This window comes from Ixodes scapularis, unplaced genomic scaffold (genome assembly GCF_016920785.2).
Source record: "Ixodes scapularis isolate PalLabHiFi unplaced genomic scaffold, ASM1692078v2 PGA_scaffold0__279_contigs__length_252992795, whole genome shotgun sequence".
NCBI lineage: Eukaryota > Metazoa > Arthropoda > Arachnida > Ixodida > Ixodidae > Ixodes > Ixodes scapularis.
In genome coordinates this window covers 44,402,436-44,524,463 of record NW_024609835.1, presented here as the reverse complement: position 1 = coordinate 44,524,463, position 122,028 = coordinate 44,402,436, and the positions used below count along the sequence as shown (strand labels likewise).

The following is a 122,028-nucleotide window of genomic DNA, read 5'->3' as shown; positions in this document are numbered from 1 at the left end:
TATATAAGAGAATGAAATGTAATCCCTGTCTAAACTTCGGTAAGAGATCTGGAGAATCGATTAGACATGGGGTCTCCAAACTCCGGCCTGCGGGCAAGATACGGCCCGTAGCCGCTGCTACCAACGCAAGACTAAGCGCGCATGAAAAAATATGGCGTCGCGACGCGCACCAAAATCGCAAACGAAAATATCAGAAAGACAAAGCTACATCAGAACGGTTTATTCTCTCGCCTTATTATTTGTTCTGCATTGTCGTCGCCAGGATTATTATTCGTAGTCCACTGTTTCCTGACTGTGTAATTATGTGAAAATTAATTTGCATTCTTATGTATATCATGCTTAGTTTCCTCAGTCCTGTGTCATAACTATTGGATATTGTCAAGTCTGGTCTGCCATTGTCATTTGTCTTCTGCGTTTGTGAATAAACCAAAGGTCATATGCGCTTTTATTTTATGCGAGGTGAGTGCTCTGGGTCGCAAATGTTTTGTAAGGACAAAAGTGGCAAGATATTGAATTTAAAATTGAATATTAGGCAGGTGCGAAGGGTGCATTTTAAGTTCGAAACGAATGGTGTTTTTGGGCGAATTTTTTAGAATCGAATATCGAATAGTTTCTCCAAGCCTTTCACTAGCGTACTCCATTGTTAAACGACAATACAGCCTAACACGTGAGGGTTGTTCCTAACCTTCCCTTTGTCTACCTCTAAGCTCAGTTCATTTTAATAGACTAGGTAACAACCAGGTGTACACTAACGCTTCAATCCCTTTTTGGACGGTCCGCAAATATCGACTTCTCAACGGATCCCGCTGGGCCCGAAGGTGGTGCGTTCATTAATTGAGAATATTAATACGTGAAACCTCCGGAGTCGAATAAAAATAAAAACTAATTTTGTCTATAAAAAAAAAAATTATCGGTAAGCCTTTTTTTTTTTTTTTTTCTGAAATCATCAAAAATAGTGCTGGGCTATTCCTGGCGTTTACTACGGCTGAAAAATCTGTGAAATGGAAAGAGAATACAATTTGTTTACCTACCGTTCAATATATTTGGCCCAAATAGGCGCCAGTGACACAAAATATTATTTAAGTGTACATGCGAAGTATAGTTAAACATAGTTTTTGATTTTTTGTTATTGACTCGGGTGAGTCAGTCTTTCCAAAATTTCAGTGAAAGCTTCCACCACATTCAGGCACTTTAGTAGTAAATCCTAGCGGACCGTCCGAAGATGTATCGAAGCGTACACGCTGTATATTTATGAACTGTGGCATGTAAACATCAAATTTGTTGCGGCTATTTCACTCAATGGGATTTATAGATCTGCTTGTTATATGAAACATTTTTGTTTCAATTTTGAATTTGACAAGAAGAAGAAGAAAAGGCGGGAATTATGAATGCGGGTTACTCGCGGTCGGTTAACCCCGTTCAGTGCGCTTCTTACCAAGCACCTTTGCAATGAGGGGAAGCAATACCAGCGGAGCCCGCAAACACCGCGGCTATTGCTTTCCCACAATGCAAAAGTGCTCGGTGAGAACCGCACTCAGCGGGGCTCACCCTCCGCGATTGACACTTCGAAAAGTACGAATATCGCAGCTATCCTCGAAGCAAATATCGAATAGTACACAAACTACCGGAACTGCTATTCGAAAATTTTAATATTCGTTCAACACTATTAAATATAGCTATGCTTACGCTTTCTTTATATATATATATATATATATATATATATATATATATATATATATATATATATATATATATATATATATATATATATATAGGTTAATTTTGTATAGTCATGTGTTTATTTTGGTTTATATACGTAGTACACCATCATTAACATTCCCTTTTTTATTTTCGAGCACGGTTAAGCTGGTGTTGTTTGTTCGCAGTTCCACTTATCGAGCACCATGAGACACCGAGTCTCCCGTGAGCATAGCGATAGTCAGTCGTCTTTTGTTTTGAATCACCCTGTGAAACTTTCCTTTACTGTAATGTTTTTTGGCGTTTTCGGTGTTTAAGTGTAGTTTGTGTGCGTGCGTGCGTGTGTGTGTGTGTGTGTGTGTGTGTGTGTGTGTGTGTGTGTGTGTGTGTGTGTGTGTGTGTGTGTGTTGGGGAAGGGGGTTATGGGCAGTAAAATGGGAGATGGGGGGGGGGGGGGGGGGTTAGGGGTTCTGTCTCGGTCGGTTCACATAGCGTGGTGAAACTCATGTGTTTAGTTCCTTGGGGAGGTGCCCGCTCCCGTTGGTGCCAATAAACTTGGGGTGATTAAGTTTGTCTGGTTAGGTTCGGTCAAGTCTTTGCGGTCGCGTGTCTTTATCTTCTTTATTTTTCTTTCTGTGTGTTGACATGCATTTATTGTCGTTCTTGTGAATAAGCTCAGTTGCGTTTGAGGTTTCGTTTCGCACTGTCAGTTATTTTTGTGTTTCCTGGTCTCAGGGTTTATATTACAATGTTTCCTGACCAACTGACCTGCACATTTTCCCTTACAACTACCCTCGCCTTAATTTCCTATAACTGACTCTTCACGTATTTAGCTTTGAGTTTCAAGGTAATGTAATGTGCTTACGATTCGTAACTGCCACCAGCAGTGACGTTCGCAGGCGTTTCTTGTTCGAGATAAGGGGTGGGAACAAGGGGACAAAGGGGAGCGGGGAGGGGGGGGGGGGGGGGGGGGGGGGGTATGGTCGCACAATAATAACGCAATGCTCTGAACAGCAGGACTTTCCACTCTCTACTATAGAGTGCCGCTTTCCAGCTTTACACTCTTCCATGAAGGCGACGTTATGCGGCAAAGCCGCTATAACGAAGACGCCGGCTTGCTCCGAGTGAAGGTTTGTCGTAGCTTTTCCCTTTCGGAGGTCATATGTTACTCAATGTTTTGCCATCACAGGTTAGTTCAAGTCACTGCAAAGTGCCAAGGCGAGTTTAAAAAAAAAAAAAAAAAGTAAAAAGATGGAGTTTTTTTTAAATATCGACGCTTAATCATGCCACGTTTTGAGAAATCAGCTGCATTTCCGCGTTGATAAGAAAAATACAATTAAGGGTGGGCATATTATCTTTACATATGCGTAAAGAATATTTAAATATGCGCATTTCGATTTGTTTTGGGAAGTATTATAAAAGATTGTTTATTTGCAAAAAAAAAAAAAAAAGGTGAATATGTCTCTAAAACGCGTTTTTATGCCATGTTTCATTTTTTTTGTTTGCATTGAAATATTTTAATGATATTCTTAATTTTTTTTTGTGCATGTGTTCTGTATCTTTTTTAAAATGTATTAAAAAGTTATGGTGACGTTGAAAGCTTCGATGAGAAATTGACGATTGAGCAAAGTAGCATCGTGAAATCTTCTCAATTTCCACGCCTCGAACTTTTCTATTTTATATCTCAGCAGAAAAAAAAAAATTGTTACATCGTTCATATATAGCTGAATGTTCCTCCCAAGAACATGGCTTTCATATATATTTTTAACAAAAATATCTAAATTGTGACCCGGACAATCTTGCATGAACTGACGTGGAATCACCCTGCTGCAGACGCCAGCACGTGTGGCGCGTGGAACACCATTCCCTGCATCCTTCTTGATGCTTTGGTAATTTAACAATAGGTCTATTCAGTAGGTTAGTTATCAATAGGCACCATTTTCAAGATTAGTAGACTCTCAGGCAGATAATAAAGGTTTCTCGAAGGTTTGCCGCCGTGCGACCCGCATCGGCTATGTCTACGCTCGCACCGCCCTCTCTTTGTCGTCGTTCCAAGCGCTTGCGTGTATAGTTTCCTTTCCTTCCGCCCTCCCGGGGCGGCGGCCCCGTCGCGAGCGTCAACTTTCCGCCGGGAAGCAGTTCCATCTAGGGGTGTCGCGAACCGGCCGCGGTTCGAGTTCGACCAGGTTCGACTTTTTCGAACTTTTAGTGGAAAGTTCGACGAACCTTGTATTGAGGTTCGACTCGTGTGCGCATGCGCGACAGGCTGGCCAGTTGGCTTCGGATTGGATGGTAATGGCTAAGAGATGAATTCAGTGCAGCGCTGATTAGCTATTTCAGTCAATACAGTACTAAAAATTAAGTTATTAACTTCGTCAGTGATTAGAATTAGTTTCTTTTAATTGCAGCTGTTCACAAAATAAAATAAACCTTTGCATTAAAACAAAAATCTCCAAACCTAGACATGCTTGTATAAAGGTCTGGCCACACTGTCCACAAAGTCGAACCGGTCGAATCTGGTGAAAAGTTCGAAGGTTCGTCGAACCGGTTCGACCCGGTCGAACCTCGAAAGTTCGACCAAAAAATCTGGTTCGACAAAAGTTCGCGACACCCCTAGTTCCATCGCGTCGCGCGTGTCTAGTTTCCCTCGGCTCCTCGGGGCGGCGATAGTCGTTCACGCAAAATTATGACCATCGATCAAGACAACAATAAATCTGTGTGACAATAGATCTGTGTGCGTACCTTTCGTCACGATGACCACTGATCAAGACAATAAATGTGTTCGTGCCTTTGTTCAAAATTCTGTGTCATGTCTGTGTCCTTTGATAAACAGCTTCGCTGGTCATCCAGAGTGGAATAACTCATGAGTTTTATTATTATTATTTTTTTTTACGAGAGTGCGGTTTTGTGCACGTTTGGGCCTTCTGTGATTGATAATGTTAACCGACTGCCCTTCGTTTTTTGTTTTGTTTTTAGGGGGTAGGGCAAACCTTCTCCTCCCCTCCTCCTCCGCACGTGACATAAATTTTCCCGCTAAACCTAGCGGAGAAACTGGGTTTTTTCATAGGTGACGTGACACCAAGTCATGCGACGTCATTTTCCCGGCTAAATTTAGCAGGGGAAACGTGTTGCCTCGCCGGCTCGTGTTGTGGGGGACATGTCAATCCCTTCCCCGGCGGGGTCGGCTGTTTGGGATTGTTGGAGGATTTCGGGAATCTAATTGACTCCCGATGACTCCTCTCCCAGCCATTTGTGCAGAGGCACTAGCGAAACTACGAAGGTGACACGGTGTGAAATATTTTTCATGAATAGGCTTGGAGTGGCGCCGGGTAGGTTCCGGCCGGTTGTACTGGCGAAATTACGGGGGTGTCATTCCGGGCCCGTTGCAAATCTCATTTGTACTAATGAGCGTGTAGACCCACCCCCATCGATTCAACTTTTGGCGAAGATCATCTTCGGTTCGAACGATAATTAAAATCTCCCAAAGCTCTACAAAAAAAAAAAAGAAAAAAAGGAAATATAAAGTTGTTTGACCCTGCTGAACAATTCCTTTTTTTTTTCTCGTTGACATTTGGGGCTCTTTCCTAAACGGAAAATAAATTATAAATAGGGAGTGATACGTGAGGGGGATGACGTAGAAAAACCTTGTCTATGTAAGTAAAAAAACAAAAAAAAAATTTAGAGGCGTTTACAAATTAACTTCTTAATTACAAAAGCGCAAAGGACAAGGACAGAACAAAGATGTGAACAGGACAAGCGCTTTTTTAGTTAAGATGTTTACCCAACTAGCCCAAAAGTTAATTTTAACGTTTACAAATTTCTGTAACGCGAGATTAGAGCGCTGCTCTTGAGGAGGCGGAGAGAGTACGGAGAGGAGGCCCATCCTCCTCACCCTCTCGCCCTCCTCCTCCGCACGTGACGTCAATTTTCCCGCTAAACCTAGCGGAGAAACTGGATTTGTTCATAGGTGACGTGACACAAAGTCGTACGACATCATTTTCCCGGCTAAATTTAGCAGGGAAACTGAATTGGTGTTGAGGTCACGTGACGTCAATCTTCCCGCTAAATTTAGCGGGGAATTGCATTCCTGTTGAGGTCACGTGACATCAATTTTCCCGCTAAATCTAGCGGAGAAACTAAATTTGTTCATAGGTGACGTGACACAATGTTATGTGACGTCATTTTCCTCGCTAAATTTAGCGGGGGAACTGAATTGGTGTTGAGGTCACGTGACGCCAATTGTCCCGCTAAATTTAGCGCGTTTACACCGACGCCGACAAACTCGGAAACGGGGAGCTGCGCTCCAAAATGAAAGACGTTTAAAAATCTCTGTATGCGAAACTACAGCGCAGCTCTTGAGGAGGAGGAGGGGAGTGTACGCCCCTCCTCCTCCTCCGTACAATCCCCACCTCGACCGCTCCTCGTCCTCCTTTTCCTCCTCCTCCCTCCCGCTGGATTTGTTCATGGGTGACGTGACACAATGTTATGTGACGTCATTTTCCTCGCTAAATTTAGCGGGGGAACTGAATCGGTGTTGAGGTCACGTGACGTCAACTTCCCCGCTAAATTTAGCCGGAAACTTAACCCGCTAAGTTTAGCGGTGAAATTTATGTCACGTGACCTCATCACAAATTCAGTTTCACCGCTAAATTTAGCGGGAAACTTAACCCGCTAAACTTAGCAGGGAAATCGGCGTTACGTGGCCTCATCAGGAATTCAGTTTCCCCACTAAATTTAGCGGGGAATCTGACGTCACGTGCCTCAACACGAATTCAATTTCCCGCTAAATTTAGCGGGGCGGTTACGCCGACGGCGACGCGGCGAAACGAGGGAACGGGTGGGAAAGAGCTGCGCTCTAAAAGAAAGACTGCAGGTGGGTTCAACCCGGTTATATCACGCTCGTTACGAGCTAGTAGTTAGTTGCTCCGATGTTTTTCCGCGTCATCCCGTTCCACTCGTAAATTGTATTACCGAAACAAATCTCCAACACAGGAGGCCTCAAACAGAACGTGAAAGATCGACCTGCTCTTGCGACACGTTGAATATTTAAAGGGACCCTGCAACGACTTTTTTACTGTTTTTTTTTTTTATTTGCACCAAGCCTGAGCGCACTGGACGTAGTAACTTAGTGAAACTTTTCTGGAAATTTGCTTTATTCTAAAAGTTATAGGCACATAAAAATTACAAGAAAAAGCAAAAAATAACCTCCTTCATGACGTCCCTGGTCCTGGCTTGGATGGCCGCCTAACCGGATCTGTACCCCCTTTTCCCGCGCCGGAGAATTCCCCTGGGGGATGTGGGGAGAGGAGGGGAGGCGGGAAAAGGAGGTGAGGTAGAGGAGAGAGAGCTTGATTATAATGCAATTAAATGCAAAGGTGCAAGCGAGCTGGAGAAGAATGGCGAAAATAATCCTTGGAGAAGGGGAACAAGAGGGATAAATGACAAGCACAAAGCTCCAAACACAGCTATACTCTGTTTCACCTTGTGTTGTACCGCAGGAAAGGCTACAAGCGCGAGCTCCTTGTTCTCGGGTACATCTCGGCGGCACAAGCTCTCGTGCGCGCAAGGGCAGCTGCCGACGCTATGAGCTCGCGCTTCTTCGCTGCGGTACAACATGAAAAAATCCACCTTGTCCGGTTAAGAGAGAGAGAGCTACTGGGAACGGGGCAGCTCTCTCTCCTAGGCTGACCTGATCAACGTCCCGATTTCGTCACATGCCGCGCGCTTTCGGCACCACGGGGCGCCCCCAGGAGGTTTCCGCGTTTCCGCGTCGTCCGATTAAAATATGACGCACTGATATTTAGTTAATCATTATGGGAAACAGCGCGAAAAACAGACGAGGACGAAGAAGAAACACACGGCACGAGCGCTGTAAGTTACTCTCTCAGTGCCCGCTGGGTTGCCCAAACCACAAGAGACGTGGAAACCGCAAAAATAGTAAACACTTAAATATGATTGAGGGCCCCTTTGTTTGATTAAAAACTTACTCGCGACTTTAAGAAAATTTCAGTTAGGAAATAGCGATCAACGGAGCCCAGGAATGGATGGCAAACATGACCAGGAACGCGTCCCATTTTCTAATTGAAGGTTTCTGAAAATCGTTCATAACTTTTAATCGGATAACGACAAGCTCTGAAAGTGGCATCTGCTCCGGGCCACTAGCTCTACATCTGCAGGCTGACGTAAACGTTCAATCATTTTTTTTTGTAAAACACGTTGTTTTTTTTTTTTTTTTGCAAACACCCGCCATATTTCTTTAATAAAATACAATCTTCCAGACGAAATTACACACTCTCTTTGATAATGTAGACAAACCGGTCATTTTACAAAATACGAAGCGTTGCTATCTTGTTAGATGTTAATATCCGATACCCGGCAGAAAGTTTAGTGTCCGATATCATGCGAAGCGAACTAACACAACTGAAAAAAATGGATCCCTTTCTCCTATCCGCTCATTTTTTGTTCTTTGTTGCGGGGGCATGGCAGGCATAGTTAGGTTTTGTGAAACTCACACGTCTCACTTGCCAAACCGTAACGTTTACACCAATCAGTCTAACCGTTAAAAATAATAGAGTCAAAATTATGGCCATATCAGTTTCTAGTTTCTTTCCTTCCCATAAAGCTTTAAACTTCAAATGAAAGCGCGTTAAGTTTTATTATCGACGTTTGAATTTCAGTGGAATGTCTCAAAGGCCCCTTTGATATTGAATTTCGCGCCAATAGGACGTTAACGACGCAAAATGACCGCCACGCCGCCGCCGGTGAAAAAGCGACAGGCGCACACTTCTAGTTACCAGCGGCTGCAGCGACGCAGCGACAAGATGTTTACATTTATTTTTATTTATTAACATGACTGGCTAGTGTAATACCATTGAATAATGACGGAATAAAAATAGGCTACGTTGCGCTTAGGTATAGGTTAGATGGCGCAGCACATTCACCAATTTTAAAAAAAGTTTTGTCTATTTTATGGTGACTATCTATTCGTTTCACCTGCTTTCGCCAATAGCGGTCCACTTGCTAGAGGAAAACCAAGATACAGGAAAGTTTGGGCCGCCTTTTGGAAAAAGGCAAACTGGCCTTCGAAATCACGGAAGCTGACCTAATTCAGAAAAGATTGACGTGACACATTTCGCGCCGCCGAGCTGACCACAGCAACCGCACAAGCACACCGTCGAGCCAGGAACCGTAGGAAACATATGATCCACGGATCCACGTGTCATTCCCCCGGATATCCGGTACGGACAGCCCAATCACCCTTCGCCACATTCCCCGGCCATCATTAAAAGTCGCGATTTTCGTTTACCGGCACACCAGTGCATGTGCCCGTCATGTTTAATATCGCCTAATCATATTTATAGATTATAGTACAGTAGGTAAGTTTGAACGTTTCCTATTCTAGCGATGATAGGACAGAATCATCGCCGCACAGCGAAGGTAGAATTTTGGAGACCGATTCGACCGCAGTGGTGTTTTTTCAATGAATGAACACCGACGACATGTCGAACTGATAACATGCTTTACGCTCATCTTCCTTAAACGTGACTCGCTACAACATATCGGTTAACTATAATAGATTTCGAAGCTGTATTAATCAGTGTTTTATGTAAAACGGGTTTCCTTTTGTTTATTTGTTGCAGCTGCTATCGAGTCAGTAGCCATGGCCTTTGTATCACAATCTCGTCTATGGCTCACCTGGTATTTCATCACGTTGTGTTTAGTTCATGTTAGAAAAGGTAAGCTCTTCGTCTCCTTAGACTGTGATCATGTAAATACATGCCTGCTTTTGATATTACGAGAACTCCTTTATCCATGGCGGTTACAGCTGTTTGATATCTTCTCAGCTTTCTGTCAACTGCTGTTGGCCTTTGATCAATACAGCTAGGGGATGATCGACCGTGCGTTGTGTACGCACATTTTTTTAAATTTTGTATCGGCAGAGAAGTACTTGTCTTCATCCAGATGTGTTTTCGTTTTTGCCAGGCTTCACGAAACGATCAGCTCGATACGTGGATCTTTCGAGAAAGCGAAAAGTGATCCCAAGATGATGAACTTCGATCAATGCGCAAAACCACAATAACAGAATTACAGCTGTACTTTTCTATTTTATTTTTATAGATTCTAGAATTCGGGTAGTTATATTTACAGAAAATGGAACGTAAATTATTCGAAGTTGAAGCCTGTTCCAGATCTCATTCCAGTGGTATTTTGGTCTACTGAAGCAGGATCAACTCTGTAAAATGTCCGATTCTTACTCATTTGATGTGTTGGTAGTTTTCGCCCGCACGTTTTTGAAAGTGTTTGCACATGGTAACTTCTTTTTGTGAAGCAGTGCAAACTGGTTGCAATGAGTGATGCTTGAGCCAGAATTGGATTCTCTGCTGCTTCTTAAAAGTAAAATATTGCACTAATAAACTAATCCCTTTCATTTTTTTCTTTTTTTTTTCAGTTGAATGCATTGCTGTTATGTCTGTGGACTTGGGTACAGAATGGATGAAAGTAGCAATTGTCTCTGTAAGTGTGTGTGTAAATAATTGTATTGCACTGAGAATACATATGCATTCTAGTGTGAAGCATCAAATCAGTGACATAACTGTGAGAAATTGCACTGTACTATCACATTTCATAGAGCACACGACTATGCATGTTTTTCTGCAGGATGTTAGAGTGATGACAGCCAGTAAAACTAATTGGTGACATTGCATCGGGCACATTCATGTGTACAGAGTGGTTTGTTTTTAAAGGGAACGCTCTGTACACAAACGCGTGGCCGGCGCTTCGCGCTGCAGCACGTCGTCTGCTACTGCAGTGTGAAGCGCTGGCCACGCGCTCCAGTGTTCCCTTTAAAAGTGGACCGCTCTGTATATAGAGAGCATGGTCGCTTATTTCTAACTTCGAATATGGCATCTTGCAACATGCTTACCGGAAAAAGGCCACCTGACTGTTGTTATTTCTTGTAAGAATGTCAGACAAAGCGCTAAAGAGAGGAGGAGGTTTCCCCCTCTCCTCTCCAGCATTCCGTCTGGTTCCTCCTCTTTGGCATTCCTTTCTCTCACCCTACCTTTTGCTACAGACTATAGAGGATTTCTTTGTGCTGTAGAGAATTTGAACTTATACCACATAATTAAAGGATACAATGAACACTGGGTGCTTTCTTTATATTAAGTGTGTTGTCGTTGAAGCAATAGTCACATGCAACCAACACACTCATCTATTTCTCTGCGGCACCCCTGGGCGGACTGCCAAACAATCTGAAGCATTCGTGTGCACCTTGAGCACATGATTGCTGCAGAATTGGTTGCCGATTGGTTTCACCAGCTGCCATCAGTTTACTGCGCCCCACATAGAAAAATGTGTGGTCACGCATCAGTTAAGTGTGATTGTAACTGCACATGTTTACTGGCTACTAACTGAGGGGAAAGGATACCAGTGTATAAACAATGAACCTTGGTGAGCTTATACCCCATACTTCCCAAATAGCCCTATGCCTATGTTTCGCAATCAAATGTACTGAATCTTGCGAAATCGCAGTCTATAAGGAGGGCCATTTGCAGAATGATTAGCAGATCTTTTTTTCTACATGTGCCAGAAGTTTTTGACATAACACAAATTTTTTACTATTTTATTTTTGCATTTCTCTACCACTTCACACCAAGCTCTTTGTATAGTTGCTCTCTCATGTCTTTTGAGTATCAAACTATTACTTCTTCTTTTGTAGCTAGAATAACCTATTGATGAAATCGGCTGCCTTCTAAAAAAACCTTGTTTTTCTCTTTTTAAAGCCTGGAGTTCCAATGGAAATTGCATTGAACAAGTAAGTTTTGATTCAAAGCATTCTACTTTCTTTTTTCTGCTTGTTACCATTAGAATTATCTAAAACCTTGCCTAATCTGCCTTCCAGGGACTCGCAAAGAAAAACTCCAGTAGCCATAGCATTTCGAGAGGGTGAGCGACACTTCGGGGACCAAGCCATCTCCACGGTGCGTTTTCAAGATGTTAGCTCGTTTGAGGACTCGTAAAATGTTCTACTTTACGTATTTGAATGGGCAGTTGCCATGCAGAGCATCGTCCTGTTGCCAAACTGCTGCGATTTCTCTAGTTGAGTTACCGTAATCCAGCATACTTTGGTCATAGCTAGAATAACTAGCAAACTTGAGAAACTAAATGAGGACTGCTCTCTCTCTCTCTCTCTCTTTGTATTAGGGTACAGTGTCACGGAACATTGATGGTTGAGTTTGCTTCCTGTATATGGTATTGATTGAATGCCTGTTGAATGGTTTGTTTACCTTATCTCTCTCCAACTTGAATTGTAAAGCTGTTCGTTTTTCCCGCATACTAGGCTTTGTTCATAATAAACACTGAGGCACCAAGGACAAGGACATTTAGATAATTTAGACTTTGTTATTTTCTTTACCTCCCTCCTACTTGGGCTTAAAGAAAAGCTGAAGAAGTCCTTGAATACAGAAAAAAAAACTGTAATAAAAGTTTTCATGTAGGCATCTTAAAAATTATCTGTTTTAAGTTTTTCTTCAGTCTTATTAAAAGGAGCGTCGTAATCGCCAATTAAAATTTTGTTGTAGCCACGGCCATTGCGCTGTGTCAAGGGCGAGAGTGGAGAGAAAAACTGAGCAAAAGTTACATCATTGGTGGGGTCATGCAACCCTTGCTCGCAAATAGCTGGCTCGGGGATGCCAACGATGACGTTGCTACGCTTTTGACAGATGACAGGCGGCAGAGATATTCGCCGCGTGCCCTGTGCCAACTGTTTCTTATTTCTCGTATTTCTCATATTTCTCGATATACATACAGTTTATACCCCTGTCAGACAGGCTAATTTATTCCTCAGTCAGACGGGCTAATAGAGTACACCTCAACGAAGTGCACTTCAGGTCGCCGAATGTCACTTCAAGTGTTTCGGTGCTACATGGGATAAATTAGTGTCACTCGGAAATGATTACAATGATGGGTGAAGTACTATTAGACATCTGATATGTTAAAGTAAAGGCATAAATGTCTCGCCAATCTTTAGTATCTTTAATAAAGACACGTTATGAGACAATGTTACATTAATTGACAATATTTGCACTGATTTGATGATTCTGATTGATCATCACAAGCCAAGATAAAGAAGGAAACGCACCTGAAGCCGAGTGTGTTCTTCAGAAAGAAACCGTGTGGCACACTACACAAATGACACTAAAGGTAAAGTGCACTCCGTTGAAGTGCACTAAATTAGCCCTTCTGATCGAGCTATTACATTTACTTCTGCCCGTGTTAAGTACAATAACTGAATTCACAGGCCAAAATCTTTAAAAGGTCGGCTCCTAACTCAGATGCCGCACGTAGGAAGCTCAAACTTTCACTGAATGTGCACTGAGCAGGCCAGTTTTACCGTGCGAAATTTCAAGGCGTAGTTCTCTTCGTGTAAAAAATGAGAGCAATAACCTTGCCAAAGTCAATGTCAGGCGTGTCTGCTGACAACGGAGTTAGCGACGCTATTAACTCGCGGCGCCATCTCTTCACGGTCGCAGCGAGCAGACAACAGAATGTGTCGTCTGCTCGCTGCACCTGTCGAGAGGTGGTGCCACAAGTTAGTAGTGTCGCTAACTCAATCATCTGCGAACGTGCCTGACGTAGATGTTTTCAAGTTTTTGGGTCTCACTTTTTACAAGGAGAGAGTTACACCTTCAAATTTCATACGGTAAAACTGACCTGCTCGGTGCACATTTGGCGAAAGGTTGAGCTTTCTACGTCCGGGCCCCGATTCTTACGGCTCGTTTTACGGCGTCAGGTCCGCTCGTGCCGCCTTATAGTTCTGGTGTGGGGGGGGGGGGGAGGGGGGGAGTTTTTTTAGTGCAATTGCAAAAGTGCATTCTTTGTGCATGGAGACAAGTCCAGTGTTGGGCAGCCATTTCAAGCTGCCGCTGTTTCGTGTTTCCGTGTGCAGGGAGTTCGCTTCCCCGAGAAGAGCTTCTCTCACTTCCTGGACCTGCTGGGCAAGACGAGGGACAACCCCGTGGTGAAGGTGTTTGAGAGGAGATTCCCCTTCTACACCCTGGAGGCGGATCCCCAGACGGGGGGAGTGCTCTTCCGCCACCCCGAGGGCATGACCTTCAGCCCCGAGGAGCTACTGGGCATGATCCTCGGCTATGCCAAGGACCTGGCTTCGACCGCAGCCGGTGGGCTGCTTACTTCTCTCTCCTTTCCTCGCAATGTCTTTGCTGCAGACGTGCACGGTTTCCCATTGGATCTCCCTAAAATTAGGATGTTCAAATTTCTTTTACACACACTTGCAACTGCTTACAACCATGTGCCTTAAAACTCTAAAATCTTTTACTATGAGAAAAAAAACTGGTGCCATCTGTCGGGTTGCCGTAAGACTGTGTCATACTGACGACGAACCTTGATTTTAATTTCTAAATGTTTCTAAACTGCAGCTGCGACGCCCCCCCGGGGGCGACCACCCCGCTTCAAAAGGACTATGATGCAACTAAAAACTGTACTATACAATAACACTTTCAGTTTTCATACATTTCCCATATCTTTTTGCTTGTTCTTTCTTTCTCTCTTAGCTCGAAAATTTTTTGACAATGTTATAAAGGACCATTTCTCATAAATGGTATGTACATTTGCCCTCGCAAATACCGTAAAGCCTTTGCTCTAGTGAAATGCAGTTCCAGGGTCACCTCATAGATGGTACCAGCATGCTAGCAGAAGTACTCTTGTAAAAATCAATAAACATATTTAGACGCTCTTGCTGGTGCATGTGTTATCATACGAGAGGGCTGATTGGAGGGGGGGTTTACTCTCAAGCAACAAAATTGACCTTAGGGCACTCAGGTGTTATTTCCCAGTTGGGAAAATACCAGTTCCGTTTCACAACAGGAAGACTTAAGAGCTGTGGGCAAGCACGCAATTGACAAGACTTTCCTACATTTCAAGCGATGTAAAAAAAAGTAAATACAGACATGAAGGAGACACTACCGATACAAAGGGGCCGTTTGGCACTATAAAGGGTTTACGGGGTTGGCATGTTTAAATTCTGGGGCTTCTGCCATTCTCCTTATGGTCACTCTACCCTCAATGTGATGAGAGAGAAAGGGTAACAGATGCGCCAAAACACTGGGGTATCCCGGCTGTTGTGGAGCATACACGACCAGAGCAGTCAAAGTGGCGACTTCTGGTGCCTTTAGATGCATTCACACTGTGGCCACAGTTTCTGAGGTGTGGTGTCCAGTTCCACAGAGGGCCTCCTGCAAAGCTGGCTGTACTCTCTTGTAGTCTGTCCATTTAACAACACTAACCACATTGAAGAAATATGTCACGGTCGTGCAAACCGTTACCTTGCCTAAGCAAACACGCACACCGAAAAGAAGAGATGAGCAGCTTATTCAATTTTGTGGTCAAATTCTTCTTCACGATGACGTCCCACTTTAATGCATACTCCACAATGAAGCTCCTCTTTCTCCAAAAAAGATATGCCTGTTTTTAAACAATCATGTGGACATTTCTGACTATCAAAATCTAGGACTCCTGAATGAGAAAGCTTCTTTGGGATTTGGCACTGAAGGGATTCTAATAGCAATACTGTGAGTAGAGGTGGGAGTAACAAAGTACACTGGACCAAAACTATTACCTCAAAGCAAGGGATTGAGTTCATAGCCAATTTCTAAAATATTTTTTTGACACATACAGATGTCTAGGTAAAAGAAATGATGCAGTTACGTTTCGTGTTTTGTACTGCAGGTCAGCCGATTAAGGATGCAGTGGTGACAGTGCCGGCCTACTTCAACCAGGCTGAAAGGCGGGCTCTGGCTCGGGCTGTCAGTCTCGCTGGGCTCAAGCTGCTTCAGCTTTTGGGAGACAACACTGCCGGTAAGAGTCTCCTCTTCTCTGTAGCGATGCTTTGAACATGGTTTTTCTTTTGATATTCTTCTGTTCAAAATATTTAGGGCAGGAAGTGAGCTCAGCATTCTCCAAGGAGCTTTTGGAGTACTAGTACACTAGTCGTGTTGCATTTAGGGTGACAGTTCTCTTGGATCTTTTGAAGTTTGTATCAAGTGTACAAAAATAGTTTGAGAGATGTTATATTCCATTACTTCCAGAGGTTAGACTTCTGCCATTGTTTTATTGTGTAGAGATTGGACCCCTAGAGCTTCTTATTTAGTGCATCGTTTCTTTTTCTTTTTTAGCAGGTTTTGCATATAGCTTTTAAAATTGTTTTGAGCTACACAAACATTTTCAGAGCTTGTACGAGTGCTTTTTGTCATGCTTTCCACAACCCTTTGTGATGTCTTGCAGAGTTTTCTAAAGGAGCACTGAGGATGTTTTTGAGTTCTTTTTTGTGCAGCAATAACTCAACCTCTGCACTCTGAGCATCTTACAACCCTCAAAATGAGAATTATACATGGTCTATTTTCCTATTAAAAATATGATCGAAGATCGTGACATGCTTTTTTTTGGCAGAAAAGTGACTTTCTTTTGCAGAAAAAGGGGTGTGTTGCAAACTTTGATCATATTTTTGAATAAGCTATTCAGGATACTAATTTTGAGTTCTTTTAGGATACTAAGAGCATGAAGTCTGAGTTAGCACCGTAAGATATGAATTTGTAAACATCCTTAGTGCCCTTTTAATGCTTCTTTCTTCGGTGAAAGAGTGAGAAAGCCTACCCTTCTAATCCTCCCTTTGCAAGATTTTATTTTAGTGTTGGAACTGGTGTTTTAAATAAAAAGATGCAATAAAAGCTGGACAGGAAGATGAATCAAGTTATGTCAGCATGGGTAAAACCAGACAAATTCTTGTGCTATCTGGAAGTAGGCCCTTAGCTTCCTTTCTTCTGATAATAGGAGTCCATTGATGGTTTATCCAATTACCTTTTGGCAGTATACTTAAATATTTTGAAGTTTGTGTCAGTCTACTTTCCTGCCAGTCTTTTAATTCATAATCAAATATATTTTTGTTAGACCTTTAATTGTAATAAAAACATTTGAATTTTTTTTTTTTTTTTTTTCAGATTTACTGCATTGTTTAGTTGTTTTCTTAATTTTAGAGAGTAGTCGATCTGCTTGGAAAAGTAGACGTTTGCTTTCCCGAATGTTCACTTCAATCCATTGCCATTCACTTACAATTTGAAATGCTTTGTGTAAGCTGACATCTTTTCTTTGGATCATAGTATATAAGAAAACTATTGCACTGGGGGGGAGGTTACCTGTTTTCTTGTGTGCATTTCACAAAGCATTTACTATAGTGCAATTGAACGTTCCTAACGTTGATCCATTTGGTTGTAAGCGCGAACACCCTATTGATGGGATGTTTCTCTTTCACTCACAGTGGCTCTCAACTATGGAGTGTTCAGGAGGAAAGAGTTCAACGATACCCCAACCAACATCCTCTTCTACGACATGGGCACTGGGAGCACCACTGCCACCATTGTCAGCTACCAGACGGTCAAGTCCAAGGAGAAGGGTCTGTCCGAGACTGTACCCCAACTCTCTGTCAAGGGCATTGGGTGAGGATACCCTGAACACAGTTCTGAACACAGTTTTCAGACAATTGCAATTGCAATTCTGACAATTACAGTTGGCTTTTTCCGACTGGAATAATCTACCCAAGCGCAGTGTTCGGATTTCAGAAGTTGATACCGATCTGTAATTGCCACTCTCCACGCCATAACATCATGTTTGTATATGTTAGAAATGTAACCTAGTGTAAATTTCCACACTGTGTGTGTGTGTGTGTGTGCGCGTGTGTGTGCGTGCGCGTTTGCACTCTCTCTCACACACACACACACACACACACACGCACACACACTTTATGTGAGCCCCTGTGGGCATCTAGAGTCAAATAAATGAAATTAAAAGGCTCGAGGTACGCCTAAGCACTTCTTATGATTTGTGAATGCGAAAGCATGTACGCCTATGCCACTCCTCCACTCCCTTCTTTCGTCTGCGGAGTACTTGCGTCGACGGTCGAGCTGTCCTCGGCGCGCTGACCTTGGGCGTGCAGTGGTGGAGTCACTGCTTCGCGGACACGCAGCGCCATGGGGGGTCGTTGAAACTGATGCGCTGCGGCCGATAGGAGCTTCGTCGACGCATGCCAGCCAATCGGACTGAAGCCGACATCCATCAGCTTTACTCCACTCCTTCGAGATTGGGGAAACTAGGTGCCATTTGGCTAGACTTTTCGCATAGTTTTATAGCTGGAGCTGGCTTCACTTAGAGTAAGGATTTAAGGTGCTGTTTGGCGCGGCTTCAAAGCTGCTGACGTCGGCTTGCTCCATCGGACAGTTAATGCTTTCGCATTAAAAATCAGTCCTAAGTGTGTCTGAGAACCCTTCCTAGTGTCCCTTAAGTGATAACAAGAGTGCGCAGCCGTAGCCTTCCCAAGCGAAGCGTACCAGACACTGGACATTCTCGCGTGATTTCCCTTTTGTGACGTAGCTCGTGTAGACGTTATTTTCCACTCAGAAAGCTCAATAGATGGCGCTAGCTGCCCCCTGGACGCGTGCTTGCTCAAGTGTGCGCTGCTCAAATTTTTTTTTTGCGTGGAACTTGCACAATTTGCATATGTAATGAATTAAATAATGAAATTCAGCACAACAGACATCCAATATAACCTATCACTTTGTTGTCTTTATTGACACTTCAAGTGTACAAACAAAAAATATGTATGCTTATACACCGTTTTAGGGCACGTTACAGTCCCTCAGAACAAACTCTTGGTTCTGAAGAATCGACAATTGAGACCCGAGATCGCTTACCTTTTTGCCGATTCTTCAAAAGAGTGCATTCTGAAGGCATTTCTTGCGTGCCCGCAAAACGGGAGTTACACGGGTATGAGTCGGCAAACAAGTTTCAAACGGAAGAAGGTGAAAAACTAACTACTAGCAAACTATACATGTTTACGTATCTGCAAGGCAAGGGTTTGAAGATAAAGTTCACATTTACAAAAAGATGTCTCAGCAAGTGCAAACTGGAGGTAATAAACAGTCATGATGGTTATGCACCTTAACAAATGCGATGGTTCAACGATTTGGTTTTGCATTTACATTCACAATTGTATGATGTAGCAGAAGATGTACAAACAGAGGAGGAACAATTATGACATGAAAAAGAATTGCGACAGAGGAACGCGCATTCTTCCTAAGAAGGTTGCTCTTCGGGCTCGTGAAGATGACCGGCTCAAAATGAGCCACACAAATCCCCTTTTTGCGAATTGTTTTATTGGACTGTTAATGAATTCTGGTATGCTTTGCAGTCCATTTTTCACTTCCATAAATTTGAACATGCATATCAATAATATGAGGAATCCTTCATTAATGATTGCAGACAGAGGAACGGAAGTTACCGATTGACAGTCTGGAAGCGAAGAAACGAAACTTGAGTTTAAGCCGGAATCGCCTCTCTACTGTGCATCACAGTGTCTACACAAACCTTTAGAAAGCTCTATTACATTTGACGAAGTATTATTCGACGCTATTTTTAACTGGCAACCGAAACGGCGCGTGCACCACACGAAGACCGTTGGGCATGCACGAGCAGGAGCCGACGAGCAGACGCTGCAGACGCCTTGACGATGCCTGGATGGTAGCGCGCCGCCTTCCCAGAGGTCTTTGCGCGGCCGCAGCCGCGACTAGAACACCACATGCAACCCAACGCAGCCTTTCAGTGCATTGTGGTAAATGCGTGAACTTGCTCCTGTAGACAACCAGGTTGAATTGCCTGCCAGGGGAGCTATTTGATACTGTCAGCCTCTTGCGGCTAGTTGGCTGATGGTTAATCTGTATGCTAAAAGGGATTGTGCTGGACAGAAAGGGTAACTAAGCAAAAGATTGAGAAGATCCGGTACACTTCTTAGCATCGCAAAACCGGATGTGTAACTGAAAGGCTATAGGTTCTGTTTGCTCTTCCATAGTGCCTTTCATTGTTATTTTTAAGGTCTGCAGATTCGGAGGCTTGTGTGCAGTAGATGGGCAGCCCCTGCTTCTATTTGTTATGACCTACTGTCACCCAGTGACTTTGAGGGATGATGAAACAAAAGACACTTGAAACCATGCACTGTAGAAGTAGAAGCAGAACAGTCTGGTTTTATTCAAGAGAAAGAAAAGGTTTTGGGTTACTGGTGCAGATTCTCATGATCAGTCAATTGTTTGTCAGCTAAGAAAGCAAAGCGATCCTATGTCGATTGTCCTGTCGTGCTGTAGACAGATTGATACTGTTCAAAGTTTAAGGCATATTCCGAAAGCTGACTGGTGAGGGGCTGCATTTTTCCAGGCTCTGACAAAACAGTTTGCTGCCACATGTCCTTTCACATTGTATTAATTGCATAAGCCTGTTGGCTCTAGCTGAAAGAGGGCCAAAAGAGGTTATTGAAGTTGAAAGTGTAATCTCTCAATAGTCGCTTGCTCATTTATGAAGTTGAAACTATGCATTTATGACTGTTTTGTGTTCTTTCTAGTTATGACCGATTCTTGGGTGGCTTGGAGTTCAAACTGAGGTTGGGCGAGCGTTTCGCAAAGGACTTCAGCGCCATGAAGAAAACGTCCAAGGACGTGTTTGAAAACAAGCGTGGTCTGGCCAAGCTTTACAAAGAGGCCGACCGTGTCAAGAAAGTGCTCAGTGCCAACACTGAGCACGTTGCTCAGGTCTGTCATTTAAAATTTCTCATGAGCACCTTTGTATCTTTGTGTCAGATGACTTGTATTCTGCAAAATTCTCTAATCATTCTCATGAGCACCTTCGTATCAATGTGTCAGATGATCTGTATTCTGCAAAATTCTCTAAAATTCTCTAATCTTATAATATGAAACTGTCTGCACTGCAGGTTGAGAATGTAATGGAGGATGTTGACTTCAAGCATCCCATCACCCGCACGGAGTTCGAGGAGCTGTGTTCGGACCTGTTCAGCCGAGTCGCCGGCCCCATTCACAGGGTGCTGGAGTCTTCGGGCATGACCCTGGTGAGCGCTGCATACCCGCACCATTTACTTTTTGATGCAACAACAAGGCTGTCAGTTGCCACAAACTTGTAATGCTTAACAAAGGAAACTGCATGAAGTATCGAAAAGACAAACAAACATCCATGATGATGGGGGTCAGGCAAAAATGTCTGTGGCAACCGACAGTCTTGTTGACACATGTTGGAATTAAAAACACTGGTAGCAACCTTCTTCGAGGACGACATAAAAAAATGGTGCCACATCATGATAGGTTCTTAAATCTGTATGATGATTATATGGAGAAGTAGCTACAGTATGTACCCAAGTTCGTGTATATTAAAATAGCTTTCATCACTCGTTTATTTGACCCAGCTCATTGGAAGTCGAAAAAAAAAAAAAAATCAACAGCCGTCGTATACCCCATGTTGCAACCTTTACAAAAACTTCGTTTTATGTGCTCAAACCTGCACCTTCCCCAGCTTTAAACCTAGCTATGGCTAACTTCCAAAACAAAGTTAGGCATCAATTGGCACATTAAGGTTCCACATGTACTCGAATATAGGTCAGCCTTTGCAGCAACTACACCCACGCATGTCGTGCACTGTCGTGGAGCGGACAAAGAGCAAATTATATCGTCATCAATGGAAAAAGCCTAGCCAATGAAAGACTGCAATAGCTCCTCAATCAAGAGTAAAATGTCTGCTGCACACAGACGATGGCATTTCGCGCAATATAGCCCATTCACTACTATCCTATTGTGAAGCTGGTGCACGGCCTTTTGTACTAATTTCGAGGTTAACCCATACATAGATTGCACCTAACGTCGGTGCACAGGGCTGGTGGCCATTCTTATTTGTCCTTGCTAAGAAAAATAAAAACCTGGCAGTCCAAAACGTACGCTACCCGAGGTACGCCACACTCGACAGCAGGACTGTCACAATGGCGGCAGGTGTGACATCAGTGCAAACCGCGTACGTATATAGAAACTTGGCACTCGGAATATTTGAACCACGGATATTGCGGTCACTCGTGTTTGCAGCCTGTCTTTTGTATGATGTATGAGCAGTGTGACCACGGCATATAATATGCGCGCAATAACTGCAACTTCCAAAGCCACCGACAAAGTGAGAGTAGCGGGGCGTCTCTTTGGAGCGGTTCCAGCATGCGCTCGTTGCTTCACACTCGAGGCTTGCAGACACCGAAGTGTCATTGAAGATAAAAAGCTTAGCAAGGGGCGGGGCAACCGAAATTCGTCTTCGCAGTTCTTGTTCCGTCAGTGACTATCGGAGAGACTTTTCCGGAGTTGAAACAGCTCTCGAAATGGGAGCCGGTGCCGACCGGTCTTGCTCCGGCGTTTCTCGCCCGTCGCAGGATGAGATCGACCAGGTGATCCTGGTGGGGGGCAGCACCCGCATCCCGAGGGTGCAGCAGGAGCTGCAGGCTGCCCTGAAGGACAAAGAGCTGGGCAAGAGCCTGAACGCTGATGAGGCGGCTGCGCTGGGGGCCGCCTACCAGGCGGCCTACCTCAGCAAGGGCTTCAAGGTCAAGGTGTTCCACGTCAAGGAGGCCAACGTCTTTCCCATTCAGGTGGGCTCCGGCGAGGCATCTCGTGACATGGTGCTATCAGTCGTGACTTTGTGCGGGCTAGAGCCACCGTATAAGCTACGCCTAGCGCAGAGCGGGCACGACTGGCAATCGTCGCGATTCGAAAATGCGACTTCCCGAGCCGTGGATGCGGTGTCAAGAAGCTGGGTCGACGTCGTTTTACTCTGCTGCAAAGCGTTCTCGCGATCCTGGAGGACGCAAAAGCTTTTGTAGCGATTTCAGGCAAAGCTTTGGACAACTACAACAATGATCTTGAGCACTGAGGTGACTGGCTAGATCAGTAAAACTGTGATCGCCTTATACAGAGGGGAAAGCCGTAAAATCCAAAATTCATATCTAAATGGCCGAGGTGTCGTTACTCTAAAGCGTAGCTTATTCAGAGGTTGTAATGCAAGTTGGCTGCTACATTTTTTCATTTTTTTGTCATTAATGCAGAGGTTTTTTTCATCTGAGGCTTTCTGGCATTTGCGCTATTCTCTTTCTCGATCAATCATACATATTTGTTCTCGGATGCTGTCCTTGATGGGCACAATCAGTAGGCTTGTTCAATTTACCTGCATCTCCTACACCAATGCAGAAAATTGTCGGGCGGTGTACTTCCAGTCATAACTCAATTCACATACCAGAAGTGCACTGCCCCACATTTTTCTGCACCGGTGCCAGCGGTGCAGGTAAGTTGACTGAGCCTGGTGGAAATGGTGGTAAACATACATTATAAGGCCACACTTGAATGCTCTTGTGCCATCTGTACCGCACTGTGAGGCCGTACGATGCTGGCTGTGCCAATGTGGCTGGCACCATTTGTAGCATCTACAGGGGCTGGCGACGCTCTGACATCAAGCAGGTTGTCAGACGCCTGCCAATACTGCTTTCTGGCGCACGAGCTTGCTAGTTGCGTATGTTATATCGATGTAGAATGGTACATAGCTGTGTAGGTTGAGAGGGTTGCGCAAATCATGAGAGCAGATAGGGGTTATTTTCTCTGGAAATTTGATTTCAAGATCTAAATGAAAATACAGTTAGTGTGCACGTGAGATGTTGTCTACCCCTTATTTTATTTTTCTACTGCTTTGAACTTTTTTCTTTTTTCATTTTCGGGTTGAAATTGTTTCAGTTTGGTTTTAAAGTGCGAGTTGCACAAATAATGTGGGGCCACAAATTGTTTAATTAGATATGGCATGTTCCTGAAGAGTAATCTGAAAAGCTAAAATTCTGACCTGTATTAAGAAATATGAACCTTTAAGTTTTATGACTGCTGGAATAAAGTGGGATATTATTTTTAGTTAGAGGCTCGCTAATGAAAAAATTCACATGAATGGATCAGTCCCTGGTAGGAATGGGGCTACAAGCCGTGTCTACTGCAACAGCATGCTCCGAGACAAGTGTAATCATGGTCGTAGAAGCTGACCATGTTGGCAGTACTGGTCGCTATTATAGATTCTTGAATATTTTATATTTGTCACATGCCCAGGGTATAGCTTGTTTCTGACCCAGTCGTGCTATGGTTTCAGGTGGACTTCAGCCGCGAAGTGGACACTGATGGAGTCAAAAGCACAAAGCTGGTGCGGCGGGTTCTGTTTTACCGGAACAACTTGTACCCTCAGAAGAAAGTCATGACCTTCTCCCGCTACACTACCGACTTTGAATTTTCCATCAACTATGGCGACCTGAGCTTTATGAGCAAAGAGGAACTGAGGTATCTCTTTCTTGAATATCTTTAGAAACTCCTCTTTACATATCATTTGTTTCCTCACTCTTTTTGTTTTTGTGGATTGCTTGTGGTATTATAACTGTGTGCCTTAACCACTTTTATGGCTGCACATGACTGCAGCTGGGGTCCCATGCTCATCCGAACTTTTTCTTGCACTTTCTAGTACTTTCGAATGAAATGGGGTATGGATACAAATTCCTTAAGGAGTCTAGTAGCCTGAAGTTTAGTTCTAAACACTTTTGAAAAATTAGCGTGTTTCGGGTTATATATAATGAGCTCGCAGATGAGCAGGATGTGTTGCGTATGAGCCGGGCGCATGCTGTAGTGTGTCCGTGTGATGTCACATGACTCCACAAGGTCACATGGCACTCTGATATCAAGATCACAGAAGCAACATAGCCCCTAGGTGGCCGTGTTGCTTATGTGACCTTGACCTGCGTGTTGGTCGAGCACGACATGTTGCTTTTCTCATGAAACCCAGCCATACCTTCCATGTTAAAACACTAAATGTATGATGAGCAGAATGTAGGTTAATACCATATATTTGTTTTTCTTTTACAGCCACTTTGGGTCTCTGAACATCAGCACTGTGAGCTTGTCTGGTGTGGCAGATGCGTTAAAGAAGCACTCGGAAGGGGCCGAGCCTAAGGGCATCAAGGCCCACTTCAAGTTGGACGAGAGCGGACTTCTCACACTCGACAGCGTGAGTGCAGTAGCACTTTGATTTAACTCTCGAATAGTTTTGCACTGCACTTCATTTTATAGGGAAAGACGCATTTCGCTCTAATGATTTCGATGCTCCAAGTAGCAGAGGTCCCCCCCAGTTTCCAACACCTTTTCTCATTACTTTTTACAATGGCCACCTACTCTTTTGAAATCTTCTGTTGGCTCGAATTAGCATACGAGCCTTCTTTTGTTCAACGTCGGAGCAATTTTTGTAAGTACTAGGCTCATGGTAATCAAAGCTAAAATATTTCCTACTTTTGGTTAATTTCAACAAATTGCAAAATTTAGGTTGTCCCGCTATGTTTTCAATGTAATTTATTGACTGCTTAATTCGAAAGGCGTTTTCGTGTAACTCATACTTTTTGCTCTCGCAGCCCCATTGAGCGCGCTTCTTACCAAGCGCCGGTGCACTGCGAGAAGCAACACCCGCGCAGCTTGCTTCCGCGAATGTTGCTTTTCTGCAATGCAGCTGTGCTTGGTAAGAAGTGCCTTTAATGCGAAAACATTGACTATCCCATGGAGCAGAGCCGGCGGCTTCTGTAACAGCAAAACAAAAACACAAAAGAAATGCCCATTTTTCCATTGGCTCAGCAACACGGCTCCTCGATAGCCATTGGCGGCCGCTGCGTGAGAGCGCACGCTTGGCTGCTGGCCGCAACCTCGGCAATAGCAAAACGTGGCCGTTCAAGCCAGTACACCGCAGACGAACTGAGGGAGTGGAAGAACAACATTCAAGCTTTCGCATTCGCAACTCGAAAGAAGTGCTTAGGTGTCATCGGAATTGTTTTTGGTGGATAAACAAACTTAATCTTGTTTTGAGGTGTCACATGCTATCTAAACAGTCCACAATAAACAACATTTTTGAGGGATGGAGAAACTTATCTCGTACATTTCACCAATGTTTCACACGTGGCATACCTGGCTATGACTAGTAGGCTTGTGTGGAGGAAATCATCAAATATCTGCTTTGTGTGTGTAGCCGTCCATGTAACAAATCATAATTTTATTTTCCATCATATTTAGATGAATTTATGCTAATTCAAACTTCTGATAATTCCAGCAAAATTTGTGTCTTCCAAGAGTTTGACTTAATGAGTCTACTGTATCAATTTATGCTATACCGAAGCTAGTTGTCGTGACTTCTTTTTTTTTTTTTTTACCTTTCTAAAATATGCAGAATGTGTTTAGTTAACTTCACAGTGGCTACAACCATAAACCAGTTATAGAAATTTTTTTTTTTAGCTACGGAACTTTGTGTCAAGTTAAACAGAATCAAATTGAGCTCGGAGGACCAGGGTGGGGAATTGTGACGTAGGGCGCTTCATTAGTCCCCCTGCAACTACTCACTTATAGTTTCCTTAAATTGGTGCCTTTTTACTGTTCTAGTGCTCATAAAGATTATGTTTAATAAATTCTGGCCTAGGACTTCGAAACATTTTTGTGTTCCGTGTCGTCACTGTGCATCACCAAGGAAAATGGAACGAGAGCAGCTCTGAACACCCAATTCTTGATCGGCCGTATTTGTGCACTAGAAAACCAGATTTCGAGCCGCAGGTATTACAGCGAAGCTGTTATACGCTAGGGTCTGGAAAAAACTGCGTCCTCGCATGTCGACAGAAAACTCCCCATTGGTTGTGGCAAGTATGAATAAAAAAAATTAAAACAAAAGAAGGGATCGAGTGTGAATAAATGAAAACGAAAAGAGGGGGCAGCCAGCGTGAGTAAGCCTTCCTTGGCATCGTTAGATAATGAGGTCCTGACCCCTTGTTATCATCTCGAGACATCGTCCTCGAGGTCGTCCTAGGAGTCGTCCTTGAGGTCATCCAAGAAATAGGCGTAGTCCTCAAGGCCGTCCTAGACGTTGTCCTTGAGATTGTCCGAGAGGTCGTCCTCTAGGCGTCATCCTCGTGGTCGTCTTAGAGTTCATCCTTGAGGTCGTCCTAGAAGTTGTCCTTGAGGTCGTCCCAGACGTTGTCCTTTAGGCGGCGTCCTCGAAGTTGTCCTAGAAGTCGTCCTTGAGGTCGTTCTCTAGGCATCTTGCTCTAGGCGTCGTGCTCTAGGTATTGTCCTAGACGTCGTAAAGATAACAGTTTTGCTGGTCCTCCATCTACACGTGCAGTGGAAGGGCTCTACATTTTTTTTTTCTTCCGGATAGCTAGGCCCTTATTGGCAGTGTTTCAGTACGAAATCTATGCAAGCACAAATAACTTGTCAGTGTCTCTTTAAGTCTAGCCCCGTCAGGCAGCTTATGCCTGACGCAGTGTCCAAAGTGCATGAACATCGCTTTCACATTCGCCTGTTTCTCACATACAGGTGATCTATGTACTTGAAACAAAATCGGTGCCCGCCAGAGCAGAGAAAAAGGTTAAAACAGAAACAGCGAGTCCTAAACCGGTAAATGTTTTCTATGGGTGGTGACAAGAGCGTTCTGAGATACAACGGCAAAGACACTCGGAATTTGTGCCGGCCGTACAAGGAAGGAGAATTACCGAGCGCCTTTATGGGTGTGGCAACAATGTTTGTTGAGGCAACAAAAGTACCAATGCCGCTTCAGGCTTTGCTCTTCAATCGTCTTAAAAATCCATCCATGTTATTCCTCCTAGGCGGGTGCAATCCGCCTTCAACTGCCTTACAATTGAGCATTTGCATTCTCAAAGCCTAGCAAAGAATTTGAAAGGTTCTTACTATACAAGCTAAGGGTCGTGTGGGGCCTTTGGCTTGTGGGCAGTATTGCTTGAAAGCCAGGCATTTACCAATTGATTTTTGAGTGTTAAATTTTTTGTGTTTCACGTGCTCCGCTGTATTTGAGTGTAAGGAATTTCAATGCAAACTGCTTGTGTCAGAAAGCCAGACCTTTTGGACCAGTTGAGTTAGGTATGGCATGTTCAAAGAATTTCCTGCACTGTTAAAACAATCACAAAAATGGACACCGTTATAAATGGTGCCTGTCTGTGTTACGTTTTAATAGGCACGTTCGAAGCAAATAGTGCTTTTGGCCAAATATTTTCAAATCAAATAGTTTCTCCAAGCCCTTCATACTGCACCATGCTTAAAAGGAAACTCAGCTGAACTAGTGAAAGTTGTGACCGAGCTTCCATTTGTTCACCTCTAAGTTTAGTTAATTTTAACATATCTGTATTTATAAGTTACGGCTTGTAAACAACAAAATTTTCGCAGCTATCCTATCCCAGTCCTAATCTTCTTGTTATGTGAAAATATTCTTTCTTCAATTTCAGTTTTGACAAAAGCAGGGTTAGCCCGTTGAGTGCGCTTCTCACCGAGCACCTGTGCGCTGCGGGAAAGCGACAGCCGCGAGCTCCGCAGGTATTGCTTCCTCGCTGTGCAAAGGTGCTCGGTGGGAAGCCCTCAACCGGGCTAACCTGCTGCTAATGTCACTTTGAAAAGTAGGAATATCACAGTTCGTCTCGAAGCGTATATCGAATAGCTTATTATTAGAAACTACTATTAGAAAATTTGAATATTTGCACAACTCTATATGAGGGTAAAAGAGTTCTGTGACTAAGGCTTGAAGTAGGACAAATGCCAATGAGCCCAGCTACAGTGCAAGATAAGAGTCCACACATTTTGACAATGGCATCCTGAAAGAACTGGAAAGATTTCACTATTTCATCAGGTGTATCCTCCCCAATTGCTCGATCGCAACGTGTTCTTTGTTTGGGCCTCATCGTCGCTGTCGTGTGCCATGCATAAGTTCATCATCGCTATTGGCGTGCATTACTGAACTTTCAGGGTTTTTCTGCTGTCAGCCGGTGTGTCACATCTACTCCCTTTTGTTCTGGGGTTCTCTCGTTGCCTGGATAGGCGGAGGCGGCTTTTGAGAAGACAGTTGAAGAGGTTGTCCTGCCACCGACCGAGAATCTCGCGTCTACGCTCTCGAGACTCGGCAGCACTCTGGGGAATTTGTTCTCGAGTGGGTCTGAAGAGCCCCCCAAAGCTGGCAGTGAAGGAGCTCCCAAAGAAAACCAGGTGGGCAGTTTTGACCATTCCTAAAGGTAGTTTCACCTAGCACTGGAAGGTGCCTTTAGAAGAAGTGTTTTAATTTGCAACTGAAACTTACCGTATATATGCGCGTAATGACGCGGGTATTCTTTTTTTTTTATTTCGGGCGAGAGCTAGGGGTGCGGCTATTACACGGAGAAAAACAGAAAAGTTGATTGGAAATCCTTTTTTTTCGCCCAAAGTTTCACTACTTGCCTTCATTAAATGGAAGTACTCGCACGTCTTTGTAGGACAAGAAAACATTTATCGGTATTGCATAGACAGGTGTGCAAAGTCCTTTTCACTTGCCCATAGTAGAGCACTCATCTTGGAGCTTGTCTCGGTGTCTCGGCGTCGTCGACACCGAACTTTCACCCGGCCGCTCTTTTGCTGTTGTCTTGAGCAAAGTGAACAACTTTGAGTTTAAAGTAGGCGGTGTAACTTGCGTACTTCTCCATCCAGAAGCCTGAAGTGGATGACAGCGGGAAACCGGGGGTATTAGCAAACACAAAAAGATGCACTGTGTCTGGTCCGAGATTGTTTGAAATAAAGCGAGAGGCGCAAACAGACGGGATAGAGTGCCTCAATGTTGTTGGCTGCCACAACCGGGGCAAGCGCCATCTGTCAACAGTACTTGAAAAAAAAAAAAAAATAAAAAAAAAAAAACATTTTTGAGTTTTTGCGTTACGAACTAGATGGTGCTTCCAGCCATTCTAAAATCATAGGTGTGGCCTATACGCTGGTAATTTTTAAATATATTTTTTTCGAACTTTCTTGTTTAAAGTTAGGGGTGCGGCTATCGCACGAGTGCGGTCATTACACGCGTATATACGGTAGTTTAAAAATGTACTCACTAAAACAGGGCTGAGTTTTAAGCACTGAAGTGCTTTTCTGGACTGCATTTTGGGACATTCTTTTATTGTCATTGTGGGAGGTTGCTAGGGGTAATGAGGTTTTAAAATAATTAATAACACACTTTCCCAGTTCTGGTTTTGTTATAACAGTGTTGTTTCTTTAATGTTTGTCTCGCAACAAGATTGCAAGTGGAACGTTTTTGCGTGACAGTTTGATTGCTTAGTTCTGTCAGCATCCTTATTTTGTTTGACGCACATGGATGAAAATCATGCAAACATGTTCGGTCAAAATTTTTTTGTTTTTCGTCATGTTTCTTGCGCCCGCTTTCCGGTGTGTGGGCAAAAAGTATGGCTGTACCGTAGTGTAACCCTTGCCACTTGTATCATTTTCGTTTAATAAAGTTGTTTCTCAGCAACAACATATCTTAAGAAAGAGTAGCTTTGACTGTTAATACCTACTCCCTTTTTGTTCTTGGATTTGGTCTATGTCAGGTTTAATGCCACATGTGTATTATGCAAATTACAAGTAGCACAAAATTTAGACACTTTGTGCTGCTTCAATTTTAATCTTTAATTTTAGCCTTTAATTTTAAGGTTTGGTATATAATTTGTAGGATTGTGAAAGTTATCTTATGAGAAAGTAAAAACATAAGGAATCTGGTGAATGACTTCCATACTTCAAGCTGAGACAAAGCGAAGTAAAAAATATTGACAACACACATGGTCTCATTAAGACAGTGTGTGTTAGGACTTTTTTAAAAAAACTTTTGCCTTGTTTTTTATAATTTATGTTCTGTACCAAAAATGCATAGGCTTTACTAATGCTGAATGAAGGCAGTTACTATAAGTTTTTACGCTTTAAGATTGCATTAAAAATTGGATGGCTGAATTATTTTTTTAAATATTTATACGAATGTGTTTGTCTATAAGGTACTTTTAAAGACCAAAATGTACAAACGGAAACAAAATTCTTGCTAATTCTTAATGCGAGCCAGTGTGTGCTTCCATCCTGGCTTTACGTGCATTGAAAGTACTTCTCGTGGATGCAGGCTCGTGCCTTTGCATTCAACAGAATTGTGGCCAAGGTGTCATTTTCTTTGTTCCTGCACTTCCAGCCACTTTCCGTCATTAGGAGGGCATCACCAATAGTACCATGCTTACGGAGTCTGTTTCAATGGTTTTTGATGCTGTGTAGGGTGCCCTGTTAAACAGTATATCAGTTGTTGCCTAGCTTGTAAATGAAGAAATTTACAATTTGTCCTGATCTGTCAAATGCATATTGCATCATTGTGTTTCCTTCAAAGTTGTAGCTCTTAGAGATGCACATTTCACACCAACGCAGAAAAGTTTGAGCATCGACAAAACAGGGATTTCTTAGCTGTGGGACAATACAGTTGTAATTGGCGCAATAATTTTTACCGGTCGCTTCCACGAGTGTTCCAGATGCGGAGAACTGATTAGCATAGGCCGTCAAAATTGTATTTATGCTTAATTTTTTTTTTTTTTTTTTAATTTTCTCAATAATGTTTTTTTTAAACATTTTATAGCACATAGAAACATGAAGAAAAAATGAGAATGTGGACCGAACTTGTGTGCATGAATCTCATTGGGTACACGCGTGCACCTGGGTTTTTATTGTTGGATGGGTTTATTAATGCCACATGCCAAATCCAGGAACAAGCTGAAGCGAGTCAGGACCAGAAGGCAGATGACGCTAAGGACAAGGAGAGTAAGGCAGAGGCACGGGCGGATGGGGAAAAAACTGAAACTGAAACGGAAGGAAAGTCCGGAAACAAGGTATAACTCCTAAAGTATTGCTTTGAAATCCACACTGCTAAGGCTAAAACTATTTGCTTACTATACAACTCCATTGAATTCAGGCTTTTTCTTTTTTTTTGGTCGGGCTAAGGCTGATATTTGCTCTAGCGCATTTTCTACAGCGAAGGTATGATTTCTTTTTTTAGACCGAGACGTCCAAGGAGGAGCCTAAAACCGATAAAGAGGGAGCGGCAGCAACGAATGAAACTGTCAAAACGCTCAAGGTTGTTCCCGTGAAGGAACCCATCAACTTTGAATTGAAGCTGCTGGACCGAACACCTCCGACTTCGGAACAGATTGCGGAGTCAATCAAAAAGTGAGTCGTGATATCGGCATTCTAGAAGTGCCTTGGGGTGTGAAGTGTTCTCGACTCCTGTCCTAATTTTTGCTGTCTGCTCTACTCTAGTGAAAAGGAAATTGAAAATCATTTGTTGCTTGTATTATATTGTATATGTCTCATTGATGCTTGTTACTGGACTGTAGGTACAGTCAAATGCTTTTGTGACCTATTATTACACCATTTCACAAGAGTGTTGCATCATCGGAACGGACCGTAGTTTATGATACCATTGGGCATTGTGACCATTAGTACATATAGTTGTTGTGCTCGGAATATTCAAGGAATAGCTACCGATTCGCCACTTCGCCTCATTCTTGATTCATTGAAACTCTTTTTTGATAGCTGAGGGCCTGAGGGAGTGAGGTCTTTCAATTTTTGAATCGCTAACATACCGTAAAATCCTGAGATAACCCACCTAACATCAAGAGCAAATCAGGTGAAAATATGGAGTGACCTAACTTTCGGTGTACAATGAAGAAAATTTTAAAACATTACTATTTTTAGGTCATGTTCCTTTCAAGCTTGTTATGGTGGCGAGGGGCAACGAAGCAAAGATGACTGTACTTCTCAGCTAGCAACATTCGCTCATATTCTGCCATAGCTAATTAGCCGCATTCACACCGAGGTCATCATTGACCCCAATACTATTATTTCTAGGAATCGGGTACCTTTCAGTATTTAAAAAAAAAATAGCAAATCAAGCCAAAAATAGGGGTGGGCTATCTTTTGGAAATCGGGCATCTCTCGGAATTTTACAGTATAATGGCTTTCATATTTTTAAGGATGCATCTCCTGAAAGTTGTTAAGTAAAGTTCCATACTTTCAAAGTTTGTTTTTCATGAAATTTAGAGGTCTTTTTTTTTTTTTTTGTCTCTTTTTCCTGAAATGTGGGATTTATTTGAGTTTGTTTTTGTTGTATTCTTGATTCTCGGGCAATCGAACTTCAATTTTGCTGTGTTCACAATTTTAGGAGATTCAAAATAAAAATAAATGTTCGGACACATACCTACCCTAAATTGAACTCGCCTGTATCGAATAATATTCCTTCGTCTGGATTCGGAGTTAGCACCCTTGTTACTGGCACTACTAACTGTTCCACAGCAAAACCTGCAAACAACTGTTGCTTCGATACACATTGTTACTATAAAATCACTAAACTCCTGTACGTAGTCGCTGGGAAGCTTCTTTTCTTCCGATTCCATTCCACAACTCTGCCCCATGGCTGAGTCTCTCCCCTCCTCCCCTCTCCTCCTATAAAATCAAAGGGTTCATAACTTTCACTGTTTCTAATCGGAACTGTTATGCAAAGAAAAAAAAAGTGTATTTTTAAACAACCTAATTGGGACAAGCATATCGCAAAACAATTTTTCCGCCAAAAAAAAAAAAAAAATTTTTACAGCAATATTTATTGCGCTAGACCGATTTTAGTTTGCGGCTATTTCGTCTGTTTTAAATCGCGCACCACAAAGTTGGTATTCTATGTCACGTAGTGGCTGCTATACGTCACGGAGTGACGTATAGCAGCCACTCCACGCCATACCTCGGCAAATTCATTCATGAACTCGCTCATTCACCTTCATTCACATTCACGGCGTGAATCTGAATGGGTCTGAATGAATTCTTGAATTTGAAAAAAATCATGATGTGATGGTGAATGACTTTGTGAATTCGAATGAATTCGTGATGTGATGGTGAATGACTTCGTGAATTTGAATGACTTCGTGATGTGATGGTGAATGAGTTCGAGAATTTGAATGAATTCGTGATGTGATGGTGAATGAAGTCGTGAAGTCGTGATGTGATGGTGAATTGCTTCGTGAATTTGAATGAATTCGTGATGTGATGGTGAATGAAGTCGTGAAGTGATGGTGAATGACTTTAATTTTGAATGAATTCGTGATGTGATGTTGAATGAAGTCGTGATGTGATGTTGAATGAAGTCGTGATGTGATGGTGAATGACTTCATGAATTTGAATGAATTTTTGATGTGATGTTGAATGAAGTCGTGATGTGATGGTGAATGACTTTGTGAATTTGAATGAACTCATGATGGTGTCGTGATTGTGAAGGACTTCGTAAAGTGAATAGAATTCATTGTGATGTGAATGACTCACTGAAGTCGTGACGGGATGGTGAATGACTCGTGAACACGATCAATTTGTGATGTGCGTGGCTCGTGAACTTGATAAGTTCGTGATGGGAAGTAATACCGTGAACTTAATTCTCGACGTGATAGTGAATACGGTTATGACTTCAGAATAGGCGGAAAACATGTTACGCAGGTGCTTGCTTGCTGGTTGTTTCATCCTTCACCGCTAACCACAGGAACCCACTTGACTTTAGCGGTTTCGGCACCAGTCTCGCTGCGTAGCCGTGCGCGTCTCAGCGCGGTGGCCCTTTGTCGAGCACTTTCGTAGTAACAGCTTTTTATAAGGGAAGTGCGGTGGCAGTGACAATGAAGGGGAGGGAGGGGGGGGGGGGGGGGGGCTAGTCGTTTTCTTTGTTACTTGACATTTAATTTTGCCGTTGTTCTGAGCGGTTCCTCGTGAATCAAATGAGCTCCTTGCGGACCTTGTCCTTCCGTGTCTCAAGGCATATGGTCCGGAATCCCTGAAGGCTTTCGCTGTGCCGTCTCGCTCATGAGTCGTGCGTGGTGCAGCCGCGCTGTCCACGGGCACAAGTAGCAGCAGGCACCGCTTCGTACGCGGCACAGCCATATATCGTTTCAAAAGAGACGAAGCCGAAACCGAGGTCACAAGCAGGCGCACGTAATCCCGCGCCGAGATTATATCACGTGACCTGCCGGTTCCGCGCGGTGGCGCACGGAGCACATTCACGTGAGACGATCGCAGCGCGGCATTGGCTGGATTGGCACTTCTTCATTGTGGTTTGTGTTTCGCGCACTCGAAATACCCCACTTCGCCGGCGGAGTCAGGTCCTCGTGTCCTGGTTCCAAGTGGCGGTCACAAAAAGGCGCCACAGTCTTATTCCGCAAGAACTGCGAACTCGTGAAGGGCTACCAGCCGTGAAGTCGAATTTAGTCAAAATGAACCCGAATAACTTCCTGAATTATCCGGAATTCATGATGCGATGGTGAATTCCGGTGAATTCGTGTTGACCGTAACGGTGAATAACTTCGTGAAGTGATGGTGAATTTGGATGAATTCATGATGTGATGGTGAATTCGGATGAATTCATGATGTGATGGTGAATTCGGATGAATTCATGATGTGATGGTGAATTCCGATGAATTCATGATGTGATGGTGAATTCCGATGAATTCACGGGGATGAGGACGATTCGTCACTTGCGCACTCGTCACAGGACGATTGGAAACAGGACGATTCGTCACATAGGAACATTCGTCACAGGATGACTCGTCATGCGGGCAACTGGTCACATCGATCAGGCAGGGGACGATATTGAATTGTTAATTTCAACAACTGCCCACATTTCCTGGTGAGGAGTTTCACGACTTCTCACTGTGACATAAACCAAAGGTTAGAAAAACTAATCTTACAATTCTCATCCGCTTCTCCTTTCATCATATTACGACTCTTCAGCAGGTTGACCTAAGTTTCTGGCTTGAACGAGCAATAACCCGACTGGCAGCCAAATACGTTTTTACTTTGCCTTGCATACACCTTGAGAAAACCAATAAGTATCGGAATTCTTTCTGCTGCAAGTGTAGGAGTACCCCTCGTGCAGCTGCATGGCTCCACCTTTCTCTGTTGCGATCACCTCAATCCTTTTGAATGCAGTCTGAGTTCAAAAATAGTCGCTTTTATATGGCCTCCGTCTTCACCGTTCGGGACGAACGCAGAAGCTAAAACGTCTGTTGCAAATTCTTCGACCTTGAGAAGCGAAAGACGTGCTAAGAGAAGAGGTGACCCACTTTGTCAGGCCGAACCAACATTCAATGTTCGGGACCGAACCAGAAGCAAAAACGTTTGTTACAAATTCTTCGCCTTTCAGAAGCCAAAGACACACTAAGAGGTGAGGCACGTTGTCCGCCCGAACCAAAAAGAATAATACATTTTTGAGGGGACGAACTATTGTGGGACCGGTTGGCCGCGTGACGAGTCATCCTATGACGAATGTTCCTGTGTGACGAATCGTCCTGTGACCAATCGTCCTGTGACGAGTGCGCATGTGACGAATGGACCGTATCCCGAATTCACGATGGTGAATTCCGATGAATTCGCGGTGATGGTAAATAACTTCGGGATTTGGTGACGTGATGGTGAATGACTCCGTGAATTCTGAGGCGGCGGTGATGTGATGGGGATGAATTCTTGGCGCGGTTGAACGCCGTGATGTGAAAGGGATGAATTCTCGGCGGAGTTTGAAAACTGTGATGTGAAGGGGATGAAGTTTTGGCGCGGTTGAACGCCGGGATGTGAAGGGCCATGACTTTGGGAGGTCGGAGTACCTTGTGACGTGAATGCGAATGAATTTGGAGACGTGATTTTGTTCGTGATGTGATGGTGAATGAAGGGGCTCTAAAATGCCGACCTATGCTCCACGCGCGTAGAAAGAGCGGGAGTTTCAAATGTGGAGAAGTTGTGACTCCAACTAAATTACGTCCTGTGGCGTAAATATTGCTAGAAAAAAAATTGTTTTTTCGTGGAAGATTTGTTTTGTGACATGCTTGTCCCAATTAGGCTGTTTAAAAAAACACTTGTTTTTCTTTGCGGTTACCCTTTAAGAAGCACAAATAGTATAGTTGAAGCCGCCTCGGTGGCTCCGAGGCGAGAGCGCCGGCCTACGGATTTCCAGGTGGCGGGTTCGAATCCCGAACGAGGTGCCCGCAATATGACGGAGGCTTATTGCGGAGAAGGCGCCGTGTAACCGAGCTTTCGGTTGCACGTCAAAAGATCCCCAGGTGGTCGAAATTAATCTTCAGTCCTCCGCTGGGGCGTGCCAGATGCCCGTCGTAGGTTTGGCACGTAAAACCCACAAATTTTACTTTGATAGTATAGTTGAGGCTTGCCGTGGCCAAGAAGTGCAATGACCCATTGTCCTGAGTTAACCTTCAAGAGGTAAATGGTTAACTGAAAGGAAACTCAAGTGGCCTCTCCTCAAGAACACTGAACCTGTTCAATGGCCAAACTTATTTGTAGAAATATTGTCTTTTTTTTGTTGTTTTTTTTTGCCATTGTGATTTTAGTCTTTTGAGTTTTTCGGATAACTTTGAATTGACGAAAATACTACTAAAATGTTTTCCAGATTTTTTTTTTTTTTTACTTTTCTGAATACATAAAACAACAGTTATAAGTAGGGTTTCTTGTTTTCGCTAAATGCGGATAAACCCCGAAAATTAAAGTTTTATCAGGATCGGCGAAAACCGAAAAAACGCGAATCCAAGCTGTCCTGAAGGGAAAAATATACCGAAGCTTTACGGAAATAAATCTTTATCTAAAGCTTTATATTTTTTTTTTTTAGCTACCCTTTTTTTAGCAAGGCAGCTTTTTTTTTTTCTTTTTTTTTTTTTTTTTTAGCTACCCTATTTTACATTGTTTTCTTCTGTTATTGGTATGGGGACAAGGACATGCATATGTCCACTGGAAGTTGAGGAATTTTGTGTTCGTGCCCCATTTTCTTCAACATAAGCCCTGGTAAATTTTTTTCCCCGAAACCAACAATTGATACCGAAAAACCTCGAAAAACCACCCCTGAATTCGAAGAAAAAAAGGCCCCAAAAACTCGAAACCCCAGTTCTAAGATCTCGCAACCCAAATAGGTCGCTATTGATGAAGCCTTTCTGGTTCAAAGAATGGAAGCGGTATCTACCGTAACATACCAATCGTGCACCCATGCATCCAGTTCATTTTTGTTTTTTTTTAAATTAGCGATTAATTTATTAAATGCTGCTGCACTTTAAATTTGCTTAAAAGGTGTTGAACAGTTACTTCACTACTGCCCTGCCTCAGTGAAACTTTTACATTTCCCCCAGGCTATCTGATCTTGAGAGCAAGGACAAGGCTAAGTTGGCAAGGGACCATGCCAGGAATGCCCTGGAATCTTTTGTTCTGGAGACCAAGGACAAGATGTACAGCGAAGAGTACGAACGGGCTGCCTCTGAGGAAGAGAAACAGAACATTGTCGCCAAGCTCAACGAAGGCTCCGAATGGTTGGAGTACGAGTCCGACAACGCCGAAACCAAGGTAAGGAAGGCTGCACCGACGAACACTGGACGTGATAATCAATATCTTGATGGGCGTCAGAGGTTGGGAAGCATTTGCCCAAGGTATAAGAGAGACGAGGTACTACTGAGTTGCCAGGATATGGTGCACCATCCACTTCATGTCGATCTGACATAGTGACATCGTCTCCCCTCTCCTCCAGGCCTTCAAGGATAAGCTTTCCGGGCTGACCAGGATCGTGAAGGACCTCTTTGACAGGGTTCAGGAGCACAGGGAGCGGCCTCAGGCACTGGCTGCCCTCACCGGGATGCTGAACACCAGCGAGGTGTACCTCACCGCCATCCAGGCACTCAAGGGCGAGATCTTCACCGAGGTGGAGATTACAACACTGGCCAAGGCCATTAACGAAACCAGGGTGGGTTCTGGCCTCTCATCGTCCTTTTTAGTATTTTGATCACTTCCACGAAAAACTGTAATGCTTAGCTGTAACGGTGTACTGTTAAACATGGGTTAAAGTTACATAAAGCGTATAGGCACGCAGGGGTGATTATTAAAACAGAAAAACAGGAATACTCCAGACAGGGATTAAACTTGGGACCAAAGCATACCCAGCCAGCTACTGTACTGACCGAGATAAGCAGAGGAGGTGCGTGGGGACAGCTGACGGTTGGTTTATAAAGTAAAAGGTTTACACTAGGTAGCTTGATCATTTCGACAAAGACTGGGGAACTCGGGGTGTGTCGAGCTACCATGCATGTATGCACATGAAGTGTGCAGTTGCATTAGCCCTGCATGCGTCAGCCTCGCACCCATCAACACAGACAGCATGCACAGCCCACACTCTTGACAGGCGTGGTAGCTCAACAGATTCAGTGTTCCCTGATCTTTGTCAGCATGATCAAGCTAGTGTAAATTTTTCTAGCTAGTTTAAACTGCATTCAAAAGTGCTATAATATCCCAATTCAGTACCCACTCTTCATATAACTTCTTCAGGGTGGCAACACAAGTTTGGATATTCCTGCACCATTGCGTTAGTTGAGATATGCATTTATAAGTCAGAGAGAAAAATTACACTTCACTGTTCAGTATAGTACAGTATCTCTGCAGAAGGCTACACGAGGAAAGATGGATGGTGTAGTGAAGCTGTCTGACGAACAGCATGCTGATGCTGACTGCTGTGCTGTATTCCTGGACAGGTATGGCAAGCAGAACAGGAGGCCCTGCAAAAGGAGACTCCGCTGCACGAGACTCCCAAGCTGACGCTGAAGATGATCTTCGAGAAAATCCAGCTACTTGACCGGGAGACCAAATACCTGGTGAACAAGGCCCAGCGTGCTCCACCCAAGAAGGAGCCGGTCAAGGAGGAGAAGCCGAAAGGTGCGTGTATATCTGCATTGTGTGAACCCCTTGGAGGCCTCTCATTTCGGAGTTCAGTAATTGCAAGGGAGTGCAAAACTTGGACAATAATACAAAGGTGCTTAAACTGGAGGAAGACTTTACTTAGGAGCAGGGACGACTGAGGAAACTGATGAACTTGAGGAACCTTTGAGGGCATTCTAGGGAACCCCTAGGCTTCCAGCAACCAAATCGGGTTAAAAACTCATGCATTTGAACATCCTACCACCAGGACCCCCTCAACCTTTACCCTAAATCTACCTCCACTTGCTGTTTTTGAGCTGCAGCCTCATATCTGCACTTTCAAACACTTGGCTCCTTCTCTTGGATAGTCTGAGAACCATGCTTTTGGCTTAGTTTTTGCTCCGGAATTTTTTGTTAGGTGATGAGCATACAAAACAAATTTGGCACGGGACAACGATGGTGGTTTGAGCATCATGCACTGGTTGAAAGGTATCCATCTCCTTTAGTAAGGGGAAATGGAAAGAGCAAACTATAGGAAAGCAGGAAAGGAAGGGAAGACTAGGAAGTCACCATAATTCACACACTTATTGTCACACATACTCTAGCTGTCCAAAGTCTTGCACTACTTTGCTTTCCCTGATGATGGCCCATTTCAGATACGGAGACAGAAAAGCCTGCCGAAGAAGAGATCATTGCTGATGCAGAAGAGCCAGAACAGCCCTTGCCTATGGATGGAGCATTGCCCGTGGATGAGCCTTTGCCTCTAGAACAGCCCACAACAGGCAAGTAGAATTTAATAACGGGGAGGAACATTCTTGGGTAGCTAGGCTTGAGTGAGTTAGTGTAAGGAGCAAAACCGGTACGTTTATGAGTTGATCTGGAGGATTAATTTAGCAGGAAGCCTGGGCTGATGAGAAGTTAGGCTATGGTCGGGTAAATATATGAAGTGGCTCGTTTGTATGCGGAGTGCAAGTTTGTCTGCTTCTTTTGCAGGGGTTGTGGTGACACTAGAACGCCGAGCACTGATTGGCTCTGATTAAAGGGTAGGGGGTAGATCTCAAGGCAGCTTGCTTTGAGGTCTACCCATTATCCCTCAATTAGGCCAATCGCAGATCGCCATTCTGACGTCGCCACAATTCCTGCAAAAGAAGCGGACGAACTTGCACTCCTCATTGCCTTTTGTTAATTGGTTATGGATTGGGACTAGACTGTTTTCTTTTTGGATGTCTGGGACAGTATCCACTCTTGCAGCCACCCACTTAACGATGTCCACAGGTGGTTTTAGACAGGAACTCAAAAATTTCTGACCCTGTTCAAAAAAAACTTTTAGCTTTTCCACTCTGGTAAAGAAGGAAGATTAGCGAAGCTGTACTATGGTGGGAATGAAGTAATGGCTTGCCACAAGTCGCCAAGCCAGAGTGGAAAGGTTGGAAAGGTCGACCATCTATGAGCGACGGCGGCAACCAGGCAACCGGCAAGCCAGTTGTCTGGTTGCTGCCGTCGCTCATAGATGGTGGTGGCTGTCCAGAGTTTTGTGTCATGATCTGTTTGCTGGCGGACACTATACTGGGGAAACTAGCTCTTAACAGCTCGGCTGTAAAAAAAATGTCAGGTAAAGTTTTTAGGGCACACATTTATTTACAGCCAAACATCATTGTCTGTGGCTTGTATAAAGGCCAGATGTTATGCTCTAGTTGGATGCAAACCTGCCTGGTTTTGTTATATTGGAGCCCGACATTTCGTGCTGAACGTGTTTCCTTGTTGTGCAGATGCAGACGAAACGATTCCCGTGGAACCGACCCCTGGGCAACCCCTGGAAGAAAGCGAACACACCGAGCTCTGATCGCAGCCCATCTAATTTATGTGCTTCTGCCTCCGAGCATTGTGGATGCATGGTGCTGTAGGGGGGTGCCTCGACATTGTTGTATATACAGTCTTAATTTAAATGCGACAGGGTTTGAACCCGGGGAAAAGACTCGAGGGTTGGGAAGTGCACTCACTCATTGACTTGCATCGGTTTGAAGCTGTTTCACGTTGTGCGCATGTGTGACGTTCGGGACACTGTTAGTCTGTTGGCCCCAAAGTCCCTTGCAGCGAGGCGCCTGACTCTCCCACATGCACAAGTGAAACACGTGTGGTTTGTCACTCAACGTCTTTGACATGGTGGGGATGGGCAAGTTTGGTCGTGTGATATCATCTGCGAGGGGGGTGAAAGTGGGGATGGGGCGAGGCGATTCACCAGGCAGTTTCTTTTTTCTTTTGCCTTACAGGGCAGCAACCAGTTCAGATTATTCCGAATCATGTTGAGAGCCAGCACCACCCCACAATTTTTCGTAAAATATCTCGGTGTATGATTGGTGCTGGTCTCTTCTTTCTTTTTTGTTCTTATTTGTATGTTATGTAATTCTAGTACCTCTCTGTGACAAAATCTGTACAGTTGTGTTGAAAACCTAGTACATTTTTATTTTTGCTGTAGGCCATGTATATTTTGCAAACTTTGTTGGGGGTTTCTAGAATGCTTATATGGTGGTTAAAACATGTTCTGCACTGTTGGACAAGAGCATGCTGCATTAACAAGCAGTGTGCATATTTATGACCAATTCTTTTTCCATCGGTTCTCTACACTGTGTACATACTAAAAGATGTTGTGCCTGCCAATAAAGTTTGCAGTCTTGTCTATCATTCCCATTGTTTTGTGCCTCTCTCCTTAATCTCCAGATCGATTATTGCACGACTGTTGAGGACACATATGGTTAAAGGTTTCTCTAGCTGATACACCGACCACAAACCCATGCCGAAGACTCTCAACCAAGGGAAGCGGGCTCGAGCGGCCAGACTACACGCAAGCTGGTGCGAAACGCACGCGACAGAAGATGAGTTACGGTACACGGACGCCGCCAAGACAGAGGACGCCACGACTACGTCGTGGTACGATCCACGAAGAAATGAAGAGAGCACCGAAATACTTTCCGAAGGGACTTCTATCAGAGAGGCAGAACTGAGGGCTATCTTGGCGGCGGTGAAAGACGTGCTCAAGAAACAGACCCAGCCAGGCAAGGCACGAATTTTTACGGACTCACAAGAATCAATACGTGCGTGCCGATGCAGCAGAACAAAGAGTCGCACGGTAAAGCAAATAAAGAAAGTGGCAGTGGAGCTCCGCATGAGGGGCACCATACTTACAATCGAGTGGCTACCCGGACACAGTGGCATACCCGGGAACGAGAGGGCACACCGAGCCGCAGCGGAGACAGCCTGTAGCACTCGCTCCGCACCAGGCTCAACCTCTCGGGAGAAGATGAAGGCGGGAGCAATAGACCCGGAGGAACGGGCCGAACTCGCCAAACTGGAGAGAAAGGCCTACCTTCGCAGCCAGCTTCCGCCGACAGACAGCAATATACTGGTAGGATACAGTCGGTGGGAAACCGTCAGGATTCGAAGAATAAGAACGAATACTGCACTTACACCATCCAAACTAGTATTTTTTGGACTGAAAGAAGATATGGACCCAACCTGCACGAGCTGCTCGGAAGGAGCCGAGGCAACATTGCAGCATCTGCTCTGGGCCTGTAAGGGCCTCGAGCATCATAGAAATGATGCTCTGGACAAGATCCAGGGCGTAGACAAGCCTACGACGCTCGAGGAGTGGACCAATCCAACGGGCACTCCTCAGCACAGGAAAGCCATCCTCGACTCCTTGATACAGTATATCAGGGAGTCGGGTGTACATAGCCTCATCTAAGACGTCACTACCATCATCATGAAACCTCCCTCACCCCCTCACCCTTCACAACCCTTCCCCTCCCGTCTCAGGAGCACAACTCCATAGCGGGTGAACCCCTCATCAAATAAAAACATGTCTCTCTCTCTCTCTCTCTCTCTCTCTCTCTCTCTCTCTCTAGCTGATATACCGGGTGTTTGGGAGAAAAAGGAATCATGATTTCGGCCCAGTTAAATAAACTACTGATCACAGAAGTCTAAATCTGTACAAATATATATATATATATATATATATATATATATATTTTTTTTTTTGAGTAGGCAAAGTTAAGTAATGAGATTATGTATGTAACACTTATATTAATGAAAAAAAAAAAAAAATTGTCAGCAGTAGTAGTTATCGTCCTTGCTGACAAGCGAGTTTTCAAGGCGAGTTCAGAAATAGCCTTCAATTTTGTAAGTCGCTGGGGAGTCCCACGGGTCCAGGGCGGAAAATTTTTAAGCGTATTCTCCCATTCTTTCTTGTGCACGGGGGGGTTCGTCCATGTCAAATTGCCCTCAGAGAAGGGAGAGGGAGGGAGGGGGGGGGGGGGGGGGGGGCGCCCCGTCGCGCGCCCCCCCCCTCTCCCCTCCCTCTTTGGATCCGCCACTGCCTTTAAAGGAGCTGTGCAACGACATTGGGTAGGAATATTTCTTACTTTACACCAGCTTCTTGGCACTAGTGGGACCCAAGCATGGACCCAAGAATACTCGAACGCAACACCACTGACCAAGAAGCGTCTTCGTCGCGGCGAAATTCAAAGGATGAAAGCGGAGCTTTTCTTTCAGTCTCTCCTTCCAAAGCCGCCTTTTGCTCCTTCACGAAATTTTCTGACGGAGCTGTGGGGACCAGTGGGAACAATGGCAACAGTACGATCCCCGGGAATGCGTCATCGAGCTTTGCGATTCCAGCTGTGACGATATTCAAATGCTGCTCACACAGTGGACGCGAAGGCGGCGTGACTGCGTACGCATTCGATCTGGGCTCGTAACAATCGATGCCTCGACATGCATTCGGATAGTTGCTGCCCGTGTCCAGTCGGTCCAGTGCCCGTGTCCAATCGCTGCCGAGCTGGCCGAGCCTAGAGCACTATATAGCTCCTTCGGAGCAGAGTAGCGCAATCTAGAACGCCGTCTCTCGGCGACTAGCGGCGAACGCCCGGAGGTTCCAACTGCGGTCAGAAATGCATGGAGAACGTGAGAAAATCGTTGTTTCTTCAGTTTTGTGGGGATGTACGGAATGGCAATCAATTTTGACATAATAATGAAACATTTTAGAATAATATGCGATAAGTTTTGTGCCATACAAGGACGTAACTTTTTTTAAAAAATTGCCTGAGCGGCATCATGCAGCAGACGACACGGCGACGTCACACCATTCACGTGACCCGCTCCGGCCAACCCGAAAAGCCCATCTCCGCTGCGAGCAAAAATCGTCTGCTTCAAACGCCATTGCCTTGGAAATCGCGTTCTCAAAATTTGCACACGCATCCGATATTATTAAAACTTTGGTAAAGTGTTTAGCGCTTTACTAACTTCACGACAGGCTAGTTTTGAAAAATGTGAACTCGCCTTTAGTTTTTTAATCAGCCGTGTTATGTCGATCCCCATGTATTCTCCCATAGGGCTGGCCGCCTCCTGGAACCCTGAGTACCACGTGACTTGCGCCGAGCCGCTCTGTCGGCCATGTTGTCGGCAAAACACGGGGTTCAAAGGATTGCGCTACTCTGCTCCGTAGGAGCTATATAGTGCTCTAGCCGAGCCATAACAATGTCTGGAACTCAGCGTTTTTCTTTAATTTTTTTCTGGAGTGAAAAACGAACGCGTGTTTCATAAGGCCATTAATATCAGGGATCCGTTGTGAGCGGTGTTTGCGCGAAGTACAAAAATATTTGCATCGCCCCTTTAATCAACGTTGCCTTTATTCAAAATGGCTTGCCTTTTTTTCTCTTCTCCCTAGCCACTTGTAAGCTTTTACTAAAAAAACAAAAAACATATTTTTCAGTAAATTTTAATAAATAAGCTTTTAAAATAAACGTAATTTACATTTTTACACAATTATTTAAGCATATTGGCTATTTTTGTTGTTTTTTTATTTTCAGTTCAACTTTCGAAACTTGCTCCGTGTGGTAATGACTTGACGGCTTAAACCTCACGTCTGTGCAAGCGGGCGAGCGGCTTGATTCAGATTTTTGTTTACGTTACAATGAACTCGGTCGTACCAGTTGCGCGAAAACATTTTGTGCCCGAAGACAGCCGTATGTCGTATTTAATTTGCGGCGCGTGATCCTGACGAGCGAGGGCTTCAGCTGAATACGGCATCTGGATGTTCACAATTGCTGAACACTTGAATTCCCGCCTTGGCTAAAGGACAGGTACCGCAAGTAAGTCCTTCAACGCGCCCCTTGCTTTGGCAAAAACTGTTCATGTTCTGCTTTATTTATCGCAGTAGCGAATTAAAGAGTGCATTAACTTGCGATGAACGACATTAGCTGCGGTTAAAGTACGTCCCTTGGTGGTTTGATCGAATCTTTACTCTGGGAGAGCACAGCTTGTTGGGCTACTCGTCGGTGTTTTCGCGAAATGTAAACAGTAACAATTCGAGAGAGTCACACGTTTTGTAAAATGAATCGTAACATCGGAGGGAATGAATAAAAACCGGACGTGCGCGATCGCGGACTCTCAGGTTGTGAAAGACGTCGTGCTACGCTGTTACGCGATTGCTATCGCCTCGCACGTTGCTCGGTAAATAAACAAGAGCGGAAGACGAGACTGTTTATTTTGTAGGTCAGTGCGTGTTTTTGCACAGATTCCGCGCGATCGAAGACCTGGTCAGTTTTTCTTATTTTCTCGCGTTCTCTCTGTCACTTGCACTTATTTTGATAGTTTTAGCAGCTCTCAGGGGTATGTCGCGATAACAAAACAACAAAATGAAAAACAGCTGTGATCGCTGGACGGGAGTGAAAAATATGGTAGCCAGGAAGCGTTTTGGCTGCGGCAAAAAAGGTGGTACGTTATCATAATCCCTTAGTATTTAACATGTTACACGCCAGACCACATAATATTTGTTATTGTTTAATAATTTCCTTGGGTTGTGTAACATTGTATTTCGAGTGTCGAACTGTTTTGTCTGTGCCTCAAATTAGCATCCCCCTCCCCTCTCTTTCTTCTATAAACCAGATTTAAAAAAAAAAAAAAAAAATGATAAGAAAGAAGGATTATTATTATTATTATTATTATTATTATTATTATTATTAGCATCATCATTGTGTGAAATATGTCAGACTCATACAATTCATGATGGTAATCAAACATGACACAAACTCGCTGCTGCCCAACTGGCAGAACACTGAACATTCACAAAGCTATTTCGGTGAAACTATTTCTGTGAGGGCATGTCTGTTACACCAGATTTGCGGATTTCTCTTTAGTGCAGTCTTCGTGAGATCATGTTTGTGATCTGCTTCATCATGTCTGTAAACCAACCTCTTTGACACCATGTTTATGGGGTCATATCCACATCATCACGTTTCTGATAGTGGTTGTGGAATTAATTATACCTGTAAAGAGGTCTCAAATCCCAAAACGGAAAGTGTAAAACATGTACTTTTCCATCCGAAAAACGGGAAGTGGGAACGCTTTGTTTCGTTTTTTACTTTGGACATTATTTTGTCAGAACAGGACGGTGATTTCAAGGAGAGAGGGTGCGCATGATGTCGAGTCAGTCGTCAGAAAAATGTCACTCATCACTGACCAATGAGAATGTCTCTCCACCTGCTCCTTAGCATACGTTGCCTCTCTTGGCCTCCTTCTTCCTTGATCCGGTTCGAAGTTCCTGTTTGCTGCTTCGCATCTGCTTTGCCTACATTCCTCCTGCTCCTGCAGTACTCGTTAAGATGGCATCTGCTACGGTTGAGAGGGCAACCAACGATGTCCGAGCATGACTAGCACATCCAAAGCCTTTACCTCCTCTCCACTTCCCTCGTCCCTGTGATTGGTTGAGTCCAGTGGTTTTGTCACGCATGCATTCCAAAGCCCCACCCGGGTGCGCCCCATAAAAAAAACGGGACGAAGCGGAACACGTCGGGAAAACTCTTTGCTAAAAGTGATGCTTTTTGCTTTCCGCTTTTGGTTTGGACATCCCTTAAGACTGTGCTCTTGATATTGTCAACGGAGCCACCATTGTGACATCCATATTTTATGAGACCATATCTGTCTGATCATGTTTATGGGGCCATGCTCACTAGACTGGTCGACTGGTCTCACAGAGGCTGTCATTGGGAAGCCATATTTGTGAAGCTGAAATTGAACCTGCGGGAAATCGTGCCTGTGTGATTGGGTCTTGAGATGGTGTCTTTGTTTTTGGAGTACACCACACCAATGTATAGTGTGCCCACACCAAACATGTCAAATAATATTGATGCGCTACATGCAACCAAAAAGTGGTTATGCACTGAATTAACTCTGACCTGCAAAGCAGTTTTGTGGGCAACAAGTTTGATTCAGACACCACAACCTTAAGATTTACAGTCATCCTTTTTGCCACACAGGTGTTTTTACCTAAATCATAATGCTTAGAACATGTATTCAATTTTTATAGAAGTACAGGATTTCCATTATTTTTTGCATATTTTCTCATGTGTAAACTACGGAACATTCTCGAGCACCATTTGAGCATAAACAAAAATCATATAGATAGGCCAATTAACAGAGTCCAATTAAACTTTTTACAAATATGTCTTTAGGTGTTGCATTTATTGTACCAAAAGTGTGGAAACACAGATTAAAAAAAAAAATAAAAAAAAAACTTTTTTTTTTTTTTTTTTTTTTTTTGCGTGGACAGGATGAAGACAGTAGCAAATAATTTGGTTGATGCTGCTACTTGCATATCATACCACACACACACTCGTATCTGCTAGATCTGCTCTTGGTGTTCATTTCTAAGAAGCTTTCAAGTTTTTGTACTATGTGGCGCCACATGTAGATAGTGACACCAATCCGACATTTTACTTCCGTTTTCCTCCCACGCATAAGAAAATAACAAGTTTTTCTTCTCTTGCATTTTCTCCCAAAAACCTACACTCACGAAATTTGAATCTGATAAATGCACCACCTAAAGACACCCTTGTGAAAAGTTTAATTGCACTCAATTTATTGGCTTTTTTTTATGAATTTTTATTTACGCCCGAACGGCACTCCTAGACAAAAATTCCGATACCTCGGTCAAACACTAGGGTGCATGATATTTTCCATCTTCCATTTTACCTACCTGAGGAGGCTGTTAAGTTAAATAGCTGTATTTTGTTTTTTTTGTTGTTTTATATTCTCGTGACATTTGACTGTTGTATAAGTTGTTACCTTGCTCTTCCACTTCGACGCCTTAATTTTCTTCACGTTGCAGTGGAACCTGGGCTGAGCGTATTGGACGAAGCGAGTGACCTCAACTTTGACATTGCTCGTGGGGATGAAGAAGAAGAAGCTCTTGCAGAAGTGAGAAAAAAGGCGGAAGAAGTAAGCATGTAGGAAGTTGTTGGAGTACTTCCTTGGGATTTCGAAAGAGTCGACACCGGCAGTTCTAAGTCATGTTTTTGTTCTTCAGCTCCAAGAAGCCGTGGAAAATGGTTTCGACGACCTTCTGGGGCTGTCCGATGATGAGGATGAGGACTTGTCCACTGATCAGTTAGTACAGTTGTTGGCAATTAATTAAAATATAAATTTTACAGAAAGCATGGAAAAGTTGCCCCAAACTCTAAGTGACTGCCCTGTGGTGTTGTCAGTAAGTCTCATGGCCAAGGCAGAAAGAGGGCAAAAGCTCCTGGTCATGCTACCTAAAAAGTGGCAGGGATAAGTTTGATATCTAGAGAACTTACACTAATCGCTTGAGTACTTGTTTATAAACAAGTTGAAATGCCACAAAGCAATCTGCACATGCACTGCAGGTTCTGTCATCTTTTCCCAACAACTGATGAATACTCTAGTGCCGCCAGCACCTGCCAATTCCCATCTGAGCCAAATACCCCATATTCCTTACAATAATACGGTCATGGATAAAAGTAATACAAATTGCTGAAAGCTGGTCATCCGTGCCTGTAGGAGCCACCTAGCGAAAGTTACATAAATTAAAAATTGCACTAAAGTGCTTTTTTTATGTTTTTTTTATGGTACAAACTCGCTCTACTAAGCATGCTAGAAAACCCCAAGTTACAAATATGCATTTCTAAGCTATATCTCAAAGTGTCACAATGTTTGGTTGCGTTTTATAGCTGTTGGTACCATTTGATGACAGCTCTTTTGCTCACATTTCTTTAAACTCTCATCATTCTTCTGCAGCAAATGACATGCTTTCTGCTAATGCAGGTATTTCAAGCCTCCACACGTGGGCTATGGCGTCACCACTTCCACACCCAATGTACAGCAAGCACAGATGGGCTATGGCATCACCACTTCAACACCCAACACACAAGCACAGGTAGTTTTACTAAGTACTTTCGTAAAGACCTCGATTGGACTTATGCCATAGTTGACCACCATTTCTTGTTCAGCGCTCTGCCTATGAGCATTTTTGTTATCGAAAAAAGTCTTTTCTTTTTAATCTAAGTGACCTTTCACAGTAATTTTCTTAGTAAAAGAGGTCTTTGCACAACCTTTTACTTCATTTACCTAAAACTTTCTCTAAAAATGACAAACCTAGCAAATCACAATTTCAACTAATCTTTGGCATATGAAATATCACATGATTCCCTCTCACAGCACAGCTAGCATTTTCACATGAGGACATTCTCTCCCATGACACTCACTTTGCCCCTTAACCCGATCGCAGTGAATGGCTATTCGGGTACTCTGCTAGAAAGTTGACATGTGACTGATTATAAACAATACGGTTATTGCTCGAGTAAATAGGGTAATTCCAGCAGCACTTAAGCTTTCAAATTAAAGTCTGTGTTGAGTACCGTAGAGGGAAATGAAAGGAGATACACAAAATAGTTCAGTGCCTTGTCTGCAGAAAGGCATGTTGTCAAGTACAAGTTGCCTTGTGAAAGAAGGACCGCCTCTCAATTTCGTTGCCCGGAGCTTAGTGTGTGTACAAACATGTAGATTATATATACATATATATTTTTACAGAATTACGCTAGGCCTCATTTCACGACTCCCGGCTACATCATGTCGCCTCATGCTCATGGCAACGGAGTTGCACTGCACGAACCCACAGCACGAGATTTTGCCAATGGCATGGGCACCCCGTTCCAAGCCAGTGATGAATACGGCCAAGACGCAGTTGACAGTTACTGCGGTGGCGGTGACGTCGGGAACAAGGCTCCTGCTGTTCCATTCAACTTGCCAGCTGTGCAGCAGCTTCCCCAGGAACCTGCACCCCATCAGTCTGGTATGTTGCACTATTGTGCGACTTCCAAGCCTTACACTTATGCTACTACACTCAACCTTGAGTTTTTGCAGGCTAAAATAAAAAAAAAAAAAAAAAAAAAGCTGTGGGTTAAGTTTGAGCATACTTTGTCATTCATTACTTTTTTTTTATCAAGAAACGGAGGATCGGGTGATTTCACTTTATTTTGGTACTATACCGCATTGAAGTTTATGTGAACCAAGTGTGTCATCATGGAGTCTTTGACACCTGAATGGGCAAACTTGTGTAAACAGATTGAACGAACAAATGGGTGGTGCAGTGTTTGACAGAAATGCTGACTATTCTTATGTAACCTTATTAACCTAGAGCCTGGTTCACACACTTGCCGCTGCTTACGACTGGAGAGGCTTAAAAACTGGTTGTAGTGCTGTCGGTTGTTGTCAAACACAAGTGTGTGAATCATCCTTACACTGCGGATACTAGCAGATGAGTGGAGTGTTACTTTCCAGGTGATACATCAATTATATCTATATTTTAAGAGTAATGGCTTCTAAAATAAAATTATCACCCAAGTTTAGTTTTCTTCTTTTCTTCTTCTATACAGCCGTTATATCTATGTCGGCAAGTAATTTAATGGACTGCTCTGTCCTTTGGTGTTTACATCACTCAATTTTATTTGTTTTTGGACTTTCAATTTCAGATGTGGTGTGAAATCCTAAAACATGTAACAACTTGCTTTTGGCAAGTTATATAGGCATGAGGCATCAGTCTGAGTGTATGCATGCTTCTGTACCATGAGAAACAGTTAAAAAAACTGGTCACCTAATGTGTTCTTACTGTGGTGCTCATCTATATCCATTTTTTTTTTTTTCAGACGACTACATTCAGCTCCAGGTGATGTACAAGGCACGCCTGAGGGAAGTTGAGAAACTTTCATCCGAACTAGAAAGCCTCAAGCAATCTTCAAGGGTCGAGATATCGTCTTTGAATGCGCAGCTGGCCTCCTTACAAGGTATGCATTACTTGTCATGTGGATCTCCATGTTTAGACACATTAATAAGTCTAGTAAACACTTGCCAGTGAATATTTTGTATGGTTCTGGAAAATTATAAGTTTCAGGATTCTGGCTCCAAAAGAACAGCTTCTATTCTTCTGAGAACCTCACTTTCATTTTTTGCTCCTTTTGTTTTTGTCTTATTAGTACTTTATAAATGTGATACTTGTAACAAAAGATGATAGTAGTGTCTCAGCCAGCCAACATTCACATGATGCAAGCAGACTAGTGATATAGTTTGTTATGATGATGAGCAGCGACATCCCAAAACAAATTTTTGGGGTGTAGGGGGGGTTATCTCAAAATATTAACCTTAGATGTCCAGAAAATGGCTTTTCTAGACCCCAGAAGGCACTGTAGACGTTTCCACTGTTTACAGAAATCACAGTCCACATGTGGTAAATCACAGTCCAGCCAGCGCTCGCACGCAATTGCGGTCGGCCAGAAAGCACGCTTGCATAACACACAAACACAGCAATGCATGTGCCCTCATACACTTTTATGGAAAGCTTAAATTGTTAGCTTGCATTACATGGCATGAAACTAAAATATTGCAGCACCATTGACAAATCAATATACTAAATGTGCATATTGTCACGGGTGGTGGCCAATAAACAATAAATAAACAGAAAGAAATATACGTTTAATGTGGCGAACTTGTGCCAAAAAACAAAAGGGTACAAAAGATAATAACGGAGCGTCGCGGGCGTCAAAATCGGCGTAGCAGCAGAGTCGAACGCTGGGCGAAAACTGACTGCAGATCAGCACGCGGAGTCCCTTATGTACGCGCGTTGGGTTCTGGAACAATCGGCCTAGATTGTTCGGCGACTGGAACATTCAGAACTCGATCTGACGAGAATGTTCTCGAACTCACGAGAACGCAATGAAAGAACAAATAAAAGAGCATTCCACTGACTGGAATCGAACCCAGACTTTTTGCACGACAGTCAAGCACGGTAACCACTCGGCCACGCGCGCGGTCGCTCGCTGACGAGCGTGGCAATATTTCCTCTATGCCTTCTTATCTGGGGCAGAGGGTGTTTTTTTTTTTTTTTTCTTTGAAGTAAGTGTATGAGCCCACAAACCTACTAATTCTGAAAAATGTTGTGCTTCAGATGAGTGCGAGCAAAAACTCCAACTTTGTGCAAAAAACAAACAGAAAAAAACACCCTCTGAATTCCCCTGAAATAGACTCCAAAAGGACAGAAACCCATATATAATTTTTTCATACTTGGAAGCCTTATTTCCTGATACCTTATATCTTAGAAAAAGGCTGCTACTTCTTATTGATTTTCAATTTTACACCAATGTTACATTGTCGTGATGACTTTGGGATCTTCGAACTCTTACTACGGGAGGTTCACTTGCATTCATTAGCCAGCAGCTGTGCCTGTATTTGTTCACTTTTTTTCATGATTATCTTGCAGCCCAGGAAAAGCTTCTGGCGGATAACTTCAACCAAGCACGCCAAGCACTTGCAGAAAAAGCCAGTGAAACTACCAGTCTCTCAGTCAAGGTAGTCACTCTTGAGAGCCAGCTCGAAATTGAGACTAAGCTCAATCAGGAGGTTAGTATAGTGCCTCGTTTGTAACTTTCTAGATTTCTTTACACTGGTTGTGGCGGCAAAACATTCTTGCTAATTTTATGCTTTCTCTGTTTGGCAAGAACCTGCAAAAGATCAGGGTGGCAGAGTCGACCATCAGGATGCTCCAGGAGCAGATTTCTGAGCTGAGCAGTTCGGACGGCATTGTGCTTATGAAGCGGGACTACGAGAAACTGCTCCAGACCCTGAAACAGAAGCACCACACAGAACTGTACGACCTAAACCAGCAAATTGCCGAGCTCAATCAGCAGCTGTCTGCGAAGGTAGCCGGAGTTTTGCTTCCAAATTTACTCGAGCTACATGGGTCTTTCAAAGTGCCTCAAGCGGCAAAACTTCTCTCTGGCTACACGATTTAGAGCTTGCGACCCTTTTGCCATAGCGGTAAATCCTGTATTACCATTAATACAGTACAGTATGTTTTGTTGCTCGTAACTTTCACCCGTTTATAAAGACTACTTTTCTACAAAACTTCTGTAGACGTTGGTGCCAAGTTTGTTCAAATGAAATGCTGAAACCGTGCCATAGAAATTGTGAGGGCTATACCCATATCTTTGAAGAAATGCTCTTGGAAAAAGAAGCTGGCTGTAATGGTAGTTGTCTAGCACCGATGCAAGCTGCTATGGTGACAAACCTAATTATTTCTGTTATGTCCAGATGGCAGAGGTGCAAGCCTGCAAGGAGCGTACCAGTGAGCGAGAAAAATGGTTTGAAGCACAGCTCTTAGAGAAGGCAAGCGTCATAAACCAGCTGACAGAGTCTCTCAACAAAAGCCAAAAACAGTGTCAACTGTTCTTGGAAAATGGTGGGTGGTGATGCTCATTAGTTATTAGTATTCACAAATAGGCAAGAGAGAGAGACCTTGCAAAGCAGAAGTGGTTCAATGTTAATTATGGTGCAGTGTTTCAAACAGCTGCCCTTCTTTTGGACAATGAGAAACCAAAGAGTTTTGTTGTCTCGAAAAATAATATCTACTAGAACTCCCATATCTACTTCAGATCCCTGTTCCACTCTGCATAATCTATTTCCCAGTTTTTTTTTTGTTTTTTTTTCTGTTTTGTTGTATTGCAAGCTGGTAGTGGCATTAGCGCTTTCTTGACAGTGACCTAAACCCTCTTTCGTTCATGGTTACAAGTTTTATGCCGCCTACGAAGTTGTACCAATAAACACTCTCCTAGATGCTCAATTTAGACGGACACCTTGCTGTAGTATCTGTGTAAGCTGCTCCTTTGCTACTCGAATACTTGCTTTTGAAGAAAAGTTGAAAGGTGGAGTTTAATCTTTCACAGGTGCACCCAAGGACACTGACCACCTGCTAAGCCAGTTCCGAGTGCTGCAGCAAGAAAGGATGATAGAGTGCCAAAAATTCACACTACTTGAGGTTGGTGTTCTGGCGTCCTACATTGAGGGCCATTATAACATCATGTTTGCGCATCATGTTCAAAAAGGGTGTATAATAGCTCTTATCTCTGGCGAGCTTCGTCTGGCTAGAGTCCGCCATACCAAAACTTGATGGAAAAATGCGTCGATAGCTGTGCGCCCGTGGAGACAGCAGAGTGTGGCATGCCTTTTCTACAACCTTGTGACCCTTAGGTAATGCTTCTGTCATTGGCTCGTGATGACTCGCTATCCTCTACGGAGGTTGATGTTGCTTCTGACTTCCGTCGCCGCCTTCGCATCTAGTTTTAGTATTTCATTTCCTTGTGGTTTGAATTTATAAGTGAATAGCATGGAGGTAGAATTCAGTTGTCTAAATTATGACAACAGCTATACTATAATATTTTGACAGCAGGCAACACATCTTCAATAGGAATGTGTCTGGTGAGCTAGTGGGCTTTAGGTAGTTCATTTGCTTATTATCATTTTACACCGGTAACCTGACATTAGTCATGGTCGAAAACATATACTGAAGGAATCGTTTATTTATTTCAAGTGTCCTTTTTTAAAATTGACTTACAGTTGTTAGTGAAACACACTGTGTATAGAAACTAATTTTTGTTACCCACAGAAGTAGTGCTCTTTGCAAAAAGATTTATATTACTTTAAATGATGACACAGTACTAACAGATTATGGATCAACTCATTATGTTTCCTATTTACACACCTATAGTTTATTTTCACAAACATATTCCCACCAACAATTTAGGCAAACTTTATGAAACAAAATCATAAGGAATAGCACTTGTTTAGAGAGCTGTTTGATAGCCCAATGTGGTAATACGCTGCATCACAACAGCGTATAGAATGAAAGCTCACCCTGTAGTCTGATGTCCTAAGTCCATTTTTCATTTATGCGAGTATTGTAGTGGCATGTGCTCATGTAATCACTACTGCCTGATGCACACTAAAGACTTGCCTTTTCATAGCAGTCACATAAGATGCCATTTCTAGGCTGTAGAAGCAACTGTATAACGAATTTTACTTTCTTGTAGATTTCCATAATGTTTACAAGCCTAAGGCACGAGTATAGACAGTGGACATGAACACAGCCAATTTTTAAAATGACGGGGCTTCTGCCTATGTTTTGTGGCCACGCTTTCGCCGCTTATTTCTAAATTGAGGCTTACACAAGTCGTGCGTAATTAGAAAAATCCCACGAGCGTTGCATACTTGCCGACTTCTCCAATCGGTTCTTCCTGTTTTTAACGCAAAATGTGTTATATGGCTGGCACCTAACCATATCCAGTTCGGTGCCAGCAACAGAAGTCGGCAGGCCGACTGCCAGCCGAACGCTGATGCAGTGCGCTTGTCTCCTCACTGGTTGGACACCAGTGCCAGCCGAACCTCTCCCTCGAGTGCCTTCGTGTTGCTCTTGGCAGGGGTAAAGCATCACGTGTTCAGACATACAGTGCTGCTCTGCTCCGTCAAACGAGCTTGCTGCTGGCTTCCACAGAGAAAGAGCGCAAGAAAGAGAGACAGAAAAGTAAAGAAGCAGACTCCCTTTTCGCAGTAGGTCGAGGTAGCTCCGAGTGTTTGGTTCTCTTTTGCTGCGAGCTGGTGCCAAGGTTCTGCTCGACGCAGCCGCGTTCCAATTGTTTTGTTTTCCGCACGCTCCATCTACTGTGTCTCATGCTCCAACAGGCCCCGAGAAAGTCGCATTTATACCGCAACTGCGGACGACAGCGTCCCTAAGTAAAACGTCCACGAGGCGCTCGCATGCTTACTTTGCATCACACAAAGCTGCTTTGTGCCATCCAGTCTCCACATGTGTACACAATTTGTCCACTAATACATCACATTCTGCGTTACCACTTCCTTTGCCACGCTAGTACGGCAAAGGGGAAATTTTTCAACACAGAATATGTTTTACACGGCGTTTTCTATGAAGAAATTGTCACGAACGAGCCTCTTGAAATGAGCGACACGCTAGGAGTGTTACAGTCATTAAAACTATATATAAAGTTCATAAAGTTCGAGCTCCCAACAGGGCTTGAACCTGGGTTGGTGCGGTGGCAGTCAATGCTATTGGGAGTTTGCGATGCCTATAGGGGGCGCAGCACTCCGCCTTGGCAGTTGGTTGGCAGCGCCACCGGTGGCAGCGTTCACGTTACGCCACATAGTGAAGCGCTGCCCTCTCTGTCCCATTCTGATGCGCTCGCAGCGTCTTTGCCGCATTTGCGCCTTTTCGCAGCCATGTTTCTCAACCTAATTCCGGAGTAAAGATTTGGCACCTTGACATTCTAAACCTATACCCCCGTCCAGGATTGCCCTGCTCGTGTTTTACGCGATTCGATTCGCAGGAATTGCTTGGAGCTTGCGTTCGATCATGTGTTCCGCAGTTACGAGCGGCAACGCCATCAATGTACTGCCCTGGTTTTCGTTTATCTGCACTGGAGGACACCCCTACGAAATGTTTGCGTGTTCGACGGTCTGGAAAATACTATGGGACAACATTTGCCAGTGCCAGTAATTGTCAAAATCTGCATGACGAGTGCTTTCCGTCCCTCTTATTATCGGATTTCTCTTCACTCGCCAGCGGATCGAGTAGATGTGCTGGGATCGAGATGATTGCTGTGCTTTTCGCTGTCGCATGAAGGGGATCCATTGACGAAAATAGTCTCTGGAAAAGGGGAACATTCTTGTCCAGCTCGCACCTTTGCTTTATCATCACGAGAGGATCTGTGTTCTCAATTTCTGGGGCTTGAGTAAAAAAAAAGAAGTTAGCGCCGACTGTGCCCCCCAACGTTTTGTATGGTGCTGTGCTCGGGTAAGCCGACATTAATTATAAACTAAGGTTGACTGCTATGGTAGATGTCTATGCCAGTCCGGCCGTGGATTATGCAGAATGCTTTGTCCAAGAGCCACACTGTGGCGCTACTGTCTTTTTGCATGCTCCCAATAACCCTAGAGCTACTGGGTCTATGTTTCTATTTTAAAGATGAAAAAACCTAACACTAACGACACATGGAGGACGCGTTCTGTGCTCTCTGGACTTTGCCAGCTTGATCTAGCCTGCATAATTTTTTTTCTTCTCAGAGGGAACTTGACTGCCTATTCAAAGTTCTGCTGCCAAAAACCACTTGGTCTGCATACAACTCGGAGTTTCCAAAAAGGTGATCCTACAGCTCATTTTTGCTCCAGAACTCACCTATAGTGAAACTGCATGCAAGTGTTACCGTGACACGCATTTCCTTCCGTGTTGAATATGTCTTAGGAGATTGGCAAAATGTACAATCTTCGGTAGACAGCTCTTGAAGCATTGCAAAAATTTGTGCATGTCTTCACAGCAATGGCGACTTGGCACAAGAAGATGATCACGGGAACGTCGCTGCAAAAATCAAATCATGCTGCCAAGAAGTCAGCCGCCTTAGGTTGGAAGTGAACAGGGCACAAGAAGCACTTTCTGCTGCGCATCAAGAGCTCGATACGCTTCGGAGGAAATCGCAAATGTCCGAGGTTGGTAGCTAACCTTCCTTTAGTGAAGGGCATTTGGTGCATGATTTTCTTCTGCAGAACCTCCTTAGCGATACAGTTACATGCAGCATGTTTGGCTGTGTCATCATGCAACTCCCATTAGTTGGAAATAAGTATACTATCAATGTCTCTGTCAAATGTTACTTTTACTTTTATTGAAAATATGCATCCATCTTCGACCCTCAAAGCCGCAGCCTTAATTTTTGTTCTACAAACATCCCGAGATCAGTACCATATTTTCCGGAATATAGTCTGCAAACTATACATGTCTAAAAGTTGGAAGTTTTATGCAGTGCAGACGATACAAGGATTTGTTTCTTGTAGATTGTTCAGTACCAGGAGATGCAGAGGATTTGATGAATGACAGAATTAGTGATGGTTTATGTATGATGCAAGCTTTCTTGTGAGCTAGGCATTTGTCAAGGTGTACTGTGTATGAGACTTTTCTATGTGCGGTCTACGCACCAGGTGTGAACTATCCGCCGGGTGCAAACTATCCAAGGAAAAGCTTTTTTTTTTCCACCCGATATTTACTCCTGCAGGCTGTCCACCGAAGGCAGACTGTAGTCCATAAAATACTGTATGTGTGCTGTACAATGACCACTATGACTTAGACCGTGTCCCACGCTTTGTTCGCAAAGAATGAGGTGGCCCTGCTCCAAGACAAGCTGCAGGTCCGGGACGGCTCGGAGACAGAGTCCCAGTTCCAGGAGCTGAGAGACGAACTCCAGAGACAAGTCCGGGTAATTTTCCCGTCGGGTGCTCCCTCCGCTTGTCGAAATTGTATGGAAACTAACTGCAAGGTGGTTTGTTTACAGCTCCTTGAAGAGAAACTGCTTCGCACTGAAACCGCCTACCAGGAAATAAAGCAGCGGGAAAGGATCCTAACGCTCGAAAAGGACGCGATACTAAAGTCTTGCGGGGAAGAAAAAATGCAAGCTGTCGAAGTGTATGTATTAGTTACCCATGCAGTGCCCTGACTTCATGGCTGTGTTGAGTATCGAGTGTGTTTCTACTTAGTGGCATTTGTTTTCCTTAGTTATTGTATGAGTACTTCATTTTATGCCAGTCCTACTGTAGTAGTGAATATATTTGAACTTTTAAATTAATTTTAGTGCTATGTCTCAATGGTAAGCAGTTTGTATTGATCTTACACTTGCCTGTTTCCACTCAGGTGTAAGAACTCTATTCTCGAGATGCACCATGGTGCGATGAGAAGGCTTAGGGAAGAGCTGCTCTCACTGTCCGAGCAAGAAAAGGCTCAAGTCAAGAGAGACTGTGAAATGAAGATTCAGGATCTCAGGTATGCTCTATTTAAGATATCAGCCTCATATAAGTATCGCTTATCATATATCCAATGTGGTTCGACATTTGCATAAAAAATGGGACCTAGTTCTGATCAAACTATGCAGAGAGCCAGTCATTTCAATTGGTGAAAGGGCCCAGCAAAAGCGAAACAAGGTTAAATTTGGCACTAAAAATGTGGTCTGTATTTGGATACGAAGCATAACATTTCCTTTAACATCTCCTAAACTTTATGGCATCATACTTTGGTAGTCCAAACGTTTTATTGCAATAGACCCTTTGCAAAAATCCCAAAAGCCTGTGCGCGCCATGCAACGAATAATGGGAGTCCTCGGTACGCCCCTCCCATCGTCTTTTTTCCCGCTACCATGTAACATACGCGAGCAGGCGCAGGTTATCAACACAACAATGTTTGAGCAGCCGAGTCGGTCGAACGACAAGCGCACGGAAATGGGGAAGAGGGTGTCGCATTGGCTATCTTGCGAGGCTGCCCCTTTCTCATTCCTCTCCTCTGCATAGACGCTTTGTTGAACCTAGTTGAACCCTGCCACGGTTGCGTGCAAAATAAGTGGATTCGGTGACACTGGAAGATGTGAAGGTAATTGTTACGGCGAATAATGTATTAAAATAAGTGAATAGCTGCACCTGTCGCAATGCTTTTACGCTGCCACAGATACAGTACACCGCCAATGGTAAATGGGCAGGATGGCGGACGGCTGCAACAGCTGATGGCGGCAGCAGCCGTGACTCATGCGGTCGGGGAGGCACAATGAGAAAGCACGTGATCTGTACCGGGGTTCCCGAAATCCCTTGCCATCGTGGTGCTGTACATTTTGCAACAGGCCTATTGGCATTTGCTAAGCTTCTTTCATGGATCGCTGTGATTGGCTCTCTACATGTTTCGTGGGAAGGAGCAGACCAGTTTTTGTAGGCAGGTTGGCCTAAATTCCCGTGATCGTGGCAATTGTAATACATAAAGTTCGCTGAAATGTAAATTTTATATATGCGGAGAACATACTAGCCGTGTATTTTAATGTTACTATAAAAGCTGAGATGCCGGTGCGAGTTCTCTTCTTGAGGACACGTCTCATTAGGCTGTCTGCAGTGCCCCAAAATGGGTCTTGATTGTATCGTCTCCTCTTCAGCACGAGTTACAGTACCCTGCAGCAAACCATCAACGACATCAAAGAACTGTATGTGCGGTCTTGTGAAGAGAAGAGGACGCTCGAGGCCAGGATCACGGAACTCCTGTCTGAACGGGAGACCTTGGCGAGGGAAACCGAGGAGAGGCTACAAGCCGAGTTTAAAGAAGTACTTCGGAAAGGTCTGGTTGTTCTCCGTGGTAACATTCACGAGTTGCACACGCAATGTGTCGGTTCAAGTAGCAGCAGTGAAGAAGTGAGCTAAAGTTGTCATCGCATGAGCCATGTTTCAATATTCCGATTGTCGCCCCATTTGGTTGAAGCTAGCGATACCGCGGCAAGACAAAAACCTGAAAAAGAAAATCGGGGGAACTCCCAGAATGTTGCTTTTAACCATGTGTTTTTTTGGGGAGTGCTTTTTAGGAGAAAGCGTTTTCGTTGACACTTGCAGAAAAGAATTTCCTTGTCAACAAACAATGATGTCTCATGTGAATGGACGTGGGTGTATACTTTGTTCACCCCTAAACTGACAGTATGGTAAAAGCTACATTCTCGTTGGACCAGCTATACGTCCAGCTTTCTCCGCAGGTTCGCACTCCCACCCATCAGGATTAAGCTTCTGCTCAGCGGGGTCGGGTGATCAATGGGAGGCGGTTGGTCGGTCTGGAGAGCGTGTAGCTCCCACTGCGCTGTCAGCTTGGGGGATGAATGGATTATAGAAAAGTAATATTTCTCAGAGGTGTAGGAAAAGTAGAACTGCAAGGTTAGAAATTTTCTGACACTGAACTTAATATTAAGGGTGAAATGGTTAATGAAGAACCGGTGGTTTGTGCAGAGGTCTGTTACACCGCATACTAGTCCTGTGCTATAGACTGATAATAGTCAAAGCTAATCACCCTAATGACATCATCAGAGGAAACGCCACTATTTGCACCACTGTTTTCTGCATTTCGTTTTTACAAGAACTTTGCCTCTTTTTTTTTACCCACGACATAATTGTTGCACCTCCAAAAAATAGCTTCAGTTTTGCTGAAAAAGGGGGCGGGTTAATTACGTGGGTAAGTAAGTAAGTAAGTAAGCCTCGGCGAGTCGATTTTGTATAGTAATAATAACGAGTGTAAGGCTATGCATATAAAAGAATGCCATTGTTAAGCGGGGACACTACCCAGAAAAGTCAACTTTTGTGCCGCTTGCTTGATTTCAATCAAATTTGCAGTGGAAGTTTATATGAGTGGCAAGACCATCCCTGCCAAATTTCATTGTCCGATGTCGATTCTAAAACTTGTTACAAATGTTACAATATGAAGGTCAATGTGTTCATTCTGAAATAAAATAAAAATTCGTGATTTTTATGTGTAATGCAGTCATAGGAATACCCATAGCACATACCTAGCTAGTTATTTTGCTATATTGCATTGTTTTGCATAAGTATAACTCCATACGAAGATTAAAATTTTTTTTCATGTCTGTCCTTTCTTACAAATATAGTTCTTTTAGCATTAAACAATGTTAAAGAAGAAAAACTAACCAGCCAGGCATGTTCCTCACAAAATTCTACCCCTGAAAACCACCTAAGAATAATTCTCTATTGTGTAATAGATAGCGAATTTGATGCTGAAAAGTGGAATGGAGAAAAATGCATTCAAAGTGCTCCAACCCCTACCTTTTTTTTAGCATCGATGGACCAAAAATAATTTATAAAACATGCAGTGTAAACTAATGAAACTTTCAGGGAATATCTCTAGATGTTGGTGAATGTAAATATGGCATTTTTTTTAAATCAACTTCTTTTTGCAGAAATTGTTTTTTCTGGGTAATGTCCCCCTTAAGTGGGAGTGTGTATTGAAGGATGATTCTCGTTGCAGTGCATCGCAGGTGGGAGGACGAGATGATGAAGCAGTTCCAGGAACAGTTCCAGCAAGAGATGACAGCGGTGAAGGACGAGTATGATGCAGAGAAACAACGCGAAGTGGCCGACAAAGAAAAGGACCTCAGGAAGGAGTTCCAGCAGGAGATTGTCAAGGTAATGCAGGAAACTAGACCACTTATACAGCAGCATTGTCAGGTCTTCTCTTTGTGTCTGTCTGGTGTTTTTTTTTTTAAGAGTTATACCGCCGCTTAAAGATTTTTACAACAGCTTGCTTGTCCATGTCTTTGACACTTCTAAACTCTAATGCATGTGATCATGCCCTGTCAGAAAAAGAAATTTACATGTGAGCCTATACAGTGCTCATTTTGAGGCAGTTTGAAAGACAGCTAGTAGTAAATCCTTGGCGACCCTGTGATGGTTTGGTGAAATAGCCTGTGAAATTGGTCTATCGCTAGACTAGATGAGGTTGCCAAGACCCTAACCGGGCACCTGTGGCAAGGTTAGGGGGTTACCTGAGACTGCTTTCACCTTGGTTCATCCAAAAGAACAAGAGTCAAATGCCATTACTAGGAGGAAGGCACAGCTTTCAGTTGCAGCAAAGCTGTTAACTGGGCTAGGTGGTTCATAGGGTAGCTTGAATTTGGAGATGCATAAAATGTTGAATTCGCTCTCTCATGCCTGTTTCTTGGTGCATATGAATAATTTTTGAAACCAACACCTACTTTCGCACGCTGAAGTCACAGGGAATATTTTTCTGAAAGGTGACAGGGCTTATATAATTTTTGAATAGGTATGGCCCCCTTTCTTGCCTCAAATTGTACAGATACATAACCCTTTCAAACACTGCTAACCAGTTATTAAAAAAAAAAAAAATTTTTTACAAATTTTGGTTGCCAGACATAGAGTAGAGAATTTCACTAAAATGATTAAAATGACTCAATATTGCCGCGCGTGCAGCTGGCCAAGTAGGCAGCGCACGCGTGGTCTAACGGTTATCGCGCTTGCTTTCCACGCTGAAAGCCAGGGTTCTATTTCTGGCCGCGGAGGCACACTTTTGTTGACTCTGTAAAGTAATGTTCTGGTAAATTCGAGAACCATGTTGCTTGTTCGAGGTCAGAATGTTCTACACGCCGAACCTTCTACGCCGATTATTCCAGAAGCCCACACGTGTACATAAGGGGCTCCGCGTGGCAATCTGCTTTCAGTTTTCGCCCCAGCGTTCGACTCTGCTGCTACGCCGACTTCGACGCCCGCGACGCTCTGTTATTATCTTTTGTACCCTTTTATTTTTGGCACAAGTTTGCCACATTAAACGTTTATTTCTTCCTGTTTATTTATTGTTTTTTTGGTCACCACCCGTGACAATATACAATATATTCCCCAAATGTTCACATTTGTGAACATAGTGTTTGAAAGGTTTAATAGTAGCTGTTATTACAAACAATAAGAACAAAACTGCTTTATAACATGTCTGATATGGAGATCTCAAGTGGGGCTAGGAATATTTTAAATTGAACAAAGGGATAACATCCCATTCAGTCGTGAGTGGTGATCAGTGTATGCAATGCCACACTGAGTGTCTTTTCATTTCGATCTTTCCAGGCCATTCAGCAAGAACGGGACAAATTAAATGCAGAGCACGCTTCCTTGCTGAAGAGGCTTCAAGAGAACATGATGGCCAGCAACAAAGAAAACGAAAAACACAGCTTACATCATCTAAGACAGGTAGAGTGACAAAGCCTCGAAATTTACTTCAAGCTTTTTCTGTAGTCTGTCGCTTAGACAGTAGTGGTTTTGACGTGATGCACTGTTACACCATGCATTCAGAAGGTATAACAGGTTTCCTTATCAGTGATAAGCACAAAAAAACAAATCTAATTACCTGGTTGCGTTGTCTTTGAGGTTGATAAAGTTTGTCCAGCGGCGTAGCCAGGAATTTTTACAGCGAAGCTGTATACCTCTACAAGCCAAGGAAATTTTCGTGCTGTTGGCATTGTAAGCAAAAACGTCCTGGCAAACAATTGAAGGCAAAACGGCATATCTCCTTTGAAATCAGGCATACAGCATACAGCTCAGTATCCGTTTCAATAAAGAAAACCACAAAACAAGCATCAAAACCACATGATGGATGATAAGGCACGTGTGAACAATAGGAACACCCTCCCACGTGTTCCGGTAAAGATTAGGTTTGCAGCTGCTTCGAAAAGGGTTGATGTCATTCGAAGCCCTCGTGTGAAGTGCAAATCGTGTAATGGATGATAATCGCCCTTGCGAACAATGCGAAGCATGTTCCTTCTCCCCGCGTGTGTTTTCGTGTCGGTGTTCTCACGGAAGAAAATACTTCAGAAGATTGAAGCGAAAAGTACAGACACCATGCATACAATATAGAGCACAACATTCGTTTCAATAAAGAATAAGCAGAAAACGAGCATCCTAACCATATAATGAATGATAAGGAGCTCCTGAAAACAATGCGAAGCTCGTAGCGCTCACCACATATGTTCCCGGTGAAGATTACTGTTGCCCAAGCCGCCGCGGCGACGGCAGCTTGCGACGTGGGGAGTGAAGTCACTAGCCTTTCATATATAAAAGAACCCGCCTATACCCCGTTTCACCTTACGTCCGGACACAGTAGATGCTACAAGCTATCTTAGCCAGTCCCGTTCTGTGGACATGGCCTGTGATACGCTTTCCGCGCGTCGCTGTGCCCCCTCTCTAAGGTCACGTGACACTCACACGGCCTCCGATTGGCTCCGATGGCCGCTGCACTTAAACGTAAGATGAAACGGAGTATAGCAACTGATTTCATTGTTGCTGCGGCACCGCGATGAATAGGCCACGCATAGTTAGGACTGCCGAGGAGCAGCGTGAATACTAGGAGTCGCAAAGGGAAAAGAAACGGCAATACGACCAGTGGCGGCGTGCTGCGACCAGTGGCGGCATTTCGTATAGTGCAGTAGGCAATCGTTGCAGGTGATACCACAGCTTCGCTGACTAACCACCTTCACAGCGTGGACTGGAGCCCCAAACTTTTTTAGGGGGGGGGGGGGGGGGGAGTCTAAGGTGGCTGGGATGTCCATGACTTGGGGATGTGGAGAGGGGGAAGGGGGGGTCAAAGTGCATCTGTATATTATTGGGTCTGCTGGATTTCGGAGAAAAGAAAAGCCCCCAACCCTCCGGGCTATGCCCCTGGGTTCGTTATATGACTGATACAGCTATTAAAAGTGATAGACACGTTTCCCGAATCTAAAACGCGTAGTTCAACATCGAAACCTTATGCCGGTTCACACTTTGCAATTTGGGCGAAACCAGCTGAACATACAATTACAACCATTCATACAATCAATGGTTGTAATTGTATGTTCAGCTGGTTTGGCCCAATTTATGAACCACCAACTAGCTCAACTTTTCCTTGCCAGTTCACACATTTTTGTCGGCTGCATCCACGGCAACTAAAACTATGGTGACAACGAAAACCATGGCTCATGATTGCTTTTTGAAGAGCTACTTTTTGTGACATTGTGTACTGCTAAGTCTTGTCCCAGTGACTTTGTGATTGCTGTCATATCGTTTACCCTGAATGGAACCAATGCAACTGTTTGAACCAGGCATTAGGTTCGGTAGCTTTTTATGCTTCCAAAGCTTTAACAAAAGTTGGAAAAATGGAGATGCCAGACCAGATAAACTTATGTTGTATTGTAGGGGAAATAATTATGCTATGGCTTAAAGGGACACTGACACCCCCCAAAAAATTTTTTTTATTTTTTGCCAGGCGCTTCATTATGGTCTCGGAGGACTACCGAATTAATATTTTGCAACAGAGTAGCATATTTCTTTAATAAAGCCAAAAGACGCAACTGCTCGAAACTGAAACCCGACGGAGGTCGGAGAAGTGGAGAGAAGAGAGTGACTGGCGGAAGTCACGTGGCTACACCCGACCGTGCGGTTTTTTTTTTGTTTTTTTTTTCTCCTCTCCGGTAGCAGACGACACGACATGCGGCGTGCAATGCGGCGTGCGGGAACTGCTTGCCGAGCGATTCTTTTGCAGTTATGTTTGTTCCGCTCGTTGTTCTGTACTCCAAGATGAGTTGTTTTGTACATTGAGGAGTTCGAGATGAGTAGTGAGTGCCCGTGGTGAATTTCCATGATCGGCTCCGAAAAGAATACACCCAAGATGTTGCGTGAAGAGCTGGCTCACATGTTTTGCATCCGAAAAAAAGTGGCATTGTGCGACAGAGTTTCCGAAAGATCAACGGGATCGGGACCAATGGCTGGCTGCAATTCCTGTAGAACATTTACGGGCACCTCGGAAAGCGGACGCTACCTGATTTATATGCTCCTTGCATTTTGTGGAAAGTGATTACATTGAGTTCGCAGGTGTCAAAACGGAAATCCCATACCGTTTAATTCAGCGAAGTATCGTCCACAATATCTGTTTGTTATTTTTTTGTTCGTTTCTTCAGTGATGATTGTAAAAAAAAGAAAAAGATATGTAAACATCGAAAAATGATTGGAAAAAAAAAAAAAAAATTCACGGGGGATTGAACTCGGTCCACCGCGTGTGAAGCGGACGTCTTTCCCACTGAGCTACTGGGGCATCTGGTTTCTGGTGGATCTCTTTCCTTAGTAATAATTCCGCCGGTAAACTGTAAATTGGAAAGTTTGCTGTCGATTTTTCTCTAGCAAAAGCACTCTTGGGTCGAAGTCGGGAAGCACCACGCTTTGGGGACATCCGCATCTAGTAAAGAAATCGTACGCGTGCATATTCAACTCGAAGTAGACACGTCGTGCTTGACGTTTGCGCGAGCGCTGTCTTCAGCCACGAGAAGGGAGCGACGGCTCGGCGACGTCTTCGTGCAAATCGGCTTGGTGGCCGGGCGTGTCGTACGGGGTGAATACCAATACTTTTGATCAGTCCCAAATTTCTCTTTTAACGGTAGACAGGATTCGCCGGTACCGCGAACGACAGTTCTGAAATAGAGGTCCCACGCCCGTCGTCCGCTGCCATCGCCGTCCCCGCGAGTCCCACGATACGCAAAATGACGAACGCACAGAATGCTTCCGGTTGTCTGTGGAACTTTTTTTTTCAATCAACGTAATTACAGCCTTTTAGAAGCCACAAAAAATGGGTTTCATATTTTTTTCTATTTTTAATATTGAGTGTGTGCCTTCAGTGACCCACGACTTTGATTAAATTTGGTGGTCGCATCGATACCTTAGAAAACGGCCCGTGACCGCGAAAAAGAGAGTGAGCGAGACTCGAGCCGGCCAATTCTTGATCGGCGGTTTTCGGGCGGAAAGAAACCGAATTTCGAGGCGCAAATTCTGTTCTGGGTAGTTGAGCTCTCATATGTCACGTACAACTAAAAACCTCGGCGAGCATAAATACCCTGTCAGTGTCCCTTTAATTGTCATATATAAAATCAGTTTCATATACTGTAAAACCCTTAATGTCCGCGAGCCCTCAATTTTCGCGAATTTCACGAATTGAAGAATTCGCGAAATTTAAGGGCGCGCGAAAATTTCGGTTCTTAAGATTTTCAATGCAGGCGTCTGGAATTCGCGAAATTTAGTGTTCGCGATTATGTCATCTGTGACCGATTCGCGAAAAATAGGGGCCGCGAAAATAAAGGGTTTTACGTATCTATGTGTGTATAAAAAATATAAGGGCCAAAATAATTGTAAAATTGTGTTCTCTTCAGGTACACAACACACCTTTTAGTATGGTGTGTACCGCACAGTACATTATCTGGCTGTAGAGCTTCATCAATGGCTTTGATGCCAGTGCAGCGCTATAACACTTTGTCAGATGAATTTTGTTCATTACTAATTCCTAAAATGGTGCACAAAGCTTTTAAGAACATTTAGCAGTTAACCGATCCAGCCATTTTATGTTGGGGCTTCAGCAACTGTCACTTGGATAAACCACTAGGTTTAAGTTTGATGCCTCCCAGCCTTTTCACTAAGGTTAAGAAAGTTCTTGCCCCCCCCCCTCCTACTTGAAGGTTGCAGCATCAATAACAAACACTTAAGTAAATTGAACCATAATATTTTCTTCCAAAATAAACTGTCCTCGGTTTGCACTCAACATTGAGAAATCTCTGAGAAAATGCTTACAGTAAAAAAATAAACCACAGATTGTGTATTTAGAAGTTCCCAACTTTGGTTCGTTTTCAGCATCAGAACTGACTTTAAGTGGGATAGAATCTCTTTCCCGCGGTTTCACATAACTTTAGTATTTTCATACCAAGGAAACGCCTTTATAAGTAGGGTTCTGCCTTTTTTTATTTCTTTTTTCTTATTCTTCAAGTGTTTTTCAACTTATACTTTTATTACCGTATTTGGCACATTTCAGTGTTTATATTTTGTTGAGGAAACGATTTGCCAATGTTTTGACCTCCGTGGAAAACAGTTTGATGATGTGCATATATAAGAAGATTTGGATATACCTGACAAAATCATCATACATAAAATATGTTTCTGGACCCGGTAAATGTTGGTGGCTACGGGTCATGTGGTTGGTGCCACTATAGGTCACACAATGTCGCCACATTATGTGTGTCATGGATGTATGCTCTGTCCACAACGGAGGTGACTTGAATTGTTTGGGGGAAGAGTATATATTTTAAGTTACCCAGATATTCATCCTGGGACAGTACACCCATGCTTTTCATGTACTCTCATCTCTCTTACAAATGCATATAGCACAGCACTATGGTTGTTTTAAACTAAAAAATATTCCAATCCTGTTGTCAATTACTGTAAAAGAAAAACAGACGGGCACTAGGATTTGATTGAGGTCAGTGGCTTTCTACATTGACTTGCAGCAGATCTTTAAAGTTGCTATCGTCATTTGTGATCTATTTCCTCTGTATCTTTAGTTACATTTAGTGTAAACTTTTATTTTTCAAGGTTGTGGAAAAGCTGAAAGCAGACCTTCACAGTAAAGAAACTGAGTTGAATCAGCAAGTAGCCACGTTTACTGAGAAGGAATCCAAGCTAAAAGTGAAGCTCCTGAAGTACCAGAAAAGCCTCGAAAAGGTTGAGAAGCATCACAAGGATGAACTCCTGGCTCTTGAGAGGCGCCATGCCGACAAGCTTGCTTCACTGCAGGATCAGCTACGACAACTCTCTCTCAAGTCTTCCAAGAGCTCAGACGAAAACTCACAGGTGAAAAGATTTTTTGCAAATTTACTGCCACAGCATGCCTGCATGTTTCGTTTCACAGGGTTTTTACTAGGTAGGCATGTGCCAATATATAGGACATTTCAGTTTGTATAATATTTAGAGTGAACTGATTACGGTTGATTATACTCATGTGATCACAAGTGTCTTTTAAACAGCAAGTAACAAAACAGTTTGTTAGCAACTTAGCATTAAATCTAGGTATGTCCAAGTACCTAGTAATTAGGTGTTTGAGGTCACTAAAAAAAATGTTACCTTCAATAATTCTAAGTCACAGTTTTAATGCTGTCTTTCCATATCCCCTAGGTTAGCACTAAATGCTCTGCTTGGTGGCACTAAATACAGTACTTCATTACCACTAACAAGCCAGAAAGGATATTGTATATGTAGTTGATGGTACTTGTATTCTAAATATAAGTGTTAAGGAATGTCGAACCAACTTTCATTTTGGTGTGAAGGTGACCCTTGAGAAAGACATCCTTGACAGTATAGCACTGGTACTGTTGAGAATTTCATATCTAATTATGTAGGAAAAATTACCTTGTCTAAAGGCACTTTCTGGGTATATTCTGTGTACCCAGAAAATAAGTCAAAGGCGCAGGAATGAGAACAGAACTATTGGCTAGCAACTCTGTTTAAACAAGATCTCGCTTGAACACACCACTTTCTAAGACCACACGCTCGAGCATTCCACAACACTGCAGAAATCTTTGTCATCAGATATTTCACTTTTTATGCATCACTGTCAGCTGTGACAGTTGGCTGATACTATTACATTTTCAGTCAGGTTGGAATGGGCACCATTATCAGGTTTACTATCCGCCATGACCGCACAGTAGTGGTTTGGAAGTTTTGTTGTGTTTTGGTTCTCTTCTCGCTGACGTCAATTGTCGCTCGTAAATAACTCCCACTGGTCACTTCGATGGCGCTGCAACTTCCTTAACCAAACTTCCTTACCCAAAACCAGCAAAAACAAGCCCTTTGGATGGAGCTATTCGCTGGAGGCAAATACTTAGGAATTTCTGCCATTCAGTTTGAAGGGAATAATGAATAGTCTACAATTTGAGGGAATATTCTAAACCATAGAATATTTACACATGGCTAGTTTCAACCATTTTCAGTTATTCCGACAAGTTCTCGAAACTTATGTGGAGCAGTGGGGAAAGATGTAGGTACAAGGACATAGCCCTGGAACCTGGGTTGGATGACCATGTACAGTGCTCAGCGAAACGATGTGGACCATGAGAGCGCGTCGCCTCGCGTGTCTGTGGCGCCATCTGCCAGGAGAGGCGGTCTATCTGGTGTTGCGAGTTGCACGTGCGCACGGCTGAGCCAAGCACACGGCAACAGTTTGTGCTCGTGTATAGGCAGGCTTATGTTTCTAAAGGTTAAAGTTGTAAAAAAGTGACTACCATTTGCGGTGATCTCGCTATTCATACTAAATAAATGTAGTGTCATGGCAGGTGTGTCCTTTTCATAGACTGAATAAATAAAATGTCCTCCTTTTTCGCTGTTTTCTTTTTTTATATATTTGGGGCACTTTATAACTTCACATCTTGAACGACAGATAAAAATTGTGAATGTCACACGATGATTAAAGGAAGTAATTTAGCTTGAGACTCATGCTTTGTTAATTGCCTATCGAGGGCTGCACCCCGAGCGCGAACAGCCTGCTTGGCTCAGCTGCGCGCATGTGCGACTTGCGAGTCGCGACACTAGACTGCGTGGCTTATCCCGGCAGATGTCGCAGCAGGTATGCGAAGTCACGCGCTCCGCTGGTCAATTTCGTTTCGTTGAGCACTGTACACGTTCAAAGCACTTCTGTGCCAGGCCCCAAGCTTTCTACGGTCTTGAGTCCATCATTGGAAGGGTAATCTCATTGAGAAATCTTTGCAAACGAAACTGATTCAGGTTATGTGTGCTGAACGTGCATGGAAAGACGGTGCTCTCAAACTGGTAAACCCTGGGGAAAAAAAACAAAAAAAACTCCGTCTGCCACGAAACATGTGAATGCCCAAAACACAAAAGTTAAAATGTGGGAGTTCTGATTAGAGGCTGGTTAAAAATTGAGTACAAGAATTTCTCATGGAACTGCTAAACAAGTACAAGACATTTCGTTTTAAACCCAAACATTTTTCCCTCTTGTCTACCAGGCCAATCTTGCTAAGGTGATGGACAAATGGAGCGACTGGTTCACCAAGTGCCTGGACAGGATTGACAGTAAGCCCTGCGATTTTCGCAGATTGTCAGTGTTCAATCAGTGTGTCTTTAGACCATTCCGATTCCCCTATGTGCTACCATTGTTGTCCACTGGGCTGTGCGATCCGTTCCGAGCATGCGCAGTAGCTCTGCAAAATATCAGACACAGTCATGCATGCGTCCACAGTCCAGTGGCACAGCATTTTTTTTTTCTGCGTGATATATGCTGGAAAGATGTACTTACCAAGTGGTCTTGTACATGTTATATTTGAAAAAGATGATGATCACCCTCCGTGAGGAATCTTTTATTGATTTACTCGATTACCTTACTTGACACCAAGAATGGTTGAATGACTACTTCAAAGATAAACCATCCCTTTGTTGATTGCGTCACTAAGTTGCGTGATTATCATTATTCTTATTTCAGCGATGCTATTGCAAAATTGTGATTTGGAGCCATTTCTGGGGCATCTAAAAGAGATTTAGGGGCACATAAACATGAAATTTCGAGAGCTTTTGGGCACCTAAATATTACTTTCCAAAGTACTTTTAAGCATGCAGTTATGAAATCCTATGATCACCACCTAAATTTAGTTAAAAGAATTTTAAAGTTTGCCAATCTCCTACGAAGTTTTTTGGGTGGGAGGGGGGGGGGGGGGGGGTGCTGTAGACAGTATAAACCACTATGTAATGTTGGTCTCTGCAGGCTTAACTATGGAAAATGTATCTCATTCATAGAAATCCAATGTGAGGGATTACTAAACAGATCTTTCATATAAAAAGGTTGACACAACTTTTGATGCAACTTAGTGTGCATTGTTTATTGTAAACACAAAGAACCTACCAAAGGCCGGCCCCTTAAAGCATTTGCAGCTTTTCGTTTATGATTGCCGATTTAGTCATCTTCTTGGAAAGGCTTCTGTTTGCCTCAGAAATGTTCAGGTTTCATGTGGCAAGGATAGGTGGCGCAAGTCACCGCCTAGTTCAGTTAGCCATGTATTTTGGCGCAATATGGTAGATTTTTATCAGGATGGCGCAGGAAATGGCCATCGATGCAAAATGGTGCATTTGGCGCAGGTGTGGAATCACTGTTATTTGATACCATATTACATATATGCATTCATGATAACACTTGTGGCTTTAGTGAATAAATCTGAGGTGCTCCTGAGGCATTATTTCTGTGTTTTTATGTTAATTGACAAGCACAGCATGTCCCCCCAAAAATATTTGCAGCACATTTTTGTTGCAAAAATAAACCATGCATTGCCTAACGCTCAGTCTGCACCCAAATGTAGTGCAGGCGGTCCAGACCAGATACTAAAGTTTCAGAACTTTATGGGAGACTTTCTGAAAATTTGAATGGGAAAAGTGGGCCCATTCTTGGTAACTGGCATTATTCAGCTCTATTCGAAGGCTCAGGGCTTCCGCTCCTGCGCCAATTGCGCCAGTTTGCACCAAAGAGGTATTCTTGCACCATCCTAAAAAAATTCGCAAAAATGCCCGAAATCGCGCTAAACTGATTTAAAATCAGGTAATGGGAACTGGGCGGCGTCTAGCGCCACCTACCTTAGTCAAGCTGAACTTCACTTTGGCCGAAGCAAACGCAAGACTTGCTGAAAATATGACCAAGCTTGCAGGTCTGAATGAAAAGCTACAGAAACTTTAAAGAGCAGGCTTTTGATAAGCTCATGGTGTTTGGAATAAACCAGGTATATATGTTAGATGAGCAGTTTGATAAGCTCTTTGTGTTTGAAATAAGGTGTAATAAGTTAGATGAGCCGGTTTGTCATCCATTTTATTGTGAAAGCAGTGCCTCCTAGTACCTTGCAAACTTTTTCTGAAAGGTGTTGATTTTCTCATTTCCAATGTCTTTCTGCAACCAATATATCATACTTGTGTGAAAAACTTACTAATGTAACATTTAGCAGCATCGAAAATTGTCAATCTAACCTAGGTTCTCTTAAGTACTAGACTTAGTACACAAGTGCTCAAAAGTGTTCCAAAAAATTATATTTAAGTGCTCGAGAGTGCTACAGAATTGACATTCGGGTGCTCCAAACTGCTCCAGAATGAATATTTTGGTGCTCCAAACTGCTCCAAAATTAATATTTGGGTGCTCCAAAAATTGCTCCAAATCTGGTCTCGGCAGTAGCACCACTGAAGGCTCCATTGGCCACCATTTTACCATTGAAAATTTCAGAAAATCACCTACAACTTTTTAATTAAATAACTGCTAATTCCGAAACTGGCACCTGGTTGGGGTGTTAATTTTTCGGGGAAACCCTGTACAGACTGCAGAAACATGCCAGTCTCTGTGGCCCTCGACAGTAATAATTACAAGTCATTTTGTTAAAGAACACATGCAAAGGAAAAAAACTTTTTTTTTAAACAGGCTAGATGGAAAAAGAATATTATAAAACGAATTTACAACGAAGAAAAAAAAATTTAGAGCTATATTTACGGCGCAAAACAAATTTGTAGTTGGCGCCCGCGGGAGCCGCCGCTGGTCATGTAATAGGCCTGTGCGCCGCCGCCGCACGCTGAGCGTTGTGCGACGCCGCTTCGACGCGTTTCTCCACGCCGCCGTCGCCGCCACAGCACAAGTTCGTCTGCTTTGGGTCGCCGCCGCCGTCATCTGACCGCCGCACAGGTCTATCACGTCTGCTTGTGCTTTTTCAGGAGTTTCCTTTGGGCTCTAAAAGTTACTTATTAATCTTAGTTTTTTCACGGTGTCTAGCGACCGGGAAAACCGGGGAATTTTAATTACTGGAAAAAATCAGGAAACTGTCAGGGATATTGTCAAAAAGCAAGCCCAGTCAGGGAAAATGACCCGGAAACGCCATCGAGTGCCCTGAGCAAAGACTTGAGAACTTGTGGGCAGAAAAATAAGCGACTAATTCTGCTTAGAGCGGAGCTTGCGGGCTCTGCTCACCCACTGCTACTCGTGTTCTAAAACAAAAGTGTTTGTATGAAACCCACCCCCCGCAATAATGCCTCATGGCGAAGCAGGTTTTTTTCTGTAAATAAAAAAAATAAAAAAATGTAGTGTGCTACCCGATGCAAAGGGAACAGCCGACAAATCCAGTCCTAGCCTTGGACTCGATTGGATTGAGAGCGCGACACTAGACTAGATCTAGTTAGAGCTACTAGATTTAGTAACAAATGGGAAAGCCGCAGACTGCAATCCAATTTAAGCCGAAAGTATCCAAAAGTGTGCATCTTGCGGCCATGCGTCATGCTGCCATTCGGTTATTGACGTGTGTGGTTGACTGTCGTGTTTTCATTGTGTTTCCGGAAATAGCTTCTTCACAGACAATGTCGGCGGCAAGAAAGTGCTCGTTTAATCCGGACTGGACGAACCCGAATATTTCGGAATATGCAAGTTGGATTGAGCCCGTGCGAAATTATTGTTACAGTGCTGAATGCTCAATGCCTTGTGTTGTAATGGTCTTATATATTTAACCGCCTCTACAATGGTCTGGGAATTTCGCCTGAAATTGTCGGGGAAAACCTAGAAAAGCCAGGGAATTTCAAAGTAATAATTTGCTAGATGCCCCTTTTTTTTTTTATACTTCAAACAAAGATGATTAAGTTACTTTTAGAGGCCATAGGAAGCTTCTGAAAGACCGCAAGCACCACGTGACAAATAGAGACTTTTCCGCGGCACCTGCAGGCGCCGACTACAAATTCGTATTGCGCCGTAAATATAGCTCTAAATTTTTTTTCGTTGTAAATTCGCTTTATGACTTCCTTTTCCCAACCAGGATGTTAAAAAAAAAAAAAAAAATTTTTTCCTAAGCATGTGTAAGCAAAGTAATATTAAATTTCCTTTTTCATTACTTAGGAGCAAAAAAAAAAAGTGATAGACCACTATGTTAGGAATATGGGAAAAAAAAAGTTGTCTCCAGCGCCAGCTTTCTAGCTTTGGTATCACTTTGGAGTCTTGCGAGCACGCCCAGTCAAATCGTGACAGAAGGCAACGAGTGAATGCTGTGGGGGCAGAGCTTCTGGCACATTCTTGAACTTATATACGGCTATACTATAGCCTGTTGTGGATTGGTTAAAGCATTACAAGCTCGCCCCCAAAGCCCTCCACTCTTTCCACTTTACCAGAGCAAATGCCTAAGAGGAGAAAACCCTTGTTCATGGCGAGCAGAGAGCTTCGTGGGAGGGGCTTGTCCCGCTTTTCTTGACGTGCAACAGACTATAGCGGTAGTATGATCAGCCGTAACCAGACTGTAATTCTCATCACGGATAGAGGCCCCTTCACGCACTCGCGTTTGCTTACAACCGAGTTCTTGCGATCTCTTAGAACGAGAGAACACATTGGCATGTTGGCAGCATCTATGAGGTGACCCCGCAACTGCATTTCACTAGAGCAGAGGTTTCGCGGTACTTGCGACACGAGATGTACATAGTATCTACGAGAAATGGTTGTTTATAACATTGTCAAAAGGTTTCCGAGCCCAGAAAGAAAGAATGGTGCGCAATAAAAATCGGAAGTATATACGGAAACGCCAAGGTGTTCGGCGGCTAGCCGATAGGTGGCGCCAGTGTGCTCTCCCGTCGCGAGAGATCACTCAGTTGTAAGAAGTCGCAAGTCTGTGAACCAGCCTGAAAGGGGCCATGGTACGAATTTTGGGCTAGATAAATGATTTTAGATGGGATTTTACTAATTGCATATTGTTTAGTGGGCCATAAAAAAGTAAACCAAAAATTTATTTTTCAGTGCAAAATTTTAAAAGGTAGTGGACTAATTCGTGGTGAAAAGACTAACGTCTTTTCATTGCGATACCAACCCTGCGTCGTTCAGCTGTATGATCCCGTCAACGATCGATATGTCGGCGAATCCTTAGATTCGCGTTTGTGGCCAATGAGTGCCGTGATGGCACTCATCATCATCGTGAATGACAAGTTTCATGGTGAGCTTAAAAAACACGATGGAAGCTCGGAGTTGTCGCATTTGGTGAAATACTACGTTACGACCACGTCGTTTGTCAATTCGCTTTCGAGTTGAGGAGGAAAGCTAAGGAGGGAGAAGTTGAAATATCATTTTGCGGTGTCTTCAACGTGTCGGGCACGAGTCCTTCCTCTTCCGCTAACGTTGGCGGAACTCCGGCATTCCAGAAGACGTGTGCACCTACATGGAGGACGCCGAGCGGGCGAGGAAGGCGGAGGTGCGGCAGCTCCTGCAGGGCTACCACGAGTTCCTGGCCGCCAGAACGGGCGAACCGAGGGAGGAGCGGGGCCGGGCGTTGGGCACGCCGCCGCCCCGGCGCTCCCGACCGCCGCTCATGACCACGCCCCCGGAGAAGCTGTTCCCGGGCAGGACGGACCCACACCCCGAGAGGCACCGAGCCCACCATTCCGAAAACCCGAGCGCAAGACCGGGGCCCAGCAACCCCGCGTTCGCCACTGGTGCAAATGCCGGCGGCTGTTTCCCCAGACACGTTCGGAGCGAGAACTTGGACTTCAAGTTGACCGAACTCGACCTCTCCGCCCAGTCTGACGGCAGCGTGTTCTTCTCGCCGCCGCCACGAGAAGCCAAATAGTGCCATCGCATGCCTGGAACGCCGGGCTCTCTTCGAACTTGGGTGTGCGCGGACGCCAGTGTCTCGAGTATTAAGGCTGTTTCTGTCCAACTGCGACAGAATGTGTCGCAACCTCTCGTAACCGCTTAACGCACTGGCCCCATTTGTCGGTAGCTTGGAACACATCTGACCCGTGTGTGACTACACCGAAGGTTTTGCAGTATCTGCGAGGTAAACTCTGCACACCGTTTATGAGAAATAGTTGCTTATAGCATTGTTAGAACTATTTCGAGCCTATGGTGGAGGAAATGATGAATAAAAATTGGTAAAAATATACACGCGGGTCAGAAGAGTTCCAGAGCTACCCAATATAGATGGCGCTGGTATGCGAGTGTGTTAAGCGGTTATAGGTGATTGCAACACTGTCGGTCGCAGTCGGATGTAACTGTGTGAAGCAGCCTTTAGCGGCAACAAGGATTTGTTTGCTCGGTATTTGAACGGGGAAAAGTAGGTGTTCACGCGAGTGCCATTTGCCCACAGGACGTCTACGCCTCCGTAAAATGTTTGTACATTGTTCTACTTGTGTTCCTGATCTCTGGTTTGTTAAGTTATGAGTTGCGCAGCTGAATGCATGATTATTTAGAGCACCACTCCCAAACGAGTGTTTACACCAGAATGTATTATAAATTTGTTCGACCCCAATTGAAATTGTGTGACGTGTTTTTAAAACATGGAAGGCTCGATCTCGCAACGTTGTTAGAGAAGTGAATGAATGTAGCGTTCCAGTTTTATCGCTTTTATTGTTTTGGCCAGGCTTTGTAAACATACGCTCAACTGGCATGTTCCATTCAATGTTCCTTCAAGTTTTTACGCCCCGGTAGGGCTTGTTGTATGATTACAGGAATTACTGTATGTAATCGCTAAATGTAGAATCGCATTGAAAGTGCCATTTTTATTTAGGTTAGCCCGAGCCCGTATCTCTTAGGTCAGTCGAAAAAGCCGGTTTGTCGGAAGTGCCACGGGGAAGGGTTGCGAGAACATTGTGCCGGAATAAAAAAAAATCTGGACGCTCTCCGTGAAGAGTCCTTTCTGTTGCTTACCTTGGATTTACCCAGACTCGCGAGTCTAAACGAATAAACCTGCGATCAATTCAAGTCCATTCCACAACACAATATTCAGCGAGTCCCGTGTAAAACACCCTAAACTCGCGTGCGATTATTTACATACGGGCACTTTGGCATCAACTTCCGGTTGTATTTCCGTTTCGCACGGAGTTTGCGCAGATTCTGGGGGCGTCGAACGCGTTGCCATCTTGTTTCTTCGGTGTCGTAGAAGGATATTTTATCTGTGACAATCGGTGTATTTTCGCGGACGGTGCGCTCGTTCGAGTCGTATTTTATGATCTGAAAGACTCTTCTACTGTGTGAGATATTTATTCCTGTTGGTTCCGGCCTCATCGTTCGCTGTTCTTCAAGTGGAATAGCCGAGTCCGCGGCTTAGGATGGCCAATAAAGATGACGAATATGATTATCTTTTCAAAGGTAAGCGATTTTCTGTTTATTGCTTTGTAAACTCGGTGCCAACGCTTCGCCTCAAATCGATGCGAGTCGATGCAAAAGTGTAGTTTGAGCTAGTGTTCTAGTCGCCGGATGCGCTGTGTTGAAATTGGGTGAGGCATTCGTAGGCTTAATTTCTTACAGCCCGACTGTTCATCTGCTGATTTTTACCACGAATACGTTTTCTAAACTCAGTCGGTGCCCCAAGAGCTCGCGCGACCGGTGCGTTAAAATCGTGCACGTTGTCTGCTTAGCGAGGTATTACCATCCATCCCCGTAATGAATGACATTTGTGTCACCTAGTTCCCTAGGTTTGTTTTCTCGGTTAAAAAAGTGCGCGCGTCTTACCGCCAAGCTTTATTCCCACGATTCGGGCTCTGCGAGTTCCCCTTCAGCTTAAATTAGTGAGCGTTGTGTAATAAAACAGGCTTGTACAGACCCTGTCCCTGCTGCAACGCCTACTAACTCGTAGGCCTACTCATCTCGGATCTTGCTTTTATTTTCACCGAGGTTTGTGTCATCCTTCGACGTCTCAGTCATGGGATCTGTCTTTCCGTGCGAATGTGCAGAGTATTTGTCGCAAATAACGAGGCGCTAATTTATTTGACCGCCGGCTTGAAACGGGTCGAAGTTCATTTTTCCTTATTTCTGACTCAAGGCCGTAAACCCAGGAAAATGTAGTCGACCAGCGTTGGGCTTGAGAATTACCATACCGCGTCACGCTCACTTGACTGCCTCTTCACGCGCGCACACACCGTTTCGGAAGGACCGAAATTCGTATCGGCGGCACGTCTCGCGCTCTTTGCGTCAACATGTCAAGTCTTAATTTGTAGTCCTTTATTAGATCTTCCTTGGAGATACGCCAGTCCGTCCCGACCGCGTTCTCGCCTTGCTGTGTTAACGAATGACTCGTCCAGAACACCGCCACCAGTGTCAGTGGTAACCATATTCGCTCGACTCCTTTCAAAAGTGCGACCGGGATACGCCCTCGACTCCCGCAGGAAATTCCTCGCGATAACCTTTTTTTATGATAAGCGCTTTCGTAACGCGGCGCTTTCGTCACATCGACGATGTCACCGTTGTGTATCATGCGCGACATGTCTGTCACCTTGAACTACAGTACTTGAACTGTGTGTCAGATATCCATCATATGATTACTCAGTTATCCTCGTCTTTTTTAATGTGACCAGTGGTGCATTGGATTTTTTCGATAATTGGGTGGAAATGTGCATTTAAAAGCCGGCAGTCAGCATTCAAACCATAGTGTTCTGAGCTGTCATGTTAGCAGCGTAGTTCTTCGTTCTATGTTGTCGTGTTAGCAGCGTACTTAGTTCTTTGGGTCTTGATGTCGCTGGCCTGTAATAAGGCGGAGCCTCCGGGGCAATAACGGGGGCGCGCGTTAACCCATCCGCCGCGCTGCGCTTTACGCTGCTTCGCGGCGACAGTCTGAGGCGGCTCATTACAAAATATGTGAACCCACATGTGTGTGTGCATTGGCCCACACGTAAACGCAGCTTCGCGGCGCCCAACTATTCGCTAAAGTATCATTCGGTGAACCGCCCCCTCAGGAGGCTCCGCCTTATTACAGGCCAGCGACATCAACACCGTTCTTTGTTCTATGCAAACCTGGGGCTATGTTTGACAAGTGTTTCATTTGTCCTAAAAAGAAACGGAAGTGACGATATCGCATCTGATTGGCTAGCACCTCAAATGACGAAAGAGGGAGCTTTCGTCATTTGAGCCTCTAACCAATCAGACGCGATATTGTCGTTTCCATTTCCTTTTAGGAGAAACGAAACATTCGTCGAGCATAGCCCCCCCCCCCCCAGCATCTCTTCAACCTGTTTAAATTACCTCACTGAAGTCACGACTGCGCAAGCGTGATTACAGCGTTTCTGCCTCCCTACCATCCCGTTAGATTTTAACGAGAGATTGGATACAAGACTCCTATAGTGATACCGCCTTAGGCATGTTTTTACTGCTTTGTGTATGCAGATGGCATGTGCTGCATATGCTTTCCTGTAGTTATCTTTTAACATGTAAGCGTTTTTAAGACAATGGGTCAGAATGCAATAGATGCTGGGAATGGACACTTGGAGACATTTTATCATTTGCTTTGCTCTGCTCCCACAAGCGGGAGCAGAGCACTACAATAGATTAATCATTGGTGTAAGCCTGATGTATAGTATTAGTCAAGTCTCGTTAACCCAAATAATGTAGATACCCTTATATTGAAAACCTTTTAAGGGACGAACAGGGTAAATGCATCAATTTTGTCATTATTATGGACAACTAGCATTATGGCCGCTTTTTTGGGAAAACGTGGCTGCCCATATTAAGATCACCATACTTCATTTTTCTTCTCTGATGCATCACTTAAAGTTTGTGCTGTCATCAATACTGAGTTTTCATGTGGATTATCATTTTTGGGGGGTAGCTTTCAAGTGAAATCAGCCAGACTTGTCCCAGACAGTCTCAAGAAATCATTATCAAGGCTGGGGCTAGCAATCGCCTGAGCCTAGGCTCGATAACTATTTCCTGGGGCTCTCGGATAAGATCCACTTGTTTCACTTTAAGCATTATGGGTCTGCTGTTTTGGAACTCCTAGAGTTGTAAAAAAATGGTTTAGAAAAGCACTTTGACCTGTATCTTGAAAGCTGGTCTTCCACATAACTTGACAATTTTCAGGTCACACTAAAGCTGCTGGAAGCGTACGAGATTCTATTGTTTGGCTCACTATTGTTTAGCCCGGGGAAGTAGCTGGTGACAATTTGACTGACCCAGATACTATTGTATGATAAGAATGGAAAGTTGGCAACCTTTAGGTTGGTGTCTGCAGTCCCCCACTGATTCAAGCAAATTCATTACTGAATTTCTTTTTGAACAGTTCTTGTCCCTTTTAGAACTAAAATGCCATAGCAAAGATCATGGAGCACATTTTTGTATCTAGTATCCCAGTTGGCTCAGTCATAGCTGGCCCACATCAAACAGGATGTTTCACTTTGTTATATTCGAGTAATTTTAAAAACATTCCTAGCAGAAAAGTCGGGGCGGACACTGGAGACTGGGCTCCCTCCTCTCCAGCGTTTGCTCTGCTGAAGTGGAAAGAGGTGGGAGAAGCTTCCCCTAAACTCTTAAGCTGTCGTCGACTATGACTAGGGTTTGGATTTTTCGGTTTCCATTTTTTAAAAATTCGGCATACTTTTATTGGGGTTTATTTTAATATTCTATTTTCGGTTTTTTTCTCTCGGCGTATATTTATGCCCACGAAAGTTTATCAGCTTTTTTTGGTGAATATAAAATAAACACCAATGGACACCGGATCAAATTATCCTTGTAACTCTGATATTTGTGATTATTCAAAGAATAACGGTACAGATACACTGAAAAAGAAATCGACACTTCATTTGGCAAATGTGTGCAACTGTAAAAGAAACGAGAAAGAAAAATACAAGTACAAACAAGTCGGGTATGAAGCCTATATGCCCAAAATCGTGGAACTTCACCTTGTATATCAGGATTACGTGATGTTATTATAGTGCACACACACTTGTACTTTCCCAGGTTTTCTTTGTGGATCCGGACTCCTCTTTCCTGTTAATATGACAATGAGCTTTGAGAATGCCCTCTCAACGCTAACACTGGACATAGGCAGGCTGAGGAGATGAGGCGCTGCCTGCACCAAAATTGGCCGTCAACCAATTGTGAACGCCAAAAGAGACACGGTGCGACGTTTTTAAGCACACCACAACATGCAGAGCAGGGATGGGCAAAATAATGCAAATATGTGTCCAAATACAAATACAAAATACTTTGTCAAAAATGCATTTAATTACAAATCTAATTGCAATTCAAAAAAAGCATTAAAGTACAAGATACAAATACAACCAAATGTATTTGGTCTCCTCCAAGTACTTTTCCCAAATACATTCCTCAAAATTTGCGTCAGCGACTTCAGGGCACCTGCAACAGGTTTTTGGGTATCATTTTAATTTTGCATCGCTCACTTGGGAGTTAGTGTGCGATGCTCTAGTAACGTAATAGAAATATAATCACAAAAAAATGTAATCAGCTTGGACGTAATAGGTGAAAAAAATACAGAGCTTCAAGCAGCTTTTTTTGTCTTACATTTTGGTATAGACCAACAAAAAACCGAGACGACCAAGACGCGCAGTACTAACTAGAGAATTTTTTATTGCAACTTGCACCAGTTACGAAAATCAGACGATTCGCGCATTTAGAATGTTCCAGGCAAAAATATGGATGGAAATCAGTCTGGAAAGCATCACAAGTTTTCACAGACACTTATTTAGCCAGTCTGCCTGTGAACGTCAATTTCGTCACTATTCTTGCCCTGGACTAGCACCGTAATCACAAAGTCACTAAACGCTTGTGCTTGATTGAGAGACACTGCATTCGGTGCAGAACATAGTTTTCTTCCTGCTCTGGACAGTGCCTTTAAAATTAAGCCGGAGGGGAAAAAGAAAAAAGCCCCATGGCCGAATAAAGGATTTAGACTATATCTTAGAACCACACGCATAAAAGCAAGAATTGTAACTTTGGCAATAGCATTTATTTAACGTAATACAGGCAAGTGTTGCAGGCGCCCACGGTGAGCGAAACGCGAACTGCCGCAGGACTGGTGCATGAAGAGATGAAGAGTTTCTTGGTTTGCTGTTGCCATTGGCGTTGAGATGAAGAAAGAGCAGCTTTGGACACTTCTTAGGATGAGCAAAATGAATTGGGACAATAAATTTGAGGGATGTATTTTCGCCCACAAAATTGTATTTAATTACAATTGTATTTGAAATACCCACATATTAGTATTAAAATACACACGTCAGATACATTACCCAATTTGTAATTAAATACAAATGCAAAATATACAAAGTATTTGAAATACTGCCCATCCCTGATGCAGAGCTTGCATCAATTCAGTCTTCCTAACGAGTTTGAAAACACGCACGTATATGGTGAAGTCATGAGGCATTTCGGACTTCATGTTTCGATCAATGATGCGCACATTAAACCAAAATGTTGTGATGGCATCCGTGTATCCCATTCATTCGGACACGTTTCGATAGACACCGTCGTTCCACTTTTTCGCCACGGCTCTGCGGTACGACTGCAAGGTCAGAGTGACCTTTTCCAGTTAAAACTAAATTTTAAAAAATAAATTCGACATACTTTTATCAGCCTTTATAGGTTGAAATCGAAAATGCCGAACTTAAAAACTGACCTTTTTTGGTCAAAACCGAATTTCCGAAAATGGATTCGGCGTACTTTTATCGGTTTAAACTGAAAAATCCCAACCCTATGACTAAAGCTGATACAATATGAAGAAGCTCTAATTAATTTGGCAAGCATTGTGTAATTTGTTCGAGAGGTGTGCAAATAGTAAATTTTGAATAGAATTTATATCGAATAGTGCTGAATAATGGGGAAAAAGGTTGAACATTAAAGGGACACTGACAGGGTATTTATGCTCGCCGAGGTTTTTAGTTGTACGTGACATATGAGAACTCAACTACGCAGAACAGAATTTGCGGCTCGAAATTCGGTTTCTTTCGCCCGAAAACCGCCGATCAAGAACTGGCCGGTTCGAGTCTCGCTCACTCTCTTTTCCGCGGTCACGGGCCGTTTTCTAAGGTATCGATGCGACCACCAAATTTAATCAAAGTCGTGGGTCACTGAAGGCACACACTCAGTATTAAAAATAGAAAAAAATATGAAACCCATTTTTTGTGGCTTCTAAGAAGCTGCAAATACGTTGATTGAAAAAAAAAGTTTCACAGGCAACCGGAAGCATTCTGTGCGTGCGTCGTTTCGCGTATCGTGGGTCTCGCAGGGGCGGCGATGGCAGCGGACGACGGGCGTGGGACCTCTATTTCAGAACTGTCGTTCGCGGTACTGGCGAATTCTGTCTACCTTTAAAAGAGAAATTTGGGACTGATCAAAAGAATTGGTATTCATCCCGTACGACACGCCCGACCACCAAGCCGATTTGCACGAAGACGTCGCCGAGCCGTCGCTCCCTTCTCGTGGCTGAAGACATCGCTCGCGCAAACGTCTAGCACGACGTGTCTACTTCGAGTTGAATATGCACGCGTACGATTTCTTTAGGAGGTGAGAATGTCGCCTATGCGTGGTGCATCCCGACTTCGACCCGGGAGTGCTTTTGCTAGAGGAAAATCGGCAGCAAACTTTCCAACTTACAGTTTATCGGCTAAATTATTACTAAGCAAAGAGATCCCCTAGTTTCGATATGCCCCAGTAGCTTAGCGGGAAAGACGTCCGCTTCACACGCTGCAGGACCGGGTTCGATCCCCCGTGAAACATTTTTTTTTTTCATGTTTTTCGATGTCTACATTTCTTTTTTTTTTTTTTTACAATTATCACTGAAGAAACGAAAAAAAAAAACTAAACAAAAAATAAATAAACAAATGTTGTGGACGACACGTCGCTGAATTAAATGGTATGGGGTTTCCTTTTTGACACCTGCGAACTCAATGTAATCACTTTCCACAAAATGCAAGGAGCATATAAATCAGGTAGCGTCCACTTTCCGATGTGCCCGTAAATGTTCTACAGGAATTGCAGCCAGCCATTGGTCCCGATCCCGTTGATCTTTCGGAAACTCTGTCGCACAATGCCACTTCTGTTTCGGACGCAGGACATGTGAGCCAGCTCTTCACGCAACATCTTGGGTGTATTCTTTTCGAAGCCGATCAAAATTCACCACGGGCACTCACTACTCATCTCCAACTCCTCAATGTACAAAACAACTCATCTTGGAGTACAGAACAACGAGCGGAACATACATAACTGCGAAAGAATCCCACGGCGAGCAGTTCCCATACGCCGCATGTCGTCTGCTACGGAAAGGAGAAAGAAAAAAAAAAAAACGGTCGGGTGTAGCCACGTGACTTCCGCCACTCGCTCTCTTCTCTCCACTTCTCCGACCTCCGTCGGGTTTCGGTTTCGGTTTCGAGCAGTTGCGTCTTTTGGCTTTATTAAAAAAATACGCTACTCTGTTGCAAAATATTAATTGGGTAGTCCTCCGACACCATAATGAAGCGCCTGGCAAAAAATTAAAAAAAAATTTTGGGGGGTGTCAGTGTCCCTTTAAAGGGGCACTGACACCCCAAAGGTCGTATTTATTTTTATTGTCTAAAACGATGCAAGTTGTAGTCATAGACACGCAAAAAAAACCGCATCGCGAAAAAAAATTTTCCCGCGCGCGCGCGCGCCTTTTTATTTTTTGGCGTTTGATTTTCCCGCCTCTCGCCTCCTCGCTTCTTTTGATCGGTGACGTCAAAAATCAGGAAATTTAGAAGCTTTGTAGGCGACATCTCTATAACATTTAATTACGGCAATCTTAAAACATGTTTTTTAACGCAATTGCGAACGCACTACGGCCCTTCTTTTTGAAATACCAAAAATCGGGAGTTCGTTGTGGTGCCGTCTCCTGGATTTGAACCCTCCAACGGAAAACAGGCGACACCGCTCAAAACCGGTCCGCCGCAACGCCGGCGCTAGCCGGCGCTCGCTCCTATCCTCCTCGCTTTGGGTCGCCATGGCAACAGCAGGGAGTGGTGACAGGAAAGTGGACTCTCAGGTCTCCTCAATTTTTGACGTCAAGGCACCGGCGCCGATCGCGCGGGAACTTCGAATTCGGCATTTGGAAATTGTTTTTTTACTTCACGAATACTGAATTCCCAAATCTCAAATTTTGAGGGTAATGTCCCGGCATCGTTTTCAATCGTTTCGGATAATAAAAAAAAATATGATTTTGATGTGTCAGTGCCCCTTTAAATCAAATACGAATGCCAAACTTTTATTTTTAATATTTGTAAAACTAAACAGTAAAGCTGTATAGGTGAGAAAAAAAATCCCGGGTATTCGTCAAGCGCATTTGGGAAGCTTGGAGCATGACTGCTTTGTTTGAGAAGCACAAGAAGCAAATTACTTCTTGTCAAAATTGTTCATTAGTCATAACTGTTGAGCATAGGCTTGATTTAGATCCATCTCAAGGCCTGTAAGGGCTATTTCACCATATGAACTGCTTTCCTGAATAAACCTTAATTTTGTCAACAGTACTAAATATTTGATTAATTTAATTCTGACAATTTTATTCAATTTGAATTTGAAACTTCAATATTCACACACCTGAAATTTATTGCTTATGATTGGTACTTGGCCACGAGTGGCATAAGATATGATTCAGACATGTTGTTCGGCATGCAGCAAGAAATGGTGGCACCTTCAGAAAAGTTGCCGTATTGCGAAGTGTGGTAGGTCATAGCATTCGTTTATTGCCTAAGACGTATTGGCAGCCCCGAGTACTCCAACACTTGTGTGTTGTAGTCTTGTTGGACAATAAAGGATGCCATTATGCGTCTCAATTTCGTCACTGTCTTCCTTAACCACTTTTTTTGTTGTACCTGTTTTTGCAATTTTTTGTTGACTGGCATGTCCAAATGTCTTTGTTCACCTCCTCCAGTGGTCCTGATAGGCGACTCCGGAGTGGGCAAAAGTAACCTGCTGTCGAGGTTCACGCGCAATGAGTTCAACCTGGAAAGCAAGAGCACCATTGGGGTGGAGTTTGCCACACGCTCCATCCAAGTGGACAACAAGACGGTCAAGGCGCAGATCTGGGACACGGCTGGTCAGGAACGCTACCGTGCCATCACTAGCGCGTGAGTGTGGCGCATCGTTTCGGCTCTAACCAAGTTGTGTGCTTACAGGCACTACACACCTGACGTTGGACAAAAGGGGTGAGAAAGCATTGTACCACATTTGGTAAAACAAAAAAAAAAAGCTGTAATTTTGTTGGGTATGCACGCGACAGAATGAATGTGGCTAAAATGTTAGTTGTCTTTTTTTTTTTTTTTACGATAAGTTTCGACTGTGTTGCCCGATTAGCCGCTTGTCAAATGACAAAGTGCTTAGCTATAGAAAATAATTTACAACGGAAGACGTTTTTCACACTCTCAAATAATGTGTTTACCTATGGACAGGACATGAACATAGTTTAGCCAGTGCTGACATTCTAACAATATATTGTACGTACCACACAGTGCAGCGTTACCTGAAAATAATTTACTTGAGAAAGATCTCAAATAACACTGTCAGAGTCGCTGACAGTCACATTTTGACGATCGGACTGAATCTAAGATGACCTCGTTTTAGGGAGAGCTTCTTTTTTTCATGCCAGTACCAAGGCAAAAGAATAAACACGACTGACCCGTTTCCTACCACAACCCGAACGACTCTTTTTAGAGATGATTGGGAAGGACTCTCTGCAGATTATCTCTGGGAGTGGAAAGAACAGTTGTCATTGTTTGCAAAATTGCGTCGAGGGCTGTTCAGTGTCCTTCCCCTAATATATTTCCCGTGAATGTCGAGCAGAAACGCTTGAATGGCAGGCACTTACCAGCCCTATTTCTCACAGTGGAAGATAACACAGAAAGGGTATGCAGCATGCATAAAAACAATTAAGTGGAAAGTTTTAAGAGGGGCCAGAAAACACAAAACATGGGTAAAGAATCGTGCTGAGGAAGTCCAAGGGAGTGGCAGAAAATTTCTGGCTGATAGAGGGCCCGAGAGTTGCACCAGTCACATCAGCAACATGGCGGTGACCTAGGGACGTTTTTTGGAAAAGTGTATGAAACAAAAAACAGTAAAAAATCTTTTCTTGCACTATTTTATTTTTTAAAAACTCAAACAAATAGAGGATCAAAGTGTACCACTCAACTATCGCGCCGTCTTTCAAGTGACGTCACTGGGGTACCACCCTTTGGGTTCTGTCTTTATAGCCCCCAGCCACTCCCTCCGCGATTGTAGACTTTTCAAGGATTGGCATCATTAAAGGTTAAGGCGAGCGATTTAGACAAAAGACATTTTGCCACGGGTTTGATGGTGAGCGTAGAAGTAGAGGGGCGCTGCTTTTTTTTAATTCCACATGTACTCCAATAACACGACAGCATAGTTCCCGTAACCGCCACACGCGGCTGCAGGTCGGCAGATAATTTGTTTTTCCTCTGCGATTACGCGGTGGAATAGCAATTTTTCGGGGGAGGGTGGTGCATTTTTTCTCACTTGCGCCTAGATAAACAATATAAAAAATACAAGCTGCAAATTTTTTCAACGTTAAAATTGTTGCACTACCGCTTTAAAAAGCCCCACATCTAGGCAAATTTTCTACCTTAGATAAAACTTTGGCTCAGCCAAAGCACAATGGAAGGCAGCGGGCTCGTCCTGGAGGTGGGGCTGCTACTGCGTACTTACCTGTCGCCAACTATAGCGATAGCTTCAAGATGCAGATAACTCGAAAATCAGTTATTTCCTAGCAAGCAAAAGCACTGCTGCTCGTCTCCAAGCTCTTATTGGATGAGGGGAATTGTACCTCATCGATGGTGCAATAACAGTAGCGGCTGTGGGCATACCACTTTTGTTTAAGCTGATCGTCCATGTTAGTTCCAGGATATCTCTTGCTGCTGTTGGAAGAACTAAAAAGAAGAAATCAAATGTATGCATACTACTTGAACACACACGAATGAAGCTTGGTAACTTTGCTCGCTTGTATGTCAGTCACTGCCAACGTTGGTCTGTGCCCGGGCGGTGCTTAAGATCAAACTCTGCATTTTATTCTGCGGGGATGCAGAAAGGAAGTAGCATAGCCAGCAGCGAGGCAACGAGACACATATGTTTATTTCATCAAAAGCACCGTCTTATATACATACTAGTGATGGGACGAATCTTTATCCGAAGCGAGATTTGGAACTGAATCTGAAGATTTGGAAAGATGTGGAAGAGTAGCCGAGTCTCAAGCGATTCAGAACAGTTCGGAAAGATTCGGAGCGTTGCCATGGTCGCCAGATCAGCGGTCAAACATCGATGAGTGTTTCAACTTTTCGTGATATTAAATTCACTAAATTCTACAAGTTGCACAAAATAATGTTGTAATATAATATTATAGTAATAAATGAAATGTTCCACTTTGTTTATATTATTTTGGATGTTTGTCGAGCCAAACATAGCGGGAAAGTCGGTTCCGGATTACGACCAAAATAGGCATGTTCTGTGCACGTGGAAATATAAGCGCATGATTTCATCGCCGCAAAAGATTGATGCCGTATGTGCTGTTCGGTAGACATATTTCGTGCCCATAATTAAGGTCATAGGGGCACGCACCACACAAGTGCGTATGTTAGATTAGATTTTCTCCAACATCTGTCCACTAAGGTATTGTTATCGGAACACGGGAAACAATCTGAAACTCCTTGTGCCATGCTTTTAATCCCCTGTAGTGCATCTGCACCTTTCTGATTAATGACATCAGATTTTGTTACAGTAACGTTTCACGGCCGACTTGCTGAGAACGGAGAAACGACAGTGCGAATTAGCAACTTTTTTTTCGCTGCCGGTGCGCGGTCGAAGTTGTGACGAGCAACATTCATCTCGCTCTCGCGCCTTACAGGTACAGATATACGCAGCTCTAGACAAGGAGACAAATCATTTCCTTGCCTGAATATATTTATTTTGTGTTGCACCACATTACGTATAATACAGAGCGTTTTGCTACATCTTACCGATCACTGTGAAACCGCACAAAAACCGAGACCATGCATTGGTTAAGCCTACGGCAACCACACCTGTTTTTAAACAAGCACTGTTTAAAAACAGGCCAGGGTTTAGAATGACAGTACATACCATACGTTGACATAAACAAGACGAAATCTGGTTATATGCAGTAACAGTACCTAAAAAGAACACAACTGACTGCATTCGCGAGGCTTATGACAAGTTTCACGCTCCCGTCTGCAACGAGTGACGAATTTCCGAATCTGCTGAATATTCGTCGTGGGAAGTTTGGAAATTTCCGAGTCTGTCAGAATCCAAATCCCTGGCGATTCGTCCCATCACTAATACATACCAAATGTAGTTAACAAAACACAGCACGATGACCTGAGTGAGCCTGTCGTCGCCTGTGATAGCAACTATTTGACACACCCAATGCAGACAGCTGTCACACAACATTGCTATGTGGAAGTCTCAAGTGTCTTGAATGCTTTGTTGGGACACTGTTGCTGCTTCAAAAGCTTTCTGCGTCTCAAAGGTATGTTGAATAGACTCGGTAAGGTTTCTTAAAGACGTGTTGAATGAATCTGGTGGGGTTTCTTGAAGGGACAGTGACACAATATTTATGCTCGTCAAGGTTTTTATTTGTGCATGACACATGACAGCCTAACTACCCAGAAACAAATTTGCGGCTTTCTTTTAGCCCGAAAAGCGCCAATTGAGAACTGGCCGATTTGAGGCATGCTCACTCTTCTCGGTGGTCATGTGCCATTTTCTATGGTTTAGACACAACCACCAAATATAATCAAAGTTTTGGGTCATTAAAAAAAACATTCAGTATTAAAAATAGAAAAAAAGATATGTTACTCATTCTTTGTGGCTTCTAGAACGCTGCCAATACGCTGATTGAAAAAAAAAAAAAAAAGTTGCAGAGTTAGGGGTTTTTGTCAACACCCTCCTCCTCTATATTTCTTCTTCCTCCCCAGTTCAGTTTCGGTTTCGATCTCGAGCAGTTGCGTTTTTGTACTTGATTAAAAATATATGTGATGCTGTAGCAAAATATTGATTGGGTAGTCTTCTGACACCATGTTAAATTGACTGGCAAAAAATAAAAATATTTCGGGGTGTCAGTGTCCCTTCAAAGGTAGATCGGATGGATCCAGTCAATTTTTCTGAATATATGCTGGATGTATGTGGCATAGATAATTCTGATAACTCTAAAGGAAGAGGTTTGTCACGTTTACATGCATAAACATAGTGGCTCCAGGAGGCCCATATCGCTGGTGAAGCTGTAATAAACACAAACAAGCAGCCAAATACTTGCGAGGCTGTTGTGTGGTCTCTTTAGCCTCATTTTGCAAGAAAACACAGCCGTTGGGCGTCTACAAAAGAAAACTGAAGTTGGCTACTTCAGAGCAAAACAAATGTTCTGAAACTTTCTTTTTCATTATTTTTTGTAGCTTTCTTTATCATTCTTTTATTTTGGGATCAACGATGTCAGCGCCAGGATTCGCTGTGCTCCCCAGGCCCACTATAGCTGTGTTGGATTGATTTGGAGATGAAAACATGGATGGGCAATGCGGGAGATCATTCGCTACATTCCTCTTACTGCTTTGTAGAATGGCTTATGGAATTAGCAACATGTTGGTTGTGTCGCTTTTCATTGCATCAGAGTCTGACGGACTTGGTAGAAAATTATGGATACGTCTACGGCATGTATCTTCGAGAAGCTTGGCCGGGTCCATCAGACATACTTTAGACACAGCGTAAAAAGATTGGCTGGTAAACATGCCCAAACAAGTCAGTGTTGTGGTAGATTTTTGTCCTCCTTTTATTAACATTTTTTTTTATCAAACTAGTAAACATATTTCCTATGACCGACATGCTGTTTTCCTGGTTTTTAGAAAAAAATTGTGGATCATTAGAGCTGTTGATGCTGCTGGATCTTGTGGACCAGTGTGCACTTGCATGTGTAAACACCTCTAAGTAAATAATATGGTCTATATGAATGCACTGACTGTCTTGCACCATCCAGACATTGAAAATAAAAAAAAAATTTTGCTGCCTGAAAAGAGTGGCAGAAGAGGCTTTGCTAAGGGATTTGGCCTAGGAAATAAGTAACTTGGTAAGATGTCAATAAACATTTTGAGGCTTTCATTCTGCCATATTGTAATGTTGCACAATTTTTTTTTTCTCACTATGCGACATTAAGTATTGCTTTATCTGGTAGCAAAAGAGCTTCAGTTTCTTTTGTATGCTTCTATATGCTGCCCATGCTCAGGACTTGGGAGGTCTCATTTGATCATTTGTCATATATCAAACATTTGGTATTGGTCAGGGTGGGTCTAAGTTGCGCAAGATGTGTACATGTATTGTTACATGTACTGGGCTGTTCTCTGAACTAACATGGCGAATGTTTTATGGCCCCTCTATGATGGGAAGCATCCTTTATGCATTCTGTGAACTATGTTCTAATTTCTTTCTTGACGACTTTTCATTTCCTGACTGTTTTACTTTCCTTGGAACGTTGCAGTATATTTCCTGTCCGCTATATCTCCTAGTGACTACCTTTCCTGTCTCCTAAATCTCCTAGTGACTGTATTATGTCCTAGAATATTTCCTGGTGACTTTTTGGTCTCTATCTTCTACTGTACTATCTCCAAGTATAAACCAGTATTCAAAGTCCTTGCCCCCAGCAATAAAAATGAAAATTAATCTCAAACATAGACTGTTGTGAAGAGAGGGGCTGCGCATTAAAGATTTTTGCTTTTTACAGCACTCTTAGCATCTGTGTTCTTGGAGCTTCGTGACTAAGCATTTCTGATGTTCCTGCACTGTGAAGTGTGTAAAGGTTTCTAAAGAAACTGAGTGTTGCACAAAGTGCAGCCCCCTGTTGTGTTGGTGTCAGTATAAAGAAACGTGGTGGCACCCATGGAACAGAGCAGACACTGGTCTGTATATCCAGTCTCCTGTGCCTCTTGCAGTCTCCAGTGTATCTTAGTGACTGCCCTGACAGCGTGGCTTCCTTCTTGCCGGCGCAGGTATTACCGGGGAGCGGTGGGGGCTCTGCTCGTGTACGACATTGCGAAGCACCTGACGTACGAGAATGTGGAGCGCTGGCTGAAGGAGCTGAAGGACCACGCAGACCAGAACATTGTCATCATGCTGGTGGGCAACAAGAACGACTTGAGACACCTCAGGGCCGTTCCCACCGACGAGGCCAAGGCGTTCGCGGGTGGGTGTTCTTTCCGAGAAAGAGAGAACCAGATTTTTTTATTTTACTCTCTGGTCGACTGCATGGCGGAGGAGAACGGGTCGTACAAAACTAACAATATGAAACTTAACAACAAGGACAAGACAGAAATCAGCTTACGGCACTATACAATAGCTTAGTAACAGCGGATTTGAATGGAGTATAGGGCCGAATTTTGACAATGCAAGTGGGTAAGTGGTTTGTCTAGAGAGGCTTTGGGAATGAATGACTCGTGGCATGTGTTACTCTGGCACATTGGTATGCCTACATTATGAAAATGATTGAGACGAAATGAAACATAAAAAGGTTTAGTAAAAATATTTTGAATGCATGACGGGTTGGTACAAAGGATCTTCGAAAAAGACAGTCGAGAAATTTTTTAACGCAAATCGGGATTGGGCAACGGCAGGTGGTTGTATTTTATCGCTTGTGCTGGGGGGGGGGGGGGGGGGGGGTGATGGTGATGATGCGATAACGAGCAAATGCTTGCATGTCCTGGTATCGGCTGCCAGCTCCTTTTGCTTCTCTCTGCTTTTATTTTTCTGGTCTTCATTATGTCCTTCACGTGTGCTGTAGCATTTGTTCAGTTGCTTTGCAGTGTTCAGTCCTCCCACACTGGTTTCTCCTGTTGCTCAGTTCATTTTACAGCAATAGCTGTTCTGGGCTCTTCCCACCACAGGAATGACGTCCGTTGTTTATGTTGTAGTTGTAGGCTGTCCATCGTTGATGCTGCCAAATCCTTAAAAAGCATCACCTGCAGAAATCGAACCTGGGTTCCGCTGCGTGCGAAGTAAAGGCGTCACCACAGAGCCACGCCACAGCATTAACAACCCGTTCTATACTTAAGGCTTATGTAGTACCCAATGCCCACTGCACGCGCTCTGAAAAAAAGGGCAATAACAAAAATGTTGTAGCACTTCCATGCCAAGAGCTTGTACCGGAAGGGACGCTCTCATGTGTTCTGGAGCAAAAAAAAGTGTTCTGAACGAAGTGTTTATATATCTATTTTGTTTTTGCAGTATGCAATGCCTACTGCGTGTGCTCATTGAAAAATAATAGCCGATAAAATGCTGTCGTAGCATTGTTATTGCCAGGAGCTCGTGCCGGGAGAGATGCTTTCACGCACTTCGGAACAAAAAGAAACAAGTGTTTGAAACATGATCAGGTGTGTGTTAACACAATGACTTTGGCGTAACGTGTCGCAGCTATTGCTCTGACTGCTGTAAATTTACACAGGGCTGCTCAACTTTTTTTTTTTTTTTTCAACAATTTTAGCATATGTTAAAAAAAAATGTATTTGAGATTTCTTTTTTTTTTTTTTTTTATATATATTACAGACAAAATGATTTTTCCCTTAGTTAAGCATTTCAGGTTTAAATAAATTGTTTTTGTACATTCGGACGTTTGACCTGACAGGCATGGGGATGAAATCAGAATTTTCTTCTCTCATTTCACTGTTTTTTTAAATGAGATGCTTTAACAGCCCACAGTGACATTTCTTTTTTTCTTTTCCACCAACGATTAAAGCAGGACGTCAATCAACTTTTATTTTTTTATTGCCATTTACAGTGGACTCCTCTTAAACGGAACTCGAAGGGACAGAAAAATTTGTTCCGTTTATCAGAAGTTTCATTAAAGCAAAACACATAAAATGAGTGAAATATGACTTTATTTCACAAGCATGATGTCCAGCTAATGTAGCTGACTAGAAAAAAGAGGTAATGGTAGTTTGTTTTGCATTTTGTAATCGCTTTTTGACGAAGTAGGTGTGCATGCCTTGGAGGTACAAAGGTTTCTGTTGACTGCTGCACCTTCCCCAGAAATAGTCTTAAAGACTAGGCCGTGGCGCTTTTTAAAACGGCTGAGCCAACCGTCGCTCATTTTGAAGTTATCTATTCCCAACTGAGACGCAATCTCTCCAGCCTTTTCTTCGAGGATGGGGCCGCTGATCGGGAAATTAGCACTTCGCGCGCGCTTAAACCAGAGAAAAAGGACGTTCTCTATTTCCTCAAAAGGCGTCTTTCGCATCCTCCTTCGGTCGGTGGCAAAGCTTCCGCGCTTTACAGCGTCTTGAATCTTTTCTTTGTCCTTTGATATCCTTGAGGGTGTAGACTTCGGGATATCGAACTTCTTTGCGATCTCCGTCTTCGAGAGGTCACCACGATCCAGCTCTTGAAGGATCTTCATTTTCGTAGCAAGCGAGATCGGTTGGTGCGGCCGCTTTTTTACCGCTTCCATCACAACACGGCAAGCGGACGCTGGTTTGTGTACTCGATGGTAAACGTGACGCGCAACAGACGAGGCGCTAACCCTAATGGCGGTAGACAGACTGGATTGGATTGCCTTAATATAATGGCTTGGATGGATGGATGAATGGCTGTACCGTACCCTTTGTAACGAGCGGCACCTCGCGTCACCTAGCCTAACAACTTTTTTTTTTTTTTTATAATAATATTTGTATAAATTTTGTTCTAACACAACCCCTTTCCCTTTAAAGTGTCCTCAGTCTTGGCTATTGCGTACTCCATGGTTGTGAGACTGTTGTAGCTATTTCCGATGTCCGCGGTCGCCATGGGTAGTTTCGGTTTCGGTCCCGTTTAACCGAAGTAAGCAAAAAGGGGGGTTCCGATTACCCGAAGAATTTATCATTAAATACATAGGAAACCAACCGAAACAACCTTTAGAGTTCCGTTTATCCGAATTTTCCGTTTAAGCGAGTTTCGTTTAATGGGAGTCCACTGTAGTTTGTTGCATGACACTTTGCCAGGTGAAGTTTGCAGCAAGCGTTATCTCTTGTAGCTGATAGTATAATGCCACCCTACTTGGCATTGACTTGAACTTGCAACTGTAATAGTTTCAGCGACATGTCCCATACTGTAAACAACTTAATTTTCGCAGGCTCAAATTTTCGCGAATCGGGCCAAAGCTAAAAATTTGAAATTATTCGCAGGTTCTAATTTTTGCGAGTCGAGCGTAGCTTCCGTAGTGTTCACATATTGCCAGAATTGTTTGCAGGATGTATTTTTCGCGAATTGTAGGCGATTCGCGAAAATTAGGTCCTTACAAAAATTTAGTCGTTTACAGTATTTAAATTTGTTTGACCGCAATTGAAAATGAGTTGTTTGAAGACTGCTTACGAAGTCTCTTTGAGCAAGAAAGAATACTTCTCTTTTTTTTTTTTATGCTTGTCAGGATGCTTTTTGTTAGATACGAGCTGTAGACATTTGATAACGGTTGCCAAGTCTATTTATTTCCGGTGGAGCTTCCGTTATTGCCTAGCATTCGCGATAGAGCCTGGCGTTTCTTGAGCTCGTGCTTGAGGCTGCTGAGCATGCCGTGCACACGCAGCTGATGGTCGCAAGCTGATGGGCACCAGTTTCTGGTGGTACATAACATCCCCTCCAACTAGTCGTGGCTTCTATAGCATTGTGGTTGTCGTCGCGTTTGAGTGCCCCTGCGGTTACCAGGGAAAGGATCAAGGTCTGTCATTGTTGATGCTGACACTGGTTCTTGAGGAAGCACCACTGGACTGTTGCCAGCTTGATGGAAGGGTGCAACTGGTAGGCATGGACTGTCGGCACCAGGAGACGGTGCCTGTGGTGGTCAATCTTGAGGTCTCACACTGGAGACAGACTTTTCACTTCTTGTCTGATATTGACTGTGGCCAATCGCCGGTGTATGTGGTTGGTGTGTTGGTGTACTGAACCTTCATCTATTTTAACCATCCATGAACGGAATCCCATCTGACTTTCAATTACGCCGGGCACCCAACCTTTGCTGTTTGGAAACCTGTTGATCCATACCGCCTGTCCCACGTTTAGTTCCCGTGGGTTGGCTGTTGCTGTTGGCTCTTCAGGCTGTACCGTTTTCAGTTGTTCCAGAGCTGAAGGCAATTCCCTGCCATAAAACAACTATGCTGATGTTTTTCCCGCTACGTTGATAAAACCTGGCCAGCACACAATTAGGGTCCTCCTCCTTCTTGGTGAGTGTGTGTTTTAGCTCCTGTGCCATTCACTCTGCTTGCCCACTAATCGCAGGTTAATACGGCGCACTCGTTACAGCGACTAGACCATTGTTTCGGTAAAATGTTTTCACTTCTTCGGAAACCGACCCTGCACCATTGTCGGGCAGAATTTTTCTTGGTAGGCCAAGTGTCGTAAAAAATAGCCCGTAATTCCTTAATGATGGCGGCAGACGTGTTGTGCACGTGCGGACTTTCAGCCACTTTGTAAACGCGTCCACCACAGCAAGTAAAACGTGACCATCGACAGGACCTGCAAACTCAAGGTGAACAGTGTCCTATGGCTCGGTTGGCCTATTGCACACATTGCTAGGTTCCTTCACCGGTGACTCGCTGTGTATCTGACAGCTGGTACATGCAGTAACCCATGACTTGATATAGGCATCGATTTTGGGCCACCATACGTAGCTCGGAGCGCAAACTTTCATCCCGACAATTCCGCGATATTCCGAGTGAATTGGAGCCATTGGTCTGTGTTCTCTACTGATTGGGAATCAGAATTCATGTTCCCCAGGTTATTCATCCTCTGTGTGATACCAATGAAGAGTGCCTTCCTGGAGCTCGGTATACAGTTCCCAGGACGTCGTCGCATGCCATTTTCTTCGCCACTTGGTCTGCGATTAACAGCGAATGGGTCAATGCCTTGAACATAGAGATGTCTCCTGGTACTTCTGGCTCTTTCTCTGTTGTGGACAATGCTACCTGGCCTGTACCTTGATTTGTAATTGTAGGCAGCTGATTTTACGCACCATCTCGTCATCCTCGGTGGCAGAACTTCCGGCACATGCTTGTCAGCTCCGATGATGCGGAGGAGTGGTTGATGATCAGTGTAACTGATCATGCTCCATTCCGCAACGCATAGATGGAAACAGCTAACTTCATACACGACGTCCAAGCCTTCTCGGTCCAGTTGCGAGTAGTTGCACTCAGCAGTTCCCATTGTCCTAGACACAAACGCTCGGAGCCCCTCAGCCATTGGAGTCCAGCTGTGCCAATACGGCACCCACACCGTATGGTGAGGCATCACACGACAACAACGATTGCTGCCTTTCATCTTAGTGTGCCAGTACCGTGTACTGCACCACCAGATCCTTCAACTGCTGAAAAGCCCTACGGTGTTTTCCTTCCCACCACCACTATCTTCTGGTCTTAGTAGATGGTAGGGGTCTTTTGCAGGTATGGAACTGCTATGCCAATTGCGTCACTGTGCGCCCAATTACTTTTCATGTGCCACACTAATACAAAAGTATAAATAACAACAAAATTGTGCCAAGGTGCGCCCAAACTGAAATTATAAACGAGTCTCATCGAAGTTAGCCATCTCACAGTTTCAGTTGGCAACATTGACACCGGAACTTCCGGCCCAAATTGGACGCCAGTGGATATAAATCTAAAAATCTATCTGAAGGTTGCTGCCGCCAATGTTAGCCGCCGTTGCTGCATGCTCACTGTGCTTTTCTGAAGTCCTGGAGTCACTTCATCTGAAGAGCTGAGTAGTGGAACAACAGTGTGCCACGGACCCGCGCAGAAATCTTGGGAACAAAGGCGAGCAAGCAGTGAGGCGTATGGTGGAGCAAGATACAAGCTAGATCGTGATTGCGCTTTGAAGCAATTTGGCAGTGATGTCACGAAAGTGCCTTTGACAGCAGACTTGCTGCAAGCTGTGAAGCCTCATAAAGTTTACACAGAAAGGCTGGAGGTCGAAAAGCAAGACTATGAGAAGCAGAAGAGGAGGAACAGGGACGCGAGGGAAGCGAGTACGAAAGAGCTCGTCTTCAGGGAAAAGAGCAACAACTTGAACAGCGCATCATCTGTTCACAAATTATGCTTGAGCATGCGCAGTCATTGTGTCAGGTCAGCAGGTAGTTGTTGAACACCCGCCGCCATTGCTTCCACGGAACAGCAGGGTTTCCCGGGAGCAGGCAGGAAGGAGGGCGGCACCGCAAGGCTCATGGCTTTTTTTCGTCACTCCGTTGATCCTCGTTGCCACTGTTGTGTTAATGCCGACACAGCCGAAGTGACACTCTTTAGTACCGGTGCAAAAAAAACTTGTCCTTAATCGTTTTTGCTCATTTATAACCCTCACGATAGTGGCGCCACCACAACAGTAGCTTTGACCATAAACCCCGCTTTGTGCATCTTGAGCGTCCTCATCTTGTTTCGGCGTGCTTTTTCAATGTGGCCTATCTTTTTACAGAAGCGGCACAATACCTTTATGAATAGCCAAGTGTTGTGCCTGTGTCGTCCATGGCAGCGGTAGCACACACCAAGCAGTCTCTGAGCATCACATCCAACGGTAGCATGGTTGGATTCAATATCAATGGATGAGTGCCCGCCCGTTCCTCAGTGCTGGTTTAAACCGTTGATGCACTAGTTGTGTTTGCCGAGGTGGGCATCAACACGCCAAAATTGCAGTTCGCGGCTTATTTCTTCAAGTCCGTCACATTGGTGACATCAAATTGACTTGCCTGGCTTTTTGGTCACGGCCTTGCAACTTCGGCAGAATAGTTACGAAGGCCGAGGATCATAGTGTTGTTGGAGCATGGGCATGATGCTTGCAAAGGGCACTTCCCCTGGCTTCTTCGGGGCCGTCTGTGCTTGTACGGTAGCATAGGTTTCTGCACCGCAAAGGGCCTGTCGCAGGACTTTCTTTGTAATGAGGTCTGTTATGTTGTTTTCCTGGGAGAAGAAATCGGAACACTCCGCCTAGGCTGACCATCCTGTTACTTGGAATTCTTTGATCTTGCCTTGCGTTGCACTCATCCTTGAACAGCTGTGGAATTTTCTGGTTGGAGTACTCGTCCGTCTTTGTCGCCAATTTTAAATAGGAGTTGTAGACATCTGATACGGTTGCCAAACCGCTTTATTTCCAATGGAGCTTCCGTTGTAGCTTAGCATTTGCGATAGAACCTGGAGTTCGTCGAGCTCTTGCCTCGAGGCTGCCGAGCATGCCCTGCACGCGCAGCTGATGGTCACAAGCTGATGAACACCAGATTCCAGCAGTACATGATAACTCCCATTTTGTACAAGTTTTGTGGGTAGCTCATGTAGTAAAGCCCTGAACAAGCACACATCCTTGGTTAAGAGAAATTTAAAACTCATTCTAATGAAGCTGAGGGGAGCTGTGAATTATTTCGTTCAATCAAAAACTTAGTTAAATCGAAAATGGCATTCTTCAAGCTGTCAAGGTATCTAACAATGGTTACCATCTTTCTTTGGCAACCCAACCTGTGCAGCAATGGCTACTTGAACTACACTTACCCAGCAGCACGCATAAGCATGGCATGAGACCCCATTTGTTAGGGGGAACTCGCAATGCGCTCATCGACGCAGGCACCTCAAATAAGACGTTTATAAACACCTTCACGCTGGAGTGAATGGAAAACAGCAAAGTTGAGATGGACCTATTGCCGGAGCGCGTCCGTCAACGATTCAACAATTCGAAATTGATGCATGAGCATGTTTCAACTTTCAGCAACAGAAATTGAAGGTTTCTTTCCATCTACATTATGTACTAATTTTGAAAATAAGAAGAATCTAGTCGCATTGTGACGGTCAACATGGGTTCACGGCTCTCTGGTATTGTGCAGGAAATCGCTATTCAGGAAAACCGGTTGAACTAACTTTTCGACAATTTCCAGCCACACCCGGCGGTGGAAATGAGCCTTCAACTAAGTGTTGTAGATAATAAAATCGAGTCAGTGTCACAACTTCAAAAAAATCAATATTCAGATCAGTTCAGTTACAAGCTGAAACAGCTATTATCAGGAGAAAGCTTTCATGCACCTTGCGAGTGTACCCCATGTTCATCGACAGTATTAAGTGCAGTGTGCACTTTGTTTACAAAAAGTTCCGAGCACAGTCGAGAGGATGGCGTTGGGCAAAGGTCCTTTTGGTTTACGGACGCAACCCACTGCCACCGGAGATCGGGGTCATGTGGAAAGCGATGGAGCCTAAAGGCATTGTAGCCGCACTCGCCTTGCCGGATTCTGTGCAATCTATATAGGTCCTCGGACAGTATTCAACAATTTGTCGTTATTCGTGCAGCTTATAAGCGTGCGATAGTGTCCCCCCAACCGGGGGACTGTCATCATACAAGCGCTTGGCTCTAATGAAGTTTGCGAGTTTTAAGAGGGCGCGGTACCTCGATTTATTCGTCCGTTTCAGCCACCAGATGGCGCGCGGCTCGAAACGTGGTTGAACGCGCAACTTCTAGATGGCGCCAGTATCGAGGTGTGAAAAGGCCCGCGTTATCCGCTGCGTGAAATAGATCCCGAAATCTGCCGTGTTCTCCCGGCGGAGGAAGTTTCTGCATCCCTCGCGCGTGCTTGGTATGTACGCGCGGTGACCGAGTCCGGCCTCTGCGCTGTGTGATGCAGTGGGTGGCGCTCGTTTCTGTTCGGAGGTAGGAATAAAAATGCCGGTCCCCTTTTTTACGACGCTCGTTTCTATAGCTTGTTTTTCTTCTTTTTTTTTTATCTCAAGTGACCTACAGTACCGCCTGTTCGAAATCGTCCTTTGCGGTGAGCGATTGAGAGTCAGGTTAGCATTTTATTTGGGTCAGCACTACACGTTTAATGGAGACCTCGGGCGGCGATGTAAATATGCATTGCTTCCCAAAGTGTGTCCAAGGTGCGCAATGACAATTGGAAAGGGTATTGAAGGCGCGCGACCGTCGGTTGGTAAAATACGTGCGTTAGATTGACTTATTCAGTCTAATCATTTTTGCCAACGTCTTTTATCTGTTTCGACAAATGACATGGTCGAGTCTATTGATAACCCTAGCTAGATTGGACGCACGGAGTGTCCGGGCTTTAAATAAATTTGCTTCGTTTATGTGAATGAATAACTGTTTTCTCTTTTCCGTGCTCGGTGCTATGCAAAAATCGCTGAGATGTTATGGTAGCTCAGTGTGGCGGCGTTTTGCACGCTGACTCGCTATTGCATTCGCTGTGCACAATATGTGTTCAGATGGAATGTGCCAAATCGTATTTCCGATCGATATGATAGATTTACTTTGCTACAGTGTTAATTATATTTTCTTGATTTAAACTGGTTCGTCCCTGATCTGAGCCTAAGTTTAAATTCGAAGGGCAGACAGACTTAGCGTCGTAACAGCCGTAATGCGCAGAAAGAAATTAGTACCATGAAAGAAAAACAAAAGGATACGAGGTGGCTCAGTGTTATAGAAGTAATGAGTGTGCAAAGGATGGGATACGGTCCATTCGTCACATGCACACTCGTCACAGGACGATTGGTCACAGGACGATTCGTCACACAGGAACATTCGTCATAGGATGACTCGTCACGCGGCCAACCGGTCTCACAATAGTTCGTCCCCCCAAAAATGTATTGTTCAATTTGGTTCGGGCGGACAAAGGCGAAGAATTTGTAAGGAACGTTTTAGCTTCTGATTCGGTCCCGAACATTGAATGTTGGTTGGGCCTCAGAAAGTCGGTCACCTCTTATCTTAGCATGTCTTTCGCTTCTCGAGGTCAAAGAATTTGTAACAGACGTTCTAGCTATCTGGGTCCGTCCTGAACGGTGAATGCGGAGGCCATAGAAGAGCGACTATTTTTGAACTACATTCAAAAGGATGGAGGTGATCGCAACAGAGAGAGCCATGATGCTGCACGAGGGGTACTCGTACACATTCGGCAGAAGGAATTCCGATACTTGTTGGTTTTGTCGAATAGGTGTATGCAAGGCAAAACTAAAAACTAATTTGGCTGCCAGTCGGATTATTGCTCGTTCAAGCCTGCAACTGAGATCAACCTGCTGAAGACCCGTAATATAATGAAAGGAAAAGCGGATGAGTATTGTAATATTAGTTTATATAACCATTGGTTTACGTGACAGTGGAAAATTGTGAAACTCCTCATCAGGGTATGTAGGCAGATGTTGAAATTTACAATTTACTATCGTCCCCTGCTCGATCAATGAGACCAGTTGCCCGCATGACGAGTCATCCTGTGACAAATGTTCCTATGTGACGAATCATCCTGTGACCAATCGTCCTGTGACGAATCCGCATGTGACGAATCGTCCTCATCCCGCAAAGGATGCCATCGTACGTTTTTTTTTTTTTTTCTTTTTTTGTTTTTTTAACTCTCCGCATTGCTGGGAAACGCTCAAGGTACCAGCAAAGACAGCGAGCTGGCGTGAAATTTCCATCGAGCGGAAAACGAGTGTGACTTTTATTTCATCATGCGCTTTCATTTTGATATGGCTCAAAATGGGCGCGAAATAGTAACAGGTAAGGCAACAAAATTTAGATGTTAGGTCTGGAGCACCGCCATACTCAGCCGTGTTGGGGGCATCTCTCGCGAGTCAATAGGGAGTTTTAGTAGACCGTGTTTCCCGCTCCGCTAGCCCTCCGCTACGACGAAACCGCCACTGCGCCTGCGCGCCGATGGCCTTGGCTGTAGAGTTCCGGGTAGCGGAGGGGCTTAGCGGAGCGGGAAACACGGTCTACTAAAACTCGCTAATACGGCAAAGGTATTGCGCGTCGAACTGTACGTGAGAGTTATCCATTTCAGCGAAACCTTGATTTCGCAAAACTATTGTGGCTCGAGTCGTGGCTTCCAGTACTTGAAAGCCACGAGCGAGAAATAAATGACAGTTGATTTTGAAGGACAATCGCGACGTGGAAACCCATAAAAGAGAGTTCCAATAAGACGAGAGCTTCCCCTTCTCTTCAAGTGCGTGGGTTACGCTCTCAATCCTGCACCTGTGGTAACACCGCAGGCTCCTAAAATGGCTTTGAAAACGTTCCTGATCGCAACAACTTTTTTTTTTTTTTTTTTTTTCGAGGCGCTATTTCATTTTTTTTACTTTTTGTCTACCTTGATACCCCATCAACGCAAAAACTACCATAAACTAAAAAAAAAAATAGCGGGCATACAACGACAACGCACCCACTGGGACCCGAGTCAAGGCAAGAACAACTAACTACTAAAAGGGGAAAAAAATCATGTTCGCATACACAGACAGAACGCCTCCATCGAAAGAAATGAATCATGCGCTTGTTCTGCCAGTCTCGTTGTGCGTCTGTCAAAAGCCACAAAGGAGGAAGACAATCAGCGCCTACACCACTCCCCTCCACTCCCCCCCCCCCCCCCCCCCCCCCACCACCCCTAAAAAGAAGAAAAGAAAGGTTTCTTGGGCGCGCGCGCGGTCGCCCAAGCGATGACCTTGGAAGGGTATGCGATTGTAGCACGTTTGTCCCCCGGTTGTGCCCCTGTCTCAAATGCCACGGTCCGTTTCTCCCAAGTGCCCGTCTTATCTTCCCGAGTATCAACTCCGCAGTGATTCTGAATCATTCCGATGCTTTCCAACGTTGCAAAACTGTTAGACGAATATTTGCACAGAAGTATACTCTGTTCGCAGAACTATCTACGGCGCTAAAATTCAAAAGCGCCGAGTTGGATTGGGGAACTCGTGTAGGTTTAGCTCATCGTTGGAACATTCTTATTCGCTCGATGAACTCCACAAAACGTGTAAATATTAGAATGAACTTTCCAGAGAACGAGAGTTGTTGTCGGGGTTCCAGGCGACCGGACAGGTCGCAATTATTGGCTGATTAAAAATTTTATTTCATAATCACAATCGTATCATCTAGGGCACGCCATTTCCTCATCACTTCTTCTACGAAAAGAGTTGCTGTATTCGTAGCACACACAGACGGAAACGGTTGAGACTGCCCAAATAATATCTTCTTTTGGCAGGTACTGCGCAGCGATTACACACAATGCCTCTAACATAAACATGCTGCTCCACATGTCTATTCACAAGATGCAATACATCGTTCTCCCAACTTTGTTGAAATGGGCATGAAAGCGCGTAACCGTCACTTTTTTGAAGTTCTACTTAGAGGTGAAGTGTTTACCGTAAAAAGTCGTTAATTATTTATTTTTTTCCGTTTACTACAAAGCTCGATTCCCTTAAATTTTTGTTTTTATATCGTCTCTACAGCGCTTTTACGTCGGTACTTTCGTGTTAGAGGACATCACATAATGTGCGAAAAAAACGACAAAAAAACGGTAGGATCGATGCTGCATAGCCTTTTTTTTTTTTTTTTTGTGGACATCAAGAAAAAAAAAAAAGATAGTAGTTGTCTTCACTTCGCACTGCATGTTTTGGCACGGAAGTTCCTATTTGGTTATGATGTCTTTACTTTCTTAAAAATTATATACAGTAATTTAAATTACCGAATTACAAAAACGTCGAAATTGTATAATTGCTTTTCGTTGGGACGCCATGACGACAGCGACACTCGTGTTCCCTCGTGGTTTTCGCCAGCATTTCTACGATGAATTGCCAGGATCGCGAGATGCAACAGCGTGACACTCCGTCTTCTGTGACGTCATTTGTTGCACTTCGGGACAACTTTTGATGTATGGCCAGCATAAGACGCTAACCACACCAGTCGGAGACGCGCTGCAGGTGCCATAGTACTGCTCGTAAAAGTAGCTGTCACGTGCTTTGCTCCGCGACTGAGGGTTGCCAAATTACGGTGAAACGGAGTATAGACAAAACAGACTGGACGACATTTACCGGGCATCTTTAGAGCTGCGAAGCTCAAAATCACGCGTACTCATAAGATTTTTTTTTCTCGCGTGTTTGTGATTTTTATGATGTCCTGCAAGCAAGAAAAAAATATATATGGTGAGGTCACTCCGAGGGGGTAGCGATAACTGCGAGCCACGAACATGAAGGACTCGCTAACATCCGTCAGGAGTGTGAACGGTAAATCGTCACGCAAACATATTCTCACAAGCTGCAAATATTGATTTGGCTTAGGAAGTAGAATACTAGTATACTAACGACATGTGATTATTGTACACAAGATACCATTTCTCGGTTCTTCAAAACCATTTCCCAAGTCTGAACGGTCGCGCTACGGGCCGCGGCTAGCCGTGCCCTCGATAGACTACGGAGCTGCGTTGTGTCGTCTGCTACTGTACCGCCAACAGGAGAGCGATAGCTCTGTGTGTTCCACAGATGCGTGTTGCGGTATAACTCTGTACGTCTGTCCTAGAGGAAGACAAAGAGATAGGCTCTGTGACCCCCTCCTAAGCTAACAAAAACAAACAGAAGTATACTCGTTAGGACTGAAAGGTTTACAAAATAGTGACCAGACATTGGAAAAGCATATGTCACAGAACTTGGTTTATGAAATGGCATAATTGTTTCGAGCAAGAAATCACCTGCTCACCACTGGGACGATGAAATCGTCACTATTTATTGCGTCAGGTATATTTGCGCTCATGAAGAAAAATCTGAACACATCCTTCTCCCAAAGTCCTATGTCGAATAATAAACACTTTTTTAAACATCTATGCACAAATAACTCATTTTTTTCTACACTTGTATATGCACGTTAATTGACGTCAAACCGCATTTTTGATTAGATCTTGATGTCTACACCAACTACATTCATATTTTTTAGGGCTTTATTGAACGATAACTTCAACTATAGTTAATGGAACACGATGGCTCGATCTCGACAAAAACCTCAACGTGCGAAGCTTCCACAGACGGTCGCTAGCGAGTATTCTCAATGTGAGACTTCAGAAGCTTTCGCTTGCCATAGGGAGCTTGCTTTCGACTACAGCACTGCACGGGCCCGGAAAGCGCTGCTGTGTGGAGAGGTTGACTTACAAGATGACGTGTTACGTGGTCACGTAAGATGGCGTCATTTCGTGCAGCGTGATCACGTAAGATGACGTCATTTCGTGTAACGAGATCATGTAAGATGACGTGTTTGTGTCACGTCATCACGTAAGATGACGTCAGTTCGTATGAACTGACGTCATCTTACGACAACGCCAACAACATTAGTGCCGTCCGGAACCATTGACCTTAGAAACGCGCTTCTTCGCTTGAAGAGCTGATATGCGTTGATTGTTATTTGTTTCTTTTGCCTACTACAGACCATTCAAGAACTCGCCTTCTGGGTGCCACCAACTTCGTCTACTGGGCTGTGAAGCGCGTTCGAGCGTGCGCAATACCTCTCTAGGCCGAAAGATTGTACACTGAGTATGCGTTCACAGCTCAATGACTTTGGCATTTTTCGTCAGGATAGATGCTCCCACGAGAAGAGCGTAATGGATATGTGAATAGAATTGGAAATTTGAAATGTTCTTGTCCAATCGCATTTTTCTTTGGTTATCAACGCTTTTTAGCGTCATCACAAGACGTTCAACCCATAATACACTGGTGATTAAAAAATAAGCACCGAAAAACATGCACCGATTTTCGCTCAAAAATAAACACCGAAAAAAAACATACCGTAATCATTACCCATGTCACCTTTTTGGGTGATATGTGAATTTCCAGAAGAACAGCGAGTTATCACCCTCCCCTAGGAATACCCTGACTACAGAGCAGGCGACCCGTTTTTCCCCGCGTTAGATTGTGGTGACCACGAACCGTACGGAGGTCACAGGACGTCCGTGAAAAATAAAAAGGAGGCAAACAACGATCTACTCTGTGCACGCTTCATCCCCAATTTCCACGACCCCAAGGCCGAAGGACGTTTGTGTGAAGGATAACAATAAAATAAAACTTTGCGTCAAAAAAAAAAAAAAAAAAAAAAAAGCCCGTTTTTAAAAGAAAAAAAAAAAAAAAAGTAGAAACAAGCACAACGCGTTGACGGACCGCGAGGTTGTGGAACACCTCGCGGTCCGCTTGCCACAGGACGGTTGTCTTCGACCCATAGCTCCAAGGTGAATTTGCCACTTGCGAAAACACGGAGACCTACCCAGCGAGAACCAGGAAAGCAAGACACGCACACTGACGCCTCGGCGTGCAGAATGAAACAGGATACGGGCGCGGAACACGGCCGCGGAAGAACACCTCGCACAGTGCCGATCCGGCCGATCTCCGAACGGACGATTTCGCATTTCGTGGACAGCGAGCGCCACCGCACGGGAGAGAGAGGTACCTTAAAAACGACGAAAACAAGCACCGACACCTTGGTTCTTTATATTTGCTGTAGTTACGGAACAAATCGACTTACATGAATAATTTGAATATTATTCGATTCCGTAATAAATTTAGAAGACATTAAACGCAATTCTTCTTATGTTTGAATTTAGATAATTTTGTAAATTCGCTCCGAACGCAAGAGTGCCGAATTAGCCGATTTTGACCATTTTCATGATTTTTTTAAAGAATATAATTAAATTTATGACGAAACATCTGTTGCGTTTAGTGATTCGATAATGACTCAATGTCTTTAAAGCCGAAATTTTCAAGAAGATCCGCGCAGCCGTTATTATGTGAGAATTTTTTTAATTTGGTGAAAAACCTCATGTATTCTCTATGGGGCTCTGAGGTGCGCCCCCTCTTAAACGGAGAAGAAAACTCAAACAAAGTTATGGCAATGCTGACACCCAATACCGGCGAAGCCTCTCATCCGGAACTTTCACTCTTTCTAACTCACTAGCAAGGGGGAAATCGCTGGTAGCCCTTTCCCCTTTTCTCTTGCCCTTTTTCAGTAATACGGTTAATAATGGAGAATTCTTGTATTTGGCTCGCTCAGCTGCGACCATCGGTTGCAGGGTAGGCAGGAGTCAAAACTAGAGATCTGGTTTAGGCAGAGATTTGGTTGGACTCACCGGTAGTCGAATGGGGTACGGCTACACTATAGTCGGTTACAAGTCAAGAAGGTAGGAGAAGCTCCTCCCACAAGTGTGATGCGCCCGTTTCAAACCTCTCCGCAGTCGAAAGAAGAGTTCACTGGAAACGCTCCTTGTTCCGCTTCAATGGATTCCCACTTGTCTCCGATCCCACTTTTTAAGAAAGCGACCTTTGTATTCATCGGAGAGGGAACCGAGCCCCTGAAAGCAGCCTTTGTATCCATCGGGGGGGAAGCTAATCCCCGAAAGTCGTATTTGTTTCCGTCGGTGGGGGAGAACTCTAATCTCCCCTCGTGGCTTCCACAATGCTAGGTCAAAGTAGAAAGATAAAGCAAATATGTACAGAAAGGCAAGACCCTTCTCGCGCGTTGGCCGCGACGTCACGGAAACGGTGGGACGCTATTGGATGCGGAGGTGGCGGAGGGATATCTGATTTCTTTGAGGGGCATTTGCCGCTACCTTCTTAACCTGTAACTGACTATAACAAACTGTCAGAGTGGGTGGGTCACATGTGGAAGGCTCCCACCGATTGTCTTAAGGCAAGACACTGGTTCTAAAATCGACGTTTTTGTTTATTGATGGATTATAATGAAAATCAGTGTGTATATGTGTTTTAGCTTCTTCTTTCCAAAAATTCAATTAGTTCTGCAATATCTCAATTACTTTTTGAGTTACGAAGAAAATAATGAAGCCTAATTAGGTCATTTCTTACGACTCATTAAGGAGCTTTCTAATACTAATTTTTTTGCAAAAGTGATATGGATTTGTAGCTAAAGACCTGCCATGCAAGATGATGCTATTTATATTTTTGTAAAGATAGATCATTGTATAAAACTAGTCTAATTAGGTCAAGTACACTATTTACAAAGCCTAACGAGGTCACATTATCACTAATATTAAAATTTCGGGCCCATACTGTCATACAAAAATAGCATCACCCTGCAGTTCACTTCTTTCTGAATTCAATGGTATAAAGTTTTTAGAAATCCTTGAAGAATAATTTCATGAAAACAACCGTAAGGCTAGGCATGTAGACGAAAAATGCGAAGCTGAGAAAATTGCAGTTGAAGTTTTGACACTCATTGCATAAAATTGAGTAAGGGATCCCTTACAATAATGTTCAGCAATATGAAGCATAGTTCTATCTGAACAAATTGAGATGAAAAATTCTGCAATCCATTCACAAGAACCTTTAAAAAATAATATAAAACTGAGAAATAATGTCTGCAATGTAAAATAAAGTTATAAAAGAATGAGTAGACTCTATAAGGGACAACGGGAGGAGGCACCAAGGGTTGCACGTTCCGAAAGCAGATTTTGTATGGCCCTGAAAAGGCCCTTTGTTCGTGTAGCACTTGAAAGGGTGGCCCCCTCACAGCTGTCCAGGACTGTAGTCCCCAGCTTTTCCAGTTTCCGCGGCTTTCGCACTTCGCCTGCGCGAAGAGGTCGTTGAGAGCTTTCATGTCCACTACATTGAACTGTGTCCCAGCGTCGCGCATCTGGCCTCCTGTGGTGACGCCGAGAAGGTCGAATTTGCGCTGGGTCGCCGACTTTTCCGATAGCGCACGCTTGCATTCGTCCGATCGTGCGACTCGTTGCGCCTGCTCGGCCGTGGAGTAGTATGCGGTGTCAACACGAACCGCGCTCGCAAAGCTCGACAAACCGCCGCTGCTGAATGGAGTCGCGATGTCTCCGGCTGATGTTTCCGGAAGATCCAAGGCATCCGGCGGTGCCGATCGCGGTGGCGCACTTGCAGCAGACAGCTTCGGCTTCTTGTTCCACGGTCGCTTCCTCTTCCTTCCGAACGCTTGCCGCGTGCTCGATTTCAACCGAGCGTCGTCCGGCATCTCGAGAACTCGAAGCGAAACAAAACAAAACACGCGCGACATCGTAGGAAAACGAACCAACAATGTTCAACGCAAGCGCGCAAACGGGAACTAAAACGTGCGCTCGACCACGGAAGAAACAAAGCAGACAGGCCTAAGGAGACGGGCGGAGACGGGCCCAGGAGCAGACGACGCACCTCTCGCCAGCGCGGGAACGGAAAGGAGGAAAGGAGAAAAAGAGCGGAGGGGCGCGTTTAGGCCAATAGCAGGGGCGCTAGGCGCCGCGCGTGCTCTGACGTACGGGCACTTTGCTAGCCGGCCAATGAGCGATCACAATTGGGGCCTTCGAAACCCGCGGAATGCGGACGTTTCCCGATGTTGTCGCGATAACGAATGGCATGGGGGCGTGGGGAAAATAAGCGGCTTTCCAACAAGACCAAGATGGCCGCGATCCGACGAGCGATTGCGAAACGCGCGGGGCGCGAAGTTCCACTTGTTTTCATTGAACTCGCTGTGTTAGGGCTCTGCGGGGACATCGTAAATATCATTTTTTTCATGCTTAGACATTGAATTCGACATTGAAACTTTGCAGGCAGGTACCTTAGACTACAATTAATCCAAATATGTGAATTTTGAAAAACGTGAAATTTCGCGTTTTTTTACCATTTTAAGACCCGCGTCTCCCCTTAAACCATTCCTGAAATACAGTACCCTATGGCCGGTCAAATCTGTAATATGCATTTTTCTATACAGTGAGAAGTCTGGTTGGACCAAGTTTCAGGCCGTATTGCCAATTAATGCTTTACTTTTGCTGCTGTAGCTTTTTATCTCCTTACAGTGTCCTGTTCAGCCTCACTGTAGTACTTAAAATAAAAACCCATTCCTGTTCTCAGTTTTTTTTTTCGTCTAACAGCAGAGGGATAATTTGCCCCAATAAACCAGGATGGCTAGGTTCGACATTTACACATACATTTTAAATGGTTACAGAAAGGGTGTGATTGGGGAGGCGATTGGCTCCACTAATCATACATGGTTACGTCACTTCCGGGACCTTTTAAAACATACATGTAAATATCCAACCTACCCATCCTGGTTACCTGGCTCAGGTGATCTGTGCCAGGGGGGCAAAAGAAGTTGACAATAACTTTATTTTTTTAAATTGATAAGATTTTTTGTATTTATACTAATGGTTGTCATGACATGGTCTAGTGCAGCTAATGTGGTCATAAGCAGCCAAAAAGGGAATTGGACAACTTTTTTTTTTTCTTTCTGGGGGGCACACCTTAGATTAGCCTCACTTTTCTTTTGCACTGCATTTAATTTTGGTGGGAGAGTGGGCCATCGTTTGGGATATTGCAGCAGTTGACATGGAGCTGTTTTCCTTGTTTGTCAATAGACCTTGTGTTTGCTTCCTTTGAACAGGCTGGTAAAAATGCTCGACTTTGTTTTACCTTGCAGAGAAAAACAAGCTGTCCTTTATTGAGACGTCGGCACTAGATTCCACAAATGTAGAAGCGGCGTTCCATCAAATTTTAACAGGTAAGGGCCACCTGTGTTTCTCTACAATCTGTTGTCAATGTCTCTTAAGGACAGGTATTCAATATTTCTTCATTTCTGGGTCGTGACAGAAGCCAATCTAAGCTCGGTACTGTGGTAGTCGCTGTTCCAGTTTTTAATTTAGGTGGTACCATTTGGGCTTCTTACAGGGAGCAGGAGGCAATGTTTCTGAAACAGTAAAAACAGTGATTCCAAGGTACCCTTTAAAGGAATACTACAACGAAATTTCGGCACTCATTTTTTGGTCTATATGTGTTCAAAAAAGCAGCGTCACATCGAACATACCAATATCTTGTTAAAAAAGTCACAAAAAGGAATTTTAAAACGAATTAAACTATTAGCAAAGAGCACCTGGTGGATGTCGCTAACGCCTCGCTTGTAATGCCCGTCTAGGAACCTTGACAGCTAGTGACGGAGGTTGTCTCGTCTCCGGCCACGACGAGAGAAGACGGGCAGGAGGAACTCCCCTCTTCCCGAGAATGCCTTTTGTGTGTCGCAGAAGTCGCTATTGTCCCCCTACAAAATTATAGAAGATTAACCCGTCACTCAAAATTCGTACAAAAGCTGCAGCTTCGGTGGCTTGAACGACTAGGCCATCCTCTCGACGTCAGCCTCGCCGTAGCTTTGCTCGTCTTGAGACGACCTACGTCACGATTGCGTTGGATGTCACGTGGTCTCCGCTGGGCCATCTCCGAGCGCTTGCCAGAGTGGGCCGTTTATAACGAAAAATACAGCCACCAGGCTCCAAATACAAACGTGCGATTGTCATTTACGGATATTGTGGATCATATTCAACCTATTTTTGAACACGACGGGAATATTTCAAATTTCGTTGAAGTATCCCTTTAAGAATTGGTCACAATCAAAAGGACTTGGCTTTTGTCGGTGTGTTCGTATATAGAAATTTATTTTGATTGGGAACGTAATAGTTAACTCTGTAAATTTTGAATTTCCGAGAATTGAGAATTTAACCAAACTAAACTGATAAGTGCCGATTTGTATTAAAAACAACTATTGATAACTTGAAACTCTTAATTGTAGCACATCTGGCTAATTTTGTTTTTGTTTTCAAAGGCCGCCTTGGTGTTTGGAGTATGACAGGCCTATTGCGGAAAAGCGCCGTGTAATTAAGTTGTGCGTCGTAAAATCCAAATCCAAAATTGGGCAGTAGCTAGTTACTAGTACCATTACCAGTAACTAGTTACTTTCTGTAACTTGTAACTGTAAACCATAGCTGCTTAGTGAAAATGACTAACAGGATTACTATTTTTTTAAATTAACTGTAAAAAATAACATTGTTGCAGTTACTTCTCAGATCCATTTTGAAAAATATTGTAAAGCACAACCACTAGACCACCTCTCAACTTGTGAGAAAGTCCGAAGTCCTAATACTGGAAGGAAAGAGGAAAAACTGCTGCAAAAACTGTCTGAAGCACAAAATAAAAGAATAAATAAAGAGAAATTAAATTTTGGGTGACCCTGCTTGGGCTACTAAGGGGATGGGGACGTTTGTGTCCGTACCTGCTATGTATTGTACATCGCCCACAGCGCATGCAGATGTAACAAAGTGCGGCATCTCTGAAGTGTTTCTCCGTCCTTCATCCGGCGGGGAGAGAGTGATTTTCGCGGAGGACAAGCGCCCGCAGGCTTATAACACAAACGATTTTCCGAACCTCTTCTTTTCGCCGCAAAGCATGCGTTTCCTTCCCCTCTAATTTGAATCGTTCAACTCGAATGCACTTTTGCGGGGTCTCTACTTTAGGCCCATTCACTCTCCCCCACTTGTCCCGCGTTGCTCTGCTTCTCAGATCTCGTCACTTGAGAAAGAGTGTGCGCTCGAAACCTCTGTGTGTTTTCTTGAAATTGAAAAGCACTTAGCCTCAGTTGATTAATAGATATTCACGTCGAGAGCTTTCCGGGTGGTCCCTTCTGGTTTGGGTGGTGAGGTGGAGGAGTGCTAAAGTGTCCAACCTGGTTAGGAAGTGGTGGAGACAAAATCACTACAGCCGTTTGGAATTCTACACGCAGTTGTTTGTACCTCGATCAGTGCTTCTTTTGCATCGTTGCCGTGTTCAGAAGGTTTGACGGGAGTGGTGCCGCAACATTGCTCTCCAAGTTTTCAAGAGAAGCTTTGTGTTTTATGAAAGATTGTGCGTTCGCAGTAGAAAATAATTTGACCAATGAGTAGATTGGAGTAGCATAAGAAAACATCTAGAAAGCTGATTGTAAGGTATGACTTGTATTATTATTGACTTCACATTTCCATGATTTTTATTTCTCCTGTTCCATTTCGCCTCACCAAAAAAAAAAAAATCGAAATTTGACAGATTGCAGACTTGCACAATGATTTGATGTACCCGAGATCTAGACGGTGTGTTATTGTATTTGTGTGTGCTTTATGGTGGTCACACTTATTTTAAAGTTCTTCATAAATCGTCAAAGGATATCTGGTAGCTTTCAATTTTTAAAAACTAAAGTCGCCTGTAATATTGTTAAAGAATAAACTATAAATGCTTTATCATATAGTAAACTTACCCCAATACTGTCTTAAATTATAAAGGACAACACATGTTAATATTGATTATTGGAAATATCTTAGTTCCTCATAAAATCATATTCACTACTGCAAACCACGCAATGTCTTATGAAAAATCTGCTAATTCAAAGGCATAGGTATTAAGGGGGGACACTACCCAGAAAAAACAATTTCTGCAAAAAAAAGTTGATTTTGAAAAATGTCATATTTACATCCACCAACATCTAGAGAGTATTCCCAGAAAGTTTCATTAGTCTACACTGCTTAGTTAATTTTTTATAAATTATTTTCTGTCCACCTATGCTAAAGAAAAGGTAGAGGTTGGAGCACTTTGAACACATTTTTCTTCATTCCACTTTTTGGCATAAATTTCACTTTAGGAAAACTATCGTTTTGTTATTACGCAACTTGGATTCATTTTTATGAGTTTTTTTGGGGTGAAATGTTAAGGGGAAGATAACTATGAGCTTGTATTTTTTATTTTTGTCATTTTTCATGCTCAAGAAGTAAAAGTTTGGACAAAGGATGGAAATCTAAAAAACTGTATTTGTGTTAATGTGGCTTTTTTGTCATGAAAGATGGTGTAACATAGAAATATAGCTCCATAGTTATCTGCTCTGAACTGTCCTAATGCAATGTAACACATGAAAACGACAAATTTATAAGTAATTTCAAAACGATAGTTTTCCTAAGCAGACACGCCCACTTTCGTCTTTGAACGGTTGCAATTTTTTTTGTACTTCACCCAGGTTAACAAAAATTGGCAGAAATGTTCAACAGAAACAAGCCCTGTAAATATAATTTAAATCAGACAAGCGGTTCAAAATTTTACTTTTTTGGGTAGTGTCCCCCCTCAAGGAAGGTTTATTTGGAATGTTTTCTAATATTTTTATAAAGTAAAGATGAAGTAACTAACTTAACAAGTTACTCTCAATTTTGCAACTAACTGTAGCAGGGTTACTCTTTATCCATAGTAGCTGTTACTGTAACTTACATTTTAAAAGTAACGTGCCCATAACTGGCTGAAATTAATCTTCAGTTCTTCGCTGGAGTGTGCTGGTGCCCTTAGTTGGTATAGCACTTAAACCCTCCCAATTTACTTTTTGATTTGAAGATATAATAGAGCCCTCACGTAATTGCTGCTGGCAACCTGGAGATGCTGCATTTGATTATGTCGGAGAGTACAGCAGGCAACGCCGTTTACGGGGAGTTCACCCACAGTTGTATCGGCCGCCTCCGTAGCATGTGTGGCTAATGCTTGTGTCAACAATTGTCCATTGAGCAGGAGTTCTGCTGTGATTACTGATCATTCCATGATAGATAAAGGTATAGATGTAGTAGATTTTAAAGTCCCGCGCGTATGTGCGGTCCACGTGCGCATTTCCTTGCTCCCTATAGCAGTAGCGTCATTCTCTTCAAACTGATACCCGAAACAGGGTATATGCCTCTCTGAGTACCGAGCGGCGTGACGTCCGAAGCAATGAAAGGGCGTCTTCCGAGTAGCACCGGAGCAGTGGCAGGAATGCAAGTGATTGAAACACTCGATGCGTCACTAGTGACCAGCAGTCTATGGCCTCGGCACTCGTGCCTAGTTTCGAATCGCCGCCGCCGGATGGCATGAAATTTGTGAAGGGATTTATTGAAACGCACCGAGATTCATATCGACATTCAAAGGCCAAAATATTTGCGCACATCTAGAAGAATATCCAAGGTTGGCACAGTCTGACCGACAGTTTATGGAGATTCTTTAGTGCATGTTCATTACCGGTGTGGTCATCAACATGGTGAGAGCGGCAGGACGCGTCTTTCGGATGCCCTAGGCTCGCTCGACGCCGGAGCGTTGTCAAAAGTAGGAAGCTTGCGTCGGAGGAGGAACAACCGAAGCTTCTTCCTGCCGTTCTTGTTCCATCTGTGACTACAAAAGAGATTGCCGCATTCCACCAGAAATCGCCCCGAGCCCCTCGGAGCCTCTCCCTCACTGCTGCTCCTGTCCTCTGTGCAGACATCTACCACATTGTGTCACAAAAGCAGATACGGAGCGAAGGCGACAACGACCCTTCCCCGTCGCGGGACAACATCCCGATCACGATTGCTCCCACGGACCCGACGGACTCGCGCAAGAAGTCCTGTGCCTGCCAGCAGTAGCAGTAGCCGGAGCGAAAGCCGCCGCAGCCACGGCCAGCACCACCGTCGGGGGGAGCAGGGGCCCTGCCCGCGCCTCCAGCCGTTGTAAAGTACCGGTAGAAAAGGGGAAAGAAGACACGAGCGTACTCCTGCACTGTGGCCTTTTTTTCTTCTTTCTTTACCTTTTTTTTCTTTTGTATTGCCCATTTTGTCAAAGTTGTCTTCTTTCTGCTTTCCATGCTCATATTTTCGTGTGGAGCATTGGATGTGGGCAGTGGAGAATCTGAAGTCCCAGTTCACCTTCCTTTCTTTCTTTTTTTTTTTGTAATTGCAGGAAGTGGGACATTAAATCTAACCCTCAGCAGGGGTTAGAGATGTGCGTGTACTTCGGAGGTGCGAAAATAAAAGAAGTGTACGGCCGTGCTTTTGAAAATTTATGCGAGGTTTTTTGTATGGGAAAATGACTTCTTCTTGGCCTCCTACTTTTTTTTTTTTAAATTTGTTGCTTCAGTTCTGGTATTACTGTATGCTGTGAGAATAAAGACAAACTGTTTATTTAACAAGTACGGTTATCTCATAATCCTCGGTCACGGTAATTCCACTCTGGTAGTGGGTTTTTTTTCCTCTGGAATTTGTTTTCAGTGCAGGATGGTTGGAAGGGCAACAGCGGTGTCTGCACGGTTGATCCGTGCCTCACTATAAGGAACAGTTGCCGTCTGAGACTGTGCCTCGTTTTAGAGCACACGAAGAGTTATTCTACTGACCTTTGCCTCCTTTGCAATTAAAAGTGCCACACTATTTCATTTACTTTCTTTTTTTGTCCAGTCTAGTTTTTTTATTGCTTTGCCCCAGTATGTGTATAAAGGGCAGGTGCTTGTGACTGTTTTCGTTGCTGGATGCTACCTGCTGTAGATGGAACCATTGTGTTTTCTTGTTTTCCCCCCTTAAACTTGCTTTACAACTGTAGGTCTTCTGTATTCTGCTGGAAAAAGGAGTACTCTGCAAACAGAGAATGATTCAGTAAATAAAAAATTTGTATTTCTATAATTGTACATGGATGACCTTGTTGCTTGGATGTTTTCCTGGATGCCATATGAGAGCGAGTGACTTTGGAACTGCTATGCATCTGAGACCGGTGCTCTAACTGCTTCTGTCTACTGCCTACCATTCTGAAAATGGTAGTTGGCACTGGTGTCAGATGTTGTGGAGGCTCTTGTCATCCTGTATATAAATATCAATAAAATCCCTGATGTCTTAGATTGTGATAGTGGTGGTTCTTCAGCTATGTGGGAGTGGTAAACAGATTTTGGCTTGTTGCTCAAATACTGGCTGTTGGTTGAAGTTATTTCAGCAATAGAATATAGAATTGCCCTCGGAATGTTTAGTTTACTGATATATGAACGTAAGCATGCCCTCTATTGAGTGCATTTCAACCAGACTGACCTATAACAGGTACCCAAGTCTGGTAAAGAAGTTACAATTACTACCTAAAAATTAATAGATTGCTGTTGCATGCCTTCAGAAGTAATTACTTTGTTACTTGATTGTGTGTTACTCCAAAGGAACACCCTAAAGATGCGCAGTATCCACTGCCTATGGCAAAATTTTTGGCTCTATAAAGAAAATGCAAATAAAGTACACAATGTAATTTACCCTTTATATAGGAAGACAAATATATGTATAGCGGTTTGAAGGGCTTGGGTGTTTGAGGTAATTGAGTCTTGTACTGTACAAACAAGCTGGAACTAAATCGCGTGAACATGCCACGGAGGCACGCACACCGTTAGAAATAACCCCACTTTGGCATCGGCAATCTGCAAGACACGATTCTGCTAAAGGCGTGGCTCTCTAAGTTTGCTGCAGATTGCCTAAATAGGTGCCATTTGACCAACTAAAACTGACTCAGTAAAACCAAGGTGTGGTACTTTCATTTGGTATCTTTGGAAGACATGCTTGATAAAGGTTGCTATCCAACCGAATGACTTTCTTGATCACTATACTCATTGCCACGAATACTTGACACTATATTTATGCACCAACTTTCATCTGAGTTGACTGCCGTTTAGAAATTATCAAAGCACCATTGTCAGTGACCGGTAGGTTTTCACGCCTCGCACGCTCACAGCCAACCCACGCTGTCTCGACTCCAGTGTCCGTGTTTGCCACTGCTTATTCACAGAAAACTGGGCATCTTCCTCTTCCCGAACGCTTGATCTAACTCTTCGCACGTGCGTGTAATCCAAAGCAATTTTTGGCAGTCTTCCCCTGCCAGCTCTTGCCTGCATAGAAAGTAACGTCCCCGGGATTTGCCGGGGACGTTACCGATGGCTTATTTTTTAAAGCGATTAGCTTTCTTAGGATCTGTTTCCGGCCGTTTATTTTCCTCGATAAATTTAGCGGGGAAAATGACGTCGCAGACTTCTCTCTTAAAATACGCAAGGAGGCTATGCCCTTTAGGGCGATAGTCACGCAAAAGGGGTTGTGGCAATCACAAGTGTCGTCATACCTTCAATAACACCTGTCGCAGCTCCATTTCCGTGATCATTCTAGGGTCAATAATTCCGAGAGTGATGGAATATCTGAAAGATTCGAATCCCGGTACTTGACGCGGTTTCCTTCGACGTCGAAGACCTTTTTTTATTCCATTCTGCATGAGGATCCTGAAGCTGCTAGAGAAGCTATTGAAACAAATTGTACCAAAATGAGTTGCTGGGCGAGTTGGTTGGACACATTGATTTAAACCGCGCAAATAAGGTAAGGAAGGAAGAGACAACAGGAAGGTCTCCGCTCTTTCCTTCCTGTTGTCCCTTACTTCCTTGCCTTATTTGCTCTGTTTAAGCCACTTTTGAAACATTTGAAATTATAAAGTTCCAGAGTAAATGCGGCGTGAATAAGGATTTTTTTTTAATTGTTACGTTTCTATTTGAACTCCACGTATGTTGTTTATGAAGGGGTAGAGCTCGTACAGAAGAAGGGTGTGTGCATTGGGACGGGCCTGGCGCCCGTGCTGAGATACTTGTTTTTAGCGATGTTCGACGGATATTGCAAGCCGGTTGGATGAAGAAGTCATTCGTGTTTTCAGGTACATAGACAATTACCTGATGTTGACCGAGGCGCTGCGTTCTAGCCCTGGACGTCAATGCATTGGGGGTGGCAGCCGTCTGCTTTGACTGGGCCGCCGCCTGTAGCCGCTGCCTTCAACGAAGTGAGCGAGCGCACCATCAACCTCCAGGGTTTACCATCCAGAAGTTCCACTGAACAGCCTACCGAAGGTCACCTTGGCTCGCTTGCCTACTGGCCTGTACCGCCGCCGAACCTCCAAGACTCGTGCGGCGGATCAGAAGAGCACGTCGTCCTCAACACCATCAAACTGCCAAGGCTTTTCCAGCCGCAACGCACAGAGAAGCCTCCGGACACCACCCTTTGCCCAGGCACTCCTTACAGCTGATAGAAGTGTCTTGGCGAACCCCGAAGCAACACTGCTTGCGATGTTGAGAAGGCCGCGTCGCCCCTCCCCCCCCCCTTGTATATATCATCTCATAATCATAATCACTAGACGTGGCACCGCGGGCCTCCATGGTACGGGCTGTCGCCTTTCCGCGGTGCCACGGCTCTTCTGAGCCAATAAAGATTACGATTTTTCCTTCGTTCGAAGGAAAATTCTGAAAGAGAAGGCTTCACTTCAAGAATGTCAGAAGTGTTTAAAGGGGCGGCGCAACGATATTCAATATGAATATTTTTCACTTTAAACGAGCTTACTGGCACTAGTGGGACTCAAGGATACTCGCAAGCAACGCCACTGACCAAGAAACTTCTTTGTTGCGCTGTAATTTTGAGGACAAAACCGAGTGCTTTCATTCAATCTCTCCTTCGCAAAACCCGATGACGTAGCTCGGCGGTAGCAGTACCGCCCAGTGACGATATTTGAATGCGGCTCATAGATTGGACCCGAGCATGGCGTGGACACTCGATTTGGGCTCGTGATAATCGATAGCTCGAGAAGCATTCGGGTAGTGTCCTGTGTCCAATCGCTGCAATGACGATAACAACCGAACCATAACAATGTCTAGAACCAGGGCCGTAACCAGGGGGGGGGGGGATAGGGGGTTCTGACCCCCCCCCCCCCCCCCCCCCCCCCCCCGAAATTTTTTTCTCTGTACGGCCCTGGTCGGTGCACTGGCAGCCAGCCGATTTTAATCTCCACCTCTGCGCACGCGCAGTGGCGCCGGTCGGCTACCGGGTACCAATCCCGGACCTGATCTCCGGTTTGCTGTAACTCTCCATTATATGCCACCGATGCACATGATTCATAGGCGAAAATAAGACAATAGACACTTTCAAAATGGCTTCAGGCTGCTCGGCAGGATACCCGGCGTCATCGGTTGCGTGGACGGGACCATGGTCTCCATCGTCGGCCCGTCCAAGAACGACCCCACCGCCACGAAGGCGGCGTACTGGTGCCGCAAGTACTTCTACGCCCTCAACGTGATGGTGGTAAGTACACTCATGTTACGTTGTCAAAACGCGCCCCAAATCTGTAGAAAAAAAAACACGTATTGCTGATACGGTTTAAGTATGCCGTTTTAAGACTTCGGGCTGTGGGGTCTCACGACTGCGCGAGCGTGTGCTCTACGTAGCATGTGAGCCGTGATACTCTTCTCCCAAAAATAATACTTGTCTGTTAAAACGTGCAAGCTTCCGTAAAAAAAAAAAACACATTATTTTTGTTTCAAGGTAGTTAGTTGTACCTTGCATCCAGGAAGGTGTGTTGAAATGCATGTGTCAGACAAAATAACTTAAAAGGTTCTGAA

The 122,028-nt window shown here is 43.9% G+C and overlaps 2 protein-coding genes across 6 annotated transcripts; both read left to right on the top strand.

Moving 5' to 3' along the window:
• The first annotated feature begins 8,597 nt into the window (after nt 1-8,597).
• On the top strand, nt 8,598-41,876 carry LOC8040011 (hypoxia up-regulated protein 1). Of its 4 annotated transcripts, none has more exons than XM_029974468.4 (21): nt 8,598-8,936; nt 9,339-9,434; nt 10,148-10,212; nt 11,481-11,512; nt 11,600-11,678; nt 13,646-13,877; nt 15,445-15,573; nt 17,030-17,207; nt 20,156-20,342; nt 20,522-20,656; nt 22,007-22,222; nt 23,752-23,936; nt 24,513-24,654; nt 28,500-28,664; nt 31,205-31,327; nt 31,495-31,664; nt 37,646-37,856; nt 38,038-38,250; nt 39,032-39,212; nt 39,851-39,976; nt 40,964-41,876. In XM_029974468.4, exons 2-21 carry the CDS (start codon nt 9,359-9,361, stop codon nt 41,035-41,037), a joined length of 2,919 nt encoding a protein of 972 aa, XP_029830328.2. In that variant the 5' UTR covers nt 8,598-8,936; nt 9,339-9,358; the 3' UTR covers nt 41,038-41,876. The 4 variants fall into 4 exon arrangements, with proteins under 4 accessions (XP_029830328.2, XP_040360723.1, XP_029830327.2 ...); XM_029974467.4 differs by having other exon boundaries at nt 8,920-9,074; XM_040504789.2 differs by lacking the exon at nt 31,205-31,327.
• Nucleotides 41,877-45,082: 3,206 nt separating this feature from the next.
• Nucleotides 45,083-93,490, top strand: LOC8040008 (centrosomal protein of 152 kDa). Of its 2 annotated transcripts, none has more exons than XM_029974475.3 (22): nt 45,083-45,337; nt 48,355-48,464; nt 48,553-48,632; nt 49,311-49,422; nt 50,076-50,337; nt 51,191-51,328; nt 52,798-52,937; nt 53,036-53,236; nt 53,628-53,775; nt 54,260-54,351; nt 57,447-57,523; nt 57,698-57,866; nt 58,526-58,627; nt 58,703-58,833; nt 59,059-59,187; nt 60,335-60,513; nt 62,197-62,354; nt 63,804-63,926; nt 69,114-69,371; nt 71,540-71,606; nt 76,713-78,657; nt 93,297-93,490. In XM_029974475.3, coding segments are annotated over exons 1-21 (3,102 nt in total). In that variant the 5' UTR covers nt 45,083-45,336; the 3' UTR covers nt 77,138-78,657; nt 93,297-93,490. The 2 variants fall into 2 exon arrangements, with proteins under 2 accessions (XP_029830335.2, XP_042142926.1); XM_042286992.1 differs by having other exon boundaries at nt 45,084-45,337; nt 49,311-49,425.
• Nucleotides 93,491-122,028: the final 28,538 nt, after the last annotated feature.

What these genes read in the sequence shown, in the direction of transcription:
- LOC8040011 (XM_029974468.4), top strand. Translation starts at nt 9,359, where the DNA reads ATGGCCTTTGTATCACAATCTCGTCTATGGCTCACCTGGTATTTCATC. An exon ending in TGAAAGTAGCAATTGTCTCT is followed by an intron (nt 10,213 to 11,480) that starts GTAAGTGTGTGT and finishes CTCTTTTTAAAG; the next exon opens with CCTGGAGTTCCAATGGAAAT. An exon ending in CTCTCTGTCAAGGGCATTGG is followed by an intron (nt 17,208 to 20,155) that starts GTGAGGATACCC and finishes TGTTCTTTCTAG; the next exon opens with TTATGACCGATTCTTGGGTG.
- LOC8040008 (XM_042286992.1), top strand. An exon ending in ACCTGCACCCCATCAGTCTG is followed by an intron (nt 50,338 to 51,190) that starts GTATGTTGCACT and finishes TTTTTTTTTCAG; the next exon opens with ACGACTACATTCAGCTCCAG. An exon ending in TAAAGAAGTACTTCGGAAAG is followed by an intron (nt 60,514 to 62,196) that starts GTCTGGTTGTTC and finishes TTCTCGTTGCAG; the next exon opens with TGCATCGCAGGTGGGAGGAC.